This window comes from Bubalus kerabau, chromosome 4 (assembly GCF_029407905.1).
Source record: "Bubalus kerabau isolate K-KA32 ecotype Philippines breed swamp buffalo chromosome 4, PCC_UOA_SB_1v2, whole genome shotgun sequence".
Classification (NCBI taxonomy): Eukaryota; Metazoa; Chordata; class Mammalia; order Artiodactyla; family Bovidae; genus Bubalus; species Bubalus kerabau.
This window is the reverse complement of record NC_073627.1, coordinates 19,233,653-19,372,280: the sequence shown is the minus strand read 5'-3', so window position 1 is coordinate 19,372,280 and position 138,628 is coordinate 19,233,653. Positions and strand designations below refer to the sequence as shown.

Genomic DNA, 138,628 nt, shown 5'->3' with positions numbered 1-138,628 from the left:
CTGGACATTCCAGAGACCACCTGCCAGAGAGATTCCCCCCCACCCCAGGAACCCTTCCAAGATGGAAACGCCCAGATCAGCCCTCTGGATGCCTGCTGTCTCCTTCCTCAGGACGACCAGGTAGGGCCCCCTCCCCTGCTCTGTCCCTACCCGAGTCCAGTGGCTCGAAGAGGAAGTTGCCAAGGAGACAAAGCTGTGAGGAGACACTGTGAAGGTGTCCAGGGCTGGACTCGGCCGCAGCCCATCGTTTGGGACATTTTATCTGTTCTGTCTGTCTCTCTTTCTCTCTCTCTCTTTTTTTTTTTTTCTTTTAAACATTTGGCTGCACTGGGTCTCAGTGGCAGCCTGCAGGATCCTTAGTTTTGGCACAGAGGATCTAGTTGGTTGACCAGGGACTGAACCCTGGGCCCCCTGCATTGGGAGCCTGGAGTCTTAACCACTGGACCACCAAAGAAGTCCCTGTCCTGGCTCTTGATCCTTCTAGCGCCCTCTGTGGGGTGCTCCTTAGGCCCACAGAGGCCCAGTCAGCCATCAGGCTCCTTTATCATTGAGTGAGGACACGGGGAAGCTGAAAGCTCTCTCACAGCCATGCCCAGAACCAAACCCGGTGGCTGCTCGGCTGGCTGCCTTCTTTTCTTACTGTTGGCCCCTTCGTCCTCCCTCGCTAGACCTCCCTTCCTCCGCTTCTCTGTCCCAGCCTCAACCATTTCCCTCTTGGGGCCTTTGATAAACAGATCTTTCCCTCTGGGCCCCTAGTCCAACTGTCCTCACTTGTAAGCCACATCAGCTGTGTTTGTGGACTCACCCCATTCCCAGGGCCCCCTCAGCTTCCCCTCCTCAGTTGTCTCTCCCCACTCCCACCCCAGGCTTCAGATGCTGAAGGCCTTATTTTTAACTCCCTCCTCTCCCACCAGATGAATTCCCCACATCTTCACACTATTGAAAAATTCTTTTCATCACAATTCGAAATTCTGTCTTTGTCATCAAATACCTTTACAAATGCATGTGTGAATTTTCTCTTCCGCTAATTCACTTGTTGATAAACCAGTCATGTTAAAAAAAATCTGATTGCTACTTAATATCTTTACTATCTGATAGCTCTATTCTCTCTCCTTACCCTTCTTTCAATGAAGATTCCTGGATTTTCTTTGTTGTTGTTCAGTCACTCAGTCTTGTCTGACTCTTTGTGACCCCGTGGACTGCAGCACGCCATGCTTGCCTCTCCTTCACCATCTCCTAAGCTTGCTCAAACTCATGTCCATTGAGTCAGTGATGCCATCCAACCATCTCATCCTCTGTCATCCCCATCTCCTCCTGGCTTCAGTTTTTCCCAGCATCGGGGTCTTTTCTAATGAGTCAGCTCTTCGCATCAGGTGGCCAAAGTATTGGAAATTCTTAGATTGAAATTTTTTTCTAGAGTACATTCAAAAGCAGCATGTCTGAGGACTTCCCTGGTGGTCCGGTGGTTAAGAATCCACCTTCCAATGCAGGGAACGTGGGTTCAACCTCTGGTCAAGGAGTTAAGATGCCATATGCCACACTTGGTTATCCTCCCTGTAGGCTGACACTACTGATCCCTCCTGCTCTAGAGTCCGTGGGCTAATGCACCACAGGGAAGATCCCGTGTGCCACGACTAAGACGCGATGCAGCCAAATAAATTAATGATATAGTTTTTAAAAGAGCAGCATGTTCGGATCCTCTCCCCAAAGCATATCTTTATGTATTGAATATCTGTATATAAAGATATAGATAGATATGCAAATATAGGCACAGAAACAGGTATTGTGGAAGCAAGCAAGCATGTGAAAGAGTTCTAGACATTACCTAATTTAATATCCTATCTTCAGGCTGAATTAAGTATCTTTCTAAACCTGTGACCCTCTCTTATAGTCTTTAACCATTTTTAAGTGTACAGTTCAGTGGCATTAAGTACATTCGCATTGTTATGCAGCCACCTCCACCATCCATCTCCAGAACATTTTCCTTGTCAACTTCCCAAGCTGAGACTCTACCCATTAAACAATAATCCCTTCTCCCCCTGCCCCTGGCAACTACCATTCTTCTTTTCTAGAAGCCTTTTGATAAGATTGCTCCCCTGCTGATTTCCATCCAGCTGGACCCCAGGTTCCCTCTCCTTACAGAACTCCTTTGTCCAATAAATTATTGCTTCTCAACTGACGGCCCATTGGAATTACCTGGGAAAAATATTTAGACTTCCAACCACTTGGTGCCACCCCTGGAATTTCTGATTTCGTTCCTCTGGGGTGCAGCCCAGCCATTTGTTACCATTTAGTCCCTAAGTCATGTCCGACTCTTTGTAACCCCATGGACTGTAGCCCACCAGTCTCCTCTGTCCATGGGATTTCCCAAGCAAGAATACTGGAATGGGTTGCCATTTCCTTTTCCAGGGGCGCTTCCTGACCCAGGGATTGAATCTGAGTCTCCTACATTGGCAGGCAGATTCTTTACCACTGAGCCACAGGCATTGGAAAGTTTTTTAAAATTAATTAATTTATTTATTTTGGCCATGATGTGTGGCATGCAGGATCTTAGTTCCCCAATCAGCAATGGAAGCTGTGCCCCTTGCAGTGGAAGCACAGCATCTTAACCACTGGACCACCAGGGAGCTCCTAGGCACTGGAGCTTTTAAGGCTTTCAAGGGAGTTGCATAGGTTCAGCAAGAGAGCTGAGAACCAGAGTTCTAAGAACTCTGAATATCCTCTCTGCCCAGCTCATCTTGGTTAGGTATGTGGGTGCTTGTCACCTGCCCACATGCCTAGGAGGACTCCAAGATAGCATGACCTCTAATATGCAGATGCCAAACAGTAAATTAGGGTGTTCGGGGGAGCCTTGAGGGGCAGACCTGGGGATGGGCAGAAGAAGGAATGTCCACTGATCAGCCGGGGTGGGTGGGGTCAAACTGTTCCAGAGACTTGCAGCCTCCATCACGGGATGTGCCAGGGCTCATGAGGAAAGGCAGAAAGTGAGACCAGAAAGTATGCTGAGGGGCCTCCAGCCATCAGATTCTGAAAATTCTACCTGGCAAAGAACCATTGCTTCACATTCACAGCAACACAACCACCTGCGGTTTGTGTGTGATGATGCTTCTGCCCATCTGGGCCAGGGTGGGGTGGGAGCTCTGCGCTGGGGGTTACATAGACCTCCTGCTACTGATATCTGTCTGTGAGCAGGTGTTGTGTATGAGTCTGCAGGGAGTTTCAGGATCAAATGCTCTCCTTGCTTCCCTTTTTAGTGCCTTATTGATTATCTCCTGCCCCCTTTTTTTCTGGCTTTCCTGGAGCAGAGGGAGGGGGAGGAGGCCATGTGGAGGCTGGGTAGGAAGGTTTATTTGGGCCAGGTGGGCTTCTCCTGTGCAGAGATGATGAGTCTGTGCTTCTTGGACAATCCACTGCTGCTCCCCACCCACGGCAGAAGAGGAGAGGCACCTTCCCCATCACCTGTCTGCACACATGCCTCCTCCTCTGTTGATGAAGAGATGTCCTGTCTCACTGAAGCATCATTTGTTGATCCAACAGATGTTTGCTGGGTGCATTCGTCTTCTAGGGCCGCCATAACAAAGTACCATGAACTGGGTGGCTAGAGACTGTAATGTCTTATAGCTCTGAAGGCTAGTGGTGGTCTGCAATCAAGGTGTGGGCAGGCCAGGCTCCCTCTGAAATCTGTAGGGTTAGAAACCTTTCTTGACTCTTCTTAGGTTCTGGCGGTCCATAGAGTCGTAAAGAGTTGGACACTTAGCTCACATGGCTTGTAGGTACGTCTGTCCAATTCTCCATCTTCCCTCTGTGTGCCTGTCTCAGTGTCCAAATGCACCCTTTTATAAGTCTTGTTGAATGAGAACCCACTCTGATAACCTCATTTTAGCTTGATTACCTTTGTAAAGACCCTATTTCCGGACTTCCCTGGTGGCTCAGTGGTAAAGAATCTGCCTGCCAATGCAGGAAACACTGATTTGATCCCTGATCTGGAAAGATCCCACATGCCACGGAGCAACTAAGCCCGTGCACCACAACTACTGAGCCTGTGCTCCAGACCCCAGGAGACGCAACCACTGAAGCTTGCGCACCTAGAGCCCATGCTCCCCGACAAGAGAAGCCACTGCAGTGAGAAGCCCGTGCACCGCAAGTGGAGAGTGGTGCCTGCTCACTGCAGCTAGAGAAAAGCCCGTGCAGCAGTGAAGACCTACCACAGCCAAGAAAAAAATCCCTATTTCCAAATAAGGTTACATTTTGAGATATTGGGGGTTAGGACTTCAGCATCTCTCTCTCTCTTGTAAGATATACTTCCTTTTACTTTATTTTTTAATATTTACTTATTTTGGCTATTATGGTACATGTGATCTTCATTATGTCATGCAAAATCTTCTTCTGTCTCCAGCATGGCCTTCGTTGCTCCTCAGCATGTGGGATCTTAGCTCCTGACCAGGGATCAAACTCGTGTCCCCTTGCATTGAAAGGCAGATTCCTAACCACTGGACCACCAAGGAAGTCCCTCAGCGTGTCTTTTTTGTAGGAGGGACTCGAGTTAGTCCGTAACAGTGGGTTTCTATGCTGTGCTGGGCACTGTGCCAGGCATTGGGCACAGCACGGTGAGCTAGATGGACACAGCCCCTGCCCTCATGGCACTTCCCTTCTCATGTGTTCTTTATTTTGACCTATAGCTTTTTTTCCCCTTTAAATATTCATTTATTTTTTGGCTACATCAAGTCTTATTTGCAGCAGGTGGAATCTCTGTCACGGTGCGTGGGCTTCTCTGTAGGTGCAGTGTGTGGGTTTCACAGCTCTTGGGCTCTGTGGTTTGTGGCACACAGGGTTAGCTGCCCTGCAGCATGTGAGATCTTAGTTCCCCAACCAGAGATTGAACCCGCATCCCCTGCCCTGGAAGATGGACTGTCAACCACTGGACCACCAGGGATGTCCCAACCTATAGCTTCTTATCTACTACTACCTCTTGTTGATGAACCACACTGGTGTGTTCAGAGCACTCTCATTCATATGAGTTTATTTGGGTGATATGATGAGGTTCCCATTTCACAGATGGGGAAACTGAGTTTTGGAGTGACTTGCTCAGGGTGATTAAGCAGTGGTAACCCAAGTAATAACAATATCCAGCATGCGCTAGATTCCAACCAGTTTGAGCATCACATGCTACACCACACAGCACTTGCTAGATTCCAACTAGTGCGAGCATCACATGCTACGTCACACACTTGATCCCCTCGGGCATTTTTCAGGATGAGAAAACTGAAGTTTCCCAATGTCATGGGCTGGTAAGAGGTTGCACTAGGACTTGAACCCAGATGACCCAGTTCCAGCATCCATGCCCTTAGCCACCACCACGTGGCTTACTACAGGAAGACACAGCCTCGTGCCTTTTTCTCTACCCTCTGCTATCAGGTCAAACCTGATAACTCAATGTGCCCTCCACACCTAGCAGAGGGCAAATCTCCTCTTTGCTCTTTTATTTATTTATTTATTTATTTTTGGCTGTGCTGGGTCTTTGTTGCTGCATGGGCTTTTCTCTAGTTGCAGAGAGCGAGGACTGCTCTCTAGTTGAGGTGTGCGGGCTTCTCATTGTGGTGGCTTCTCTTGCTGCAGAGCACCGGTTGTCGGGCGGAAGGCCTTCAGTAGTTGGGGCACATGGGCTCAGTACTTGTGGCTCCCAGGCTCTGGAGCACAGACTGATTGTTGTGCATGGGCTTAGTTGCTTCAGGGCATGTGGGATCTTCCTGGACCAGGGATCTAACCTGTCTGTCCTGCACTGGCAGTCTGACTCTTCACCACTAAACCACCAGGGAAGCCCTGCTGGTTTTTTTTCGCCAGGCCCACAGCATGCAGGATCTAGTTTCCAACTCTGCATTGGGAATGCAGAGTCTTAGCCACTGGACCACCAGGGAAGTCCCTCTTCCCTGGTGGGAATTGAATGCCTCTAAATCTCCTTCTCCCTTTCTTCTTCCTTTCTGTTCCCCTCACTCTGGATACAGTTGCTTTTTTAAATATTCAATTTATTATATCATATTTTAGACATAAAACAAACACCTCATCACCCAGTTAAAGAAATAGCAGTATTGCTGTTATTGTTGAAACCCCAGCAGCAGTCGTTCCCTAATTGCTTTCCACACCCTAAAGGGAACCAGGGTCCTAGACTGATGACAGTCATTTCCACACATCTTTAGAAACATGACTTTGCTTTTGACTGGCAGTAAGGGATTTTTGAGCTTGATTCCTGACAAGGAAACATAGCAGGGGGTGGGTATCAAGGTGGCAGTGTAGCTTGAACTGACTCTCTTTTGAAAATACATTCCCATGAAATATTTCAGACACAGAAAGGCATATAGGATGATAGAATGAACCTCCTCCTTAGGAAATAAAACATTACAAAGAGTCCCCAGGGTTTTCCTCCCTGATGGCATCCTCCAAGATGAACCACCCACCTGCTTTTAGGGCTTATCATCTGGAGCTGAATCTTGCAGGGGGATTGGAGGTTTGCAGTCAGGTGGGGGTAGGAAAGGGCATCACTGTCAGAGAGAACAGCAGGGCAAAGCCTTAGAGGAAGGAGCTTGGGGAGGTAGATGAGCAGCCAGCTCCGCCCTCCTGGAGACCTCACTTCCATATTTCCCTGAGTGTGTGTATGTATGTGTGTTTGTTGCTCAGTCGTGTCCAATTCTTTGCTACCCTATGAACTGAAGCCTGCCTCTGTCTATGGAATTCTCCAGACAAGAATACTGGAGTGATATTTCCCCGTAGCACTGCCCTAATTACATGGACTCACAAAGAGATGTTGGGCTTCCCTGGTGGCTTAATGGTAAAGAATCCACCAACCAATGTAAGGAGACACAGGAGACTTGAGTTCAATCCCTGGGTCAGGAGGATCCCCCGGAGGTAGGCATGGCAGCCCACTTCAGTATTCTTGCCTGGAGAATCCCATGAACAGAGGAGCCTGGCAAACTACACTCCACGGGGTCGCAGAGTTGAACATGACTAAGTACGCACGCACAATGAGGCGTTAGCTTCGTTCTGAGACCCTAAGGGTAGCGACCCTCTTAGTCACCTTTGTCACCCCAGCATCTAACACAGTGGCTGGCGCAAATGGGATTTTATTAAATGTATTTATCTAGTCTGTGCCACAGGTCTTTGAGATCTCAATTCCCTGACCAGGGATTGAACCCAGGCTGTAGCAGTTAAAGCCCAGAATCATAACGCTAACCCACCAGGGAACTTCCTATTGAATTTAAATTGGTAAATGGGGGACTTTCCTGGTGGTCCAGTGGCTTAGACTTTACGGTCTTAAAGCAGGGGGCTTGAGTCTAATCACAGGTCAGGGACGTAGATTCCACATGCCGGAACTAAAGATACTTCACAGCCATATAAATAAACAGTATTAAAAAATATATATAAAACTTAAAAAAAAAATTCTTAGAAACAAAGAAAAAAGTTGGCAAATGAGTGAATTAGTAATGGTTAATGGATTGCAGCCTGCCTTGGTGAAGGATGCTGGTGGCAAGAGGAAAGTCTGAATGAGAGTCCTCGAGAATGGTCATTTTTTTCCCCCATCAAGTACGGCCTGGCACCGTCTTCATCCATGCCGCCAAGCAGACACCTTGCTGGCAGGCGTGTCAGTGGGCATGGGGTGGGGTGCACTTCTGCTTGCAGACAGTTATGTGATAATGTGATGGATGCCCAGACAGGCTTCTCCCAGCTCCAGCCACCGCCAGTGTCACTCACAGCTCCTCAAAACCGGTTCACTGTGGAGGTGAGTGAATCATCAGCCTTCCACCAGAGTAGGTAGGACATATTTCTCTTCCTTAAAAACCACACTGATGAAATTCTGTGAAACCACCCGCTGAAACCCTGCCGATGGCGGCAGAGGCAGCCCCTTGTTGGCACTCCTAGAAGCCCCTCTCAGGGCTGGGCACGCTTCGGTGGGTTTGGAGTGGTGAGAAGGGCCGTTCTCAGAGGCTGCACCCCACACAGAGCCTCACGAACAGATAAAACACATCTGCAATTAGTGGCGTCTCTTCACAGACAAAGAATTCATGTGCTGAAGGCTGTTTGTTTATTCTCTTGCACTCGTCAGCTATGTCCCACAATCCTGTTATCAAACCTTGCCTTAGAAAGCCCCCTTTTTCTGTTCCATGGAGAGAACACATGATCTAATAAAAAAAAAAAAATCGAGCAATCATATAGATATATCTTAAAAGGTTTTGGATAAACAGCAGGTTATTAAATGATGTTGGCAGTATGACTTGTAGAAATTTAGGCCACCAGATTCTCAATTTGCAGAGTTCCAATTGATGAAGTCATTTTGTTCCTTCTCTGTACCCGGTAATTCAGTAATTCTGTAATTCAACTCAGATCAGAGAGTGCTGAGTGAGGCTGGGGCCTCTGTTATTTCTGTTCCTTCCCAGCCTCCCCCGACTGGCAGGGGGTGGGCTGGGGTAGGGGGTGGGAAGCAGTATGTCTGGTGTGCCCTGGTCTTGGGATTTGGTGTGGGGAAACCTGACATTCAACTCTGGCTCCAGCGCTTTTCCTGGTCAAGAGATCTTTCATTCACTAAACATTTGCTGAGTGCCAGGCACTAGATTGGCACCAGAAAGACAAAGATAAATAAGACCAAATTTCTCCTCTTCTCATTTTTCTTTTTGTGTTTTAATGCTGAGGAGTACTTTTAGATATGCCAGGCAATCAGAAAAGTATAAAGTTACAGAATAATAAAATGAACACCCCTGATAGGAATCATGTAGCTTCAGAGACTTCCTTGGTGATCCAGTGGCTAAGACTCCGTGCTCCCAATGCAGGGGGCCCAGGTTCGATCCTTGGTTAGGGAACCAGATCCCACATGACATGCCTAAGAAGTTCAAATGCCTCAACTAAAGATCCCGCATGCACCTTGCAAGGAAGATGGAACATCCTGCATGCTGCAACTAAGACCCGGCACAGCCAGATAAATAAATAAATATTGAAGTTCCTTATGTATACCCGAGGCCCCTCTCTCCCCCTACAATGGAACTTCTATTCTGCATTTTGGGTTTATCACCCCTTGCATGTCTGTTATTTGTATGACCTGGGTGCATGCGTGTGTGTGTGCTAAGTTGCTTCAGTTGTGTCCGACTCTTTACAACCCTATGGACTGTAGCCCACCAGGCTCCTCTGTCCCTGGGATGCTCCAGGCAAGAATATTGGAGTGGGTTGCCATTCCCTCCCTCAGGGATCCTCCCAACCCAGGGATCCAACCCGAATCTTTTCTGTCTCCTGCATTGGCAGGTGGGTTCTTTACCACCAGCGCCACCTGAGAAGCCCCATATGACCTGGGTATGTATGCTTAAACAAACTGCAGTCTTAGGTACTTTTAAAATTTCTATGAATCATACAACCCAAATCTCTTCATAATATGGACTTTGTGCAAAAAAAAAATGTATTCAGATTTATTGATGTGATACAAGTAGCTCAATTCATTTGTCTTTTTTATCTTTGTATATACTTTTTATTGGGGCTTCCATGGTGGCTCAGTGGAAAGAATCTGCCTGCCAATGCAGGAGACTTGGGTTTGATCCCTGAGTTGGGAAGATCCCCTGGAGAAGGAAATGGCAACCCACTCCAGTATTCCTGCCTGGGAAATCCCATGGACAGGGGAGCCTGGTGGGCTACAGTTGATGGGGTCACAAAAGAGTCAGACGCAACTTATCGACTAAAACAACAACAACACTTTTTATTGAAGTATAACATTTACACAAACAGGTGCACAAATCATAAGTGTACAGCTTAATGAATTCTCACAAGGTCAACACACCTGTGCAACTATACCCAATAAAGAAGCAGAACAGAACCAGCACCCTAGAACTCCTGGAGCCTCACTTCTAATCAGCAAGGGCACATCTCTGACCTCTACCGTAGATGAGTCAGCTGTTTTAGGATGTCCTGTGAAAATAAACATGCTGTATGTACCTCTTTTGTGGTCAGTTTCTTTCCATCAACATTATGTCTGTGAGATTTGTCTATGTTGCTGTGAGGAGCAGGTGTTAATTCTTTTTCACTCCTGTATAGTATTCCACATTGCACAAATATCCTAAAATGCATGAATTCAGGAATTCATTCTGATGCTGCTGGACATTTGGGTTGTTTCCTGTTTTGGGTGGATTATGATGAGGGTTTCTCTGGAGATTATTTTACAAATCTTTTAGTGCCCATGCACACACATTCCTCTGTATGTATCTTGGATCGGAATTGCTGAGTCATGTTGCATGCATATAATTAACATAATTGCTAAATGGTTTTCCACCCCTAGCAAGTGAGTATGAGTCCCTTTGCTCCACATCCTTGGCCAGCGCTTGATGTCTGCTCTTTTAATTTTAGCCCTTCTGGTGGGGCTGGCCTTCCTTTTTTTAAGCTAAATTTACTGTGCTAAACATTTTCTATTCATCTTATTTTAACATCATGTCAATCTTATAAGGAGTATGCTGCCATTAACCCTGTTTTACAGGTGAGAAAACTAAACTTGAAGAAATTAAGGAGGGACTTCCCTTGTGGCTCTGTTGGTAAAGAATCCATCTGCAATGGGGGAGACCTGGGTTCGATTCCTGGGTTGGGAAGATCCCCTGGAGAAGGGAAAGGCTACGCACTCCAGTATTCTGGCCTGGAGAATTTCAGACTGTATAGTCCATGGGGTCGAAAAGAGTCAGACATGACTGAGTGACTTTCACTCTTTCACTTTCACTTTCTTTGGTGGTCCAGTGGCTAAGACTCTGTGTTCCTAATGCTGGGGTGCCAGGTTCGATCCCTGGTCAGGGAATTAGATCCCACATACTGCAGCTAAGAGTTCACATACCTCAACTAAAGATCCTGCATACCATGACTAAGACCCGGCTCAGTCAAATAAATAAACAGGTAAATAAGTAAATGAAGGAACTTCCTCAAGGCCACGTAGTGAGGGCTAGAGCACGGCCCTCACGTTTCACTGTCTTCAGTCAAGTGGTCTGGAACCCAGTTTCTTGGGGGAGGGGGCCCATGAAGACAACTACAGTAACTGAGACATCTTGTGAGGTGCAAGGGTGACCCCAAAGCTGATCACTGAGAGTGTCAGGAAGAATAAGAGGACCACTGGATTGAGGTGGATCCCTGGACAAGCCAGCTTTCACTAATAGTGCTGGTCTCAAGTGGTCCTAGTTAGGATTCTTTTCCTAGTGAGGATTTAAAGTGCTGGCATTAGACAAGGCTCCTTGTACTTCGCACAGAGCTGGTGCTCAGTGAAGGGCTGTTGAAGGCCTTAGTGAACACATAGGATTCAGAGAACTTTTTTTTAAGAGCTCAAATTTATTTATTTAAAATTTTATTTATTATTTTTAATTGGAGGATAATTGCTTTACAATGTGGTGTTAGCTTCTGCTGTACAACAACCCGAATCAGCTATAAGTGTATGCGTATTCCCCTCCCTCCCATCCCCCCAGGAGACAGCGAACTTCACGAAATTAAATGGTCCTTCCCGCAGCCAGAGGGATGGACCAAACGGCCTCTCTAAACCCCTTTCACCCCCAGTCTGGGAGGGCCAGGGAAGAGCTGGAGTAAACGGCCAGCTTCACCTCCCAGGCAGGGAAAGACGCCCCCACCCTCACCCCAACCTCCTCCACGCAGAAGGGCTGTGAGAGCAACTCCTTTCCACACAGGAAAAAATAAACTCATTGGCATCTCCCCACCCCCTCAGCACCCGGTCACCCCCTCTCCATCCCCACCCTGATCCCTGGACCCAGCCGAAGGAGCTGGAGTCTAGGAAAAACAACTCCTGGAGAAAGGCCCAGGGCAGCTGGGGGTGGGCTGAGGGGTGTGCGCGTCAGTTTTGAAAGCCCTGGCCGCTCTAAGAGGAGGGGAGTGAAAGGGGGAGGGGAGGAGGAGTGGGAGATGGAACAGAGAAAAAGGGAGAATTAATTCGCTACTCGGATACCAGGGCCAAGGACTGAAGCGTCTTCCTGCTTATCCCCTCCCCTCCTCCACCAGGCGTCATCCAAGGGAGTTGCCTTGGGACATCCAAGGTGGGGGAGGGGGTGCGGGGACGCTGAGGGCCCGGGAGTGGGAAGCGCAAGGGTGTTTGAGGAGCAAGGATGTGCAAGGCTGCTTACAGACCCCAGTGGGCTGCGTTCTGGAAGACACCCCATGGCTGACCCTCTCCAGGTCCCGCCTGAGCCCCTGCAAGGGTTCTGCCAGCGCCGGCTCAACAGCGGCACCTGCTGTCCGGGGCCCTCCCTGCGGGGCGGAGCTCCCCCTCCGCCCTGGGAGCCCAGCGGTGAGTCACTCCTGGCTGGATTGGCGACCGAGCGCCCCAGCTGTCGGGTCAGAAAATGTCGGGGCCCGAGGCGTGTCCCCCAGCGGCGGGCCTCGTCTCTTCGGGTCGCCGTCCCCGGCCCAGTGCTGCCCTGCACACACAGGACGCCGGCCGAGGGTCCTCTGTGGGCCAGCCCTGGGCCAGCCCAAGTCCAGCGCAGGGGGGAAAAGAAGGATCATAACTTCAAGGCTCCTGGTTTGGGTAGAGTTCTTTTGTTTTTTAAAACTTTTTATTTGGAAAAAGTTATAAGCTTACAGAAGAGTTCCAATAAGATGCAGAGGTCCTCCATATACCCCTTATACAGATTAACCAGATGTTAAAATTTTGTCCCATTTGCTCTCTTATTCTTTGTCAAATATATGTTTAATATTTATTTACTTATTTATTCCTTGAGCGGAGAGTAGCAACCCTCCTACCCCATTTACCTGTACACACTTTAGTGGGTATTTCCTAAGAACAAGGACATTCTCTTGCATAAACACTCTTTTCAACTTTGGGAAATTTCAAATTGATAACAATACTTTCATCTAATTTACTATCCATATTTCAGTTTTTCCAGTTGATTCCATAGGGTCTTTTAGAGCATTTTTTCCCCCCTCTAGTGTACAATCGAAACCAAGATCACAGATTGCATTTAATTATGTTTCTTAGGCTTCTTTAATCTGGAACAATTCCTTATCTTTTTTTTTTTATCTTTCATGACATTTTTTCAGAGTAGATCCACTGCCTTTTTTATTTTAATTGAGTGTCCTCATTTGGGGTTTGTCTAGTGTTTTCTTATGAATAGATTCAGGCTACACAACTTGGGAAGGAATACCGCATAAGCAATATTTTATGTTCTTGAGGTGGGATTCTCCACTTAAAGGAGTTCATGGAACACCTGAAGCTCCAAGGATTAACCCATGGATTATCTGTAAAAGGGCTTCCTTGGTGGCTCAGTGGTAAAAGAATCTGCCTACCAATGCAGGCGACACAGGAGATGCGGGTTCGATCCCTGGGTTGGGAAGATCACTGGGAAAAGGAAATGGCAACTCACTCCAGTGTTCTTGCCTAGGAAATCCCATGGACAGAGAAGCCTGGCGGGCTACAGTCCATGGGGTCACAAACAGCTGGACACAACTTAGGGACAACACCATATCTGTAAAAAGTTGAAGCAGATTTTCAACACAAGAATGGGACCAGTAGGTTTCCCTGGTGGCTCAGTGGTAAAGAATCTGCCTAATGCAGAAGACATGGGTTCAATCCTTGGTCCAGGAGGATCCCACGTGCGGAGGAGCAACTAAGCCCATTCACCACAATTACTGAGCCTGTGCTCTAGAGGCCACGAACTGCAAGAAGAGAAGCCACCGCAATGAGAATCCTGAGTCCCACAACGAAGAGTAGCCCCTCCTTTCCTCGACTAACACAACCAAAAATAAAGAAATAAAATTATTTTTTAGAAAATAATGGCATCACTAATTATGCGTCTGTTTTCTGTCTGCTGATGGCTGGCTTAGATTTTGACTCTCTGATCTCCCTTTCTGTCCCTCCTGCTGCCAAACTTGCCCTTGAAGTTTAGTGATCTGTTGAAAGCATTATTCTATTTGAAGGTCATCAGGGACACCCTGATTGCCCAACTCAGTCGTCTTCATAGTCCTTACCCTTTTGACCTCCTCCCAGGCTCTCCTTTGTGAAACCTCCCAGGCTCTGCTTTCTCAGTCTCCGCCCATCCTCCTCATCCACAAATAATGAAGTGCTGGTTGGCCCTGCTGGCTGCTCTGGGAGTCAGCCTTGCACCTGTGGGTTAACCGGGGAAATCCAAAGGGCTTGGTCTTTGTCTAGCCTCACCACACCCCAGTGGAGACAGCCTCCCAGTTCTCACCCTGAGATGAGTCTCCCCTGAGGGAAGCCACGCCTCCTTGTGTGTGGCTTCTACAGCCCCTTTCTTCTTCAGCAATGTAGGAAGGCAGGAATGGCCCAGGGCCCACACCCTTGTATGGACCAGCCTCAAGGACACCCCTGGGATTCCAGGAATCCCAAACGGAACTCTTCTCTCCCAATCTGTAACTCTTCCCTCATCTTTGTCCTTGTTGTGATTCCCTATCTCCCCAACACCTGCTCCCCAAACATGAACTTTTTTTCACCCTTACATCAAAGCCACATCTTCTGTCTCTCCTCCTCTCTGCTTCTCTCTCCTGGTCTGTTCTGCTTTGTTTGTTTATTTATTTATGTAATTTTGGTTGTTCTGGGTCTTTGTTGCTTCAAGTGGGCTTTCTCCAGTGAATAGGAGATGCTCTCTGTGAATAGAAGATGCTCTCTGTTGCCGCGTGCAGGCTTCTCATGGCGGTGGCTTCTCTTGTTTGGGAGCACAGGCTCTAGGTGAACGGGCTTCAGTAGTTACAGGCTCAGTAGTTGTGGCAGGCAGGCTTAGATACCTCGTGGCATGCGGAATCTTCCCAGACCAGGGATTGAACCCATGTTTCCTGCATTGTCAGGTGAATTCTCATCCACGGTACCACGAGGGAAGCCTTGCTTGTCTGTTTTTAATATTTATTTGGGCTCCCCTGGTGGCTCAGCTGGGAAAGAATCCACCTGCAATGCGGGAGACCTGGGTTAAATCTCTGGGTTGGGAAGATTCCCCTGGAGAAGGGAAAGGCTACCCACTCCAGTATTCTGGCCTGGAGAATCCCATGGACTATATAGTCCATGGGGTCACAAAGAGTCGAATTTGGCTGCATCAGGTCTCAGTTGTGGCACGTGAGATCTTTGATGTGGTTTCTGTTGTTTTTTGAAATCCCTAACTGGTCTTCAGTTCTTCCTTTTCTTTCTGTTGTGTCCATCTGACCATGTTCCTCTTGCCTCTCCTGCCCCCAGCTCAAGTGTCATATCCTTAGTATGATGCTCAGTCGTGTCCGACTCTTTGCAACCCCATGGACTGTAGCCTATCAGGCTCCTCCGTCCATGGGATTTTCCAGGCAAGAGTGCTGGAGTGGATTGCCATTTCCTTCTCCAGGGATCTTCCCGACCCAGGAATCGAACCCGGGTCTCCCGCATTGCAGGCAGATGCTTTACCATCTGAGCCACCAGGGAAGCCTAGTATATCTGAAACAGTGAGGTGTTGTTTTGGGGCTCTGAAGAGCTCCAGTACCAGTTCTTTATGTCTCAGTGCAGAAAAGAATTCAGTGAGAGGCACAGTGATAGATAAGAGGTGATTCATTGGAATAGGATGCTTATGAGGTTTACAAGCAGGTGGGTGAGGGGGTGCCGAGCCCCGAGAACTTATTGGGCTACAGTTTTATAACCAAAGGAAAAGTGGGGGCCAGGGGAGAAGACCTTCTTTGTCTTTCTTGGGTAGACGTCATGCTTCCATCATCAGCTTCTCCTCCAGGTTGAACAGTGGAATTTTCTTGTCCCTTCTTGGTCTAGTTAAGTCCACAAATTATTGTTTTTCATGTATGTGGAGAGTATGTCCTAGAGATCATTAACTTTCTGAGCTCACTGGGCAGGATGTGGGTCTCAGGCTACCGTTGTTTTATTGTTTGGGGGCAGGTCTTGTGCTTCTGTTGCATGGTTTTGTTGCTAAGCGAGCTGGCTTGGTTTTGTGGTTAAGCAAACCTGCTTTCTTGAGTAATCATTAACTTACAGGGGTCTCCTATACTTTTTCTACTTCTAATCCCCTAGTGCGATTAACTGGTTAATTGCCTACTTTGGTCCTTTACTCTGTCCCTATCGTGTCCTCTAGTACTTTGAGGGTTGGGCCTGTGGATCCTTCCAGATTCCCCCCCTCCCCCCTGTAGTCCCCCACCCCCCATTCCGGTGGCCACTGGGCCTTTGCATATGCACATGAATGGCCACTCACATTCCTTTCTCCACCTTTTCCCACTAATTTGGTCTGGTGTTCAAATGAGACCCTTTTTGTGAGGACTTCCTGACATCCTTAGGCTGTTCTACCTACCTTTATATCTGGGAAGAGGGGTGCATCTCTGGCGCCTCCAGCTCTATGACTCCCCCCAGGTTGAGGAGCCCACTGGGAGACCTGCCTCACCATCTAGACCAGTGCCATCCAGTAGAACTGTCTGCGGTAATAGAAGTATATCCTCTATCTGTGCTGTCCAGTGCGGTGGCCACCAGCTACATGGGGCTGAGCACTTGACTGTGGCTCACTTGACTGATTTGTGGCTCAGTGGGCCTGAGGTATTTCATTTACTTTTAAATCATTTAACTCAAAACGCATATAGTGTGGCTACGCACTATGTGTGGCTAGTGGCTACTATATTGGATAGCCTAGGGCTAGACCATGTCTTCAGTCCAGTTCAGTTCAGTCGCTCAGTCGTGTCCGACTCTTTGCAACCCCAAGAATCGTGGCACGCCAGGCCTCCCTGTCCATCACCAACTCCCGGAGTTCACTCAGACTCACGTCCATCGAGTCAGTGATGCCATCCAGCCATCTCATCCTCTGTCGTCCCCTTCTCCTCTTGCCCCCAATCCCTCCCAGCATCAGAGTCTTTTCCAATGAGTCAACTCTTCGCATGACGTGGCCAAAGTACTGGAGTTTCAGCTTTAGCATCATTCCTTCCAAAGAACACCCAGGGCTGATCTCCTTCAGAATGGACTGGTTGGATCTCCTTGCAGTCCAAGGGACTCTCAAGAGTCTTCTCCAACACCACAGTTCAAAAGCATCAATTCTTCGTCGCTCAGCCTTCTTCACAGTCCAACTCTCACGTCCATACATGACCACAGGAAAAACCATAGCCTTGACTAGACGGATCTTTGTTGGCAAAGTAATGTCTCTGCTTTTGAATATGCTATTTAGGTTGGTCATAACTTTCCTTCCAAGGAGTAAGCATCTTTTAATTTCATGGCTGCAGTCACCATCTGCAGTGATTTTGGAGCCCAAAAAAATAAAGTCTGACACTGTTTCCACTGTTTCCCCATCTATTTCCCATGAAGTGATAGGACCGGATGCCATGGTCTTCGTTTTCTGAATGTTGAGCTTTAAGCCAACTTTTTCACTCTCCTCTTTCACTTTCATCAAGAGGCTTTTTCGTTCCTCTTCACTTTCTGCCATAAGGGTGGTGTCATCTGCATATCTGAGGTTATTGATATTTCTCCTGGCAATCTTGATTCCAGCTTGTGCTTCTTCCAGCCCAGCATTTCTCATGATGTACTCTGCATATAAGTTAAATAAGCAGGGTGACAATATACAGCCTTGACATACTCCTTTTCCTATTTGGAACCAGTCTGTTGTTCCATGTGTAGTTCTGACTTGCTTCCTGACCTGCATACAGATTTCTCAAGAGGCAGGTCAGGTGGTCTGGTATTCCCATCTCTTTCAGAATTTTCCACAGTTTATTGTGATCCACACAGTCAAAGGCTTTGGCATAGTCAATAAAGCAGAAATAGATGTTTTTCTGGAACTCTCTTGATTTTTCCATGATCCAACAGATGTTGGCAATTTGATCTCTGGTTCCTCTGCCTTTTTTAAAACCAGCTTGAATGTCAGGAAGTTCTTGGTTAACGTATTGCTGAAGCCTGGCTTGGAGAATTTTGAGCATTACTTTACTAGCATGTGAGGTGAGTGCAATTGTGCGGTAGTTTGAGCATTCTTTGGCATTGCCTTTCTTTGGGATTGGAATGAAAACTGACCTTTTCCAGTCCTGTGGCCACTGCTGAGTTTTCTAAATTTGCTGGCATATTGAGTGCAGCACTTTCACAGCATCATCTTTCAGGGTTTGAAATAGCTCAACTGGAATTCCATCACCTCTACTAGCTTTGTTCATAGTGATGCTTTCTAAGGCCCACTTGACTTCACATTCCAGGATGTCTGGCTCTGGGTGAGTGATCACACCATTGTGATTATCTGGATCGTGATGATCTTTTTTGTACAGTTCTTCTGTGTATTCTTGCCACCTCTTCTTAATATCTTCTGCTTCTGTTAGGTCCATACCATTTCTGTTCTTTATCAAGCCCATCTTTACATGAAATGTTCCCTTGATATCTCTAATTTTCTTGAAGAGATCTCTAGTCTTTCCCATTCTGTTGTTTTCCTCTATTTCTTTGCATTGATTGCTGAGGAAGGCTTTCTTATCTCTTCTTGCTATTCTTTGGAACTCTGCATTCAGATGTTTATATCTTTCCTTTTCTCCTTTGCTTTTCGCTTCTCTTCTTTTCACAGCTGTTTTTCACCATGTCTTAGGGACCTGGTATTGCTGGTTCCCTGCTCACAGGGTCCCAAAGCTGCTTCCAAGGCCTACACAGGCCATCCTCAGGTTTATTCTCCTAAGGTTTTATTCTCCTGCACAGCTCTAGGTGCAGAGGTGGGTAAGGCTGCTTGGAAGGGTGTCAGTGTGGATGTGGAAGGGGCTTGGCTATACAGCCTGGGGCGTGTGTTTGTATATGTAAGATTGTGACTCCTTTTAGTGCAGGAAAGAGCCAGGGGTGTACTAGAGCAGAGCTGTAGTCTGAGAATTTTAGGATTTTTTTCTTTTGGCCATGCTGTGTGGCATGTAGGATCTAAGTTCCCTGACCAGGGATCAAACCCACACCCACTGCATCGGCAGTGCCGAGTCTTAACCACCAGACCACCAGGGAAGTTCCCTGAGGATTTATTTTTATACCTGGCTTTCCTGGTTCTCTTTAAGGTACAGTTACAAGGGTAAGAAGATAGAATATATTTATCTGAGTTGGCTTGCCTTGTAACAGTTGAATATTTTGTTGTTGTTCAGTTGCTCAGTTGTGTCTGACTCTTTGCGACCCCATGGACTGCAGCACGCCAGACTTCCCTGTCCTTCACTATCTCCCAGAGTTTGCTCAGACTCATGTGTCATGATGATCATCATGTCAGTGATGCCATCCAACCATCTCATCCTCTGTCGCCCCCTTCTGCTTGTCCTGAACCCACAAGTGTCAGGAGTGGGGCTGGGGTTAGTTTTTTCTTTCGTGGCCCCTGAGGCACACAGAACCTCCTCCCATGCCCCCTCAGCACCCAGCTGTGAGCTCTTCTGGGTCAGGCTGGGTCTAAATCTTCTCTCTTCCCCTGTTCCTGGCAGGCTATTGACTCACCAGAGATTGTTATCAAGTAAAGCGATTCAGCTGCTTGCCCAAGGCCTTGCCCTGATCTTGACTTTCATCACAGTGGTTGGCTGGCCGAGAGGAAGACCTCTGTGAAAACAAGCTGTCCCTGGGTTGGGGGACATGGTAGGGAGAGCTGGGCTCCCAGACCTGGGTCTCTGCTCTACCACTTTTTTTTTTTTAACTTTGAACAAGTCACATAATCTCTCTGAGCCCCACTCCCTTCATCTGTAAAAAAAAAGATGGGGATAATAACACCAACCTTTGTGTGTTACAATGAGGATCAAACTAAACTAAATGAAACCGTTTCACAGACACAGTGCCTGTATTCAACAGGTCTTCCATAAATGTCCCTTAAATCAGCGTTCATTAAACGCTGACTGTGTGCCAGGCACAAGGCTTTGTTCCCCATCATAGGTGAGGTGACCTCTAGCCTGGAGGGTGTGTTTGGGTGCTCCTGGTTGCTCCGCTAGCCTGCCCTCTCCTCTCTGGGCACCTGTATGCTTGTGTTCTCAGTCATATCTGACTCTGCAACCCCATGGACTGTAGCCCACCAGGCTCCTGTGTCCATGGGATTTCCCAGGCAAGAATACTGGATTGGGTTGTCATTTCCTACTCTAGGATACCTTCCCGACCCAGGGATTGAAACTGTGTCTCTTGTGTCTCCTGCTTTGGCAGGCAGATTCTTTACCGCTGAGCCACCTGGGAAGCCACTGGGCACCCGTGTGCCCCACTTTATTTGGCCGCTGGTTGGATGGGGGCTCACCCTTCCTAGTTTGTGTGGACTTCAGGGCCCTGCATGAAAGACCACGTTTTTCACTTCCGGATGGGCTAGCAGAGCTGGTTGAGACCTACTAATCGACAGGCAGACAGATCTGTGATGGTGACGGTTGTGGTTTGTGGCCTGTCCGCTCAGCCAGACACACCGGAGCTTGAGAGACGAGCAAATGCCACCTTGGCAGACCGTTTCTGAGATTAAGACGCTTGATCTGAGATTAAGATTTATTGTTAACCAAAAAGCTCATCCCTGCCCGGCTCAGCTGCCCCTTCAGGGGTGCCATGGAAGTGAAAGGGCCAACTTGGTCTGTATCCTGGCGGTGCCATTTTCTGACTAGGTGACTTGGGCTCCTATGTGGATAGCAGACTCGGGGGTCTCATTAGGAAAATGGCACCAGAGTAATCCCCAACTCACAGGGTCATTGTTTGTAACATCCTTTGGGTCCTTCCTTCCCAGACTCAGCGGTTACCTTCAAACTCAGCCCTTCACCATTTGCCCCTCCGCCTTTGACCTCATGACTGACTATGGCCAAGTCAAGACACCATCCCGCTGCCCCACAACCTACTGCTGCCTCTTCATCCTCCTCCTCCTCCTCACTTCCATTTTTAGGGAATTATGTGCTAAGAACTTTATACCTAATATTTTTGGTATTCTATTCTAGATATTCTCTAATTTCCTTTGACATTTATTTATTTATTTATTTTTGGCTGCACTGAATCTTTGTTGCTGCGTGAGGGTTTTCTCTGTGGCGTGTGGGGTCTACTCTTTGTCGCGGTGTGCGGGCTTCGCGCTGTGGTGGTTTGTTTCTCTTGCTGTAGTTGTGGGCGCATGGGCTTAGTTGCCCTCCAGGCACATGGAGTCTTCCCTGACCAGGGACTGAACCCACACGATGCAGTGGTGTGACTTCTTAACCACTGGACTGCATTGACAGGTGACTTCTTAACCACTGGACCACGGAGGAAATCCTAGATATTTTCTAATTTCTTTTATGAGTTCTCAACCCATGAACTATTTAGAAGTGCATTTTAACATTTTCAATTGCATGGAGCGGTCTTTCTATTTATGTTGTCTTTTGATTACTGATTTCCTTTTTTTTTTTAAGGTTGCTGTGGTTTGTGGGATCTTAGTTCCCCAACTAGGAATTAGGACCCCTGCAATGGAAGTGGGGAATCCTAACCACTGGATGGCCAGGGAATTCCCAATTGATTCAATTCCCAATTGAATTATATTGTTGTCAGATAATGAAGTCTGAATGGCTTTTTTTGAACTGGTGGAGACTTGCCTTATGGTCTGATATGTGGTCACTTTTGTAAATGTGTGACTGAAAGCAATAGTGTGTTCTCCAGTAGTCAACTGGAGTATTCAAAATATTCAATTAGATTGAACCAGTCAATTGTATTATTCAAACCTTGTACATCTTTACTGAATGTTTTATCTGCTTTAACTACCAATGCTGTGTGCTGTATTTAGTCACTCAGTCATGTCCTACTCTTTGAGACCCCATGGACTGTAGCCCACCAGGCTCCTGTGTCCATGGGATTTCCCAGGCAAGAATACTGGAGTAGGTTGCCATTGCCTACTCCAAAACTACCAATACTAAAGGGAAGTAATTTGAATCTCCCTTTACACTGATGGACTTGTCTATCCCTCTATTTTCTGCTTTATGATTTTCAGTTCAGTTCAGTTCAGTCCCTCAGTCGTGTCTGACTCTTTGCGACCCCATGGACTGCAGCAGGCCAGGCTTCCCTGTCCATCACCAATTCCCAGAGCCTACTCAAACTCATGTCCATTGCGTCGGTGATGCCATCCAACCTTCTCATCCTCTGTCATCCCCTTCTCCTCCTGCCCTCAATCTTTCCCAGCATCAGGGTCTTTTCCAATGAGTCAGCTCTTCGCATCAGGTGGCCAAAGAATTGGAGTTTCAGCTTCAGCATTTGAAGCTATATTATTATGTGCATACAACTGTAGAATGGTTATATTGTCTTGATAAATTGAGGCAAGCACATGTCCATCTCTCTCAGCAGGGTGGATTTGTTAAAATCAAGTTTATCCAAGAATGTCACCTTTGCAGCACCCTTGACTTCTTGCAAGGGGCAGATGATCATCTCTGATCCAGTCTCCTACCTTATGAGACCCCAGGTTTTGTCTTGTTCCTTTTTCAATTTGTGCCTTTTGGGGATTTTTCTTTTCTTGCCAGCTCAGCCTTGCACTGAAAATAACATACACACACACGCAGAGTTATCTTTTATCTAGCATTTCTAGTTGTTTTATATGAGGAAGGTTTCTCTGGACATATAATCCACCCTATTGCTGGAAATAAAAGTCTATGTTGGACTTCCCTGGTGGTCCAAGGATTAAGAGTCCATCTGCCAATGCAGGGGACATGCGCTTGATCCCTGGTCCAGGAAGATTCTACATGCCGTGGCACAACTGAGCCAGGGCACCACAACTACCGAGCCCTCACACCCTAAAGCCAGTGCTCTGCAACAAGAGAAGCCACTGCACTGAGAAGCCCCCACACCAAGAGTAGCCCCCGATTGCTGCAACTCTAGAAGGCCCACGTGCAGCAATGAAGAGCCAGCACAGACAAAAATTTAAAACAAATAAATAAAAAAATTTAAACGGTCTATGTTATCCCTTTACTTGAAATTTTAATTAATATTCAAAATAGTTCTATGAAATCCTATCACTGATTTTCAAGACCAGAAAACAGGCTCAGGGATTTCTGACAGTTTCAGATCTTAGCTCTGACATTACCAGTTCTGTGACCTTGGGTAAATCAGTTACTCAGGAGAACACTGAGCTCAGAGAGCACAGAAAAGAAAGAGGTCTGCCTTGCAGCGCTGCTGTTCAGTTTTGAATGGCACATGGAATCGCCTGCCCCTGCATCTGCCATCGTGCTGGTGCTCGGAAGACATCGTGACCACTGCAGTCTCCAGGGAAGGGACATGTGCCTGGTGCTTGGCCTCCCCTCCTCACTGCAGGCGCTGACAAAGATAGTTCAGTGGCTGCTGACAGCTGCCTTTGTTGCTGTTGAGTTGCTTGCTCAGTCGCGTCTGACTCTTCGCAACCCCATGGACTGTAGCCCGCCAGGCTCCTCCGTCCATTGGATTTCCCAGGCAAGAATATTGGAGTGGGTTGTCACTTCCTCCTCCAGGGGATCTTCCTGACCCAGGGATTGAACCCGAGTCTTCTGCATTGGCAGGTAGATTCTCTATCACTGAGCCACAGTTGTTGCCTGGTGGATCCTAAAAGACACAGATCCCTGATCCCACCTCTCCTGAGATTCTGAATCTGAGTCACAGCCAGTTTTGAACACAACAAGAGGGATAGAGCAGCCCATCCTTAGTTAGATAACGAGCAACTTGCTTTTATTTACTTGAACTTTGTGAAGATGTAATAAATGCATATGGTTTAAAAATCAAAATCGTATAGGAAGAAATGCATTGTGGTGGCTCAGTGGTAAAGAATCTGCCTGCTAATGCAGGAGACACGGGTTAAACTCCCTGGTCTGGGGAGATCCTACATACTGCGGAGCAACCAAGCCCATGAACCACAATTATTGAACCTGTGCTCTGGAGCCGGTGTTCTCCAACAAGAGAAGCCACCACAATGAGAAGACCACACATCCCAAGGAAGAATAGGCCCCACTCGCCAGAACTAGAGAAAAGCCAACGCAGCAACGAAGACCCAGTACAGTCAAAAATAAAGAAAATAAAAATTAAAAAAAAAGAAATGGATTGAAAAGTCCTGCTCCCACCTCTGCCTTATCCACTCTGTTTCCCCAGAATCTTACAGGTCACCACTTTTATTATGTTCCCTATGTAAATTCAAGCAAATGTAAACATTTATTCTTCTTCTCACCTCCCTTTCTTATACAAAAGTTAGCATACTATATATACTGTTCTGCACCATATTTTTGCTTCAAAATATATCCTGGAGATCTTTCCATATCAGTACCTGGCATTCTCTCTTTTTTTTTTTTATAGTGGCATAGTTTCCTGTCACGGGGATATACCTTTATACGTTTATTTAACCCTTCATCATTCAGTAAAGTAGCTACATGTGGCTATTTACACTGAACTTAATTGCAGTGAAGTGAAATTTGATATTCATTTCTGGGAATTCCCTGGTGGTCCAGTGGTTAGGACTCCAAGCAACTTTCACAGTGGAGAGTACAAATTCAATCCCCGGTCCCTGGTTTTTGAACCAAGATCCTACAAGCTGTCGGTGTTGTGGGAGGGAGGGGGGAAGAGAGAACAGTGAAATTTCTTTTCTTTTTAAAAATTTAAATTTAATTTACTTGTTTTTGCAATTTATTTTCTCAGTTGCACATTTCAAATACTTAGTGGTGACATGTAGTTAGTAGCTACTGTATTGGACAGCACAGGGACATGTCCACCATCACAGAAAGTTCTATTGGATTGCTGGTTTAACTGATCCTCAATTGCTGAACATCTGGCTTATTTCCTTTAGGCAGCCCAGGGATGATGAGGCCCATCCCTGGGATATAAGAGAGCTGAGTGAGAGCTGCCTAGGAAATGCTTCAATATCAGATCTTAAAATCTGGGAGGTGCTTGCAAGAGGAAAGCTTTTGCTTTTTGGCCAAGTTGCCTGGCTTTTGGGATCTTGGTTCCCCAACCAGGGATTGAACCCATGCCCCCCTGCAATGGAAGCACAGACTCTTAACTCTTCCCACTGCCAGGGAATTCTCAAGAGGACGGCTTTTGGGTTTGAGGCAGAGGCTTGACCAGGGCCTGGAAACAAGAGTGACCCTTAAGGACAGGGTTCATGCTTAACCCTAACCCTCTACTCCCCTCTCTGCTGCTGCTGCTGCTGCTAAGTCGCTTCAGTCATGTCCGACTCTGTGCGACCCCATAGACGGCAGCCCACCAGGCTCCCCCGTCCCTGGGATTCTCCAGGCAAGAACACTGGAGTGGGTTGCCATTTCCTTCTCCAATGCGTGAAAGAGAGAAGTGAAAGTGAAGTCGCTCAGTCGTGTCCGACTCTTAGCGACCCCATAGACGGCAGCCCACCAGGCTCCCCCGTCCCTGGGATTCTCCAGGCAAGAACACTGGAGTGGTTGCCATTTCCTTCTCCAATGCGTGAAAGAGAGAAGTGAAAGTGAAGTCGCTCAGTCGTGTCTGACTCTTAGCGACCCCATGGACTGCAGCCCACCAGGCTCCTCCATCCATGGGATTTTGCAAGCAAGAGTACTGGAGTGGGGTGCCATTGCCTTCTCCGACTCCCCTCTCTAGGTCTACTAAAATGCAGTCTTATTTTCTTTCATTTAATATTTAAGTCCTGTGATGGGGAGACCGGGCCAGAAGAGACAGTCTCTGCCTTAAAGAAAGAGAAAGATCATCACCTGCTTTGTCACAAAGACTTTCAAAGAGGCTTCATCAAAAACCAAAAGGCTGGGACTTCCTTGGTGGTCCAGTGGCTAAGAGTCCATGGTCCCAGTGTATGGGGCCCAGGTTTGATCCCTGGTCAGGGAATTAGAACCCACATGTTGCCGCTAAGTGTTCCCATGCCATGACTAAAGGTCCCACGTGCTGCAACTAAGACCTGGTGCAGTCAAATAAACAAATATTAAAAAAAACCCCGCAAAACTAATCCCAAAGGCCTGAAAATATCCTGTTAGTTAGGATGGTTGAAACAGGTGATCTCACTCCTTGTTGGAGGTTGCAAATTGGTGCAGACTTTTTGAAAGGCAATTTCAAATCTATCCAAATTTCAGTGAAAATCTATCTGACATTTAAAAGCATATAACCTCTGACCCTGCAATGTCATATTTATAAATGTGTCTTACAGATACACACATAAGTGCAAATAAATATATGTACCAAAGATGTTTGCCTATAGGCACCATTGTTTATAGTAACAAAAGGCTGACACAAGCTAAATACCCATTAGGAAGAGAAGAGTGAAATAAATTGTGACACATTCTGTGTGCCGAAAGCCTAGGTAGCTTTTGTAGAGGCAGAAATAAATAATAATTAAATAATTATTTTTATAATATTAATTAATTAAAATAATAATTATTCTTTAAAAATAATTTTATCTTTTCATTTTTGGCTGTGGTAGGTCTTTGTTGCTGCAGGCACATTTTCTCTAGTTGCTACGAATGGGGGCTTCTATCTTATTGCACAGCATGGGCGGGATCGAGGGTATGCAGGAGTCAGTAGTTGCTGCACATGGATTCAGTAGTTGGGACTCCTAGGCTCTAGAGGGCAGGCTCTGCAGTTGTGGTGCGCTTGGACTTAGTTGCATGTGGGATCCTTTTGGACCAGGGATCGAACCCGTGTCTGCTGTGTTGGCAGGCACATTCTTTACCACTGAATCACCAGGGAAGTTCCAAAGGCAGAAATGTTATTAAGTGAAAATAACAAGGTGTCAAACAGTGTGAAATGTGTGCTATCACACACACACACACATGCATTGCTTGTAAATATCCAAAGTATCTCTGGAAAGACACATTAAACCTGCTTTTCTTTTAAACTGTGCACATGTATCACCTTAGAAAAAATGAGGCACCAACTGAGTAATGGTGAGCAGGGATGGGGAGGGAGGAGATTCCTGGGGAAACCTGCTCAGTCACCTGAGCTCCAAGTGTGCCCAAAGGCTGCACCATCATTCCATCGGAGGTGACAAGGCGACAATAATTTAGAAATGTCATCCATGCTGTGACTCCATCTCCATCACCACTGGAGGCCTCACCCTGTCTTGGCTGTCATACCTCCTGTGCCCAGCAGGGGGAAGCACAGACCCACCAAAGCATTGGTCCTAAACTTCAAGCATCCTTTCTAGGATTTCCTCCTCTGTGGACCACATAGGAAAGATACTTCCTGCCAAGCAAACCAAATGTATTAGGTAACAATTGATTAAAAAAAAATTTTTTTTTTGGCACCTTACAGTTCTGATCAGCATGAGAGAGAGCTAATGTAGGTTTGTTGGGCTGATCATTTTCCACACCAGAAGTCCTGCTTAGCCCAGGCTTATTTCCATTAGGCCTTGGGTGGGCAGTGGTTGGCAATGACCTGACCACTCCTAGGGATTGAGAGCGCAGGCTGGCAACTATTACATTAGAGGCTCCCCACCCTGATGGGATTTCCAGCTACGGGAAACAGCTCCCACAAGCCACTCTCCCAGATGTGTTGACAGTGTGTTCCTCCCTTGCTAGGCTGTGAGCAGCCTGAGGACAGAGACTCTTCTCATCAGCCTCAGAACCTTCAGGAGTGAGCACGGTCCCCAGCACAGAGCTAGTGCTAAGTAAAGGCTTGTTAAATGGAAAGAGAGCCACTGAAGACATCGGGGACTATATTCTTTAAATAGAGAGACAGAGTGAAATAAAGAGAGGAAGGAAGGAAGAAGAAAAGAAAAAGAGAGGTCCTAGGTAATCTCAAGGGCAAGGACCCAAGGGCAAGACTGTGGTTTGCTCCGGTTGGAGCGGAGGGCAGTGGGCGCACAGTGTCACCTTCTTAACACGCCCAAGGAATATCTTGTTTTGTCTGACCTTATGGGTCCCTGGCTGGGACATGAAATAAGTGATCACATCTCTCACCCACCAGAGGTGCTTGTGACCTTGGCAGAAGAGAGGTTTAAATCGAGTCAGCCTGGGGGAAGGGGCTGGTTCATTCCAGGGCCTTCCTTAAGATTAGATAAATTTTCCAGCTCCTGCTTAAACTTCAGTGGTTCTGAATCTGAGAAGGAGGGCAGAAGGAAGAGGAAGCTCTAGGGGAGGGAACATATATGGCTCCTGCCTGGCCTAGAGAAAAGCCAGGGTTCATTAGTGGGTCCTCGGTCCTCAATGCCTTGACAGTGCAAGGAAGGACCCACTGAGGATCCCCACAAATTAGACGGGGAGAAGGAGGAACCCCTGAAAGAGAAAAGCCTCACATTCAGGCTGGAGATTGTGCCCAGACCTGGGGTTCTACCCTCCACCTCCGAACACTCTCTTATCCTCTGGTCCATCCTGAATGAGAGGGCCGGTAGGAGGCCAGGCCAAGGCACTGGAGATTTTGCAGGTGGACAGAAAGGAGGCCTGTTTCTGCTCTTTATTAACTGTGGGCCCTTGGGCAAGTCACATTGAGCCTCAATTTCCCCCTCTAAAATGAGGATATCAATACCTACCTTCCCTGGTCATTGTCAGGATGACGGAAAGAAGACCTCTGGAAGTACTGCTGTAATTGGCCAGACTTCAGGGACTCTCATTCGCCAAGGTGAGTGAGAGGCCACTTTAGTTAGATCCCTGGAGGTGACAGCGTCAAGATTTCCGCCCCCCTCTCCGCAGTGCCTGCTTCTTTCCCAGCGTGGATGCTGGCCTTAATCCTCCTGTTCCCCAACCCTGCGCTTCTCCTTGAGACCGCCTTGATGGTCTCCAGACTCTGCCTGCCTGCCTTTTTCCACGGGCACCTCCATTCTAAAAGCCCTGAGGATATTGGCACGGGCGCAGAGTCTGTCCAGAGTGGAACAGGTCGCGGGGGTCTCCACTGGCCTGGATCTGCGCCCCCCACCTCTGCTTTGGGGTTCTTATTTGCAGATGGTTCCCTCTGGTCTTCAGCTCGGTCCTGGGCTAAACAGAGAAGGAGAGAAACAAGGGGTGGGGGGCCTGGAAGGGGGTTCCCACCTTCCTCGGCGGGAACCAGAGAGAAGGACGCAGCCCTTGCGCCCCAGCGCCGCCGCGTCATGGGTTTCCAAGCCGCCCACGTAGGTGCTGGCGGTCCTCAACTCCGAGGATTGCCCCCTTCGTCCCCCGTGCTGTGACCCCCTTCACCCAGACCCCGCAGGTACCCCCGGTTCCGAGCTAGCAGGAGCCTGCGGTTCTAGGACCCGGAGGCGCCGCCGAGCGCGCCGCCGCCTCTGCCTCGCTTCTGTCGCTCCCGCTCCGGCAGGTGAAGAGGCGCCCGCCGCCCCCTCTGCGGCAGGTGAAGCGGGTCGGTAGCCCCCTCTCTGCAGCGCGATGGCTGCGGCGGACCCCCGGCAGGCGCCCGGCGCCCGCCCCCTCCCTCCAGCCCGCCCCCCTGGGGCTGGGTGCGTAGCGGCGGCGCCGAAATGCGGTTTGCGCGCACCGGGAGAGACAGCAGAAGTTAGAAGATCGCCGAGGGGGGAGCCCGCGCCGCAGCTTCCTGCCCCCGGCCCAGCCCTCTGGCCCCGGCGGCTTGCAGCCTGACTTCCTCCCCCAACCCCGCAGCTCGCTGCCTGGCTCCTCGGACGGGGCCGCCCCGATGGGACGCAGCGCCCCGGTCCCTGCGCGCCGCTGATCCGAGCGCCCGCGTCGCCGAGCCCCCGCCGCCGCCGAGAGCCGCTGCCCATTTTGCCCCCCCAGGCCAGGAGCCTTGACCGCCCTCCCCGGGAAAGCTGGATTTCCGAGGCTGGAGGCGCCTGGCCGACTGGGTGGGGACCACCATGGGGAACGCGGCCGGCAGCGCGGAGCAGCCCGCGAGCCCCGCCGCGTTGGCCCCCAAGCAGCCCGCGGCGCCCAAGCAGCCCATGCCCGCGGCCGGAGAGCTGGAGGAGAGGTTTAACCGGGTCCTGGTGAGTATGACCCGCGGTGCGCGCGGCTCGGGCGTGGGGTAACAGGGGCTCATCAGGCGTCCCCGCCCCCGGGGGCTCAGGTACCGCTTGGAGATCCCCGGCGGCCCCTCCAGGGCGGGGGGGTGGGAGTGACAGTGGTTTCTTTCAGAGTGACTTAGCACTCTCCCCCCAAAACTTTCTTCTGCGATCGCCCAGACTCCCTCCCAAAACACCCCCTCCCCCAGAGCTTATGGGTCTAAAGGTCCAAAAAAAATGTCCTGTGAGGAAGTTGGGAGCGCCACGGTGCTGTGGGGTCCCGGGGGCACCTCCTCTCCCTCTTCACGCAGGCCCAGCTGCCGGGTGCAGGTCTGGAGCATCTGCTTGTGTTTGGGGTCCTGATCTGCTGGTGTCTGAGCTGCTGGGACCTGGGTTGTCAGGTCATGCAGAGGGGCTGGCTGTGTTTCTCCCTCCTTCTGTGTCAGGGAGTGCTTGTCTGTGGGTCCTGATCTTGGGCCTCCCCTCGCACCCACTGGAGGGATTCAGGTTAGGAAGGGCGGGGTCAGGATGGGTTGGTCGCTCTGGCTTGGGGTGGAGCAAAAGTCTGAAAGCCCCCCATCTGCACTGTCACCTGCTCCAGGGAATTGGGGGGCCTTGGGGACTAGGCAACCGGAGAGGAAACTACCAGCTCAGACTGAACCTGGAGGCAGTTGGTGGGTGGGGGATCCAGAGCTAAGTCAGGGTACCCTAAGACTTGGTGGAAGAAGGGAGAGCCAAAGGCCCCTCATTCTCACTTCCCTCTCCCTACCTCAGCCCTGTCCCAGGCTCCCTTCTCTAACTAATTGCCTGGTGGCCTGTCTGCTGTCAGCTCCCTCTCCAGACCCTGGGTGACAGGCAAATAAGGCCGTGCTTTTCCCCAGAGGCACTTCCAAGTCTGAGCAGACTGGCACTGCAGGTCTGAGGGTGGGGGCCCGAGGGTGCTGCAGGCAGCAGAGCCATGTAGGCCGGTGGCCGTCCCCTCCACCTCCTTGACATCACTTCCCCTCCCCTGGCCTGCCGTGAGGCCCTACTTGCCAGATCCTCTGCATGGCCCCTCCTAACAGTTCCTGGAAATCTTGGCTGCTGCCCCCTCCCAGGAGAAAGCCTAGGAGTGATTGGAGGAGCTGTGGGGTGGGGGTGGGCTCTGATCTATCCACCTTGCTTGATTCTGGGAAAGGGAGGCGGGGAGGGGGAGGATACCTCACACAGGCTAGGCCCCTAGTACCCTACCTCTCCACGGGCTTCCCTTTCCCCAAACCCATGGCTGCACAAAGTGAACAGGGTGGAACAGAGTTGGAAGGGGGAGAAGGGGCCATCGGGGGAGCCTGAGTTAGTGGTGGATCCCTGGACCCCAGCCAGCCTGAATGGGGGGACACCATTCTGTCTTTCCCCTTAAGTGTCTATGGATGGGGGGTTGGGCTTTTGGGGTGAGGCCCAGGCCCCAGTCCACGTTCTCTGTTAGGAAGAGACGGGGAGGAGCTGTGTGAATAATTCAGACCCCTGGAAAATCCAAAAGTCAAGGGTAATGCCTGTGTAGGACTTGATTGCCCTGCTTGCTTTTTTTTTTTTTTTTTTTTTGGCCTTTGCTCCGATTGGCCGAGTCTGACACTGAATGCCACTAGGGGTGCCTGAGAACCAGGGCGTGGAGGGTGGAGGCCCAGAGAGGGGTCTGAGGGTGTCTTGGTGGAGATAGCGGTAGTGGCTGGGTGGAAATCTAGGGCAGCGGCACCCACTGGGTCTCACCCCTCCCAACCCCTAGGAACCCTAGTGTGTTTACACTTCCCCCTTCTTCCTGGGAGGGATCAGCCTGTCCCATGTCTTGCATGAGCAGAACACACCCAACCCAAGGTCTCTTGGCTAAGAACCTGGTTTCTCTAACTCCTCACCGTGTCCTGGGGTGACACCCTTGGCTCCTGCCTGAGGCTGGCTGGGGCTGTGGATTTGGCTAAACCTAGTGTGGCCCAGAGGGTAAAGAATCTGCCTGCAATGGGGGAAACCCAGGTTTGATCCCTGGGTTGGGAAGATGCCCTGGAGAAGGGGATGGCTACCCACTCCAGTATTCTTGCCTGGAGAATTCCATGGACAGAGGAGCCTGGCGGGCTACAGTCCATGGGGTCGTAAAGAGTCAAACATGACTGAGCGACCTCACGTCGCTCACGTAGGGTCAGTAATAGGATTAAACACACATAGGGTCAGTAACAGGATTACAGGAGGTGCCTCCATGGTGCAGTAGTAAAAAATCCACCTGCCAATGCAGGAGATGTGGGTTCGACCCCTTGGTCGGATAGGTGTCCACTGGAGTAGGAAATGGCAACCCAGTCCAGTATTCTTGCCTGGAAGATGCTATGGAACAATTTGCCTGGTGGGCTACAGTCCATGGGGTCACAAAGAGTCAGACACGACTGAGCAACTGAGCACCGCACACCCTCCATCTGAATGCTGCCTCCTTGGCCAGAGCTGAGTCCTGTCCTCAGTGAATATCTAAGAGGAGAACCTCAGACTGCTGAGGGGGTGGGCCTCACACATCCAGGGATCCTCCAGTCTGGATGGGGGAAGCACAGACAGCCCTCCCCTTGGGATTTAGTCACATGTCCCCAGGGAACCTCTCTCTTTCACTGAAGCTCAGCCCTTTCCTCCAGGGTGGGGAGTAGGATCCCATACAAAACCACTGCTTGGCTTCTGGCAGTGGGACCCCTCTTGTGGGTCAGGGGTGCCCTGACCAGACCCAATGCTAGACAGGAGGTGAGGGTGCTTGTTTTCCCTTTCCCTGGGGGCAGCCTTTTTCCCAGGCAAGAATGGGTGGTGGGGGCACTTTTTCCAAGGAGGCTGTGAGAGAGAGGGGTGCCCCGGCTTAAAATGGGGGTGGGGAGAAAGAGCAGGTTGCGCCAGGGTTTCCGCCTGCTGCCTTAGCAACAGCAGAGGAGCGATGGCTGCCCAGAGACACGGGCCTGCTGCAATAGTGGGAAACCAGCCCGCCAAGCTCTGTGCTCTCGCCTCTCCTACGCCCTGCTGAACGCTGGGTGTCTTCCAGCCCCTTCAGGCCTTCCTCTGCAGGGGTCAGGGTTTGGGATGGTAGGGCACTCTTTCTAAGGCCTGCCGGAAGTGCCAGGCTTACAGTCAGGCCTAGGACACCCCTGAATCTGTCTGGGTGGGGAGGAGCCTGTAGCCTTGGGGCAAAGGGATCAAGGGAAGGCGCTGTGATGTGCTGGAGGCCAAGTGATGCTGGCGTCTGAGAAGAGAGGAATTCACCGGATGGGCCTGGCACCCGGGGTGCCCTTAGCATGTGCCATAGGTGGTGTGCACCTGGCCAGGCTGTATGGGGAGGTCAGGACGGTCCCAAGCAGGGTGTGGCTGCTGGGAGTCCTGCTTTTAGCTGGACCCTTTCCCCATGGGGACTGGGACTGGAGGTGAAGGGCAAACGTGTCTCATTCTGTCGACTGCAACCGAGGCTCTGCCTTCTCTATTGGTCCCTCCTCTGGGGTGGGCCAGACGAAGTTTGGCGCATGGAGCTGTGTGGTCATTCTGACCCTATGTCTCCTGTCTCTGGAGGATCTTGGTGGGGCTGTGGCCCTGTGGTCAGAGGCTGGGCTGGGCTGGGCAGAGGCCGTGGGATGCCATTCCCAACAAGCAGACCTGGCACATGCTGCCCCTGGAGATCCGGGGATGTGGTCAGCGTGATTCACAGTGACATCTGGGACCAGTTGGCAAAGAGCTGGAAGGGGGAGAAGGGCAGGAACAGGTGGGGCTGCTCTCGGGCCACCTCTGCATTTTTCCTGGGAACACGGGGCCCTGGGAGGTGGCTTAGGCTTCCCAGCCTCTAAGAAGGGCAGGGGTTACTCATGGGAAAGGCGGAGGAGCTTCCTTGGGCTTTGGGGTCATGAAGTTGAGGATTTGAGCTTCGTCCTGGCCACTTACTACCTCTGTGACCTTGAGCAAGTTACCCACACGCTCTGAGTTTTAGTTTTCCTCATGTGTAAAAAAGATAAGAAAAATGGTTATATGTCAAGGACTTCCCTAGTGGTTAAGACTCTGCGCTTCCACTGCAGTGGGCGCGGGGTCTATCCCTGGTTGGAGAACTAAGATCCCGAACTCCATGCGGTGCGACCAAAAAATCAAAAGCCTACGTGTGCTTGCTAGGATCGTCGAAGGGATTAGATAGAATCGAGGGGATTAAAGAGTGCTTAGCACGATGCCTGACACAGAGCAAGTGCTGTGTCTGCCTTGAGAACGGGAGGATGTTGGAACCCATTTGCTCCTCTTCATCTGGGGGCCCTTCGAGGAGGAAGGAGCCCAGACCCTGCCTCCTCCCTCCCCCACCTCCAGCTTCAAGACCAACCACAGGTGCCAACTTTAGTCTTTGACCGTCGCAGGCCAGGCTGCCCTCCCTGCCATCACACAGGTCAGGCACAGTGGGGCCTTGGCGAAAGCTGCTGGTGGCCGGAAACCACGGAGAGGCGGGCCCAGCCCTCCTGGAGGGTGGGGCAGCGCGGTGCTAACGGTAGCCGTGTGCGCGGAGAGGGGGTGGGAGGCCTCCACTTCCCTCTGAGAGAGGGTGTGCTGGGGGGGGGGTTCCCCAGTGAGTAAGAGCTCAGTGTGGGCAACAACAGGAAACGTAGGGTGCTGGGTGGCAGGAAACGGGGTTGGCTGTTCCTGGTTCCTCAGACAGGCCCCTGGGGCAGGCTGTCTGAGGAAGACCCTTGGGGGCCCGGGACCCACGTTTCTCGTTGCTCTGAGCGCTCCTTCTTCGAGGAAACTGAGGCTTCTTAACCAGCTGGCTTCGAGGTCACCTTGGGCAAGCGGCCTGATGGCTCCAGGCCTCAGTTTCCCATTTGTGAAATGGGGATTAGGCTAGTATCTATTGGGTTGGCCAAAGAGTTTGTTCGAGCTTTCCTGTAAGTTGCTATGGAAAACCTGGATGAACTTTTTGTCCAACCTGATTCTTTGTAGGCTTGTTGTTGAGATATAAGTCACATGGCATAGGGTGAACATTGGGAAGGAATATTTATTATTATTATTTTTTTAATCAGAGTATGAGTGCTTTGCTATGCTATGCTAAGTCACTTCAGTCGTGTCCGACTCTGTGCGACCCCATAGACAGCAGCCCACCAGGCTCCCCCGTCCCTGGGATTCTCCAGGCAAGAACACTGGAGTGGGTCCATATTAATTATTGTTGTCATCACCGTTGTTAGCCTCCTACCAGCTTGGATGATAAGGGCGGTGCCTGCTGCCCTGGCTTCTACCCTGCTTGCCCTTGGTCCTGCCATGGGGACCCTTCAACCCCGATGGAAGAAGCTGTTAGCTTTGTGGGGTTCTCAGCACCTGATTCTAAGGCCAGGTCACCCCACATCCTCCTCTACATCTTGGATTGCTTATAAGAGCCCTAGAAAATCTATGTACCAGAATTTTGAAAAGTGGATAAAATCGATTGTTTCTGGAGCTGCACTGAAGAGCTCTAAGACCAAGGTTGAGACTACATAGAGGGGGTCTTAGAAGATGGATAGGGAAGTGGGGACTTGCTTCTGGATCCCATCAGGCTGTGGAATCCCTGTAGGGCTGGTCTGAGAATTTGGGCTGGTGCCCAAGTTCAAGGGCATCCTGGGGCTTGAAGGGCTAGACGTCCTAGGGAAAGGGTGGGCAGGTGTGTCGGGACAGAGTCTCAGCTCAAACTGAAAGTGAAACCGGAGGGTGTGGCTGTGTCCAGATGTAGCTGGAGCCCCTTCAGTTTCCAGGGACACCTGCCAAGATGTCAGGGAGGCGGAGGGGGGGACGGCTTGCAAGGGGCTGGTCTTGAGTGTGCAAGGCTGGAGGCCCCTCTGACACCCAGAGAGGGGAGCAGGGAGGAGGCAGAGTGATCCCCCGTACATTCTAATGGCAGCTTCTTCTCTCAATCAGGGTCACAGTCACGCCCTGAGAGATGAGTCGCCCTCACAGCATGAAGGGCAGCGGGGGAGGGGGCTGAAGGCTCAGTTCATTTTTTTTGGCCGAGCTTTGGAGACAGGTCTGCTTTATCCGGCTCTTTTCACAAACTTCTGTCCGCCACACATCCCTCGCCTTGGGGGCTTCAGTGGACTCCCCCAGCCTGTGACGTGTCTCTTCATTGTGGTTTGCCCCTGAAGAGTATTGTTACATCAAAGCATGGCTCCTCACTGGGCGGTCCTGGGAGCCCTGAGTCTGAGGCAGAAAGGAAATGTGCTCATTTTATGGAAGAGGAAAGTGAGGCTGAAGGAGGCAGAGAAGTAGTTAGGCTAGGTGGGTCCCCTGAATCCAGCTCAGGTCCTCCACGTCACAGCCGCCTCCCCCTCCTCCCCTTGCAGGAGGTGGGTGTCTCCCCCACACACAGACACCTGGACTTCACGATCCTCTCCTATCTCATTTGAGCACCGTCAGCCAACCTCCTGCTTGTGTCCCAGCCCCCAGCCCCCGGGTGCTGCCTCCTCACTAAGGGCCCCAAGTCTGGTGGTCTGTGGATGTTTCCAGGGTGGCCTCACCCCACTCAGAGCGAGTGGCATCACCTGTCCCTCTCCTGCTCCCCAGGGGACCTGTCTCTTTTGGTGGGCATCTCCAAGGAACAGCTGCTAATTAGCGCTCAGCGCTGTCAGAGCTATTTCTGATTTCCGAGCCTAAATTTAGCCCGTCTGGCAGGCTGGAATGCAGGCCCGGGGCCCTGAGGAGGCCCAGGTGGGGAAGGGGCAAAGGGGTGCCCTCCCCTCCACCACCACTGGACAGGCGTGCTGGCCAGCAGAGGCCTCCCCCTCCCCAGTAATAGCCATGGGGTGGAAGTTGGGGGGTGGACCTGGGCGCTGGTTCCCAGTCAGTTGGGGCTCAAAGCCAGCCTGGCTCCCCTTGTCCTGGCTTCCTAACCTTGGGGAGGTCATCAGCCTGTGCTTGAACCTGTAGTGTATGGGTGACGGTGAGGCCAGTAATGGTGGGGATGGGGGGAGGTGGCCCTCTGTGAGCAGGGCTGGTCAGCCCTCAGGCAAAGCTGACATCACAATTGTTGGAGTCATTATGAGGATTAGTTGCTGCCTCTAGAAGTATGGCTGGGGCCACTCTAGGAGCCAGCAAGTCCCCAGGGTGGGAGAGGGCCCCGAAGACCCCTATCAGGAAGCAGCGATCCCCTCTAAGGCTAAGCTGCTGAGCCCTCCCCCACTCCTCTGCACCCTTCCCCTTCCCCCTCCAACTCCTTCCTCTGTGCTGCCCACCAGTCCAGGTTCCCTGATGTTGCCTGCCTTCTTCTCTCTGCTTCCTCCTCCTGCCCAGTCTTGGCTCCCCCACCCCCTCCACCTCAGCCCTGCCCCACCCTGGGTCTCTGTAGGGTGGAAGGATGGATCAGGAGAGCCCAGGGAGAAAGAGACAGGGACAGAGACAGAGGATGGCCCCACGGAGGACTTGCAGCCAATAGGACCCTGCTCTGGGCTCCAGGGCCCCTTCCTGGGCTGTCCCTTCCAGAGGGCAGGAGCGGTCCAGGCCCTTGGCGCCAGGTTGGGGGAGGGTGACAGATGAGACTGAGGCAGTTTCCTCAATCCAGGCTCACTTTCGCAACGGGGGAGAGGGATGACGTAGTCCCATCCCCAGACTCCCGCTCGGGGAGGGGGCCTGGTGGGCAGGCTGTTTCACCTCTCAAGTAGGGCCCTAGCCGGAAAACTTGGGCAACCAGGGGCCGAGGGCACCCAGCTTCCTGTTGTCTGGGGCTGACCGAAAGCTGTGATTTTGGGGGTGAGATCTGGCCAGAGCCCCAGAATTAGACGCAGAACCCCAGAGAGGAAGCTGGCTGAGAAGCCTCGGGTGTGGGTGTGGCCCCGTCTCTGCTCCAGCTGTGGCCTCCGCTCAGGGCCACGTGACCGAGGATGTGTAGTCTGAGCCATCAGCGTGGACGGTGGGGGGGTGGGGGTGGGTCCTCCATCCTGGGCTGGGTCTCTCCAGGGTTCCCACATCTCCACTCAGATTCTGAGCTCCTTGAGGGCCAGAACTGTTTTTGGGACCTGACACCTAGTAAACCCTCAATAAACCTGAGTTTTACTGAAATGAGGTGAACTGGCATCATGTCCTGGTTCTATTAGGGGGACACTCGAAGTCCGGGGAGGTGGGGTGCCCAGGAAGACCCTGGTGTTGGTGGCACCTGGTGATTCCATAGCCCTAGGTGGGACCCTAAGCTTGTCTGTCGGGAGAGGCTTGGCAGCCACCTTGTAGCCTTGTCATCTGTGGCTGGGGGAGGAGGGCCCAGGCAGAGCAACGCTGACCTTTCTTAATTCTGGAGGGGAGTCCCAGCCTGGGCCACCAGAGCCACAGACCCAGCGCGCTGCCTGCTCTCCCCGGTTCCTGTGACAGAGTGGCCTTCCCCTGGAATCTCCCTGGGCCCTGCAGCGGTGATCACCTGCTCGGAACTCCCTGCCTGTCTGACCTCATCCCCCTCGGCCTGTCCCCAACTCCTTCTGTCCCGAAGTGATGAGGCAGGAGGGGGCTGGGAAGGGCTGGGGGCTGTTGGGGGCTGTCCTGTAAGAGGCTTTGTGGTGCTCGTGAGACACAGGCACCCTGAGCTGGGACCAAACACATGTGGTGTCTGCTAGCACATGGGAATGGAGCATGGCGCACGCCTGGCCATACTTGGGCTTGAATGAAGACGGGTCCCTGTTAGCTTCCCACCCAAATGGGAGAAGAGATGATACGCGCTTATCACACATGGGGAAATGAGCCCAGAGGGGCCTGAGATCCCCAGAAATCAGGCTGAGAACCCATGCTCCTGCTTCCATGCCAGGGGTGACAGACAGAGCCCAGGCCTCAGAGTCAGGCAGGCTCAGATTCAAATCCCAGTGTCACTTTCCAGCTGTCGGGCCTTTGGAGAAGTGTTCCATGACTGGGCCTCGGTGTTCTCCTTGGCTAATGCTCCTTATCTCCAGGGGTGCGATGGGGACAGGGACCCGTAGGGAGCTGGCCTCTAGGGGGTCCCCTGAAGATGCCCAGACTCCCCTCCTCTGAATGTTGGATCCCCAGACTCAGACTCTTTACCTGGTTGTCTTCCTCCCCAGAACTGCATGAACTTGCCCCCGGACAAGGTCCAGCTGCTGAGCCAGTATGACAACGAGAAGAAGTGGGAGCTCATATGTGACCAGGTGGGCACAGGCCCCGCCCGTCATCTGGTGCCCTGCCCTCCAGGCTGGGACGGGCAGGGAAGGGACACTGCCACGCTGCCACGGGGCCACGACTCTGCCCTGGGGCCAGCATAGCATCTGGGAGGGTGCTGAGGGCGTATGCTGGACTCTGAAATCCCCTTCTCTTGGGCATGAGCCTCCCCAGTGACCTGATGAGACATGAACCGGGCTGGGTCTGCCCTCTGAAGAGCTGGGGTAGGGGCTGGCCCAGGGCACTGGCCAGTGCAGCTCTGGGAGCCCAGAGGAGCAGCCTCTGGGCTGGGAAAGAGCAGGTGCAGTTCCAGGGTTGGACATCTTTGTTCCACCCCCTGAGGGGTAGGGAGGAGGGTCAGGAATCCCTGTCCTCCTTTGACCTTGGGTCCAGAGGACCTGCAGTCAATCAAGCCCCTTCCAAAGTCAGCCAGCTCCCAGATGACAGAGCAGGGACCAGAGCCGTTGGCTCCTGGTGCTCAGTCAGGTGTCTGGGTTTGCTGCCTTCTTGGCTCATGCTGGCTGCCCCGGCCCTCTGGCTGTGGGGCCGCTGTCCATGGTAGCAGCGAGGACCCCTCTTGTACAGCCAGGGCAGGGTGGGGCCTGGCTGCTGCTGTGATTCAGCAAGGGAGGGAGGCTGGGGGTTGGGGAGTTGGGGAACAGGGAGCCTCCCCTGGGAGCCAGGGCTGGGCCTTTGGCTCCAGCTAATGGACTGGGATGGGAGGAGCTGGCAGGGCAGGAGTCTGGGAGGTGAGGATGGGGAGCTGCCTCTGGAGGTTTCGGGACTGGGGTAGGGGTCTTTGTTCTTTGGCATCTCAGGTTGGGCACATAAAGGCCTGGGAGAAGTGAGAGGTTGACGGTGGTGGTGGGCATATCTGAGGCGTCTGGGTTGGGAAGGGAGGGAGCTCCTTTGGGCAGGGGGCTCTGGTGTGGCCTCCACCTCTTGTCTGAGTGGCTCCTAGAGCCCTCGGTGGGGCTGCTGGGTTGAGCACTGGACACTCGCACACAGAGGTCCCTACAGGACAGCTGGGGCAGAGCCCTGGGGCAGGGAACCCCAGCCTGCCAGGTGCTGCCCCTCCTTAGGGCCCTCTAGATTGTTCTTCTGCTTTGTAATCCCAGCTCTGGGCCGGGGTGAGGCCCAGGGAGGGCAGTGGGCTGCGAGGGTGCCACCTATTGGCCTGCCTGAGTCTCCCTTGCCAGGGTAGGGTGTGTGGTAGGACTGATCCCTCCACACTCTACCCAGGCTGTGACCATGAAGGGAAGGGATGGTCTGGCCAAGGACCAGGGATCTCTTAAAGTGACCCGGTGGATTGTTTGGGTCTGTGCCTTTGATATTTGAGGTGGGGGGGGAGGTTTAAGACAGCCTGGGACCTTGGATCCGAGCTGAGAAAGAGGCTCTGGGACAAGGGCTGGCCATTTGCCCTGTGGTGGCCCTGGTTGGTACCCTGTACATCCCACTCCATCTCTACAGGAGCGGTTTCAAGTCAAGAACCCCCCAGCAGCCTATATCCAGAAGCTGAAGAGCTACCTGGAAACCGGTGGGGTCAGCCGAAAAGTAGCAGCAGACTGGATGCCCAACCTCGGGGTATTTGTCCCCCTCTTTCTCTCTGTCCCTTTCCCCCACACTTTGCAAGCCCTGGGGCAGCTGGAGGAACTGTGCGTGTGAACTCTTCTGCAGGCCTGTGTGGGTACACGGATGAGGGTGTGTATGCAAGTGCCCTGGGTGTCCACTTTTATGGGTTCCTCTGCAGTTCCTGTTTGTGCTCTGATGTATACACTTGTATGTATTTGTGTAGTGTATATGTACACGTGTGCACACTATGTGTGCAGGCATGGATGTGTGTGTGTGTATTATGTGTGCCCTTTTGTGTCCACATATGGATGTATGTGTATCGAGTCCTTAAACAGGGGTGTGTGTGTGTGTGTGTGTACCTCGTGTGTCTGTATGTGGATTTGTATCTTATGTCTGTGTACTCCCTGTACTTGTGTATGGATGTGCACTTGTGCGTGGGTATCCAGGGTGTTCATGTTTGAATGTGTGCGTATCCTTTGTCCGCATGTGTGTGTGTGTGTGTGTGTAAGGAGGCATTGGTGTGCCTCTTTTGTGTCTGCACATGGCCGTGTGGCGTACACCCTGTGTGTGTGTGTAGGGGGAGTATGTGTGGCCTGAGAATGCTTTTTCTGCCAGGCAGTTGTATGGAGGTGGTGGGGGTGGCTGAGCGTGAAAGGCCAGTTGTGGGGGGCGGGCAGGCCCTGTTGGCTGAGGCCCGGGCCCCACCCACCAGAGTCCCCCTGTGTTTGGCTCCCAGTTTAAGAGGCGAGTTCAGGAGTCCACGCAGGTGCTCCGGGAATTGGAGATCTCTCTGAGGACCAACCACATTGGGTGAGTGAGGGCTTGGATTTCTGTGGGGAGGATATGGGAGGGAGAGACCTCTGCCAGCAGGGAGCTCCTGGGGGCCCCTTACTATCCTCCCCATGCCCACTCCAGGCTGTGCCTGTGAGCCCCCCTCCAGGATGGGGGTCCAGAACAGCTTCCCTGCCTCCTCTCCTGCCCACCCTTGGCTGGTCCCTTGAGGCGTGCCTGGGCCGTGGGTCCTGTCCAAGTCCTAGCATCCTCCCGTGGTGTCACCGGGTCTTCTGAGGTGGGGGCTGGTTGCTGTCTTCTGGGGAAAGGGCCCTGGGGCCCCTTGCTGTGCCCACTCGGGTCGGCACCCCCTCCTGGCCGACCCTCAGGGAGCCCTGTGTCCTGCAGATGGGTGCAGGAGTTCCTCAACGAGGAGAACCGTGGCCTGGATGTGCTGCTTGATTACCTGGCCTTCGCACAGTGCTCCGTCGCGTAAGCCGGCCCCGCCCTGATGCCTTCCCTCAGAGTCCACACCTTCCTGCCTCTCGCCCACTCCTTGGCCACTTCCAGACAGCACGGACTGGGCCCAGTCTGGAGCCGTGCAGTGGACCCTGAGCAAGGCCCCTTCCTGAAGGCCCACTGTGGACGGGGAGGGACGGGGCCTGAGATGGCCAGCTGGGACCTACTAGGGCCAGCCCTGCGTCAAGAACACACGCTGTTGCTCCTCCAGCCCCTAGTCTCTCCTGCAGTCTCCCCCGGTGCCCCCCACCCCTCTCTTAAGGGCCCTGGTGGGCTGGCCTCCATCTACACTCTAACCCCCGCAGGTACAATATGGAGACCACAGACAACGGGGCCCCAGGCTCCGAGAAGAGCAAGCAGCTGGAGCAGTCGGTGGAAGATCTGAGCAAGGGTCCGCCCTCATCCTTGCCGCCCCCGCCCAAGAGTCGCCACCTGACCATCAAGTAAGTGGGCCCCCCGCCCCCCTCACCCGCCCCCGCCTTGGCTGGGGTGGCAGGGGGCGGGGTGAATGGAGATTTCACCCCTGACCGCTGTACTCAGCCTGCTCCGCTGTACTCCACCTGGGCCCCGGGGGTGGTGGGAGGACTGCCTGGCATCGGGGATCAGAGTAAGGGCCTCACACAGGGCTCAGGAGATGGGTGTTTCAAGAAGCCTTTGGGGTGAGCACTTAGAGGCTGGAATTTGAGGGGGGGTCTGGGATAAGGAGGGGGTTTCTGGGTCAGGGGGATCCCTCTTGTATTCATCTAACCCCCTGTTTTCTCCCATGCGGCCTCCAGGTGCCCCCCTTCTCCCCGGTACGTAGCTGCCTAGGGGCTGGTGCATGCCTGGTCAGCTCCCAGGGTGGTGGGATTGGGTGAGGTGTTCAACTCAGGTGACACCCCTGGATTCAGCTGCTTCAGATACATCAGCCTACCCTAACTTAAGACATCCAGCTGGGAGGGCAGGAGAGGGGAGATGGCCCTGAACCCTCGTGTGGACCCCGGGTGCCTCCCTTCCCTCTCTGGGACAGGAAACCAACTTCGTCTTAAGACCCAAACTCTCACAATATATTTCTTTCTTTCTTCTTCTTTTTTTTAAAAATTTTTATTTATTTGGCTGTGGCAGGTCTTAGTTATAGCATGTGGGATCTAGTTCCCTGACCAGGAGTTGAACCTGGGCCCCTTGCATTAGGAACACAGAGTCTCAACCACTGGACCAGCAAGGAAGTCCACCCCTGCTCCCCAATTTTTTATTTTTAATAGCTTTTATTTATTTATTTTTGGCTGTGCTGGGTCTTTGTTGCTGCATGGGCTTTTCTCTGGTTGATGAGAATTGGTGCTATTCTTTGCTGCAGTGTGGGGTTCTCATTGCAGTGGCGTCTCTTGTTGCAGAGCACGGACTCTGGGGCTCTTGGGCTCAGTAGTTGTTGACTCCTGGGCTCTAGAGCACAGGTTCAATAGTTGTAGCACTGTGGCTTAGTTGCTCCATAGCACATGGGATCTTCCCAGACCAGAGATCGAACTCAAGTCTCCTTTGTCTCTTGCATTGGCAGGCAGATGATTCTTTACCACTGAGCCACTAGGGAAGCCCTCCCCAATTTCTTTGTTCATTCATTCATTCAACTAACATTTTTTTAGCATTTACTATGTACCAGGCATGGTGGGAGGTGCTCAGGTGACAGATGACACTGCCCTTGGGAGCCTTCCATCTAGTAGGGGACAGTGTGTGATAGGCTGTCATGGAGGTAGGACTGTGAACTCTAAGTAGGGACGTGGCCACTGCCTGGGCCATGAGGAAGGCATCCCAGAAGAGATGACACTGGAACTGTGTCTTGCAGGCTTTCCAGGCAGTGGTGGGCATGGGGAAGGGGATTCCAGGCAGAAGGAATAGCATGAGCAAAGACTCAGAGGCATTTGAGCGGTGACGGGAATGTGGCAGGCAGAGGGAGGAGTGGGGTCTCCCAGATGTTGGAAATGGGATAGAATTGTCCTGAGGACCCAATGTGGAAGTTTGGTGGTTGTGACAAGGGAAAAAAATTGCCTATCTTTTATCAAAGAAATCAGTGAGCACATTCATATAGCACTTATTTTGTGCCAGGCACTGTTCTAAACTCATTTCATAGACCCAATAACCTTATCAGGAAGGTGCTGTTATTACTATTATTATTTTACAAAAGAGGAAACAGGCCCAGGGAGATTAAGTAATTTACCTTGCAAACCCTGAGCTGGGATTTGACTCAAGACAGTCTGAATTCGCAAGATGGAAGATAAACCCTTTGTGGCTATGAGCGCCACCTTGTGGAGATCATTTTCATTGCCGTTTACAAGCTTTGGAGGTCTTTGCCTTCTATAAGCTCTCCATAGAATCCCAGGGACGGGGGAGCCTGGTGGGCTGCCGTCTATGGGGTCGCACAGAGTCGGACACGACTGACGCGACTTAGCAGCAGCAGCGGGGTCTGTTGGGAAAGGAGGCTTCAGGGCTCTAGGTCCCTTACCACCAAAACAGCTTCACAGATTTCTCTGAAGATTTTCTGCTAACAACAGTTTGAAGATTTAGATTAAGTAATAAATTTTAAAATGTAACTTTTGAGCACCTGAAGGTAGAGGAAAGCCACTTTAAAATTTTCTTTAGATAGAATTTACAGGTAATCTCGGAGAAGGCAATGGCAACCCACTCCAGTACTCTTGCCTGGAAAATCCCATGGATGGAGGAGCCTGGTAGGCTGCAGTCCATGGGGTTGCTAAGAGTTGGATATGACTGAACAACTTCACTTTCACTTTTCACTTTCATGCATTGGAGGAGGAAATGGCAACCCACTCCAGTGTTCTTGCCTGGAGAATCCCAGGGACGGCGGGGCCTGTGGGCTGCCATCTATGGGGTCACACAGAGTTGGACACGACTGAAGTGACTTAGTAGTAGTAGTATGATACAGCAACTCTTTTTAATGCCACCAAGTCACTGTTAGGAGTCTATTTCCCTGACTCTCCCCTTAAACTGCCCCCAAAATACCAAGCACCAGGCCTAAGGACTGAGGAGGACTTCCTGCCTTCAGCCAGCCTCTTTGGTTGGGTGGGCAGGAAGCCATCTGAGTGGTGGGGGAACAGGAAGGGTTTGGGATTCTGACCCTTGCTGCCTCCTCCCCACCCACCCAGGTTGACCCCGGCTCACAGCAAGAAAGCCCTGAGGAATTCCCGCATCGTCAGCCAGAAGGACGACGTCCACGTCTGTATCATGTGTCTGCGTGCCATCATGAACTACCAGGTTGGCCAGCAGGCCTGGGGCATGGGCACTGACTGTCCTCCCTGGGGACTGCCTAAACTGCTGGGGTTCTGGAACCAACTGTCCCCCACCCTGCCCCCAGTAGAATCCTGGGGATGGGCTGTTAGCTTGAGTCTTAAGAGGAGAAGCACAGATTTCTGTCGCCTCTTAGCCAGGTCGCCTAGAATACCCTGGACATGGCTAGGGCTGTGGACATACCCTACATGGGGGCATAGGCACCCCCATCAAGAAAGGCTAGACATCCGCGGGAGAGCAGCGTCTGGGTTATTTCGTTTGGAGGGGTGATTGGTGAACCGAGTCCTTCCTCACTCAGCGGGCCTCTCAGGACTCACTGTGTCCAAGATGCTGAGTCTTGACACTGGGTTTTGAACAGACAAAGGTATTTTAAAAAAGGGGCCAGGCTTTGGCTGCCACTGAAGAGGCTGTGGTTGGATATAAAGAACTTCCTGGGAATTCCCTGATGCTTCAGTGGTTAGGAATCCATGCTCTTAGTTCTGGGGCCCCAGGTTCCATCCCTGGTCAGGAAACCAAGATCCTACAAACCACCGGCACAGGCAAAAAAAAAAAAAAACAACAAAGAACTTCCTAGGGCACTGAGATACCTGGATGGCATGGCGCTCACCATGCCAGAGGCACGGGACAGGAGGGTGCTGGCAGTCCTTGGGGTCTGCCCAGAGGAGCTGAACTCTCCTTTCTTCCTAGTCCGGCTTCAGCCTCGTCATGAACCACCCAGCCTGTGTCAATGAGATTGCTCTGAGTCTCAACAACAAGAACCCCAGGTGAGGTCCCGGCCCCTAATCTTTCTCCGTGTCTAGATTCTCCTCCTACTTAACCCCTTGCCTACTCAGTCCCCCAGTTCTCAGGACCACTACCCATCAGCTTCCCTGTCCTCCTCCCTAGCCAGGCCCATGTCCACCTTTGCTGTGGGGCCTGCCTGTTCTCCAGGGACCACCTGCCTCTTCTCTCCCCAGAACCAAGGCTCTGGTGTTGGAGCTGCTGGCGGCTGTTTGCCTGGTGCGAGGAGGACACGATATCATCCTTTCCGCCTTTGACAACTTCAAGGAGGTAATGGAGCCCCCACCTAACATGTACTTGCCTGGAGCCCTGTTGCTGGCAGGTATAGCCTCTGCTGGGGGCAGCTAGAGATGCTGGGTAGGTTTTGGGGGGGGAATGCTGGGTAGGTATTTGGGGGGGATGCTGGGTAGGTATTTGGGGGGGTGGTTTCCTCATCTAAAGGGAAGGTACAGGGTCACACAGGGGCACTGTCCAGGGTGACAGGGACAATTACGGGGACTTGCTGAACCTCTGACCTTCAGTTTTGCCAGATCCAAACTGGCCTTGATCCATACATCTCAGAGTCACCGACTCTGGTTAACAGGCTCATGAGAAGTAACTGCATGAGAGTATGATGCATAAGGCAGCATATGGTCATGCATTCCTTGAATGGATATTTATTGAGGGCCCGCTATGTGTCAGGCACAGAGTGGGCAGTTGGGGTACATCAGTGAGCAAAAGAAACAAAGGAGGCAGGGGAAGACAGATACAATAAATAAGCAAATTATACAGTGTCAGAGAATGATAAATATTCTGGGGGAAAAAAGCCAGGGAGGCTGTAGAGGGAGGGGGAACTGGGAGGTTGCCGGGTAGTCAGGGAAGCCTCATGGAGAAGGTGAGATGTGAGCAAAGCTGGGAGGGGAGTGAGGGATTTGTGTGGTGGCTGTCTTCAGTAAGAGCTCATCAGGCAGGTGGAATAGCAAGTGCAAAGGCCCTGAGGTAGGAATGTTCTAGGATGCCAGAGTGGCCAGAATGGAGTCAGTGTTGGGGAGGGCTGTGAGAGATCAAGAGGGGTGAGAGGTTTTGAGAAGAAGGACGTGGCCTGACTTAGATTTAATCTGAGAGGAGCCCATAGAGGCATAAGGGGGTGGGCAGCTGGAAGACGGCTTAGGTGGTATGTCCCTGGGACCTCAGTGACAGCCATTCCTCCCACCCAGGTATGTGGAGAGCAGCACCGCTTTGAAAAGCTAATGGAGTATTTCCGGAACGAGGACAGCAACATCGACTTCATGGTGAGCTCAGGCCTGGGCTGGGCTACCCTCGGGTGCCAGGAGCAACTAAGAGCCTGGGATCTGGGATCTGGGCTAAGCTCCTGCCAAGTATGAGGACTGAGTGGTTGGTGGAGGAGGGGTGGATGTCAGCAAGAGGGAGGCTGGGAGGAAGGGGTGTGAGGGAAAATACGTATGGGACACAGCCTGATTAGTGGGGTGAGAAATAGAGCAAGGGTGGGGGACTTGGGGATAAATTAGGGGGTGGAAGTCACTGAGAACCCCCCACCAAGAGGATCATAGACCTGCTCACTGCCCCCCCACCCCCACCCCCGCAGGTGGCCTGCATGCAGTTCATCAACATTGTGGTACATTCAGTGGAGAACATGAACTTCCGTGTCTTCCTGCAATATGAGTTCACGCACCTGGGCCTGGACCTGTACTTGGAGGTTAGCCCTGCACCCCCACCCCAACCCCAACCCCAGGACTTAACCACTTGCCTGCTGCAGAGTATGCCTCAGTGGTTAGCATCTGTAAAATAGGAGAACCACAGAAATAATAAAGACTATAAATGTGTAGGGAGGTTCCTGCTGCAAAATAGGCACCCAGATCATGGAGCGGTTGTTGTCGGCTCTAGAACAGGCTCTGGGAGGCCCTGGGTCTGGCTCTGGGACACAATGGGGAGCACAGAGTCTGAGCCAAAGCAGGAACTGGCTCTTGCTGTATGGGTCTGGGTCATGGGAGAGTTCCTTGCTCTGGGGAAGGTGGGCAGAGGGGCTTGGTACTTCCTGGTTTGGCCTGAGCAGACAAGCTGTAGCTTTCTTCTGATTTCTTTGTGAGGCTTCCCAAGATGAGCAGGGCCTTTGGAACTGGATTTTTGAAACCCAGAATCAACAAAAAGTGAAAAGCAGGCGAGGGTGATATGTCCATTCCATGGAATATTATTCAGCCACAAAAAAGAACAAAGTACTGATACATGGTACAGTAGGGATGGGCCTTGAAAACTTTATGCTATTATGCTCAGTGAAAGAAGCCAGACACAAAAGCCATATAGTGTATGATTCCCTAAAATGAAATGTCTGTAATAGGTAAGTCCAGTAGCGATAGATTGGTGGTTGCCTAGAAGAGGAGAGGATGGGGGAGTGGCTGCTAATGGGGATAAGGTTTCTTTTGGGGGTGATGTTCTGGAATGAGGTAGTGGTGAAGGTTTGCACGACATTGTGAATATACTAAAAACTATTGTACACTTTAAAAGAGTGAATTTTATGGTATATAAATTATATCTCAATTTAAAAAAAAAACCCCAAAGTGGGCTACGGCTCAGGCCCCTTTGTCTTGGCTCTGGTGGTAATGGGGAGGGGTATTGGAAAGATTCCTCACACCAGGCCTTACCCTGCACCTTCCATCTGCGGGACAGAGGCTTCGGCTCACAGAGAGCGACAAGCTGCAGGTGCAGATTCAGGCCTACCTGGACAACATCTTTGATGTGGGTGCGCTGCTGGAGGACACTGAGACCAAGAATGCTGTGCTGGAGCACATGGAGGAGCTGCAGGAGCAGGTGGCCCTGGTGAGAGCTGCCCCTGAACCGGCAGAGAGCAGGCCCACAGAGCCCCCCACGCTGATATCAGGCACCGGTTCTAGGTGTGAATGGGGGCCCCCTGAGTTTGACCTGAATCCTTTGGGTGTCTCTCTCAATGAATGTTCATTGAGCTCCTCCCCTGGGTTTGACCTGAATCTTTTGGGTGCCTCGGCACGACTGGAGCGACTTAGCAGCAGCAGCAGCAGCTGAATGAATGTTCATTGAGCTCCTTCCCTGGGCTGGACCTCTGAGGAAGGCAGGTCCCCTCTCCTCCAGGGGCTCAGACAGCAGGCCCTGATTTGGGTGGAGCTGGGTGCCTGGGGCCCCCTGCCAGCCCAGTCTCCTCTCCATCTCCCTCCTCCATCAGTGGTGTCTTGGCTCCCCCTCCTGAGAGAACTTTAGTGCTCTCAGGACTTCCCCTACTTGGGTTCAAGTGCCAGGCTCCCCCAGGGCTAAGCATATCCGGAAGCCTCCCCCAGCCCTGCAGGCAGGCATGCCTGGTGCCACCCCCTCAGCGGCCGTGCCAGTGCCCGGCTGCGGGTGGGAGCTCACCATGTGCTGGTGCCACAGCTCACAGAGCGGCTTCGGGACGCGGAGAACGAATCCATGGCCAAGATCGCGGAGCTGGAGAAGCAGCTAAGCCAGGCCCGAAAGGAGTTGGAGACCCTGCGGGTGAGGTCGCGGGGAAGTGGGTTGGGCGGGAACAAGGGGTGGGCCGGACTCCCAAGAACAGACCATCTGGGGGCTTCTAGGCTTGACACGTCCCTCCACCCCGGCAAGAGAATGGGGGCTCCGTGCCAGGCTTGCCGGTGGTTCCTAACCCCTCCCCCGGGGCTCGCAGGAGCGCTTCAGCGAGTCGACCCCATTGGGCACCTCCAGACGTCCCTCTGAGCCCGAGAAAGTGCCTGCCCCTGCCCCGGCGCGGCCGTCGGCCCTAGAGCTGAAGGTGGAGGAGCTGGAGGAGAAGGGGTTAATCCGTATCCTGAGGGGGCCCGGGGATGCTGTCTCCATCGAGATTCTCCCGGTCGCTGTGGCAACTCCGAGCGGCAGTGATGCCCCGACTCCGGGGGCGCCTACCGGCTCCCCCAGCCCAGGTGTGCAGGAGCTTCAGGCTGGCGGGGAAGGCGAGTAGGAAAGGGGGGCTGCAGGGGAAGCCTGGGGACGTCTCAGGCCGGGAGAGGTGGAAGAAGTAGGTTTTGGTTGCGGGCGTGGCTCAGGTGCGGATGGGCCGCGGGGGGCCCAGTGCGCATGCGCAGGGCGGGGAGGTGAAATTGATACCACCTTCTTCCCGCTCGGTCCCCGGTTCTAGCCTCGGAACTCCCACCTGTAGCAGAGCCGGCTCCTGGAGCAGCAGAGCCGGCCCCTGGAGCGGCACCGCCCCCGCCCCCGCCACCTCCACCCCCACCGCCACTGCTCCCACTGCCTGGTGTCCCCTCCCAGCAGGAAGCCCCACCCCTGGCTCCCCCTCTGGCCCCGCCCCTCCCAGGCAGCCCCGAGCCCCCGCCCCCGCCGCCGCTGCCAGGCGACCAGCCGCCCCCGCCCCCGCCGCCCCCGCCGCCTCCCGGCGCGGACGGGCAGGTTCCTCCGCCGCCCCCGCCGCCTCCGGGAGGTCCCACTGATGCTCAAGCAGGGCCTGACTCAGAGATGGGCCCAGGTGAGTGGACTGCCCAGGGCAGAGGGGCAAGGGAAGGGAGGATAGAGGGAGGGGCTCTGGTTTCACTGTCCTCCAGGACCTTCTGTCTGTGGGCCTCCGGCTTGCCTTGTCTGTCCTCGTTGGACCCGGTAGGGTTCCTTCCAGCCGTCCCACCACCTACTGTCCCAGTGATCACTCACTCCCTCTGTCTCAGGAGTGAAGGCCAAGAAACCCATCCAGACCAAGTTCAGAATGCCACTCTTAAACTGGGTAGCCCTGAAACCCAACCAGATCACAGGCACTGTCTTCACTGAGCTCAATGATGAGAAGGTGCTACAGGTGAGTGTGGCTCTGCCTTGCTGCCAGTGTGGGCACCGGAGGAGGAAGGGACCTTCCTGGATCATGCTGGGCATGGGGGGTGGTCACCTCCTCTACCCATTTTACAGAGAAGGGCATGGAGGCCCAGGAATGGGGGTTAAACCAAACTGGTTTAGTGCATCTAGTAGGCAGTGTGTCCTGATTCCCCTGGAGACTTTCCCTGCATCCCTGTAGAGGGGCTCAACCTCCCCTAAGCCTGGCCTCTCCTCCTCTCAGGCGCCTCGCTCACCACCTTCCCTCAGACACCCAGGGCCTCACTTTCAGTTTTCTAAAAGGGATGTGTTCTGTTGCCTCCAGGCTGTTGCTCATGCTGTCCCTCTGCCTGGAATGTCCTTTTTCTCTTTTTAACCCTGGCGAGTTGAGCTCTTCCTTCAGCTGAAACAGCTTAGAGTCTAGGTCCCCTGGGTGGGGTGCTGCTCTTGCTTCATCTGCTTCCCCCATTTCCTCCATCAAGGCCTGTGATCAGGTCGAGTACTGACTGTTTTGTCTCTCTGCTGATGGTTTGGTCAGGGCTGGGTAGATGGCTCTAGCACAGAGCACAGTGTTCATCCAGGATGGCACCAGACTCCGGCCCCACCCAGCGCCACCTCCTCTCCCTGCATCCCTAGGAGCTGGACATGAGTGACTTCGAGGAGCAGTTCAAGACTAAGTCCCAAGGTCCCAGCGTAGACCTTAGTGCTCTCAAGAGTAAGGCAGCCCAGAAGGCCCCCAGCAAAGCCACGCTCATCGAGGCCAACCGGGCCAAGAACCTGGCCATCACTCTGCGCAAGGGCAACCTGGGGGCAGATCGCATCTGCCAGGCCATCGAGACGTGAGTGCCTCTGCCCTGGGCTTGTGGGCAGCCCAGCCCCTCGCTAGGACGGGGTTGTTGGGCAGATCCTAGTAAAAGAGTCCAGCTATGGGACAGTATCTATCAAGTTTCATACCAACGCTGGTCAGAGGGTAGAGGAGGAAACTGTGTTCCCAATTTCAGGTTAAGAAAACTGAGGTCATACTGTGATTCCATGCCCAGATGGAGATGTTCCTTTTGTCTTCTTGCTTCCTTGCACTCAGGCTCAGGCATTTACAGCTTGGGTATCTCACTGATATATGTCTGGGATTCTAGGCTTCCTAGCTTCCAACTTCCTCTGACTCTTATCTCTTATTCTCTTAAGCTGTTGGTAACAGCAAATACTTAAGTTCATTTATTTGATCAAGTGATGGGGTAGGGGTAGTCCTGCTCTCAAGAACTGGTGGGTGTGGAGTGATGCCGACCCCTCCCCTCACAGGTATGACCTGCAGACCCTTGGCCTGGACTTCTTGGAGCTGCTGACCCGCTTCCTGCCCACAGAGTATGAGCGCAGCCTCATCACTCGTTTCGAGCGGGAGCAGCGACCGATAGAGGAGCTGTCAGAGGAGGACCGCTTCATGCTGCGCTTCAGCCGCATCCCCCGCCTGCCCGAGCGCATGAACACACTCACCTTCCTGGGCAACTTCCCAGACACTGCCCAGATGCTCATGCCGGTGTGCGCGGGCTGGCAGGGTGGTGTGGCCTGGGCTGGGATGGGGGAGGAGGCAGTTGGCAGCCTGGTCTCCGAGAAGGCATCTGAGAGTTCTAGAGCCTCCTACCAGCTTCCCCCTTGCTCCTGCCCCAACTTACCATGCCTCCCCCATCCCTCCCCCAGCAACTGAATGCCATCATTGCGGCCTCAATGTCCATCAAGTCCTCGGACAAACTCCGCCAGATCCTGGAGGTGAGACCCTAGGGCAAGGGCCTAGGAGGCAAGAGACCACCCATGATGGCTTGTGTGTTCTGGGTTGTGTGAGAGGGAGACCCAGGCCCTGCCCTGTGACCCTGGGCTGCACCCACTGTAGGGTTCTCACTTCTCACTTTTGGTGGTCATGGCGGTCACAGTAGCTTTGTTGTTGTTGATTTTGTTGTCGTTTGTGTTTACATAGTTTTTGGTGGTGCTGCGTCCAGGCTCAGGACGACAATGCTAAGGTGGGGTTGAGGGCCACATTCCAACAGCCCACCTCACACCCTGCCTGAGGGTTCATTAGCAGAGCCTCTATTGTCTGAGAACCAATAGAAATGGCTGAGAGGGGCATTGACCCCACAGCCTCAGATGAGGTGTGAGCAGCACAGACTTGAGTAGGAATAGGTGGCTAGGTGGTAAAGAATCTGCCTGCCAATGCAGGAAACGCAAGAGACGTGGGTTTGATCCCTGAGTCAGGAAGATCCCCTGGAGTAGGAAATGGCAACCTGCTCCAATGTTCTTGCCTGGGAAAATTCCATGGGCAGAGGAGCCTGGGGGGTTATAGTCCATGGGGTCGAAAAGAGTCAGACATGACTGAGTGACCAAGCACAGCACAGCAGATGACCAAATTGGGTGTGCCATGGTGTTAGCTGTGCACATGTGTTAAACACGTGTATATGTGCGTCACGGACCTGAGGCGTCCATGCAGGAGTGTGGTGGCTGCTGAGTGGCTTGTTCCTAGTCCCCTTGTCTTCTTGTGTAATTTATACTTTAGGGGGTTTCCTCAGCCCCGGCACCTGGCTGAGCTCCCCACCACCCACCTGTCCCACCTCTTGCAGATTGTCCTGGCTTTTGGCAACTACATGAACAGCAGCAAGCGTGGAGCAGCCTATGGCTTCCGGCTTCAGAGTCTGGATGCGGTAAGGAAGCGGGGAAGGAGGGGGCCCCCTGACCTGCAGGATGGGGGATGGCTGGGGGTATGTGGCTTACAGCAGGTCCTCACTGCAGCTGTTGGAGATGAAGTCGACTGACCGCAAGCAGACGCTGCTGCATTACCTGGTGAAAGTCATTGCTGAAAAGTACCCACAGCTCACAGGTTTCCACAGCGACCTGCACTTTCTGGACAAGGCTGGCTCAGGTATGGGTGGGGGGTGGGGTTCAGCCCTGGGGATGGATACAGGTTGGGAGAGAGCCAGGGGAGCTCAGGACATAATGGGACGGGAATGCTGCCTCTCTGATTCTTTGCTTCTCTACTGTCCCACCTCCCACTCAGTGTCCCTGGACAGCGTGCTGGGGGATGTCCGCTCCCTGCAGCGAGGCCTGGAGTTGACCCAGCGGGAGTTTGTGAGGCAGGATGACTGCGTGGTGCTCAAGGAATTCCTGAGGGTCAACTCACCTGTCATGGATAAACTGCTGGCAGACAGCAAGACAGCTCAGGTGGGCTGGGGCTGGCCCCCGGCCAGGGAGGCAGGGAGGCTGCGGTAGGGGCGAAGGACCACCTAGGTAGGGTTGTGTAGCCAAGGCCTGGAGCCCTGTGACCCGGCAAGAACACCTTAGGGGATGGCACAGGAGGTGGCAGCCACCTGCCTGGAGGAGGAGAGATGAAGTGGCCAATGTCCTAGCAGGTAGAGAGCAATGGTCAGGGCCTGAGGGGTCTGGGCTGGTGAGGCTGACAGCCTGTGCCCGCAGGAAGCCTACGAGTCTGTGGTGGAGTACTTCGGAGAGAACCCCAAGACCACATCCCCCTCCATGTTCTTCTCCCTCTTTAGTCGCTTCATCAAAGCCTATAAGGTATGTTTGTTTGATGGGCAGGCTGGGACCCATGCGGGGCATTGCAGCCTCTCCACATGGGCAGTGGGAGGTGTGGGGGCTATTTCTGCTGGGGGTGGGCTGGGGAAGGGATGACTCCCCTCATGCAGACCCACCTTGGCTCCTCAGAAAGCTGAGCAGGAGGTGGAACAGTGGAAGAAGGAAGCAGCTGCCCAGGAGGCAGGCACCGACACTGTGGGGAAAGGGGTGCCCCAAGCACCCAAGGTAGGCAACTATTGTTGAACTTGGTACTGGGATTCAGCAATGCTGATGCTCGGTATCTTCATCCCAAAGATCTGGTCCTCCTCTGCATCCTCGTTTTTATGGACTGACCCTGCCCAAGGCCAGGATGCCTCTGTAGCCTGTGGTGGGGAATGGGTTCCTTTTCCTCATGCCAGCTGTTATTGTGGGGGACCAGGCAGGTGGTTTAGGGTTTAGTGGCACAGGGGGACAGAGGATCCTGGAGCTGGAGTTATATACCCTCGCCCTGCCCCCCAGTCCCCTCCCAAGGTCCGGCGGCAACAGATGGACCTCATCTCTGAGCTAAAACGGAAGCAGCAGAAAGAGCCACTCATCTATGAGAGTGACCGTGATGGGGCCATTGAAGATATCATCACAGGTGGGGGCTTGGCAGGCGCTGTCCTGTCCTGGGTCTGTCCTACACTGTGTTCCATCCACCCCCCAACCCTGGGGGGGTCAGGATCTGTCTGCCTCACTGCCTCGTTGCTACTTTTTCTGTCTTTTTCCCTTTTTCCTTTCTCTCCTGGCTCCTTCCTTCCAACCCTCAGTGCTCAAGACGGTGCCCTTCACTGCTCGCACCGGCAAGAGGACGTCCAGGCTCCTCTATGAGGCCAGCCTGGGAGAGGAGATCCCCCTCTAGCCCCCAGGTACCCACCAGCCTGGCCTCGGATCCCAGTGGCTGCTCACAGCACTGCGGGCTCCTGGGGGGTCTGAATTATGCTGCCCTCCCCTGGGCCAGGCACCGGGCTGGGGTGTGTTGGAAGGAGGTCTGATAAACAAACAGGCTCCCTCTCACGTGCACACAACCTGGAGGGGTGAGGCCTGTGCCCTGGAGTGGTGTCCCAAGCCTGGGCAGACCCCCTGAAAAGTAAATGTCTCTCCTCTCCACCGCCAGATCTACGGAACCAGCCCTACATCCGCGCAGACACAGGCCGGCGTAGCGCTCGTCGGCGCCCACCGGGACCCCCGCTGCAGGTCACTTCCGACCTCTCGCTGTAGTCACTATTTCTGCAGATGGACTGCGAGGCCTGGGAGCCGGGGGCGGGGAGGGGCAATCCGGGACTCAAGGAAGGTGGGACTCAGCTCGGCTGGGCCGGGCAGCCTCCTTCACCAAGGTCCCCATCCCTGGGCGCCCCTCGAATGGGCAGGGACACCCCTCATCTTGCCACAGGGGGAGGATCTCTGGCCCCTCCCCCCAAATGCTGCTTGCAGCACCCCTCTTCCCCCAACAGCCATATTTAGCCTCAGGGGGAGCCCAGCCTGTAACTTATGTAAAGGGTAACCTCGCTCCCCTTCCACTCTGCCCACCCCGACCCAGCTCCGAGGACTCTCCATGGACCTTATTTTTATACAAGATTAATAAAGACGTTTGCAAAAGATCCGTGTCCGCTCCATGCCCGCCCCCACTACGAGCTGCCTGTTTCGCTCAGCAAACACTTTATTTGTATTTGTACAATTTCTTCGTAGCAGGTCTCTGCAAATAGGCCGGAGAGGGGGAGAAGGGTAGCTTCTGGATCAGAGTTGGGGGAGAGGGAGCCAGTTTCGAAGGGCACATACACCCTAGTAGCTGGCTGGCGAACCCTGCGGAAGCGCGGAGGGGGCGTACGGAGGGTCAAGCTTGCGGCTCGGATTAGAGACGCAGGGTTAGTTCCACCTAAGTCCACCTTTCTGCCGGCCCATTTCCACCAGTCCTGCCTCCTACCTGGGTCCCCCGCCCCTTTTTCTTATGCCCCGCCCTATCCTTAGTCGATCCTTAGTCGTGCTGTAAAGAACAATATCGCATAGGAACCTGCAATGTTAGGTCCGTGAATCAAGGTAAATTGGAAGTGGTCAAACAGGAGATGGCAAGAAGAGTGATCCCTTATTGCATCTCTCCCGGTCAGGTCCCAATTTCTTGTAGTTCTGCTTCCACTCTACCCGTCCCTCCTCTCCCCGCCCGTCTGTCCCATTTATCTGTCGGGTTCCCGCTCTGTCTGCCCCGCCTCTATCCTCTTGGTCCCGCCCCACCATCACATGCCCTGCCCCTTATCTACATAACCCGGCCCCGCCCGCTGGCCCTGCCTGTGTCGACTTTCACCTTGGCTGAGCCGCCCGCTCTTGGGCGCGTGCTTGGGGCGACTGGGCTGGTACGACTTGGGAAGTCGGACGTCTGGGCGCGGAGTTCGGCTCTGCGTGTGGGATTCTGGCTGCGTCCCCCCGTTCAGGCTAGGTATCTGGGAGTAGGGGCTGCACGCTCCTGGGGCGAGGAAGCGGGTAGAAGGAAAAGGAGGGGCCCTTCCTGAAAACCGATTGTGAGAGAGAGTCCCCAGTCCCGCGGGTCCCCGCCCAGCCCCGGGCGCACCCGCTTTGTGCAGTCCGTGCAGCGAACGCGCCAGCTCGGCATTGGAGAGGCCGATGAGGCGCGCAGCCTGGCAGAAGAACGCGAGGCCCGCGTGAGAGCGCCCGCTGCGGCCGTGGCTGCGGGACCGACCTTTCCAGCTTGCGTTGAGCCGCAGAGACCGCTGCTTCTTGGAGTAGTAGCTTGAAGGAGAAAAGTGGGCAGCCGCCTCAGACAGCGTCTCCCCCCAGTCCTCTTCATCTCACCCTCGAGAAAACTAAAGTGGGACAGGAATCTGATCGGGGGCAACTCGGCACCCAGGAAACTGACCCAAAATTCAGGCTCTCCTCTCTGGGGCAGGGACATCTGGGGACTCCTGAACCGGGCAGTCTGCTCCCCCTATCTTGGGCCTCGAAGCTGGGTCCAGTTGTGCACACCTCATCACCTCCCGTACCGACTTGAAGGGCACATAGCCCAGACTCATCAGCTTGAACAGCATCTCTAAGAAGAGGGTTTGCAAGCCCTGGGGGTCATAGGCCCAGCTGTTCCTCACCTTGCCTAGGGGCAGAGAACATGGGGGAAGGTAAGGAAGAGCCTTCCCCAGGCCAGGCCCACCCACTCCTGCCCCACCAGCCTTGCCCCTCACCCAAGCACTGAGCCAGGCGGTGGCTGTCAGTGAGGACACCCAGGAAGTCTTTGAAGCTTACGGTTCCATCACCTGGGAAGAGAGAGAGGAGGGGGTGCTGTAGGTGCCTGACCCCCTGTAGAAGGCTTGCCAGCAGTTCTAGGCATCAGAATGTCCAGTCCTGCCTCTGGCCAAGCATTTTCTGAGGTCAAGTCAGGGAGAAAGAGCCCTTGCTGTGTGGGAGCCCCAAGTCAGGATGAGGATTATCACCGCAGAAATGTTTAGGGGTGAGGGGCTAGGTGTGGTGATCAGGACAGGCTTCTGGGAAGAGGGGACTTTAGAAAAGGATGAGACCAGGGATTTTGTGGGCAGTGGAGGCATTCTTCAAGGCTAGAGGTGGGAGAGGTCATGAGGGTAGGGACAGGGTCACCCACCATCCAAGTCCGCCTGCCGCAGAGCCTCACACATCTCCTGAGGGCTCAGCTGGACACCCACACTGCACAGGGCAGCTTTCATACTGCGCATGTCCACGGAGCCTGTTGGGCTGGAGCTGAACAGTTTGAAGACATCCTGGAATGCTGGGGGTGGGGAGGGGGCAGGCAGGCAAGGTGAACCCATGCACAGAAACCCTGAGATTCACCCACTCTAGCTCAGATGAGACTGAAGACTTGGGTTCACTGATTCCCTGGGCATTATAACTTCAGGTAAAGAACAGTGGTTGCTGTGTGTTGGTACCTGTTAAGTGTCTGTTCGGTTCTCATGTTCAAAAAGTGTTAAAAACTCTGTGTCCAAGACCACACTACCCATAGGGGCCATGCTGGGCTTTCGATTCGGGTGGTCTGGCTCTATAGCTCCAATGTCTGGAGGCTTCAGGAGCCCTGCTGGCAACCTGGCCTGTAGCAGGCACTGACAACTATTGATGAATAGAATGATTCTGCTTTGAGGGACCCCTGGCAATATCAGAGCATGATCTTTGTAGGGACACTGGGGCCCCCAAATGTAGAAGTGGTTCCTTCCACCTCTACTCCCACAGCCCTGAACCCCAGAGGGGCAGGGACTTCAGATCCTTTTTTCCCATTGTTTCTTCCAGTTTCCCTTCTTCCTTTCATCCTGTACATCCATCTACCATCTCTCCATCCACTATCCACATACCTTGCTATCCAACAAGCCCTCCCTCCCTTCTTCACATACACATACACACACACACACACGTACACACACGCACACACATGCACAGAGCCATAATCCCTGGGATTGCAGAAATGAGCAAATTAGACCGGCATGGAGAGGTTACAGTACAGTCACTGGCTTCTGCTGTGTCTCCAACCTCTTCTTCTCTGAGCACACCCTAGTTTTCCTCCCTGCTCCCAGTCCTGAGGCCCTCACCTGCCAGCTGCCGTGCTGTCAGGGGAAGCAGGTTCTTGTCTGCAAAGCTGCCTCTGGCAGGGGGAAGAGAGTGAAAAGGTCTTTGCATCTGCTGCTGAGCGATGCCAGAGTCAGGCAGGCTTTTCGACCCAGCACCCCAGCCCTGGTCCTGGTCCCTGCCCTCACCTCTGAGACCGGGTCTGAGGGTCTGACTGTACTGTGTGGATGGCCTCAAGGCCCTTGAACTGTCTGGTCCTCTGGGAAGCCTGCTTAGCCCCTGTGGCCAAGGCGGCAGCTGGTTCCTTCTGGGTCAGGAAGGTAGCACATTGTTGCAACCTTCCCTTCTGGGTTCTGCCGGTCTGCTCCTGTCCTGGGTCTTGCGTGAGCAGTCTTTGAGGCTTCTGTGGAGGCCTTGGAGGTGAGGAGAAGACAGGGCTGAGGGGTCCAGCCCATTTGAGTGTTTTGACTCCAGGGCACCTGGGACCAGACCTGTGGGTGCACAGCTTCACCTCCCAGGACCAGCCCCCTGCCAGCCTCTTCCCACAGCCCTCTCTCTGGGAGATTCTGGAAGCACTAGCTTGGAGGAGTGACCTCCGCCCTGGTCACCTGGATGTTCTCTTTGCCGATGGTGATCGCTTGGTCTTCTGCCCTCTGCTGCCTGAAAGGCAGAGTTGCACGCTCGGAGGCTGGGCCTGTCCCCCAGGCCTGCAGTCCCCCAGGCTGGGTTTGGGGTGGATCTGAACAACTGTCAGCAGGCGTGCGCTCCACCCTCACCACAGGCCTGCTCCTCTCTGCTGGGGAACCTGCACTTTTAGTCTTTTGAGTTTCTGCTCCCTTAAGGCATCTAAAATTTGTGACTCCATGCCAGAAGCTAACAGGAAGGCTGAGGTGCAGGGGAGAAGTAGGCCCCAGAGGCCCCAGGTCAAGGCATGGGAAGGTGGGGTCCAGCCAAGACGGGACTGTGGCTCACCTTACCCGAGGCCCCCTGGGCGGGAAGGAGCCCTTCCTCTGGGAAGATGTGTCCCAGTAGCCAGATGCCAGTGCTGGCCTAGTCCCTCCCCAGATACTCACCTCTGCGTCTCTTCTTCATCCCTCCTTCCAGCCACCTGCCCCCTTCTCTGGCCCTGGCCCATTCTTGAGTGCTCACACGTGTTTCTTTAGTCGCTTCAGTCATGTCTGACTCGTTGCGACCCCATGGACTGAGGCCCGCCAGGCTCCTCTGTCCACGGAGATTCTCCAGGCAAGAATACTGGAGTGGGTTGCCATGCCCTCCTCCAGGGGATTTTCCTTACCCAGGGATTGAACCCATGTCTCCGGCACTGGGAGGCGGGTTCTTTACCATCAGTGCCACCTGGGAAGCCCACCCCTTCCTAATCCCATTCTCCCTGACCCTGGGCACCTCCCTCCTCAGCCCCCTCTCAAGGCAGGGCAGAGTTCTAAGGGTCTGCAAGGTAGGGCTTTCACTTGAAGGGGAGCCTTGGTCCGGAGGAGGTCTTGAGTCTCATTAGGCCCCAAGCCTCGGTGCTGTCTCCCCTTCTCTTTCTCCCTGACTTCCCTCTTCCTACCCACTTCCATCCCCACACTCCAAGTTCTCTTCCCTCTTGTTGCCATCTCCTCTTCCAGAAGCTTCCCCACATTGTCCCTCCTTCCCCACCGTGGAGAGGCTCATGCATCCGGGTGCATGCATCTGGGTCACAGGCACTGTGTGTGTGTGTGTGTGCCTGTGTGCCTGGCACGTGTGGAACTTGCTTCTTTGGCCTGCGTGTGGCTGTGTCACATGAATGTCTGTGTCACGTGCTGGTCAGCGGCTGGTGTGTGTGTGTGTGTGTGTGTGTGTGTGTGTAGACTGCCTGCAGAAGTGCATCGTGACCCATGGACTCTCCCCTACACTGGAGGTACCTCTGAGTGGAGGTGGTGGCCCCTGGAGGACCAGTCCCTCAGCTTCATTCTTCCGTTCCTTCAAGCCCTGCTGCTGCTGCTGCTGCTGCTGCTAAGTCACTTCAGTCGTGTCTGACTCTGTGCGACCCCACGGACTGCAGCCTACCAGGCTTCTCCGTCCATGGGATTCTCCAGGCAAGTACACTGGAGTGGGTTGCCATTTCCTTCTTCAAGCCCTGAACACCATCCTTTCCCCATTCCAGGCCTTCACCATGAGAGAAGTGGGAAGAACTCCTTCCAGAAGCCTTCTCACCTGCCCAGTCCCACCTCCAGGAGGCTCTCGCCTCAGACAATCCCCAAATGTCTCTTTTTACATCTAAGAAGCCTCAGACAGGGCACAAGTGAGGTCTTGCCAAGGCAAGTCATGACTCTCTGATGCTGGCCTAGAGGTCTGGAGTGGTGCGGGGGGAGTAAGCAGGGACCACACAGGGCTGACGGAGCCCACGGGGGGCCAGGGGGTGCTGGGGTGGCTAACAGCGCAGGTGGCATCTCTGAGCATTGGAGACCAGGATGCTGAAGTCAGAGGAGCTCACTGGTCCAGGAGCATTTGCACAAGAAGTCTGAGCCAGGGGGCCAGCACTGGAGGCTTTACTGGTTTTGTCTAGTCATTTCTCTGGGGAGGAGGGGGATGACAGCTTAAAATGGATTTTCAGGAATAATGGATTCCCTTTCATGGTTCCCGGCACCGAGCTGCAACGCAAGAGAGAGAGTGTCACTTGGGCCCTGGTGGGAAGGACAAAGGAGGGGTGAGCCCGGAGGCCTTTCTGAGGAGGGCGCAGGGGCTCAGACGGCCTCTTCCTGCTGTGTGATGTGGATGGGCAGCTGCCCCTCCGTCATGTTCATTCATCACCAGGAAGCGCCGGGTGCTGGAGAACCCAGAGTCCTCAGTTCTGCCTCGCTGGGCATATCCAGGGCCCAGGGCTGAGACCTAGGGGTTCTCAGTAGGAAAGAGCCTGAGTGTTTCCAGTAAGGGTGAGGCCGTCTACACTCATGGCAAGAGACCTCCAAATGCTAGAATGGCATTCTAGTTCCGGCTTCGAACCCAAGTCCCTGCCCCCACCCTGGAGCACTTACCCTCCATGGTCCCCAGGCCTCTGTCAGCCTGGCCTTGGCACTGCACCTCAGCCCACCGGAACTTTGTTTCCAGCAGCCTTTATGAGGTCACTGAGGTGGAGACATCACTCAGCCAGCCCCTCATTCCATTGTCCCCAGCTCTCCCTTGGCTGTGTGAGGAGTGGGCCCGCCTGCACATCCTAGGGGAGCTGTGGGGCAGCCTCACTTACTCTTTTGCAGCTCCTTTTGGCTGAGGGGACGTGGTCGGGGACTGAAGAAACTTCAGCTCCCCTTCAATGGTGGCCCTCTTGAACCCTGGCTTTCTGAGGTCAAGGTAAGGGTGAGGGACGTCATCGTCTTCTTGCTTTGGGGCATCCTGTGGTTTCCTGGCTTCTCCTGGTTCCTCTGGCGGCTTCTCATCCTTCGTGAGTTTTCCCTGCTCTGGCTCGTCCGTGGTGGGCTGGGCAGCATGATCCACGGCAGGCTCTGTGGGAGGTGGCATGGCCTTCTGGGGTGTGGTCTTGATCATGTGCTGCAAGCTGGGCAGGTCCATCCTGCTGGAGGAGGCCATGGCCAGGGTTGATGCGAAATTGATCAGCTCTTCCAGGCCCATGGTGGGCGTGCAGAAGGACGGCTCAGGGCTTGGAGTCTTCTGGGAGGCTTTGTCTAGAGGGCCTTGCTGGGCGCTGGGGTTCTGGCTCTGCTTCTTGGAGCTCTCAGTGTCCTTGGGGACCGCCTGTTGGGCAGGGCATATGGTGGTCTTTTTTGTGCTCTTCTGGACGGGCCGCGTGCTGATCACAGGTTGCAGGCTGTGTTCTGACACCTGGATGAGCCTGTCTACCCAGAAGAGGTGCCTGGAGGTCTGCACATGGACGGAGCGGTAGTCCTCGTCCATGGAACTCACGTAGCTGGAATTGGACCTCATGCTCAGCTGTCTGATGTCTGGCTTCGTTAGCCCGTCTCCATAGGGTTGGGGGGACTCTTCCATGTACCCCTGGGGCTTGGGGTCTTCCTGTTTGGCCTTGGGCTCTTCCTGTGGGAAGGGCTTGGGCTTCTGTTCTGGCTCCACTTGAGGGAGCTTTTCTTCGGGAAGCCCCGGCTCTAGCAAATCGTTCTCCAGCTGAAAGGTTTCAACAGGAAGCTGAGACTCTGCCTGGCCCCCCACCCCAACCGCCGCAGTTCTCCCCATCCCCCATTCTCTGCCCGGCCCCACCCCCCGCACTGTCCTTCTGCTCACTTCCTCCCTAACACTTGCCTCCTCCAAGTGACCTGCTTGGGGCAGGGAGGCAGTGGGGGCAGCTGGTGAGGGTGGGTGTGCATGTGTGCCAACCCTGGCCTGGTGCTAGGGTTGGTCCCGTAATTGTCCAGGGTGGGGGCTTATCAGGCTTTAGACAAGATGGGCCTCAAAGACCCCTGCCCCTGGCCTCCCACCTCCCCCTAGGAGGTGATACAGTCTGCTGTTACCTCCATGTCATCTTCCTCTTGTATTGGCTGGAACTGGTTTTGGTTTATGTCACCCCTAAGACAGAAGGAGACAGAGTGGGTGACAGGCCTCTGTACGGTAGGGGGAGTAGCTTCTGGGGAGGGTCTCTGGTGCCCTTAAAGCCTCCTGCCTTGTTCAAGGACTGGCAAGATACTCCCAGCTCACTCCCCTGGTGGCGCCCACTCTCACTGAGAATCCCATGGCAGACTCATATTCTCAAACTTCAGGAGTTCAGAAAGCGCCTAGAGAGCTTGCCAAGTTGCTCCCCTCCCTCTACAATCTCTGCAGAGGACACTGACTCCTTGGGGGAGGTCCCCTGATCCAACAGTCCCCTTCCTAAAAGCTTGTGTCTTTTATTTCAGTTGGCGGTGAAGCCCAGGAATCTGCATTTTAATCTAGCATTCCAGTGGGCCAGTGTCTTGCAAGCGGCTCATCACAGAGGGAGAAGCCCAGAGGGACACCCTCTCCAGAACCTGCCCACTCTCAGCTCGGCAAATCTGAAGTACAAGGGTGTGTGTGGAGGGTACCCTTGGTTCTTACTGCTAGTTGGCTGCCATCTCGACCGCTGCCCTCAGTCATTGTAACCTTTCTCTTACTTTAGGCACCTGCCCATCCTCCCCTTGGACAGTTCTGATCTCAGAGAAAGGCAATGCTAAGGGGTCAGGCTCCATCCATGTCCTGGATGTACCCCACCACCCTTCAATCCTCCTCCAACGTGAGGGATTGGGGGTGGAAGCAGAGCGGGGGATGGCTTCCATCCCCACCCCTGCTGCCTTTCGGCCTGGATACTGGCCTTGGGGAGATTTTGGAAATAAGCAAGATAGAGGGAGATCCTGGGTGAGGGTGGGTGATCTCGGGGATTGGGGAGAAGTCCTACGGTGATGGGGGACTGGTTCTCACTGTGAATCCATAATGTCCACCGACTCTTTGCCACAGCAGGGAAATCCATTGGCACCTGGCAGGGAGAAGGATGTGAGGGCAGGGGACCTGCACGTGCAGACAGTCCCTGAGCGAGTCTGGAGCTCAGGCTGGTGGCACTGGGGCAGCCACCCGCCTCCTTCCCTGTCCCTTACCTAAGCCCATGTGCCATCCCCTTGCCCATCCTGCCCCTTGCCAGCATCACCAGCACCCCATCCTCCACATCTGCTCCCTTCCACCTTTCGTGATCCATCAGTGTCTTCCATTAGGGCAAATACGAATAGTGGTCACTTCTGTTCATTGAGTGCTAGAAACTAGCCCAGGGATCGTGTTGAGCACTTTTTAGGCTTTAGTTCTTTGATTGAACACATGAGAAGAGGTTCATTTGCCCAAGGTCCCTCAGCTGATCACTCAGGAAGTCAGGACTTAGATGCAGGCTTCACTTAAGGAACTCTTTACTGCCCTGCCCTGAATGTCATCCTATCCTGGAGCCTGTAACTGTGCGGGGTTCTCCGTCGCACCCCAGGTGAACTTTCTTCATCTTTTCCATTCCTGCCCCTGCTCCCCTTTCTCTACTCTGTCTGGCCAGGCTTCAGATCTGCCACTCACTCTCATCCTAGCCACTCTTATCCTGTCCTCTCTTCCCCCGGCTTCTCATGCCATTTCACATTCTGGGATCATCTATTTCCAATGCTGAGCCAGAATTCTCACCCCAAGTGGTTGATTTGAAGTGACGAGTGCTTGCTAAGTTGCTTCAGTTGTGACTGACTGTGTGACCCATGGACTGTAGTCTACCAGGCTCCTCTATCCATGGGATTCTCCAAGGCAACAATACTGTAGTGGGTTGCCATGCCCTCCTCCAGGGGATCTTACCAACTAAAAGATCGAACCTGCATCCCTTAGGCCTCCTGCAGTGGCAGGAATATTCTTTACCACTAGTGCCACGTGGGAAGCCTATCTGTTTACTTCGGAACATTAAACATCCTTTGCAAAGGAGATTGGCTTCTTGGAGTACGTCCCCTCTCACAGTCCCCTTTCCTAGAAGCTTGTATCTTTTATTGCAGAAGCTTCTCTTTCATTCTTTGGTGATAGGGGCCACCAGGCTGTCCCATTCTCTGAGCCCCAGGATCGTGGATAGGGGTTGATGGTGGGGCCATTATGGCAATGAGCAAGCCAGGATCCCTATGAGCCTGCAGTGTGACAGGAAGTGACAGCCTTAGCTCTGGCTGAGAAGAATTGCTCCCAGGATTAGACTAGAAGGATTAGAATATGCTGTGGCCTCTTCCTAGAGGTGGAGAGGCTGGGGAGGGTCCTTGCATGGCTGATATTGGTCCTGGGCTTTGGGTTGCTCTATGCACTTCCTAGCTGATGCTAGTGGTAAAGAACCTACCTGCCAATGTAGGAGATGTGAGAGACATGGGTTCAATCCCTGGATCAGGAAATTCCCCTGGAGGAGGAAATGGCAATGCACTCCAGTATTTTTGCCTGGAGAATCCCATGGATGGAGGAGCCTGGTAGGCTACTGTCTATAAGGTCGCAAAGAGTCAGACAGGATTGAAGTGACTTAGCAAGCATGCACCCACAGGTTCAGCCTGGGCCTGGGATCCTGGATCAGCTGGGTGACTGGGCTAAGAGTGCACCAGGGGCAGGCTCCCAGTGGCCGGCTCAGTGGTCTCTTCAGAACTCATCACTTCTTTGACCACCATGCTTTCTTTGACCATCCCTCAACTTTCTCCCCACATCTCTTCTGCTCCATTTCTACCTGCCCCAACTGCTGCTGTGCCTCAGGCTTCTGACCCCACAGCCTCCTTTTGCTTTGTGGTTGTTCATTTGCTAAGTTGTGTCCAACTCTTTGTGACCCCATGGACTACAGCACACCAGGCTTCCCTGTCCTTCACCAGCTCCCAGAGCTTGCTCAAACTCGTGTCCATTCAGTAGGTGATGCCATCCAACCAGCTTGTCCTCTGTCGTCCCCTTCTCCTCCTGCCTTCAATCTTTACCAGCATCAGTGTCTTTTCCAATGAGTCTCCCTTCGTGTCAGGTGGCCAAAATTTTGGAGCTTCAGCTTCAGCATCAGTCCTTCCAAGAAATATTCAGGATTGATTTCTTTAGGATTGACTGGTTTGATCTCCTTGCTGTCCAAGGGACTCTCAAGAGTCTTCTCCAACACCACAAGCCAAAAGCATCAATTCTTTGGCACTCAGCCTTCTATATGGTCCAACTCTTACATCCATACATGACTACTGGAAAAAATATAGCTTTGACTAGATGGACCTTTGTTGGCAAAGTAATATCTCTGCTTTTTAATATTCTGTCTAGCTTTCTCATAGCTTTTTTTCCAAGCAACAAGTGTCTTTTAATTTCATGGCTGAAATCACCATCTGCAGTGATTTTGGAGCCCAAGAAGATAAAATCTATCACTGTTTCCATTGTTTCCCCATCTATTTGCCATAAAGTGATGGGACTGGATGTCATAATCTTAGTTTCCTTTGCTTGTTTTACAAAATTTCTCTGGGAAGTTTAATCAACACCTAAAGCCTTAACTTTTCCATAAAAAGCAACTGGATATGGATAGAAGGAAAAATTATTATGGTATGCATCTCATTGCAGCACTGGGGTTTAGAAGCAAAAAATCTGAGGTTGACTCAACTTGGGACCTCTATATTCAACCTGGGAATGTTCTATTAGGGATTCAAGTGACATTTGGTAGTGTATGAAATAATATCGACTTCCAACTGTGGATTGCTTTATATAGAAAGGCATTGATTTTGTATTCTGCAATCATCCTAAAATCTTATTGGTTCTAGTAGCTTTTTTTTTCCTAGTAGCTTTTTTAAGATTCCATAGGGTTTTCTACATAAACAATAATATTTGTGACTCAACATAGTCTTCTTCCTTTTCAACCTGGATGTCTCCAAGTTCCTTTTCTTGCCTTATTGCACTGAGAATAATCTCTGGAACAATGTGGAACAGAATTGAGAGTAGATATTCTTGCTTTGCTAGTGAGCTTAGAGGAAAATATCCAGTATTTCATTACGAAATATAATGTTATAGTTTTTCTCATAAATGCTATTTATCAGGTTGAAGAAGTTTCCTTCTATTCCTACTTAATTTTTAAATAGGAAGGGATTTTGGGTTTTATCTGATGCTTTTCCTGAATTTATTGAGATTATCATGTTTTTCTTATATTCTGTTAATATAAGTTATGTATGTATGGCTGTATGTGCTCAGTCGCTCAGTAATGTCTGACTCTTTGTGATCCCATGGACTAAAGTCCACTAGGCTCCTCTGTCCATGAGATTCTCTGGGCAAGAATACTGGAGTGGGTTGCCATGCCTGCCTTCAGGGGATCTTCCCAACCCAGGGATGGAACCCAGGTCTCCAGCATTGTAGGCAGATTCTTTACCGCCTGAGCCACCAGGGAAGCCAGGGAAGTTATATATAGCACGTGCTAAATATATTACATATTATTCTGCTAATAATTCTATTATAATTTGTTTATGGTGAGATCTTGTATTCCTGGGATAAATCTCACTTGATCACAATGTACTACCTTTTCATACATTGTCAAATTTTATTTTCTAACTTTTAAGATGAATTTTCACATATATGTTCATGAGGTCTATTGGTATGCAATTTTCTATTCTTATAAAGTCTTTCTTTTTATAATGTCTAGGATGTAAGGTTTTGACAGTAGAGTAATGCTGGCCTCATAGAATGAGTTGAGACATGTCCCGTCTTCAATTTTCTGAGTTTGTGTAAAATTTTTATTATTTATTTATTATGTTTGGTAGAATTCACAAATGAAGCCTGTGGACCTGGACCTGGAGTTTCCTTGTGAGAAGATTTTTAATTACAAATTCAACTTAAAAACTAGATACAAGGTTATTTAGCCTTCCTATTTCTTTCTTTTTTATTGTGGTAAAATACACATATCATAAATTGCCCTTTTAAAATTATTTTTAAGTATGCAGTTCAGTGGTATTAAGTATATTATCATGCAGCCAATCACCACTATCCATTCCCAGAATATCTATTTCTTCTTGAGTGAGGTTTTGGAGTTTGTATTTTTTTAAAGGAATTTATCCATTTCATTTAAGCTGTCAAGTTTATTGGCATAAATTGTTCCTAATATTCCCTAATTATTTTTTCATATCTGCAGAGTCTGTAGTGATGTTACCTCTTTCATTCCTCATGCTGGTAATTTTGGTCTGTTTTTTTTTTTTTTTCCCTTGTCCAGTTTGGCTGTAGATGTATCAGTTGTGTGGGTCTTCTCAAACCTGCCAGAGATATGTCTGATTCCTGAGTGGTCACATTAAAGTAATATCTGCAAAGCAATAGGCTCCTGCAGTCATAGGCTTCCAATCAGCTTTTTATGATTTCACTCTTATACATGGACAACCAAGCATCACTAGGCATTTGAGAAAACTGCTAACATAGGAGAGCTAGACCGAGAGAAAAGACTACTCCAGAACACCAGAAGAGAAACAAGGGAACTGAAAAATTCTAATCATCTTCAGAGACTCAGAGTTTAAGATATTCAGCAACATATATATTGCATCCAAAGAACAAGAACAGGATACTATTTTAAAAAGAACTATGAAAGGAAAGAGCTTTTTAGCAAACAATTAAAAAATAAAATATAGAGACTATTCCTAGAAGGTAGAATTAAAATATCAAGATGATGTGAGAGAAAAGGATCAAAAGGAAATCCAATGCTGGGTTACAGAAAGGAGATTCAGAAAGAATGGAGACCATGGGAGAAGAAAAGCAAAATCAGTATTTCCCTGAGCTGAAGGATGTCATTAGCTTAAAAATGTTTGCTGAATACCCAACACTATAGATGCCAAAAGATCTTTGCTCTAAAAGTTCATTGCACCAGGAACAAAGGATTCCTAAATACTTCTAAGTGAAAAACAAGTTAACAACAAGGGAAGGAGAATCATACTGGCGGTGGAGTTAGCAATACAGTTGCTTTTAACATTCTGAGGGAAATGGTTTTTAACCTAGAATTTGATATCCAGCAAAACTATCATTTCAGACATGGAAAAGTAAGAAAGATTATTCCTATTTTTTTGGAAGTTATTTGAGGATGTGCTAACGCAAAATAAAGGTGTAAAACAAGAGAGTCAGGGATGAAAGAGCATATCCAACCCAGGAGAGCAGCTGAATCCCAGATGTTAACTGTATAGAGGCCTACATATTGGTGCAATAGGATGAAGGATCCTGGGCAATTGGTCTCTGAAATAAAGAAAACCTAACAGAATAGTTAACTAGATGTAGAGGTTGAAGAAAACAAAGACTTTGATAAAAGCAAAGAGTATAAGTAAAAGGCCACTAAAAAACAAAAACAGGAAAAACAAAAAGCTGTATGAGAAAGAAAAGGTAATTGTGGTACCTTTTATGGCTCTGCAGTGAACAGTTTTCATGTAGTCATGATAATCCTATTTATTAACTTTCAACATTTAGAATCAATATATAGGCAAAATTTGGAACATAATTAAGGTTATGGGACAATGTGAATGCTATTCACCTTGATATTAAAAAAATAAACATACAGGTTAGAGTCTTTGGGAGCTACAAGGCAGGAAGGAAAGTTGAAGGAAAAGGTAGGGTCACTAAAACATCTTACTATATGTGTGTCAAAAGATACTCTCTAAAGTTGATGAAAAAATAAATATATTAAATTTACAAAGGCATTAGCAGATCTAAAAATAATTGATGTTGGGAAGATGGGGCAGGGTGGTTCCATTAGAGCGGGTAGGTGGTCCAAGAAGAAGCCTGTGCGCTTGTGGAGAGATGAAATGGTAAGCAGGCAGAAAAACAGATCAAATGAAATAGTGGTGGTTGCTCTGAGGAGTGAGGCTGGGGATGTGGTAGAGGGGATTCTTGCTTTTCAATCACTGAATAAGCTCTTCAGTACTATTTAACCATATGCATGTATTTCTTGGATAAAGTTGAAAAGAAATGTGGAGCTCCAGGGGTACTTCCCTGGTGGTCCAGTGGCTAAGACTCTGCCCAGGGTTTGATCCCTGGTCAGGGAACTAGATCCCACATTGCCACAACTCTGAGTTGGCATGCTGCAACTAAAGATTCCACATGCCATGACGAAGATTGAAGGTCTTTGTGAAGATTGAAGGCCTGGTGTAGCCAAATAAATATATTTTAAAAATGCCGAGGCCAGCTATTGTCCAGGGATTGTGCTAAGGGCAGAGGACACAGTGATGAACATACACAATCTCTGCCCCTTGGAGCTTTCAAGCCTGTGGCTGTAACCACAGGAAACCCTCCAATCTCTATTTCATATTCTCACTTGACCCTTCAATTTCTATTTCTTACTCCCACTTCTCCTGAGTTCTAGACTTAAACTGCAGTCACTGATTACACATTTTCCCCTCAGGGGGCCTCAACTTCACTTTGTTTAAAACCCTATGGATTCCTTGTCAAAGCCTGAGATGAGTAGTTTGAATAGAAATCCCCTTTCCTATTGTCATGACTAGGTGAGCTAGGGGCTCACCTCTTCCTAAAGACCTCCCAGACTCTACCTCAAGGCGCTAAGCTGAGGAGTCTTCCTCCAGTTGCTCCCTTCCCGTCTACCCCCAGGCCCCCCCACAGCAGACCTCTATCTAAGTGCACAGCTTCTTGCTGACCCTCAGTTAGAGGTGGGTTGGGTGTGTGGTTTGCTTACTTTGAATCTCTGATCCTCTACACAGAGTCAGGCACAAGGTGGATTCTCAGCAAAAGTCTGTGCAAAGAATGGTTTCCTGGGATTTCGCTGGTGGTCCAGTGGTTAAGAATCTGCCTGTCAATGCAGGGGATATAAGTTCGATCCCTGGTCTGGGAAGATCCCATCTGCCATGGAACAACAAAGCCCATGCGCCACAACTACTGAGCCCACGCTCTAGAGACCATGCTCTGTAACAAGAGAAGCCACCACAAGGGGAAGCCCGTGCACCACAACTAGAGAGTAGCCCCTGCTTGCCACAATTAGAGAAGTCTTTGCATAGCAATGAAGACTCGGTGCAGCCAAAAATAAATAAATAAACAAAATTATTAAAAAAGAGAGAACGGTTTCCTTATTCCTCTCACCCCGCGAAACCCTTCAGATTATCTCCCATTTTTGGCCTCAAGTTCATACCTTGGTGTCCAGACTCTAGGATGGCCAGTTCTGCATGTTTGACCCATCTTCCTTTCCAATCTCTCATCTCTTGATAAACTCCTCTCCCTGGTTTCTTCATTTATCCTATCATCCCAGCTAGAGACCTGGGTCACTTGCAACCTCCTCACGTCCCCAGCTCCTGACCTTCCCACCACTATTAATGACCTAGTGCACATCCTTTCTCCATCTGCACTGCCTCTCTCCTCTTCCGACACCAAAGTCAACACAAACCCAGGACTCATGATCCCCTCAACACTCTGTGCTGAGTGCTTTGCATGCATTCAACCCTCAGGGCCACACTCTGCACAGATGGCCATGACTCTCCTCTCATAGATGAGGAAGTTTGTGCAAATCACACAGCTCTTAAGAATAGCACCACGACCTGTCAGATCGGCTCCAAACCCCATGGTGCTACCCGCTGTGCTGGCTGAAATTTCTCTAGGCCTCTAGCTGATGTAATACAATATGGACCACTGATCCACATTCATCCTGACCCCGGCCCCAACCTGGGCATTTCAATGACTGCAGAACAAGCCTGTTGCATCACACCTGCTCACATCCAGACTCTAGGGTGGCCTCAAAGATCCTGCATAGTCTGATCTCTGCCTTTTTTCATCTCCTGGTATCCAGTTCCCTGCCTTGCCCCAAGCTCAAGAGGCCCTGGAGCATGGAGGGAACTTTTGTGCCTCAGTGCCTTTGCATATGCTGTTTCTGATACTCAGAAATTCTCTCTCCTGATAAAAATCCTACTCATGCCTGACAGCCCAACTCAAATCTCCATTGTCATTATCTCTGTGACATACCTGGCTGTCTAACCCAAATTTTAATTTTTAGTTGACTCATTAGACTCAGGGCCTTAGCACAGAGTAAGAGTAAGTGCTGACAAATAATAAACGCTAGAGAGGGTGTGAGGAAAAAAAACCCCTCCTATGCTGTTTGTGGGAATGTAAATTGGTACAGTCACCATTGAGAACAGTATGGAGATTCCTTTAAAAACTAAACAGAGTTACCATAAGATCTTACAATTCCACTGGAGAACGTCTGGAGAAAACTCTATTTTGAAATGATACCTGCACCCCAATGTTCATTACAGCATTTACAACAGTCAAGACAGGGATGCAACCTAAATGTTCATCAGCAGATGAATGGATAAAGATGGTGTGGTATGCACACACACATACACACACTGGAATATTATTCAGTCATAAAAAAGAATGAAATAATGCCATTCACAGTAACATGGATGAAGTGAGTGAGTGAAAATCTCTCAGTCGTGTCCGACTCTTCACGACCCCATGGACTATACAGTCCATGGAATTCTCCAGGCCAGAATACTGGACCACTCCAGTATTCTTAGTCATTCCCTTCTCCAGGGAACATGGATGGACCTAGAGATTATTATACTACTGAAGAAGCCAGATGGAGGAAGACAAATATGATATGACTTGTATGTGGAAACTAAAAAACAAACAAACAAATGAACTTATTACAAAACAGAGACTCTCAGACACAGAAAACGCATAGTTACCAAAGGGGAAAGCAACTTCCCTGATGACTCAGGTGGTAAAAGACCTGCCTGCAATGCAAGAAACCTGAGTTTGATTCCTGGGTTGGGAAGATACCCTGGAGAAGGAAATGGCAGCCCATTCCAGTATTCTGGCTTGGAGAATCCCATGGACAGAGGAACCTGGTAGGCTACAGTCCACAGGGTTGCAAAGAACTGAAAAGGACTGAGCAACTAACACTTTCACTTTCAAGGGGGTGGGTGGGTAGGAATAACATGCACACTGCTATACATTAAAATAGATAACCAAGCAGCTGTAGAGCACAGAGAACTATACTCAATATTTTGCAATAACCTATAAAAGGATCTGAAAAAGAATCTCTCTCTCTCTCTTACTGAATCATTGTGTTTACACCTGAAATTAACACATTGTAAATCAATAATACTTCAATTAAAAATACAATAAAATACAGTTCTCTAAGATTAAAAAAAAGAAAAAAGAGAAGGGGATGCAATAAACATTGTAGGAGTGATTTAAGATGTCTGCATCAATTTGTTTGTTGAGGGGAAAGCCGTTCTCTGGTTGTTGATTTTTGGCACGTTTTGAAGGGTGGCCCAAGTCGTCCTGGGAGAGAAAGTTCTGAGAAGAAAGCCTCCAATCCGGGGGTGGGGGAGATCTGGGCCCTCTTGTTAGACACTTGGGAGATCCAGGGCCCTGAGGGGAAACCATCTTTGTTCAAGGGCACAGAGAGAAGTGCAAAGCACGACGGAGGGGATCAGTAAATATCTGTTGAAGCACACTGCTTTTCTCTGCAAAAGCCTCAAGCACCAACCACGGAAAAACACTTGATTTGATTTGGAGCGGGGGTGTTTCCTCTGTAGTTTGGGGTAATTCATATATCGCTTCCTGGGCACAGGGCCTCTACTCTTTCTGTGTGTCCAGAACGCCCTTACCCCTCAGTGTGCACGCGTATCTGTACACACACACACACACACACACACACACACACAGTCGTGCGCCGCGCAGGGCCAACGCTGGGCGTGGTAGCCAGGGTAGCACCGCCCCTCATTCGCGGGGACCGCGGGGGTCTGGCTGGGGGTCGACCTTCCTCTCCGGCGCCCGCCCGCCTTGGCCGATCCCCGGCCCCCGCCCCCCTACCTCACTTTCACTTTTCCCGCCCGGCCCCGCCCCTGCCCCGCCGCGCGCCCGCCCGCTCCCACCTGTTACCCCCATGCTGACCGAGACTCTGTACGGGAGGCGGGGAGCGGGCTGGTGGCTGCTGCCCCTCCGCCTCCAGTGCGCTCTTTGGTGGCAGGCTGTGGGGGGCGGGAGAGATGCGGGGGGTGCGGTGGGGTGGGGTGAGGGGCGCCGGTGCCTGTGATGTCGCCGCCTCTGTGACGCTAGCCCCGCGGCCTGTGGCTGGGCTTGGCAGTTGGTGGAGGAGTCTTCCAGAGAAGGGGGCTCCTTCCTTGCCCCGCAGCCGGAGCTCCTCCTTGGGAGACATCCAGGAGGCGCTGCTCTCTGTTGCCGGCCCAGATGGGTAGCCGATGGAGACTGGTAAGCCTGAGGTCTGCTGGGCTGAGCTTTGATCTGCCCTGGGCATACTGGCAGAAGGCCGCTGCACCTTCTGCGTGCCCAGGATCCTCCAAGAACCTGCTGAGCTTGCCACCTTTGCCCCAAAGTGTACACATGTATCTGTGCACCGGAACTTGGACAGATTCCTGTTGTAGAGCCAGGTTAGACGAGGCACCCTGTGTGCCAATGACGTCCATCCTCAGGTTCTGTCCCAGCGCCAGGGAATTTACTTTGGGAAAGTCATCTCTGAGCACGTGCAGACACCCAGGTGGCTGGAAAGGCTGACAGTTCAGGCCCACTCCCAGTCCAGTTCCCTGGGAGCCAGGCCTCAGGGACAGAGGAGTGACTGGGACAGTCTTGGTTCTGGGCATGCAGTCTGCCTCCACTACCCCTGCTTGGTCAGTGCCCAGCCCTTGGCACCCTGCTCCTTCTCCCCTCAGCCTGGCACCGTTTGGCCAGGGACTTCCCAGCTGTCACCACGTGGGGCATCTTGTCTAACTGGTCTGAATGGATAGCCCAGAGGGAGGACTGGAAGTGTCACTGGGAGGAGTGGTGGGAAAGGGCTGAAAACAGTCTTTGCCCAGGGTGGGGCAAGACTGGATAAGATCCCATCAAGAAGCCAGAGGGAAGCAGCTGGTAGGATGTGAGGTTCTGGCACAGGCAGGTGGGAGTGGAGACAACCACGGCCCAAACACACTTGTCATTATCTCAAACTTTATTGCTTGCAAAGTTTTCTACCATGTCAACTCTGCAGTGCAAAGGCTGCAGTTCTTCACATCCTGGGGGCCGGGAGTCTCTCCTTGGGGAGGAGTAATGGCTAAACGTGGATAGCTGGGCAAAGGTCACCTGGCAAAATGTGGGGATGAGCTTCTCCCCAGGTGGAATCTCAAGGGATACCCCCTTACCCCACAGCAATTCACAGTTGATTAATGCTACATGAGTCCTGATCAGCTGCCCCCCAAAAGAAGAGGCTGGCCTCGGGGGGCACATCTTAAGGAAATCTGGAGGACGTTTGAGGGGTCACATGCATGAAGAAGGGTTAAGAGCTCAGTCCCTTCCCCCCATCTCCTGGCTTGCTTGTGCCCATGCAGAACCGCTGGCCTGCCCTCCTGGAGGGCAGCCATGAAAGTGCTTTGAGGTCATCAGAGTGCAAAGTGCAGCAGGCGGTGCCCTGGAGACCAGGGCCGGCAGGGTCAGTGAGTGTCCCGGGAGGCTTGTGTGAGGGTGTGGAGGGCCGGGGCCTGGGTAACAGGAGTGCCTGCGTCGGGTGCTTTCTGCGGAGTCGATCGTGCTCTGTCCTCAGAGCGTTCCTGTCAGGTAGGTCTCATGTCAACCTCCACTTCCACAGCTGAGCGAGCTGAGTGCCAGCTGGGCAGGGGCAGTGCTGGGCCTGCGGCTGGGCTCAGGGCCTGCTGCTCTGGGGCAGACTGGTGGCTGGTGGCAAAGGGGCATGTGTCTGGGGGCTGAGAACCGTGTCACTTGAATGCCTTCTCTGGTTCTTCTGAAGCTGACCTCAGCTCAGGGCCTGAGTCGTGGCACCCTGAGAAGTAGCATTCTCTCCCAGGGAGACCCCCATGTCAGGCGTCTCTCCCTCCCTGGCCTGAAAAGCTCCTAGAGCTAGAAGAGGGGTTGATGGCCAGGCAAAGCTGGACAAGGGGGTCAGAGGGACCCCTCCACGGACGCGAGGGGAGGCACACCTGCCGCCCCAGTCCTAGCCTGGGCCTGGAGAGGGGGTCGTTAGATGCTCACACCTGCCTGGAAACTGAGGGCCAGCTCACCCACCTCTCCTGACCTGGGCCGGAAGCCACTCTCCCCTGGCTGCCAGCAGATGGTCACTGATCCTAACTGGGTCAGGCCAGCTTGTCGGGACCGAGGCAGAGAAGACCCTCTTTGTTCCTTGTGGGAAGAGGCCTCCTTTCTTCCTCCTCCTCTCCGGTGGGCTCAGGCAGGACCCGGGTGGAAGATCCTGGGAGGTGTCCTGCTGGCACCACCTTGCTGCTGCCAGCCCCTGGTCCCGCCACTGAGCCACGGGCTGGCAGAGCTCCGGGAGCAGGCAGAGCCTGTGTCTCAGAGCATCACTGAGCACCGAGAAGGAAGGCCGCTTCGGGCCGAGTGGAACCAGTGGTGGAAGGCTGCTTAGGGCCTGTTCTCCAGCTGGCCGTGCTTGACCCTCCAGCTCCAGGCGAAGCTGCCGTCTGGGGCCAGGGCGCACTGCAGGTCGATGCCTGAGTCCGGCACCTCCATGTCGTAGCGCACGGGCTGCCCGTCCTTGGTCACCAAGCTGAAGGCTGCAGCTGGGATCTGGGGGCAGAGCAAACCAGGGGGCCTGAGAGCGGCCGGGGTGCTGAAGGGTTCCAGCAGAGCAGAGCTAATGGCTTCCTGCTGCACTGGGAGATACTTCCCTACAATGCAGTGGGCAGCCTTGGAGTATGATCTGCCTTTCATTCTGGAAGACTTGAAGAATCTCACCCAGCCCAAGTGGGTGGGGATCCTGAGGACCCCTCAGTCACCACTGCCAGTCTTGCCCTGGGACCCTGGGGGGTGGACATCACAGGGCCAACTATTCCCTCTGGTGCCATTTCTACTTATTCAAAAGCTTCCTTCCTGGAGGACTGAGCTGGGCACAATGGATTCTGAGAGTCTGCCCCTTGGCAGGTACCTGCCCCCTCACCTGGCTGCTGATGCCAGTTGCGATGTCTCCCACCTTGACGCGGTGGAACTCCCGGATGTGCAGGTGTTCGCCATTGAGAGACTGTATTTGGACTTTCACACCTAGAAGTCAGGCAAGGTGACCATCAGGAGAGTGGCTGCAAGCTCCCTAAGACGCCCTAGGGAGGGGGAAGCAGGGTGGCTGAAGAAGCTGCAGAGATGGCTTTAGGATGGAAGGACTGTAATGTTATACCCTGCTAGCTCTTCATGGCCATGTTCTGTCAGTACCAGAAATCTGGCCTGCACAATGCAAAGGGCTAAGGTTGGCTCCTGTGTGGAAGCAGTATTCCAACTTATACACAAAAAGCAGAAAGGAACTGGAAACAAAGATTCTTAGATTGGTTTGTGGGCAACTTAGATGGTAATGTTCCCTGAGGTGGGACAGCCTCTGGCCAGGCATGGGGCTTGATGCCATGAGTCACACTGGCCCGGGAAAGGCCAGGGAACTGTGTGCTGATTAAACCCTTGTTCTATCAAAATCACAGAATGACCTCTGCAACCACACTTGAAAACAAAGAAGTTCCACACGTGCTGTCTTTCTTATCTTCTGACTTCAAATCCCAGAGGAGGATCTCAGGAAACCTATTGCTAAGCTCTGTCTTTTTTCTTCCATTTTTTGGCCACACCCCACGGCACGTGGGATCTCAGTTTCCTGACCAGGGGTTGAACCTGCACCCCCTGCATGGAAGGCAGTCTTAACCACTGGCCCGCTGGGCAAGTACCTCTTGCTGAGTTCTTGATTAAAATGCTCATGGGCTCCTGTTCTTCCCTTTCCCTTCAGAAATTCAGGTTTTTACTTCAAGCCAGGAGAGACTGCTCTCTACCCGCAGCTAGAGGCTTCTGGGACTCCATCAGCTGCCCATGAGGGGCCATGGTCCTTCACTGCCCCGTAAGGACAGGCTCTGAGTTTAGTTTACTCTAAACTGACTCAGTGGCCAGGCACCTCAGATTCTGGGTGCCAGGTAGCTTCCTCCTCTCCCTTCCCCACTGTGCCCGACCCTCAGACTCCCCAGTCCCAGGCAGAGGTCAGGGGACTGTACCGTTGAAATAGCTTGGTGTGTCAGTGGGCCGCCCCCGGGCCAGCACCATGTTCCAGCTGGAGCTGCGGGCCTCTGCCTGGCTGCTCCACGAATGCACGCCAGAACTCAGTGTGTCCCGCGAGCTCTGAGAAGCCTTGGACGGGTTCTGAAACGAGAGTGGGCACAGACTCAGGTCCCTGGGCTCAGGGAACCTTCTCTGGCCTTGGTCTGCTTTGGCGAGGGAGTGCTCCTGGCTTGGGCTGGAGCGTGGCTCTACTGGTCACTGTTGGGACTCAGCACGGGGCTGAATTCTTGAGGGGCCCCGGGGCTGGAGGAAGGTGGCGATTATTCTCTATGGGGACTAAAGCCCAGCCTTTCCCCTCACTATCTTAGTCGCCAAACCAGTCCTGCATTCCCAGGTGTGCTGGAGATGGACTGTTTCATTCTGAGGAACCAGGACCCCCCAGCCCCAACGAGGACCCCTCCCATAAGAAAGGGGCGACCCTATCACCTGCCCTTTACCCTCTACCTGCACTGAACACCTCCACGGGGTGGACACAAAGCCACCAGCCCTGTGCCCAGGCTCCTGGTCCGTGGCCCACTCACCTTCTCACTGTCGTCTGACAGGGAGAGGCTGTCGACGCTGAGGCATGAGAGGATCTGCTCCTGCTCCTCCAGGGAGAACGGCTGGGACAGGCTGTTCAGAAATAACTCTGCAGAGAGAAGCAGAAGACGGCTGTGAAGGACCTGGAGGGATCTGGGCTCGCTGCACAGATCTCTCAGCCCAGGGCGGGGGCTGGCTATGGAGAGGATGAAGCCAAGGCCTTGGGGCAGCGCCCAGGCCTGTGTCCAAGACCCTGGAGGCTGCAGCTGCCCATACCTATCTCCAGCTGTTGTAGCTCCTGTTCAGGAAAGGTTGCCTTTCGCTCGGGTGAGGTGGGGTTCCTGGTGGGGGCCGGATCCAGGGAGGACAGGGGCAGTGGGTCCCATGTCCCAGACTCCTCCTTGCCCCAGTGCAGGCTGGGAGACTTGCTCTGCTCTGGGGGGTCTGGAGGTGGAGGAGGCTGGAGCTTAGGGGCCCCGCCTGCTGCGTCCTTAGCTGGCTGCAGCCCTGGGGCCCCTGGTGAGAGCTCCCCTGGTGGGGCATGCAGGGTCTGGTGAGGGTGGCCTTGGCTTGGTGGTGGGTGGTCTTGGAGTGGCAGTGGATGTCTTGGTTCTTTGTACTCTCCTCTCCAGGGACTCCTCAGACCTCCCACTACAAAACAGAGAGCACACGCGGTGAGGAGGGAACAGGCCAGGCCGGTGGCCTTTTCTGAGCAGAGGAGCGCCAGAAGTGGGCAGGGAGGGTGGTCCCTCGCCCAGCCAGGACACGATTTCAGAGGGTGCTGCGTGGTCTTCACAGGAGGCTTCTTCCTTAAGGGGGGGTCCTCTCATGAAAATAGAACAGTATTTCTTTTATTCTATTTTCCTTCCAGGTAACAGTTGCAAATTTAAAAATTATAGAATTGGCTCCAGAGAAGGGCTTTGTTAATATTAATCGTATTACAAAGGGAAGATTTAAAAATAGCTCTGGGGTAATGCCCACTCATAGCTTCTAGGAGAATGGGCCTCGCTGACCCTCCGTATCTTACCCTTCCCTTCCCGACAGTCAGTGCTTCCTGAGGGGGCACTATTTCTCTGGAGTAGGGGGGAAGTTCAGCCATTTTAAATGGGGGGGCCATTATAACTACCATCTACGTCTGGGGTGCGGGCCATGCAAGGTCTCTCTCCTGTTTTACTCAATCCCTATTCGCTCTCCTCACCACTGCCTTTCAAGCCCTGCCACTTCCCTCCCTCGCACCCCGCTGATGTTCTATCTTCAGTAGACATCAAAAGTGCAATATGTCACTTTAGGTTTCACTGAATTCCTGCTAAGTGTGTGTTGTTTTTATTTATCGATTTTTAATTTACACAAACGGCACTGTATTCTAGGCCTTGCTCTGTGGGTCCCTGCTTCACCAGGCACTACAGTTTTAAGATCCAGCCAGGTTGCCCTGTGAACACTGAGGCGCTTGTACTGCTGTGGGTGCTGCGTGGAGCATCCCGCACCCCACCCGACCCCATCCCACTCCCACCACTGGCCTCTTCGTGTTCCCAAGGAGGGACACCCAACTGCGCCCATCTCCCTTCTCACAAATGACACTGCAGTGTACACCCCCAGGTGCGTCCCTCATGGATCTGGGCAGAGTTTCTTTGGCAGTGTGCCCTGGAGTAGGGCGCAGGGTTGCAGGTCTGCAGACATGTGTCTGGGTGCTGCCGGGCGCCCTCCAGCGGAGCCTATGGGCCACTGTCCCATATCCCCACCTACAGTTGGCACCGCCAGCTTTCTGACTTTCTCCCACACAAATGGCTAGAAAGTGATACCTGGCTTTATTTCACATTCTCTAATACTAATGAGTTCAAGCCCCCTTTATATGTTGTGAGCTCTTTCCCCCATCTCCTGAGCATGGCCTCTGCATCAAGGTACAGTACTAAGCACTTGGACTCACGTGACCTCAGTCTTCCTAACAGTAACAACCTTCCTGAGGTTGGTGTCATGCCCATGCTCTAGATGGGGAAGCCAAGGCTCTGAGATGTTGAGTATCTTGTTCTTGACCACCACACGACCCCACCGCCTCTTTCACTCCCCACAGCCAGCGCAGGGCTCTTACCGTGCTGCAGCGCCAGGCTGACCTTCCCCCCCAGCTCCACTGCAGATGCTCGGTGGACCGGCTCTTTCCTGAGCCCCTCCTGGATGGCCTGGGCCGTGAGCGGGGCACAGGAGGGCGGGATCTCCCTCACAGGTGGAGGCTCACTGGCAATCTGGGGGTCAAAAGGCAACATATGAGACTCGCCTCCCCATCACTTCCTGCCCCTCACTTCCTTTTCTTGCTCCTCCCCACTCTCCCCTGTCCTGCTGTGCTGGGGTCAGTCAAAAGGACTAGAATGGCCTGGTCTAGAGTGAGGGCTGGGACTTTTCCAAGAAGAAGGGAAAAGGGGATTAGCTACAGAACAGAGCAGGAGGCGAGGTGCCCATAACCTCCAGGCACCCACGACCCCTACAACCCTCAGGAGGACAGGTGGGGGTGGCGTGGGGTGTGGACACAAGAGAGCCCTGAACCATGAACTCAAGAAGACCCTTCACCCAGGATCTGCCCTCGGACACTCAAATTTGGGTAGCCAAGTATTTAAGTCAGGATCCCACATCTCTGCTGAGGCCCTTGCTTGCTCCTGCCACCACTAAAGAGCGGCCAACACGGGAGGCGCCACCAGGCCCGCAGCCTGGGCCCCGTGGCCCTGCTGGCCGTCCCAGGCGCTCTCACGGACCTTGAGGCAGAGCGGCCCTCGGAAGTACTGGGTCCAGGGGTGGCAGCCGTTGAGCATGTGCAGCATCATACAACAGCTGCTCCAGACGTCCACCTTGGCATCGCAGGGCTTGCCCATCACCACCTCTGGCGCCATGTGGGTCTCTGTCCCAGGGATGTAGTCCCCTGCAGAGGTGAGGTGAGACAGAAAAGGCAACTGTGAGCTCTGATGGGCGGAAGCCTCGGCTATGACCACCCCCATCAGTTCCTGATATACCTTGACTCTGTCTCAAAGTACTGTAAGTAGAGATAAAGCCTCCAGGTCCAACTTGCTGGGGATAAGCCAAGGTGGGGATTGTGCTGGGGACGGGAACAAAGAATATATCATCTAAAACAGGGGCTCTGGACGTCTGTGGTGGTCCAGTGGTTGAGAGTCTGCCTACCAGTGCAGGGGACACAGTTTGATCCCCAGTCCAGGAAGATTCCATATACCATGGAGCAACTAAGCCTGTGCACCACAATTATAGAAGCCTGCACTTTAGCGCCTGTGCTCCACAACAAGAGATGCCACCACAATGGGAAGCCCAGCCCGCGCACAGCTAAGAAGAGTGGCCCCTGCTCATTGCAAATGGAGAAAGTCTATGCAGTGACGAAGACCCAGCACAGCCAAAAATAAATAAATAAATAAATAAATTAAAAAACCCACTGGCTCTGCCCTTTGGATCAAACTCTCAAAATGCCTTCTAAAAGGGGGGAGGGATTAATAGTATGATGTTCCTGAAATTTTAGTAACTTAAAAAAAAAAGGAAAAAAAAATATATGCATAAAAGACTAGAAAGACTGATGCCAGATGTGAAGAGTATTATTTTTCTGGTGGTTTGTGTTTCTTATTTTTGTTTAGCTCTACTTTCTGTGAAAGGTATTAGAAAAGATATATATATATTATATAATAATATATATTATATAATTATATATTAATATATTATATATTGTATAATATTAATAAATATTAATGTTAATATATGATATTTATATATAATATATAAGATATAAAAGATATTTTATAATATAATAATAACACTAGTTATTTCAAAGTGGAAAGCAGGTATCTGTGTTCAAATTACATCTTCAGAATTATCAAGAGTCCTTTGACAACAAAGAATCACTTCTAAAATATTGCTTTTCCTTTGGTCAAAATGAAATAATTTTATGCTAATGCTATAAATAAAAAAGCAGGGCACAAAAAGTGTGTTATGATGACCTTAACTATATACAGAAAAGTATCAAAAAAATTATGAATAAGGAAAGACCTGGAGGGAATTATCTAAAATATTCATGATTATCTCTCTGGGCAAGAGGAATGGTAAGAACTTTTACTCCCCTTCCAAACCACTTAACACTGTAGTTATCCAATATTTTACTGCGGACACAGATTATTTTAATAATCAGAGAAATATAAGTTAAAAACAGGCATTTCTCCAGCTATAAAGCATAGGCCCTTTGGTCAGCCATCTCATTCTGCTTTGCAAAACTGTACTCTCAGAGGCGAGGGAGGGCTGAGCTCACAGGCTGGGAGCACAGCTCCCCGGGAAAGGCTGGCCAAGGGGCCTGGAGCCCCGGGGGTTTGGGGACAGCAGACCTTGGACCTTGGGTGCGGCACCCAGCCTCTTTTGTTCCCTCCTCTGTGTAACAAGAACATCAGAAGCAAGCACCTGACATGCATGATTGCATTTAAGCTTAACAACAAAAGCCTCATAACCTAGGGTGGTTGTGGGGCTGAAGAATCTTCATGGACATAAAGTGCTCACATCTCTGGTTGCCATTAAGGAAGGTACAGGAGAAGGCGCAGGGCTAATGCTTAGTGAAGGCTGCCCAGCTGTTATCTTTGAGGGAAGGGGCAGGGGGCAGGGCATACCTGTGAGCAAAGACTTCCCCAGGCCGTCGGGCTGAAGGCACACAGCGTGGCCAAAGTCGCAGAGGGCTGCGCGACTCCCATCACTGGACAGGAGCACGTTGTCGGCTGCCAGGCCACCCCGGGGAAGAAGAGGAACAGGTGAGTCACCGAGGGCCCCGGCCCAATTTGAACCTCCGGCGGGGCAGTTTTCTGGCTGACCCTATGTGGCAGCTGCAGCTTCTGATTAGTTTCATTAGTCATGGAGGGAGGGGGGAGGCGGGGATCAGTTCAGGCTGGAGGCAGGCAGCAGGCAGGCTCTCAGAGGGTGAGGGGATATGGCCACTCAGCCTTGCTGCCCTTCCCTCCCATGGTCACCAGTAAGTAGGAGCTTGATTAGTGTTCTCTGTGGGCATCACCCACTGGAAATCACAGTGCCAGGCTGAGGGCTGGGAGAACACATTCTCCTCTCCTGCTGGCTCAGCCCACCCACCTTGACGGAGGCACAGAAGATCTGGGAGGAAGCAGGCATGATGGGGTGAGGAAAGAGCCCAATAGGGACCAGGGCCATGGGTGCCCTGAGCCTTACCTTTCACATCTCCATGTAGAATCCTGCGGGTATGGAGGTATTCCAGCCCTTCCAGCGCCTGGCCTAGGTAGTAAAGGGCCCGGTCCTCTGGCAGACAGCCTTTCTGCTTTATGAGCTGGCCTAGCGAACCACCTAGGAGATCAATGGCTGATCTTTACATGGAGCTTTTCCAGGCCTCCAAGTCAGCCAAGGGCAAGAGACTTCAAACGGCAGGTGGTAGAAAGCAGGCCTTTCTTGCTGATGTCATGAGGTCAAGAGTTTAAAAATGGATTGACTGGGGACCAAGGTTAACCTGGGCAAGACTTGGAGAAACCCTTGGCTCTGACTTTGGAGGGAGAAAGAGTGGCCCCTGGCTCCTTACCTTCCAGCAGTTCCATGAAGATGTTGACCCAAGGCCCTTCCTTCACAGCTCCATACAAAGGGACGATTCTGGGGGAGGTCAATCCCGCACATGCCATCAACTCCTCTGCCCGAAATACTTCGACTCGCACCTGGAAGGGCCCAGTGATGGGTGGGAGTGAAGTTGAAGGTCCAGGGCTGGTTCCCTGGGTTCCTATCTGGACCCTTGGAGCTCCCTACATGGAGACCATGGATGGGCCTGGTGATGATTCTGAGGCCAGGCAGGGCCCTGAAGGGCCTGCTGGACACTTAGAAACTAAAGCGTAAACCCTGGGGCGCTCAGGGTCAATGCCTAGTACTTGACTAAAGTTCTACAGTGCTGATGTTTATGGAAACAGTCATACAAAAATGACAATCCTTATCCAGGCCCCTGGCATGCTGCTCACCCTCAGATCTGCTGAACACAGAACTTTCTTTCCCTCAGCTCAAATGTCTGGACAGTTTCTAGGTTATGGGACCTTTTGTTTATCAACATCCACGTCTTAAGATGTTTCTGTAGCCAGAGCTGGTACAGCCAAGATTCTGGCTCTGTCAGTGCCTCTGGATCCTCAGCATCCTTCTCAGCACTTATTATTTGCTGATAATTGTTTGCCTTTCCCCCCGAGGCTAAAATGTCCATGTAGATGCGACAGTGCTTGTTTATTCTGTTTGCAGCTGTTTCCCCAGGATCTGGGCATAGGAGAGGATTCTCCTACAGGGAGGGGCTTGGCCCAGGCCCTGTCTGCAATGGACTGGCAGGCTGGGGACCACCCACTCCTCTGCAGGGACCAGCATGACATGGAGGGAAGAAATAGGCCTTGGATACAAGCATCCTGGCTGTATCCAAGAAATAGGCCTTGGATACAAGACCCTGGCTCGGCCGTTTCCAAAGGTGGATCACTTCCTCTAAGCTATGTGTCTCCATATGTGAATAGTAGGGGCAGTGGCCTCTGCTCCTGTGTAGGGTAGGGGTTTGGAGGGGTGATAACCAGCACTAGGCCTCAGTGGGTGCTCAGGTATGGCAGCTCCTGCCTCCTCCCTCCAGCTCAAATGAGAGGCGCTCAATAAATGCTTCAGTTCAGTTCAGTTCAGTTCAGTCGCTCAGTCGTGTCCGACTCTTTGCGACCCCATGAATCGCAGCATGCCAGGCCTCCCTGTCCATCACCAACTCCCGGAGTTCACTCAAACTCACGTCCATCAAGTCAGTGATGCCATCCAGCCATCTCATCCTGTGTTGTCCCCTTTTCCTCCTGCCCCCAATCCCTCCCTGCATCAGAGTCTTTTCCAATGAGTCAACTCTTCGCATGAGGTGGCCAAAGTACTGGAGTTTCAGCTTTAGCATCATTCCTTCCAAAGAACACCCAGGGCTGATCTCCTTTAGAATGGACTGGTTGGATCTCCTTGCAGTCCAAGGGACTCTCAAGAGTCTTCTCCAACACCACAGTTCAAAAGCATCAATTCTTCGGCGCTCAGCCTTCTTCACAGTCCAACTCTCACATCCATACATGACCACTGGAAAAACCATAGGCTTGACTAGATGGACCTTTGTTGGCAAAGTAATGTCTCTGCTTTTGAATATGCTATCTAGGTTGGTCATAATTTTCTTTCCAAGGAGTAAGCGTCTTTTAATTTCATGGCGGCAGTCACCATCTGCAGTGATTTTGGAGCCCCAAAAATAAATGCTTATACTTCCTATAATAGAGACTTGTTTTTCCTTCCGGCTGCCGTTGGCTTGCCTGTTAGCCCCGAGAAGTGCCACCAGGGGGCGCGAGTGCTAACGACACTAGCCAGGAAGCAGTCGGTCAGGGTCTGCCAGTCTTCGGAGACCTGCTGACTTGTGTGGCTTTTGGGCTTTTGCCTATCAGTGGAAAAATCTCTCTTCTGATTACTTGCAGAATATCTGGTTGATCATCTTGCACGAACTTGGACTCTCTGTCAGTGTTTCCAGCTCTGAACCTGAATTGGGACGTATTTGTCGACAGGACTTGTATTAGCACATGTCTCTCACCCTATTGCTCCCGCACTGGGAGGTGAAGCGCGCACCACAGAGCACTCACGAGGGGGCAGTGACGGTGGCCTCTGGGGGCGCCACCTAGACTCCTAGCTTGAGACACTTCGGTTTCAATGCTGCACTGCATTCTTTTGAGGATGTATCTTTATGAAGGTAGGGTTTTGGAGGCTGCTGTGACAAAAAGGTTCTTTAGGGGGAGAGTGTGGAGCAGGATGTGAAGGGGATGGTGTCCAGTGATTTCAAAGGTGGAGAAGTGCGTGCCCAACAGGATACACATTCCGTTAGTAATTATGGTTGTTTAAGAAGGAAATTTATCTTTCAATTTAGGTGTGTTGTTATGCAAATAGTTACTAGATTGTTAGGATAAAGACTTATTACTTGACCCAATTATTTAACAGATGAAACTTGCTTTAGTCTGGGGCACCTTGAAAAAATGACATGAAGGGCTGTGAACCAAGGAAGTCTGGAAGCTTAGGCTTTAATTCTGAAGAAATCCGTAAGTCTTTCAGAGCACCCCAGTGACATTAAAACCCTTCCCAACCACTCTGATCAAAGGGAGTTGGAAGGGACACTTCAAAACACAAGGTGTGTTAGAAGTCTGGGCCAGCCCCAGGGAGAGCAGGCTGAAAGGATGCTCTCAAGGGAGAAAGGTTGCCCTTCTAATCCAGGCCAGCTGCCCATCTGGCCACCTTTTCTCTCTGGACTTCAGTGTCCTCATCTGTACAGTGAGGGCTGGACTCTGATGAGGATGTTAATGAGAACTAATATTTAATGCCCACTTAACAGATTCCAGGGACTATGCTCAGAACTTTATTCATCGTTTGCATCTTACAATAGCTTTGGAGGTGATATCATCTCATTTTATAGACAAAGAAGCTGAAGATCAGGCCGGTGACCTGTTCAAGGTCATGGGATAAGAAGTGGCAGAGCTGGGGTCTTGGGGGGGTAAGCCTCATGGCAGAGCTACCAGCTCCCTACCTTGCTGAAGGCTGTTCTAGGGGTATTAGCTTTTACATCCTGGACATTTTTTTTTACTGAAGTTCAAGAGCATGCATGCCCAGGTGGAAGCATGGTCAGCAGTCACCTAACCGCCAAATCCACAGGCCATTTCCCTCTGCTTAACTGCCCACATGCTTTATACCAGGGGTCTCTCTTTCCTTCTTGGAACACTCCCTCTTGTTTTCTTTAGTATTCATATTCATTTTATTTCATCAGTAAATATAAGGGAATAAAAGCAATTCTATAAGTTCTTTTAAAGATCTCAGGAACAATAATATGTGAGAGGCATATAGTTTTGTCCTTTATTTCCTCATCATCATGGAGACAGTCTCCTCTTGGTCCTTGTCCTGATTTCCTCAACACTCGTCCTGGCTGACTTTACCCACATGCACGGCTGATGGCTGCTTCTACCATCTTTCCACCATGTAAGTGTCCACCCCATTACAATCCGAGCTCCTTCAGGTTAGGCGTGTGGGTCCCACACCTCTGTCCCCAGCCCGGGCCTAGCATCTGGCACAGAGCAGGGGCTTGGTAACAACAGCTGGCTGGACTTGGCCAAAGCCACTCTAATCCAGATCAGGGCAGAGCAACAAGAGGCTCCTAGAGCTCCATGCTCCAGCCAGATGTGCTCAAACGAACAGTTCTTAACCCTCTTTGGGCCACAGACCCCTGTGAAAATCTGGTAAATAAAAAATGTGTGTGGGTCCACCCATGCCACATGTGGAATACAATTCCAGGAGTTCATGAATCTTATGAATGAACTGACTAGGATTAGAACTTCTACACTGACTGTTAAAAAGCACTAGACAGGTGTATATTACCAGTGAGGAAATCTGTCCATGATCCACTGTTGCATGAAAAAACATGGTACAGAACAGATGAGTGCAGCCTCATTTTAATAAAAGTCATAACTACATGTTTATATATGCATATCAAAGGGTGGTGACCTCAGAAGAGGACTGGGGGACAGAGAGACTTTTGGTTTTCGGGGTACCATTCTTTTATAATGAGTTTCTATTAATTTGAAAGTAAAAGTAAGATAAAAAAAAATCTTAAAAAAAACCCCCAAAACTCAACATTAAAGCCTGGGTGTGCAACCAATTAGCATCTGACCTGGGGCCAGCGGGGTGCTGACATCATCATGTGATGCTCCACATCCTGGATCCTCCCTAGGGAGCATCAGAGGGTGTGCAGACTTGCTCTGACCCTGTGTGCACTTTGACCTCTGATCCTTGGCCCTCACCCTCCACCCCTACCCTCCTGGCAGAGATCTGTTTCTCATATCTTCCAGATGAAAATGCTAAAGGAAACCTTCCTTACTCCCCTCCCCTGGAGAGAAAGGAGGGGTGGTGTGCCTGACCAAAGGCAGCTGTGTGGGCCACCCAAAGCCAACCCTGCTGAGGTCCTGGATTGGGGGAAGGCAGAGGTCCGAGGGGCCAGCTCTGGGGGGCTTGAGCAGCAGGTCTGGGCCTGGCAAGTCCGCGCGTTGTGCTTAGAGCTTGTCTGGCTGCCCTCGGGAGGTGAGGAGTGGAGTCCCTGTCCTCTTCTACTATATTAGGGTTGTTTACCTTGTTGCCTGGGACTCTGAGAACCTCAGCAGTGCAACAGCTGAGAAGCCTGGTGACTAAGCTCCCCAGCACAGGCGTTCATCTCCAGGATACTTCACACTCTCTTGCCCTCCTCCCACCCGCCTCTCAGGAGGGACAGCTGAGCCTTCTCTGGTGGCCTGGGGAGGGGACTGCAGCTGAGGCGGTCAGGCACGTGGCCCTGGCATCCCAGCAGGAGATGATGACCCAGGCTGGCAAGAACTAAGCACGTGCTTCGGTCAGTGGTGTGGTGGGGTGGGCAGGGGTGGAGCTGGCTTATTTGACACAGTGTATCTGAAGTTTGGGGTAATACCTAAGGATAGTCCCCTCTCTCAACCCATTGCCCCGAGGCCCAGACTCTCCAGCTTTAACACCTGGCCACGCACCAGCCGTGGAAGCCAGCCCTGTTCACACCGCAATCCCCTCAGCCCTTGAAGTCTCAGGCACCCAAGACAGTGGCGCCAGCAGTGTCCACTCTGCATGGGGCCCGAGCAGCTGGGCCTACCTGTTCTGGCTATTTGGTCCCCTTCCTTTGGGGAATCCGAGTGTCCTGAAAAAAGGCCATCTGAAAACAAGGTCCATCTTTGAATTAGCTTATTTCACGCTGCCTATGGGCCAAGGAAATGGCCCATAGAAATGTTTCTGATTTCCACCTTAGGAAGTCTTTGGGGCTAGCCCTTATTCTTAGCTGAATTTAAGGTCAAGGGCAAGGTGGTTTCCAATTAAGGTGAGGGGAAGAGTTGGGGTAGAAGAAAGTATATCTGAAGGAGAGGAGGGCTGACACCCTCCAAGGTTTGCTGGGCCTGGACAGTGTGATTTGACAGAAGGAGGCCTCGGGTCCAGGCCCAGTTGTGGGGCTGCGGGCAAGGTGCAGACCCTCTCTGGTCTCCAGTTCTAACATCACGGAGATGAGGGAGTAGGAGATGTGACTCAGGCCCCTGCCTCTAATTAGAATCCTAGAAGCTCAAGTCTTCCTCCCCTGCCCCTTCCTGAGGAGAGGGTCAAAGCCAAACTCTGTAGTTGGATAAACCTGCGTGCTTAGTCACTTCAGTCATGTCCGACTCTCTGCGACCCTGTTGTCCATGGGGTTCTCCAGGCAAGAATACTGGAGTGGGTTGCCATTTCCTTCTCCAGTGATGAAGTATGAAGTGAATGAAGTGAAGTCGCTCAGTCGTGTCTGACTCTTTGCAACCCCATGGACTGCAGCCTACCAGGCTCCTCCGTCCATGGGATTCTCCAGGCAAGAGTACAGGGGTGGGTTACCATTTACCTGGGGCTCTCACTAAGTCTCATTGCCTCATATTGTCCATCTCCCAGGACTGATTACATCCAGTCAACAGGAGGCAGAGTCAGATCTGGCTCCCAAAGGGCTCCTGTCGGGGGGCTTCTCTTAGGGAGGCTCCTGTTAGGGGGAGACTGTGCTCTTGCTATTACCTTGCTATCCGCTGTGAAGTTTAAGAGTTTCAGATCAGTATGAATTTTGTGACAATCCAATCATCTTCCCGGTTTTGACTTGACCAAGGGGCCTGGCATCAGGAGGGGCCCAGGCTGCACACACAGCCTCACGCTCCCTCTCACATACACACACACACCAAGTGCAGCTCACAGGCGGGGACATGTGACTGGGACTGTCTCCCCTTCCAGCGCCAGCTGACCGAGGGCAGCCAGGATAGCCAGGCTCCGTTAAAGAGAGTCAGACCCATGGTCACCCTGTAACTAACCCTGAAAGAAGGCAAAGGGAAGGCGATGGGCCTCGGGCCGCTGCCCTCCTCAGCCTCGGAGCCCAGCATACCTTTTTGACGGCACACTGGAAGCCGGTCTGCTTGTCCTCCATCCTGTGGACCTCTCCAAAGGAGCCTCTGCCCAGGCAGGGCTGGCGCGTGGCCCAGTGGACCTCCTCTCGGTACTCATAATCCACCGGCTTGAGTTTCTGGGGTTGGCAGGAGAGAGAGGCCGGTTTCAGTGGCCAGGGCAGTGGAGGGATGAAGGTTACAGTGAAGAAGGCTTGCCAGCTGGTGGCCCGTGCCAGGCTGCTGGGCTGAGCTGAGCCCTCGCAACAGAAGACACCAACTGGTCTCAGGCAGGGCTTGGGGTCAGCAGAGGGTGGGGTGGGGTGTGGGGGGACAGGACTACCAGAGAGGGGGTGATAGGAATCAGGCGAAGGCAAAGGAGAGCTTCACGGTCTGCCTGAGGCAATCTGATCCTTGCAATGAAAAAACCTCCTCCCCAGATTTGTGGTTGTGGGACAGAAATGAAATTGTCAACGACCTTGACCGTGAAAAAACATGACTTCATCTAAAAGGTAAAAGAAAGGGAAGGACAATGAAGAGGGGCAGAGGACAAGGGATAATGTCAGAGATGGATGGGATTAACAGCCAGAAATCTAAGTTTGAGAAAATCATGTAATGTTACAAAGTTATCCAGTAAACTAGAGAGGGAGAAACAAAGCTATGACAAACCTAGACAGCGTATTAAAAAGCAGAGACATCACTTTGCCGACAAAGGCCTATATAGTCAAAGCTATGGTTTCTCTAGTGGTCACATACGGATGTGAGAGCTGGGCCATAAAGAAGGCAGAGAGCCAAAGAATTGATACTTTCAAACTGTGGTGTTGGAGAAGACTTTTGTGAGTCTTTTGGACAAGAAAGGAGATCAAACCAGTCAATACCAGGAAATCAACACTGAATATTCATTGGAAGGACTGATGCTGAAGCTCCAATACTTTGGCCACCTGATGCAAAGAACTGACTCATTAGAAAAGACCCTGATGCTGGGAAAGATTGAAGGCAGGAGGAGAAGGGGACGACAGAGGGTGAGATGGTTGGATGGCATCATTGACTCAATGAACATGAGTTTGAGCAAACTCTGGGAGATGGTGAAGGACAGGGAAGCCTGGTGTGCTGCAGTCATGGGGTCACAAAGAGTCAGACATGACTTAGCGACTGAACAACAAGAGGAAGAAGGTGAAGGAAAGGGGGAAGAGAAGATGGGCAGCCCTGGAGGCGGAGGTGGAGGGGGTGGTGATGGCATGTGTCCGTGTGTTTGGGGACTACTTGCCTCGATGAGTAGGACCCCCTCGCTGTCCTCAGTTTCGGGGCTGGGCGCCTGGGGCCTGGAGCCCCCCACTGACCAGGTCTTGGCCAGGCTGGCCAGGCTGTGGGCCTGGCCGGAGCTCACGCTGCCTTGCAAGGCATGTACCAGGTACTCCTCCACAGACAGCTTGTCCCTTGAGCCACGAGACGGGAAGCTGGGCTTCAGGTGAGGGCTGGGAAGGGGCTTCTGGCTATCTACACAGGCCAGTCTGCCCAGGTGAGGGCCAGGCAGGGGCTGCTGGTCGTCTACACAGTTTGTCAGTTTGCCAAGGAAGAAGGACTCTAGCGGGTGAGGCTTCCAGGGCTGGAGAGGGTGGAATGGGAAGGGGTGAGGCAGCCTGCTGTAGGGGAAGGGCTGGGGCAGGGGGCTAGCGTCCTGTGGGTGGTGGACTTTCCACACGTGGTTCAGACACTGCAGAGGGCTGATCAGTTTGTGGAGTTCTGGTCGAGGCAGCGCTGGCCGCAGGCCCTCCCCGAGCTTCTTAAACCAGAGCTGACCAAGGCCCGGCTCCTTCAGAGGCTTGGTGAACTGCGGGGCATTTCTAACATATGGGGGACCCAGCGGAGGCTCATCTTCCTGCAGGGGAAACACAGCATTAGGACACGGAGCTGCGGCCGCGGTGCAGGCCTTCTGCAGGCCCTGAGCCGGGCACGGGGGCCGGGGTTGGGGGAGGCCTCACCTGCACCGGGACCGTGCAGCTCTCCTGCTCGGGGGTCCTGGGGAGGGGTTTGGCCAAGGCCACCCCCGCCTGAGCCGGGGACTTGGAGCTCTTCTTCTTGCGTTTCTTTCGGGCTTTGCTGCGGCGCTTCCCCTTCCAGCACACGCGGGCCATTTTGCCCTCAGTCGAGTGGGCCACATTGTTGGGGATCTGATCAAGACTCTCGGACTGGCTGTCAGACAGACACAGACACGCCGTCTGGGTGTGAGGAGGTGCAGGTACCTGCGATGGACTCACAGAGACCTGAGGTCACATCCCAGCTTAGTCAGGACTTGCGGGAACGCGGGACAGTTCCTGAGCCTCAAGGACGGTCCGGGCCCTCACTGGTAAAGAGGAGGTAGTCTTTTCTGTCAGGCGGGGCTGAGATGGGGTTTAAATGAAACAGCTCATTTAAAAAGGCTACCTGGGGGGCTTCCCTGGTGGCTGAGTGGTGTAGAGTCCACCTGCTGGTGCGGGAGACGTGGGTTTGATCCCTGGTCCGGGAGGATCCCACATGCTACGGTGCAACTATAGAGCAACTACAGAGCCTGCCCTCTGGAGCCCGGGAACTGCAGCTACTGAGCTCACAGGCCACAACTACTGAAGCCCTAGCGCCCTAGAGCCCGTGCTCTGCAACAGGAGAAGCTGCTGCAATGAGAAGCCTATGCACTGCAACTAGAGAGTAGCCCCCTGCTCGCTGCAACTAGAGAAAAGGCCGTGTAGCACTGAGGACTTAGCACAGCCAAAAATAAATAAATAATTACTAAAAAAGCCAAAACGTCTACCTTGGTGCCTGGTCCCAAGGCAAGCCTCTGATAAACAGTGGTTATTACTAAGGTGAGAGGCTGCACATTGCTCTTTTGATGTGGATGGAGAGAGACTAGGGGGACTGCCCATGGAGAGGGCCCAGAAAGGGGCATGTGGCTCAGAAGGCCACACCCCATGGCAGGCATTCTCAGCTCTGAGTTGGTTTCTGTGGCCTCTGGAGCAAGGACAGTTGACTTTGGTCACCTCCACCCCAACCAGCCCTGGGCCCACCGGGCTCCCCCAGGAATGTGAGGAGCGGCATAATCAGATACCTTGCCCGGGCTAGTGCCCGGGTACCAGGGCAGCCCGCCCTGCTCTGACAGCTGGAGGCTGAGCATCACCATGGCTCTAACTCGGCTCTCACCCCTCTGGATATCAAGGTCCCGGTGGCCCTTCTGAAAGGGCTGCTGCCAAACAGCTGTGGAGCCAACCACGGCCTCAGCTGCTCTCCCATGGCCTCGTCTCCTGCCCCCATGAAGGAGGCCGACTCACCCCAGTTCTGGGGATTGCTAGGGGCCTGGGGTTTCTCAGGCAGTGGAAAGAAGTGAGTCCATCAGAAACCTCCAACCCTGGGTCAAAAGGCATCGGGCTGGCATAAGGAATCTGACCAAACAGGGAACATTTCTTGGTTCAAGGCCAGGTGCCCTCCTAGAACCTTTTCATCACTAGCGGTTCCCAAACTCCAGTGATAAAGGAAGTCTGCCTGGGGAGAGAGGAGGACCTATGTCCAGGTTCAACCTCCAGTTGCCAAGAACCAGTCTTTGGGGCTGGGGAGCCTGGAAACAGACGGAGCCTCACTCAGCCTCCTTTCCACGGGGCCAGTGAGCTGCGAGTCTGCCCCTGCCTGTTTCCAAGCCCTCATCCCTCCCTGGGTGTGTCTCACAGAGGGAAGGACATGTGAGGTTTCTCACCAAGCGGCTTCTCTGGGCCTGCACTTGTGGTCACGCACCAGCGGCAAGGTGCCTCCCGTTCCCAGCACCTCCCTACTGATGGGAACCGAGGGGAGCATCAAGGGCTCCGTGGAGAATACAAATAAAACGTCAAGCTGATATGACCCAGAGGCAGTCATCCACACGCTGGGAGCAGCTTTTGAAAAGCTTATTTGGCTGGGAGAGCGGCTCAGCCAGGAAGCCTGGGTGGGTTCCAAGAGCCGAACCACAGGTGCTGAAGGCGGGAGCCAGGGGTCATTCAGGAGCGGCTGGGGCGAGCAGCTGGGGTGGGGACACTGCCGCTGTGTCAGCTCGGGGCGCCCCTCTCAGGCTGACCATCTTACCTGTACTGTTTCGAGCCAGCGATGAAGATCCGTTCTGAAAAGGTGGGGCTGAACTCTTGGCTGTTCTCACCTTTTAATTAAAGGAAAAGGGGTTGGATGAGCAGAAAGGAGAAAGAAGAGGATTCGGCACTTAGGAGAGCGGCACTTTGCAGATGCCCTCCTGGCCACTCCTCTTTCCCGCAGCTCACCACCTCTCACGGCGGCGACCTCACCCTGCCCTCCCAGCCTGGGGGTCAAGGGCACTGGGTGTGCTTACAACATGGGCTCATTTAAGGGCACCTACTCCACTTCACACACTGTGAGGTGTAAGTGAGATGGTCCATATAAAACACTCAACACGGTGCCTGGCACACGGCTCAGTATATACTATTACATATGTGTGTGGGTTGAACTACCATAACCATGCCACTCACTTTGCTTTAATTTTTATTCTCTCATCTCTCGTCAAGGACCAGCCAGAAGGAAGCGGAAGATGTGGGGAAGGATGGATGTACATGGGAAAATACTGTCACCAGCTGTCGGTCTCACCAGGCTCCACCCCAGAAACTTCCTGGGGTGGAGGGAAGGTGTGGGGAGGGAGGGGATTCCTGGTCCTTCCCGCCCCCTTGGGAGTTTCTCAGGCTCTGGTGGCAGCCATCATCCTGAGCCATCTTGAAGTCTTGTGGGCGGAAGCAGAAGGACCAGACCGGGCCTCACCCCACCCTGCAGGCCTGAGGGCAGGTGTTCATCCTTTGGGGTGGGGGCCGCCTTGAGGTGGAAGAGGTGAAGAGCCTAATGCCCCAGAGCAGCTTTCCGGGAGACCTGGCCTTTCCTGTCTGGGCCTCTCCAGAGATGCTCAGGCTGCCCGAGGTCCCGGGAGAAGGCAGAGGGCCTGCTTGATGATCCTGCAGACTCCCCAGCACCTTGGAGCCCATGTATCCCTGCCTCCCAGCTACCTTCCCCTGCTCTGGTCACCATGGGCAATGCCTCGTCGGCCACCTCTCCCTTCTTGCGTGTCCCTCCCTGGCACTGCCCTGGCTCCCATGGCACACTGATTCCTGGCTTAACCCCCGGTCCTATCTTGTGAGTGTCTCCTGTGGTGGTCGCCCTGACCTCCCTCTTCCACAAGGGGACCCTGAGCCCAGCCCTACCTATGGCCAACCACCCTCGTCCAAACGCTGTGCCCCCCCTCTCTCCGCCACCCACCCCCGCCTGAAGCCCGGGGCTCTTACATTCGGCCTGGGCGATGATGGAGATGGCAGCTGGCCCAGCCTCGGAGCCGTCCTTGGCTGTGCCTTTGGTGATCACGTCGTTCAGGATCTCCCACTTCCCGCAGAACACGGGGCTCTTCTCCACGGCCTCCAGCTTGTGGACGGAGCTCTGCTTCTTCCCCATTGCCTGTGTCTTCTCCTTGGCTTTGGCGAACTCCTGCTGCTGCCCGACCGTGGAGCCGGGGGCGCCTGGGCAGGCCATTTCCATCACTGCCATCTCCCAGGCTCACGCTCACCCTGCGAGAGAGACCACACGCAGAGCAGGTCACCCCCAGACCCCAGGGCAGGCTGCAGTGGGAGGAGAAAAGCAGGGGGCAGAGGGCCTTTGCTCCCTCAGGCCACATGTATTTATCCTCCAAATGATCCCAATGGCAACCTCGCCACGGTCTCATGTGGGGTGAGCCCCCCGGCCCTACCAGTTCTTCCCTTCCACTCCACAAGGAGAACTCTATAGTCTGCCTCCTCTGGGACATCTGTGGATCAATGTCTGGGTTGGTTCTTTTTTGCCTTTGTAAATAATGGCTGAGTCGTCTTCTGCTGTTTGTTTTGTGGTGAACTTTGCTTCCGCAGAACAGGGGGGTGGATCCCATACTCCAAAGCCATTAGTCACCTCACCGATTCTGCACAAGCCTTGCCTTCTTAGAGACATGTCTGTGCCACCCATTGAGGGCTCTTCTCCAAGCGGAGACAATCGAGGTTTTGTTTTGTTCCCAAGTTACAGGTAGAGGTATGCATGTACATATGTGAGTGCATGTGCATGTGTGTGTGTGTGTATACACGCATGCATGTATATATATAGATTTGTGTGTGTCTATTTATATATACACACATTATATAGAGACACATATGAAATCTTGTAAAACCTAAAAACCATGCAAGCAGCAACACCAGAACTTGGCTCCTTTCCTGAGCTGCATCTGTTTGTGGCTTTCCAGAAGGGACTGACATGCTTCCTTCTGTAATGTCCAAACTCACTTGCTGAAAACCTCTTTCGGGGATCGTTTTTCTTTCAGGCAACATTAGTAATGGAATTTCTATTACAGCCCACGCACCCCACCACCAACTGACACCTCTAGAAATATGAGGACAAAGCACAAGAATTCATCTCTCTCTGGGCTCCGTCTCCCCCAGCTCTGCGTTCCCACAGAGCCAGATGGGAGAGAGAATGTACTGTTGTGACAATCTGTGCAAAGAGCACGCGGGCTGGAGTGGTCACAAAAGAGAACAGCGCTGCCCTGAGATTGTTAGCAGTTGGGAAGTTTTTTAAAGACTGGGCTCTGAACTCCCAAGGGCAGTGCCCTACTGGGTCATGACTTGTTTGCGACAAAGCCTAAGAAGGCACTGATTGCAGATACTTTCATAAATGCTCTTTGATGGCAGCTTGGTCCTCAGGCTGCTGCTAACAGATGAGGTCTTCTCTGCAGTAGCCCCATTCATCCTGAATCACGCCTCTGTCTGCTCTTGAGGGATGAAGACAAACCGTGGGAAGCCAGGCCTCTATACTTCTGCCCTTTTGCCTGATCAGGCTGGAAGCTTCCAAGAGACAGTGGGACACTGGGAAACTCTAGGCTGAGACCTCCTGCCTACAGCATCTGGCTCACCACAGCAGACACGAAAGGCTGAGGCAGCTTGACTGGGGGGTGGGGGTGGGGGAAGGTTTGTCGGTTGCTATGAATTTGATGCCCACATCTCTGCCTTCAAGGGCCTGCTAGCTTTGAACTCAGAGTGGTTCCAGCTTTCAGCCTGGGTGCTGGTGTGGTCCTGCAGGCTGGATGCTCCGGCGGCTGAATGGGTGGCCTCAGTTTCTTGATGACCTTAAGTCTAAGGGGTGCTCTGACTTCAATTAGGTGAAAGCCCTCCAAGGCTGGCTGTTCTACTTGTAAGGGTACTTTCATCCCACTCCACACCTCTGCAGCCCCTGTCCATCTCCAAAAGTACTTGATCCAGGGCCTAGAGTAGGGCCTACCTCTCTCAGCCTCTTTATAAGAGAAATGAGATCTTACAAACAGCCCCCCAGTGCTCCAAACCTAACAGTATTAGAGGTATGCCTACAGGGACACTGCTTCAGCCTCCTCATTTTTATGGAGGCCTAATTAGGCGGAGACTTGCTGGAAATCACCAGTCTGCATGGGGCTGTGTGGAGCCGGGCCTATTGGGCTGTGCTGTCCACTCCCTAGTCCCTGGGCTGCAGGCAAGGGGGAATGTCATGGGCCTCCCTGGGCAGAAGGCTCCTGAGGGCAGAGGTGGTGCCCCTGGTGTGCAGCAGAGCAGGGCACAGGGGGTGCTGGCTGCAGGAGGGAATCAAGGATGATGCCGGGCATCTTGGGATGAAGAGAGAGTTTCACTGGACAGCAACAGGAATGGCCAGTGGTCAGTCTTGTTCTGAGGCACCCGGCTGTTTAGAGCTAAGCTGCACTGGGGCTCATGTGGCCTTTCCTGCCTGACATGGCTCACCCGGAGCTGGTGCTCCTCCAGACAGGCTGTGGGGCGCCCCTCCCCAACGAGCTGTCCTTTCACCTTGGTGGCTGGGTGGGCAGCTGGCCAGGGGCCTTGGTCCTTCCTCTGCGAGCACTCTAGGCACCCTGTCCCAGAGAAACCGAGGCCAAGGCAGCCGAGGTCGGGGCTGCCTCCTCTGCAGTGCCCTGATGACTCACCCAGCAGCCTGACAGGCAGAGAGAGGAACAAGGGAGCCTGAGAAGCTAACCCAGCAGCTGGCTGCTGAAACCTGTGAAGGGCATGGGGAAAACAGGCTGACCCTCGCCTCCTGGGGGCACGAAATCATGGCCCGGGAGTTGTACGGCTTCTCCTGTGTCTGCCTTTCCAGTGCCACATGACCATGACTCAGACTCTCATCGACTGTCTCCAAGTTCAAGAGGCTATTCTCAGGACACTCTGGCCGGACAGCAGCGCTCAACATATACACACGCTCGCTTCCTCACTCCCTCCCCACTTCCACATGGGTTATGATCTACAAAAAGTGGGGTTCTGCACTAAGCCTGGGACTGCTGGTTGGGTGGGCCTGCCTGGCTCTGGGCTTTGGGCTCCGGCTTGCTGCCCCAGCCCGGAGCCCTGCAGCTCTGCCCCTTCTCTCGCTCCTGCAGCTCGCGGGAAGTGAGGACTAAGTGGGAGCCTGCTGTGTTTCTGCCTTTGAAGGCAAGTCAAAATCCTGATTCATTCCTCAGCTGGACGCTCTCCACAGCTCCACTCAGGCCTTAGATGCACTCTTCCCTCTGCTCTGTGTGTCAGAGCCGAGGATGTGAGCAGTGGCAACAGCCACACCCGCTTGGCTCACTCATAGGCCATGAACACACAAGGGGAAGGGAAAGGGGCAGAATTAAGTCAGTATTCTTGTAGGGTCTGATCCACGTACACTGCCTGTCCTCTCTTCTGTGGGGCTTCCATGACCCCCCAGAGGGGCCTGGGGGTAGGAATGATGGGGAGAGCACCAGGTCAACCCCTGGGCACATGTGTGTGACACATCTGGGTGGACAAGGCTCCTGGGCTCCAGCTCAGTTCCCTCTCCAGCTTAGTAAAGATCTTCTGTCCAAGCTGAGGAGTTCTCAACGTGGGTTCAAGGATGGCTTCAGGGAGGTCTGGGAACCCTAGGAACTTTATTGGTGTTTCTCCAGGGAAGAGGTCCATAGGTTTCATCACATTTCCCAAGGGTCTGACATTCCTCAGAAGGTTGTTCTAGTCTCCCCAGAAGACCAAGGCCAGGGCTAAACGCCTGATTCTGGCTCAATTCTTCTATGCCAAGGAAGAGCTCACCAAGGCAGCGCTATCCCACCTAAATTACAATAACTAGATGGGTTCTCAAACGTACTTGCCCTGGGTCTACTGAGTCAGTCACTGGGCATTAGGCCCAGAATCTGTACTTCTGACAAGTTCTCTGGATGACTCTAATGCCCAGTGGCCAGGGACTGCCATCCGACCCCTGCTCTATACTGTCAGGCTGCGCTGTCAATACGGTAGCCACTGGCCACATGGCTATTTACATTTATTTTCTTTTTCTTTTTTCTTTTATTTTGTATTGGAGGCTTTCCTGGTGGCTCAGATGGTAAAGAATCTGCCTGCAATGTAGGAGACCTGGGTTTGATCCCTGGGTGGGAAAGATCCCATGGAGAAGGGAATGGCAACCCACTCCAGTATTCTTGCCTAGAGAATCCCATGGACAGCAAAGGGACTCAGCCATACATATACATGTATCCATTCTCCCACAAACTCCCTTCCCATTCAGGCTGTCACGTAGCATTGGGCAGAGTTCCCTGTGCTGTAAGTGGGTGACATTCAAATCAATTCATTTAAAATAAAATTTAAAAATCAATTCTCCAGTTACCCTAGCTACCATATAGGAGAGTTCACACAGAATACCTCTATCACCGTAGCAAGTGCTATTAGACAGCTCCTGCCTGAGACCATTACAGCAATGCTTTCTCGGACAGCATACTTTCTCTTCCTAGGATTCTGGGATGGGGATGGGGTTTAGATGAAATGATTGCTTGATTAAACTGGGAGGCACAGAGTAATGTTTAAAATTTTGATCTTCAGTGGTGATGACCTTTCTAAAATGTATCATATTTCAGTTCCCTGTTTTAGTAAGGACAGTAAAAACACCAGATTGGGGACCAGAAGACACGAGTTCTAGCTGTGGAGGCTTTTTATTAAAAAGCAACAGGACCATTTTTATTAAAAGAAATCATATCTCAGCCTTCACAATATAAAAGACCTGGAAACGTGCAACTGACATGTAACTCAAATTAGAGACAGCTGCTCTGCTGAAGGTGGCCAAGGGCCCCACACACTCAGCTTGCCTCCATCCACCAAGGACCTCTCCAGCATCCTAGGTCTTCGAGGAAAAGAGTTTGAAAACTCTGACCTAGGAAATCATTTGAGGTTCCTTCTAGTTCCCCAAATGCCACTGATTTGTCAGGATTTTTTGAAGGCTAGATGACCTCGATTCAGACTGATAGTTAATATTTCCTAAGCACCGTCATTATTAGTGTCAATTTCAGAATGAAAACGGAGGTTTAGAGAAGTTCAGGAGCCTGCCAAAGCAGTCGCACAGTGACAAACTGCAGAGGTGCAGCTGGACTCGTGCTCTTGCCTCTCCAGTCAGCTCGCTTGGCCAAGAGACGACGCTAAATCAAAGTTCCTTCCCTTACCCGTGACCAAGCTCATGAGCACCATCACTGAGACAATGGGATTTCTCTGTTTCAGCACCATATAGCCAACCCATCAAGCCTTACCTAAGGCGTTCAACACTTTAAGCCTTGGTTTGCTGTATATCAAACAGAAATATAGGGCCATCTACAAAATGTCCACTGAGGGGCCAGAGCAGACCAGGGCAAATACCTCTCATGATATTTCATCTGGAAGCAAAAACTTGTCCTTCTCTGAATGCCCAGAGGAGACAAATAGCAGAAGTAGAATGACTCAACTTCCTTAATAAGATATTAGTTGAAAACCAATCTCTTTCTGCTGCTTCCTCTTTTAAGCCTTCAGCTTGCCTGGCTACGAGGCCACACTGGGCCAGCCTCTGCCTATCAAGAACAAGGGGTGTGCAGGAAGGGGAACCAAGGGCAAGTGCCGGGCAGAGTGAGCTGGCCAGGCAAAACAGCCATCTGGCCAGGCGGACCCAGAGATCCCCATGAGTTCCCCAGGCCCCCTTCCTGCCCTGCCGACCCTCTCCAAGCCCCTACCCTCGGTCTCTGTTTCAGTCGCACTGATCCTTTCACTTGCCTGAGCAGCAATGGGTAAGCTTTGATTTTTTTCCTCTGCTCACTTTGCTCCTTCTGTAAAGAGCGTCTTCTTCCTTTATTACTGCTATCTGACAGATCTCACCTACGTTTTATAACCTGTCTCCTCAATGAACCCTTTGCTAGCGTGCTTCTGCATTCACTCAACAGATCCTCAGTGGAGTCTCCTAAGTGTCAGGGCTGTAAGAGTCACCACCATTCATTGAAGGTCTCTGTGCTGGGCATGTGTTAGGGGCTTTATCCATGTAACTGACGAGCAACCACCCTGCAGGGTTGATGATATTTTTCAGATGAAACTAAGGCTCTGAGAGGTAAGTTACCTGCAGAAACAAATGAGGCCCAATTTATACAACTAGAGCATCAACATGTTTTTAAAGCTAAAACAAGGACACTCCTGGCCTTTCCCCGGGAATCTAAGCATCCTCATTTCCTTTCCAGGATAAAAACGTGTTGGCAAAGGTACCTGGAACTCTAGGAATTGAGCAATATTACTATCCATGTCCATATTACTACCCCTATTTTACCCGCAGGGTCTGCTCACTGTTGGTAATAATTTATTAGTCTGTGTAGGCAGGAAGCACAAGAACTAAAAATGAGGGATCTCATCACTAAGGGCTGGCTCAGCAGTAAATTGGTCAAACTTCTGGTGGAGTTACACCAGTACATGTTCCTGGAAATGTTACCATTTTTAACTAGATAAGGTTTAACAGGTCATTTCATTTTCTTAAAACGATTAAAAAAAAAAACAACCCACACAATACACACACAAAAAAACAAGAGTTCCAGGAAAGACAGTACCACCTTCACTGAAAGAACCGCTGAAGGATGTGCTTTTGGAAGCAGAAAAGTAAACCAGAGAAGAAATGGGATGCAAGAAACAATGGTAGACACAGAAATTGATACGATGTTAGTCAATTTAATCAACAATTGAATGTTAAAAAAAAATCAGTTTAAACCACTTTAAAACATTAAGTTTTAGGGAATTTCCCGGTGGTCCAGAAGTTAGGACCCCGTGCTTTTACTGTCGCAGCCCAGGTTCAATCCCTGGTCAAAGAACCAAAGTCCTACAAGCTGCAAGGCAAAAAAAAATTTTTTTTTTTTTTTTTTAAACACATTAACTTCTCTCTAGTTCTATTTACTTCAAAACAAAACTACATTAAGTTTTAGATAATATAGATAAGAAAGAAGTGTGGGGTGGGTTGTCCAGTGGGTAGAGTGATATGAGCTTTGCTATTTTGTGAAATTTACATATGAATATTTTACATTTCATTAAAAAAAAACTATAACTAAGTATGTATGTTAAAATTTAAGAGTAACTAACTATAAGAATAGTAATACAAGTCAGTTTCCAAAGCAAAAGTGTAAAGAAGGAAAAATAGAAAACTTGATCACTCTAACAAAAGGCAGGGAGAGAAGGAAAAAAGAAGCAAAGAAAAAGGACAGTAAGTATAAAATGAGAACACAAGTTACGGTGGCAAAAACAAGCCAAAGTATCAAGACATCATTAATCATAATACACACGCATAGATGAAGACCGCTTCACATTAAAAGTCAGACAATCGGGATTTTAAAAGATCCAGCTAGATGCTAACTAAAAGAGACAAAACAAAATTATACAGAAAGATTGCGAACAAAGGATGAAAAGAGATATGCCAGGCCAATACTCACTAAAACATGTATTATTAATAGCAGACAAAATACTTAAGACAGAAAGATATAACAATCATTTATATGCCCACAAGAAAGCACCTCTAAATCCAGAGGCAGGTTGAAGCTTTCTGAATGAGGAAGGTCTTGCCTTTAGAGTGTCCTGTCACATTGCAGAGAATTGCAGGCTCTTCTGACACATCTTTGAACATGTACTGGTCTGCTGGGTGTGGAGCCAGTGCTGAGTGCGGGCTGTATGCTGAGGAAGAAGACACAGCCCCTTGAGGAGCTTACAGTCTCCTGGGGAAAGAGACAAGTAGCTCCTTACAACAGTGATGCGATGACAGGGACGGACACACCGAGATGCAGTGGGAACACAAGGACAGGCAGTAGCCCCGCCTGTTGGAGATCAGGAAAGGCTTCCTAAAGCAGGGGATACCCGGAGTGGGTCTCAAGGGGTGAGCAAGAAGTTCTCAAGAAAAAGGAGTGGGTGTTCTAAGCAGGAGATGGGGGTTTGATCCCTGGGTCAGGAAGATCCCGTGGAGAAGGAAATGGCAACCCACTCCAGTACTCTTGCCTTGGAAATCCCATGGACAGAGGAGTCTGGTGGGCTACAGTCAATGGGGTCACAAAGAGATAGACATGACTGAATGACTAAACAACATTCCAAATCGAGGGGGCAGCAGAAGTTAAGGAACAAAATGAGTCTCTGTAGGAGTTAACAGCTTGAGGTTGCTGGTGAGCAAAGCTTGTCGGGAGCTGCAGGAGATGAGGCTGCAGATGGAGTTCAGGTACCAGACCATAGGACTGTGCTTGATCCTGATCCACCCCCAGGGGTGAAACTCTCAGCAGAGCGAGAGGAGTCTAATTCAGGGGCAGGGTTCCAGGTGGAGGAGCCTACAGGGTAGGGGCAGATGGTGGAGACTGGGCATTAAATGAAAACCCTGCCCCTGGGACAGAACCCACTCCCTCACCTGCCCAGCCCGGGCCGATAAAGTCACAAGTTACAGGCCTCTGTAGGGCTGGTGAATTTCCCTTTAGCAGAGAGATAAGTGGGCATTGGGACCTAGAAACAAGACATTGCAGGAAGGAATGAAACTCAGCTGCAGGAATCTCAAAACCTGCCTCCTCGCCAGCTTGCAGCCTGCTTCCCAGGAGAGCAATTTCTGCCTAAGCATTTCCCATTAAAGAGGAAATGAAATGTGAATGTACATTAATCATTAAAATCTTACAGGTCAGTTATGAAAAAGAAATCTGCCATGCCCACAAAACTCAGTCTCGCTGCCAATTCCCTAGGTCACACTGCCGGGTAGATGAAGTGTGTGGAATAATATTTATGCCCATTCCCAGTTCCCACCACATATCAATGTTAACTAGCCCCACGTGTGCCAAAACACCGCTGTCTCCAGGCCCTTTCCAGTGTTTAAGGCACGAAATCACCGCACACCTGTTCTATTACCAAAGGCCTTACTCACGTTCAGCTTCTCCCTGACCCCTCCCATCCCACACTGAGGCCAAGCTAATCTCAAATCATCATGTCCTTAAGATAACCTCAAGCTGAAAGACATCTGTCGGCTGTGCACGGCTTACGGCCCGGTCCCAACTCTGTGGTCCATAATCTCTCACCACTGTTTCCCTAAACACAGGGTTTGGCTTTGGCCAGTCTGAGCTCTCCAGACCCCGCTGGCTACTCAGATCTACAGTCTCCGTGTGCGCCTCGTCCCTGTGTGGGCTGCACTGCCCATGCTGCTTATCCTTCCCAGGCGAAGCTCAGGCCTTCCACCTCCAGCGTCCCTTCCGTTGGCACCCGACCTCCTTATTCTCCTCACCCTTATTCCCTTTACTCATCATAAGAAGTAATCTAGATAAAAGAACTCTAAATATGATAAATCATCATACACCAAGGGAAGATAGCCATTTGTGCACACAACTCCAGAACTGCAATCTAGGAGGTATGGAGCATGTATGTAGAAATACAGGAAAAGATGTACAAAGATGTTCAGTATATCTTTATAACAGTAAAACACTCGGATAACAATGTCTAATTACACGAGAGGATAATATTAAATAAGTCATGGCACAGCCATTAAAAACATCTACAAATAATATCTGGCTATATGGAAAAATGCTTATGGGATACAATGTTAACAGAAAAAGGATACAGAATTATATACTCTTGCAAGTCTCTTGGACAGCAAGGAAATCAAACCAGTCAATCCTAAAGGAAATCAACCCTGAATATTCATTGGAAGGACTGACGCGGAAGCTGAAGTTCCAATACTTTGGCCACCTGATTCGAAGAGCCGACTCACTGGAAAAGACCCTGATACTGGGAAAGATTGAAGGCAGAAAGAGAAGGGGAAGACAAAGCATGAGATGGTTGGATGACATCACCGATTCAATGGACATGAGTTTGAGCAAACTCCGGGAGATGGTGAAGGACAAGGAAGCCTGGTGTGCTACAGTCCATGGGGTCACAGAGAGTTGGACACAACTGAGCGACTGAACGACGACATGATCCCACCTAGCATGTGTCTGTATATTTTATCAACATTTATAAAAATGTAGACACTTAGCACAGATATGCAGCAATGGTTCTCCCTTGGTGGTGTTTTAATATTCTTTATACTTTTCTAATATTTTCACTTTTTTTTTTTTGCAGTGAGTAGGTACTACTTTTCTCAGTCTTCATTTTTCTTTTTTGATCATGCCATGCTGCTTGTGGGATCTTAGTTTTCTGACCAGGTATAGAACCTGGACCCTTGGTAGTGAAAGTGCAGAGCCCTAACCACTAGACTGCCAGGGAATTCCCTCAGTCTTCATTTTTTTTAACAGATGTTTCCAAGTGGCAAAAATAAAATACAGAAAAGATATACAATGAGAAATATAAGTCCCTCCCACCCTTATCCCATTCTTCTGAGTGGATCCCATTACCTATTTCTTACATGTCCCTCTAGAGATGCTCTCTCTGGGGTATTACTTTTATGGTGAAACCAAGCTAAAACTAAAAGAGGGTCTCTCGATATGGAATGAGAATTTAGGAGGCATCGGGTCCACATTTGTAACTGGGGCTTCATAAATACTGGATGGTTGCTTCCCCCACCTGCACACACACCCACACACACACACACACAGAGGAAACCTTGCCAGAACCCCTGGGGCTGGTCAGTGAGTTCTGGCTGCAGGGCTGTGAACACAGAAGCTGGAGATGGGTAGGCTCGTCACTCCTGGTTTTGGTTTTCGTTTCACCCCCTTTCTTGTTCTCCCCTGGGGACTGTGAGTTTCATTTGCAGTGACTCAAGAAGCAGGAGGATGCTCACAGATGGTTCTGCCAGCCCTCCCCAGCTCTGATGGCCAGTGCTTCCCTGCTTTTGCTTTATAACCATTCAATGACAAGCTTAACGCAGTGGTGAAGATGCCAGATGTAAGGCATGCTCGTGGGCACGTGTGGCCCCGTAAAGAATGGGAAACAAATGGTACAAATGAACGTATTTCCAAAACAAAAATAAGAGTCACAGATGTAAAAACAAACTTATGATTACAAGTGGGGAAAAGGATAAATGGGAAGTTTGGGACTGACATATACACACCACTATAAATAAGTGAATAATTAATAAGGACCTGCTACATAGCACAGAAAACTACTCAGCACTCTGTAATGATCTATACGAGAAAAAAATTGGAAAAAAAAGTGGATATGCATGTAAAAAAAGAGCATATGTATAACTGATTCACTTTGCTGTATAGCAGGGACCAACACAACACTGTAAATGAACTATACCCAATAAAAATTTAAAAGAAGAGTGGGAAACAGCAGAACTGGGCCCGAGAGGGAAATGCTGGCCCCTCTTTGGCTGCTTACGTCTGCTGGCAAGGCCTCGGCTCTGAATGGACTCAACAATGACCTGCCTGTGCATGATGAACCAGAGCCCAGGATTCCTCAGCAGCTAGAGCTGAAATCAGTTCTCCTGTGGACATCTTTGGGTGTTTTCAACAACCTGCTGCTGTATGTCTGCACAGAATTACATGCTGGTTGTCAATAATAATAAAAATAATAATGGCAGCTAAGATTGCTTGCTATGTATTAGGTATATTAGGTAATATTTGCTATGTATTCATGTGTATTACTCCTTGAATCCTCACAATAACTCTACTATCATTCCCCTTGTATAGAGGGATAAACTGAGGCTCAGCAGATCAGGTGATCTGCCCAAGATCACACTGCAAGGAAGTGGCAGAAACAGGATTTGCACAAGGGTCTCTTTCACGTCAAAGTCCATATTCTTAACCATGACACTGTATCCACTTTCAAATGATCCAAGTTTTAAAAACTGGGACCCAAATGGAGAAGCTGCCACAAGCCAAATGTTTGTTAGTGAGAAACCCAGGGACTGACCCAGGAGGAAGCATCTCAGTTAGGAAGCATAAGCACAGCTGGCCTATGTTCTGGAAAAAGCAACTTTAAAATGGCAATGGGGAACAAAGACTCCAAGCTTGTGGCAGGCCTGTGTTCCTTAGCCCACCCGTGCTTACCTCAGCTGGGCCCATCCCAGGGGCCAATTCTACGACAAAGTTCAAATTCATCGTTCACTTTATAAAGCCTGGCTCCAGGTTTCCTGAGCCTAGTTTATCATTTGTTTGTTTTTATTTTTAATAGCAAAGCCTTGAGCATCAGTTACTAAATTCATAAGTGTGGTTATTACTTGGTCCCCAGTTCCCTGATATTGGATATTGTATAAACCTTAAACATATTATAAGGACATTTTCAATTCAACGTTCAAATCTTTTGCACGAGGAGAGCCAATAGCATATAGAAAAGATGCCACTGGAAGCATCACTGATCCAGAGACAATTATGGGACTGGTATGCAGGAGGATGGAGGGTGTAGTATTGAGAAAAACCCTGACCACATGTGTACTTTGTTTTATCCAATATGTAGGAAGCAATTTTTAATGTATGTGATGTCAAAAAAATTTCATAGAGTCACTGCAATCTGCAGGTTGGGATATCTGGTGTAACTGAGTGCTCTGATGAAGTGGTAGCTGCAGTGTGAACCACTCCATCATGACCAGTTTCTGATGACAGGGCCATAAACTGCCCTCCACACCAAAATCAAACCAAACACAACCGGTTTCTTTGATGAGTCAAAACACACTTCTGGATCTTGCCAAGCCTTAAGGTCATCACCGCGAGCAAGGTCTGCTTGTGAAAAACTTGTTATTTAACTTTTCAGATTGAGTTCTGAGCAAGGAGCAGTTCCCTGGGCTGTGGTCAATTTCCACTGCAACACAACCCCTCCCCACCTCGGTTGGTTGGTAACTCTGCTTTTCACAGGTGGGACTGGCTTCAGGCAGGGTCTACCTGTTTGGTTGGGGAGTTGGAAAGAGATGGGCTCAGCCTCTTTGGCAGGGAAGAGGCTTCAAGTTCATTGTAGTTATTGGTGACTGGTTCTGAAATTGAGGAACTAGTTTGAGGAACTTCAGAATAAACAAGAAACCCAAACAACTTGGCTTTCCACAGAAGGCTTCCAACGCACGGGGGTATATGAAAGGAAGGACAAGGTCCCTTTGGCAGTGGCACCAGACCATGGCCTTGAACCCTGACCATGGCCTCGTTTCAGATGCTGTCCTACACATCCTTTGACAGATTGGCCTGAATGGACATGTCCCTCGAGGACATGTCTCTTTCTAACATGGGATCACATTCTTTGTCCTCCCCCAGGACAGAGGAAGGGGCTTGGGACCCACACTAAGACAGGGAATATTCCCAGCGGGTCCCAGATCAATTCCTTGGTAAAGGAGGGGGCACCAGGAGCCAGCCTGTGGTGGCTTAGCCTCTCTCAGGCCAGCACGACCCAGAAAGAGGAGCGTGGATTCTAGTTTTGCACCTCCACGCACAACAAACAGCCAGTGGCTACCACGCTCCAGGTGCTGCGTTGGCCAGAGCAGACAGGAGGGTGACCAAGGCAGAAATGGTCTCGAGTTCTCACTGTTGGAACCCAGTCACTGAGACCCACTGTCATGGGTCAGGCCTCAGACCATCTGCCTACGCCTCTGTCTGAGTGGCCCCAAGCATATGGGATTGGCAAGCATGGCCACTGTCCTCTCCGCCCCAGCCTGGAAGGCTAGGATAAGTCAGCTGTGTCTTTAACGGCCTGCTATTCCCTGGTGGCTCAGACGGTTAAGTGTCTGCCTACAACGCAGGAGACCCAGTTTCGATCCCTGGGTCAGGAAGATCCTCTGGAGAAGGAAATGGCAACCCACTCCAGTACCCTTGCCTGGAAAATCCCATGGACGGAGGAGTGTGGTAGGCTACACTCCATGGGGTCACAAAGAGTCGGACATGACTGAGTGACTTCACTTTTCACCTTTTACTTACTCACTGTCTGCTTTGGCTCTGAGTTACGTTCCAGCACATTTCTACGAGACAGCCTATACTTCCACCATTGTGCTCCTTTCCCCTGGAGTGCTGAAGTTTCCAGACTGCTCTCAAGCTCCTATTCCAAGAGATACAAGGGCCCATGATGAGAGCAATACTGTGGGTGTTCCTGCCCAGACACGCTGGATGGGAAGGTGGGGCTCCTCCCCACGGGAGCTGGGGAAGGGGAGCCACCATCTGAGGGGACTTACTCAGCCCCCTCCAGCTCCCACAACCATGGTTTGTAATTTGGCACGTGTAATATGTCTGCCTTTATGTCCATCTTTCCGCCACCATGGCAAGCTTGTCGAGGGGCAGTACCTCAACAAAAGAAGGCTGAGTGCTAAAGAATTGATAGTCTTGAACTATGGTGCTGGAGAAGACTCTTAAGAGTCCCTCGGACAGCAAGCAGATCAAACCAGTCAATCCACTCTGAATACTCATTGGAAGGACTGATGCTGAAGTTGAAGCTCCAATACTTTGGTCACCTGAAGTGAAGAGTCAACTCACTGAAAAAGACCCTGACATTGGGAAAGACTGAAGGCAGAAGGAGAAGAGGGTGACAGAGAATGAGATGGTTGAATGGCATCACTGAGTCAATGTACATGAACTTGGGCAAACTCTGGTAGATGGTGAGGGACAGGGAGGCCTTTCATGCTGCAGTCCACGGGGTTGCAGGGAGTTGGACGTGACCTGGCGACTGAACACACACACAATGTATCTGCCTTTATGTCCATCTTTCTGCCACCACAGTGACCTTGATGAGGGACAGCATCTCAGCTGTCCTTGTTTTCAGATGCTAGTGCCTAGCAGAGCCAGTGTATTTGGTCCCCCTGGTGAGCTCTGACTGGGAGAAAGGATCCCTGATGTACTCCTGCAGGACAGAGGGTGCCATAGGCTCTGAGACCCCAGGCGGTGCAGTCACCTGGTGAGCTGGAGGGAAGAAGTCAGCTCCATGCACACAGCATGGTGGCTGTATTATGCCTGCACCCCAGCAAGGAGGAGTCCTGCAAGCCGGCTACCGAGCCGCCTTTGTCATCCTTTCTCCTAAATGCTGGAGAAGGAAATGGCAACCCATCCAGCATTCTTGCCTGGGAAAACTCCAAGGTCGGAGGAGCCTGGCAGGCTACAGTCCAAGGGGTCACAAGAGTCAGACACAACTGAGCAACTGAGAATGTACACGCACTCCTACATGCTCATCGAGAGAATCACATGATTTCCAATTCCCGAGACGATGACCCTTCTGAACTGGATAGCATGCATCTGGGCTCAGATTTGCATACATGTGTTAGACGGGAGGTCACACACAAATCTCTGCCTTTTACATTCATCTTTTTTCTTTTGGCCACATGACGGGGAGTACAGGATTTTAGTTCCTTGACCAGGTATTGAACCTGTGCCCTCTGCAGTGGAAGCATGGAAACTTAACCACTGAACCACCAGGGAAGTCCCTTATATTCATCTTTGTAAATCTATTCCTGCCTCTCAAAGTACAGCATCTCCCAACTGGGACTGCTGAGCATGGGCTCAAGTTATCTGGTTCATCCAACCTAACTTCCTGGGCTAGAGAAGTCCATTTCTAATCTTAATTGGCAAGAGCATCCTCATTTGAAGCTGGCAAAGCCTCCCTTTGTCCCAAGCCTCCCAGCTCTCCCTAGTAGTGACAGGACTAATTCTGGTCTGGTAAAAGGAAATGTCAAAGACGGCAGAGCACGGTGGTGGATCTCAGACAGGACAACTCCTTGGACTTAGAGGGGACATTAGTCAGATGTGACATCAAGCTTTGCCCACAAGGGAGAGCCTCTTCACTGAGAGGAGCTGGATGGATCCAGAGGGAATGATGCCCAACTACTCTGGGTCTTTGGGCCACTTGTATGCCATGGGCCACATGACAGGAAGAGATACAGAAGACCTTCTTGGCACCCGGTGGGTTTGCAGGCTCACAATCAATTATTCATAGCTACTGAAGGCCCACCTCTGGGTAAGACACTGCCTGGTGAGGTAGGTCAGTGCCCTACAGGCGGAGACAACCTTTGAGACTTCCAGGTAACCCTGCCCAGAATTGTATTTTCTTATCAACCTTCACCTCCTGTGGTTACACAAACTTCATGGTACAAGAGAGTGTCAAATAAATAGCTTTCTGTTTACTTTTTCTTAGACTCAGGGTGGCTATTGCTCTGGCTCCACCCTCCCCAGGCCTGGCAGAGCTAGAAGAAAGGCTGAGTGTGATGGGGTTGGGTGGGGATATGAAGGAGGAGTAACCCCTGCTCCGGGAGTATCTCCTTCGCTCAATGGCAGCACAGCACGGCACAAAGAGCCTGGACTTTAGCTCAGATCCTGCAATTAACTAGCTGTGTGGCACTGGGCAACTCACTTAACTTCCTGAGTTCACCATTTTCTCTTTTATTAAACAGAGAAGTGTGTAAACGGTTATGATCACTTCCAGGCTGTAACTCAAAACAGTTCTTTCTTTTTTAAAAAATATATATTTTTATAATTTTATTTATTTATTTGGCTGTGCTGGGTCTTCGTTGCTGCATGGGCTTTTCTCTAGTTTCGGTGAACAGGGGCTATTATCTGGTTGTGATGCTCGGGCTTCTCACTGCAGTGGCTTCTCCTGCTATGCAGCATGGGCTCTTGGGTGCGCAGGCTTCAGCAATTGTGGCTCCTGGGCTCTAGAGCACAGGCTCAATAGTTGTGGCACACAGGCTTAGTTGCCATGTGGCATGTGGGATCTTCCCAAATCAGGGATTGAACCCGTGTCTCCTGCATTGGCAGGTGGATTCTTTACCACTGAGCCACCAGGGAAGCCCAACAGCTCTTTCTTGACAGAGAGGTTCAGGCCTAAGGTCACTTAGCCATGCCCACCCAAAGTGACTGCTGGCTAGTCTAGATGGAAGAGGTGTGGGCAGGGGGCTGGAGAGGAGTCCGCGATGGATAAATGAAACAAGGTAACACTAGCTCTTCCCCTGTGGTTTCAATAAAGTCAAGCCCACCTGGACACTGAGAGGTCTCTGACCCTCAGCAATAAGTTCAACACCAACTGTATTGGTCTAGAACAGAGAGTCTGAAACAAACCCTGTGCCTTGAAGGATACCTGGTCATGGCTTTAATGGTAAGAGGGTCGGCAGAAAGTCCGGCAACCAGAAACTGCGTGGAAGAGATGGCTCAGGAGTTTCCTTTGCAGCATCTTTCTGAATCCAAACACTGGCTCCAGAAGTGTGGCAGGCTCAGAATTCGCAAGTTTCCAGAAAGCCAAGGTCCAATCCAGCCTTTCTAATCCCTGGAGCTCTTCAGAGCCTCCAACTCAGGTGGTAAAAAGGAAAGCAGGTAGAAAAGGGTTCCCCGAAAGGTCTTTCACACCAAAGTTGTGGTTTGTATCTTTCTACTTTTTGCCAAGGGGTTTCCCAGCTCCCTGGAGCCAAAGCTCTCCTAGGGCTTCTTTGTTGACTGTCATTGGAAACGGGCCATTTTCCACCCTCAAGGTGGTTGGGCTCAAGAGCGTGGTGACACGCTGATCTGGGCTCTCTGCCGGGTCCACATGAGCCCTGCTGGGGGAGCTATTTTTCTGTCATTTGGCAAGCCCTGGGAGCCCCTAGCTGGCTTCTTTATCCCCCCTGCCTCCAAAGCCCCTGGACTGAAATGAACATGAGCTTTGGCAGACAGCTTCTCCACAAGGTCTGCTCAAGACTTCCTGTGACTGAGCTGGGGAATAAATCGCATGTCACCTACACCCCTGCAAGTGTGACTCACCTTCCAGAGAAAGTGCTCTGCTCACCTAAGCAAAGCTGCCTGGAAAATGACTAAGGCACCTATCAAATGCAGTCTGTGGGGCCAACCAGTTGCCGACCTGGGCTCAGACACACTCTGCCTCTCACCTCCAGTCTGAAGCCAAGTGTGGAGTTGCCCCTCCAGGCCTGCTGGTTTCATTTTCATCTGAACTGTTAGCTCCACACGAGGCTTGACATCCGGTGATCTATTTTTTCTAAAAACTAGGTTCACTTTAGAAATGACTCTTTGGCCATGAAGACAGCTTCCCCAAGAGAAAACAAGATGTTATTTAAAGGGGACGTCAGCCTGGTGGGAGCTTGCATTTTTGTTTTCTATTAAGAAAGGGGGGGAGAAAAAGAATTTAAAATGTAATGTGAAACTGTTTTTTTGCTTTTTTTTTCCCTTGGGTGATTTAAAGGGAAATCTGAGAGTCGCTGACTGCGGATTGAGGGCCCCCAGACCAGTGAAAAGATGACAAAGGGCAGGGTGCCACATGGGGGTGGGAACCTTGCCCCACAGGACCCAGGCTTCCCTTTTAGTCTCCCGAACACAGAGGAACAAGTGTTTGTTGACTTATATTGTACACAGTATTTTCCTTTTTTCCCCTCCAGAGTTAAGGCTGAGACCCACTTCACTGCATGGGGGACACAGGAGGGCCCCAGAAGGCCCAGCTGTACCTCCCCCTGGGTGGTGGCCGAGGGTGCCCCAGGCGTAGGCTTGCCAGCTCTGAGCAGGCAGAACTGGAGCCTTGTTAGGTTCCTTTGGAGGGTGATGAGGGCAGAATTTAGTGTAAGACAGGGAGAACATGACAGCTAGAACCTCCAGATGGAAGAAATGTCCCACTGGTGGTCTTGCTGAGAAAATGACAGGCCCGGTCAGGCAGCCTGACCCTTCCTGACATCATCTTCCAGAAAACAGGTCCAGTCAAAGTGGTAATCGCCAACTACCAGTACTGCGATTACCACTACAACCACCAGCCACATTTACAGCCATTGTGTCCTCTGGCTTATTCCGTGCCGAGCTCAGCACTTTATATATATTCTCTCATTTTCTACTCAAAACAACACCACGAAATGTTTACAGATGGGGCACCGGACGCTTAGAGAAGTGAACTGATTTGCCTGGTGTCACACAGGCAGACGGTGGCAGACTTGGACCCGACCTGGGTCTCTCTCTGACCCGGCAGCCTAAACCTCCACACAGGGCACAAAGATGCCATGGACTGGCTCTACCGTTCTGGGTAGGTTGCTTGACCCCTCTGCTTTAATTTCTGCATCTGTAAAATAGGGATCAGCAGACTTGACCAGAGGATGTGCTCTTTATCTTTCAGACTTTTCGTAATAATTATTATGGATAATAAGTATCAACTCTTAATTACTTGATAACACTTCTGAGTTAATCCTTGTGTACGTAAATAGAAAAATAAAGCAGCTACCCTGGTTTAGTTATATTCAAAATGGACATGTTTTGGAAACAAAAAAAAAATCCCAATTTATCCTTTTATACGTAAGTTAGTAGAAAAAGCACTGAACTAGATGTCAAGAAATGTGGGTTTCGATTCTGGACATGACACTGATTTCCTAAGTAATCTCGTCCACTTGCACTCTCCTTACTAGGCTTCATGTTCCTGATCCTGGTCCCTGCCTTCCTTTGTAGGACTGTGAGGAAACAGAGAATGGCCACAAGGATCATTACTCGCAATGCCATTAATCTCAAGGGATTCACACCAGTAGGATAAGAGATTAAATGATATAAAATAGCAAGAAGAGAAGGGGATCTTTTTACTGAAGTATAGTTGATTTACAATGTTGTGTTAGTTTCTAGTATACAGAAAAGTGATACAATTTTATATATACATATATATGTATTTTTTTCCATTAACATTTATTACAGGATATTGAATATAGCTCCCTGTGCTATACAGAAGGACCTTGTTGTTTATCCAATCTTTAAGATTTTAAGAGTTTGTATCTGATGGTCCCAAACTCCCAATCTACACCTCCACCCCCATCCTCTGCCTTGGCCACCATGAGAAGGGGATCCTTTAAACTAGAATACAATGAAGGGCACACAGGCCACTGAGGAAAAGTGACTCCTCTCTGCATGGTCACTCAGGTAGTTAAGACAAGGCCAGAACTGAAGACCCCAAAGCCAACAGATGTTCAGTGCCTCGCTCAGCTCGACTGAAATGTTCTACTACTCGATCTGCCCTGTGTTTGGCCTTCCATTTCTAATTGACTGCTTTCAACATTTCAGTCAGCACCACCCAGCGAATGCAGAGCCTTCACACGTGCATCAATTTAAAAGCTCACCTACCCCTTGAAGGTGCCCAACCCCTACTACTTTCCCTGCCCAGGGATCTCAGTGTGCGGAGGCCAGGGGGAGCTGGCTTATCCTTAAAGCTTCCCAAATCCACTGACAGGGAACGGTCCCCCCACCCCCCACCACTTTCACATTGGTGTCTTCCAAAATGCCCATAAGGCTCAGATGTTTCCAGTTTAACTGAAATACTAAAATGGGGCAAACAGGAAGCATCAGATACAACTGCGGTAGTGACTTATTAATCATGAAAGCAGAATTTTAGTTGCATTTTAACCTTTTGCCAGGAAAAAAAAAACAGCTCTCAGATGATGGAAGCCATTGATAGAAAGAGGCTCCTTGTGTGTGTATCAAGCCAACTTACACTTTTAATTTAGGGCCAAACTTGGTTTTAAGATTTCTTAACTACCCTCCCAGAAAGAACATCTGTTAGGTCGACCAACATGAATCTCTCAGCTCTTCATCAAGGGAGGCAGGCCTGTTAGGAAAGCTCATGTGCTGTCCCTTGAGACAGGAAAAAAAAATAGGAAACTAAAAGTGACATCGCAGGCCAAAGTGATGGGACACTCTTAAGAGGGGGCCAACAACAAGGAGAACAGCCCTGGGTCAGTCTTTACCCATCTCCCGTCTCTTCAGATCTCACACCAGACGCTGGCCAAGATGAACCGTTACCACGCACCAAACAAAAACCACAACAGTTGCCTGGAGTTGGACAACCAATCAGGGCAAGCCCGCTTCTCAACATTCAGTGATACACAAACACTCCAAGCAGATCACAATGGAGTCAGTGTTCAATAGGAGAAACAAAATGAGGAACCAAACCTCCGTCTGTGGAGGCGAAATGGCCAACCAGACATTTTTGTTTAATAGATGAGGGTTCATTTGGCAGGGTCTCTGTCTGTGGTGCCGCTTGCTCCCACAAACTCTAACAGACAGCACCAGGGGCGAAAAACCCCCTTTCAGAACTACTCCTTATAACCTGAACACAGTCAGAAGGGGACTGAAGCTTGGTGGCTTACTGCTGTCTGGTCTCACAAAAGAGCTGGAACACGTACCTGGGTATAGATTTCTAAAATTAAAGTCAGAGATGAGTACTTTTATTTTGAGGCCTTCTGAGAAGTTCACTACCACACCCTTCAAAATAAAAGAGGATGTCCTCAAGGCATCTGAAAATCTCAGAGGTCTGGCATGGCTGCACCAAAGGAACGGACTTTGACATCACTTAAAAAACACCAAGAGTAAATCCAAACACTTTGTAAGTGAGACAAGCACCTGTTCTCTCATGTTAAGAGCATAAATACCACACCAAATATTTCTCCCCATGTCCTGCACCAAGTTCCATAACGTGGTTCTGCTTCAGGGAAAGGAGCTGGGGAAAGACGCCGGTGGCCCAGATTAAAGTCGTCACCCTGAATCTCAGCTGTGAGGCACTGGGCAAGAGCCATTTACCCGCCTCCAGTCCCTGCCAAACACACACCTGCCTCAGGTGCCTCACCTCTAAAACAGGACAATATTATCTATCTTATCACACACATATCTGAAGGAAAAAGGTTACAGGTATGAAGATACTAAGTAAAAAAAAAAACACATCACTAATGTTAAGATACTATCTCCTTCAAATCTTTCAGAGAGACCATGTTTCTAGTCAGGGGGTTTTCAACATTTATTCCTGGAATAAACTTCAGAAGGCTATTTTGTATCAGATCCCACCTCTCACCATTTAACTTCACTTGCTTTTTGAATTCATCATCAAGGGACAGCATTCATTGTCCTCCAGTTAAAACAATTTATATCACAGATTTCTGTCTCTTTTCTCCACTCATTCTCCAGTCCACCCTTTAGGACTGGGAGCCACATTTTAACTTCAATTAGGAAACAAACTGCTTTTTCTTAAGTTACCCGGCACAGAGGAGGATCCTGGGCAAGTGGGGCTCTTTACAAGGGGCCTCCTTCTGCCTGGTGCCTCTGGCTGCAGGCTGCCAGGGCCACGATGGACTTCCAAGATGGGATATTTTATCTGAGCCGACAGAGGAAGTCCTGAGTGGAGTGGCAAGAATTATCGAGGGGTCAGGGAGAGAAAGGATGCTGCGACCAGCCAGCACTGCCCAGCTGGGTGCTAATCGCAGGCTCCATCTCTTCTCCCAGGCTCGGGGTGTGACCCCGAGAACTTCCCAGGAAAGACCTGAGGGTTTCACTGCCTGGACAGGTGGGAGGACGCAGGGACCGGCAAGCTGGGGCATTCGGCACCTTAAGCCCAGTGCCGAGGTAAGCCCTCATTCTGGAGAACATCCAGGGAACCGAGCAGGACGGGCAGGCCTGGGCGGTGGGGCAGCCCGGCGCGGGGAAACGGGGGTGTCGGGGAAAGGGAAGGAAGGGGCCCTTGAGCGCGCTTCGGGCGAGCGTGTGGCCTGGGGGTGTGCAGGGCGAGCCCGGCGTGCGACCGTGGCCCTGGCGGCGTGAGGGAGAGCGCACCGGCGGCCAGCTGCCACAAGCCGAGGACCGGCGCGAGTGGGTCCCCGGGCCGCGCCGCCGACCCCACCGTTCCGATGCGGCGAGCCAGGCCGCAGCCCGGCCCCGGGTTGAGGAATGACCCGTCCTCTCTGCCCCTCGCCCCGGGACTCGCTCTAGTCACCTACCGGCCGAGCGCCGATCTCCCCCACCAGCGAGTGTCGCGCTCGCCTCGCCCTCGATCTCCCGCCGCCTGTCGCGGACCGCTGCTCTCTGGGCCCACGGTCGCCCCGCCCCACCCCGGACCCCGCCCCTTCACCGCCTTCCCGGCCGCCCCCGGGGCCACGCCTCCACCCGCGACAGCAAATTTGCCTCGCTTCGCGCCTCCTTGCTTTGGCCGCACCTAGCTTCTGGCCCCGCCCACTCCCCCAATCTTCCAATGAGACGGCGCGTCCCAGCCAGTTCCTTCCTACCGCCCCAAGCAACGATTGGTTAACGAGGCCCTGTTTCCAGAAATGGGCACTATTTCCGGACAGTGTTTATAGCAAAGAGATGGCTGGGCCGACGGATTGACAGAAGGCGGAGGCGGTCGGGGTGTTGGTGAAACCACACATGCGCGCTCGGCTTCTGGCAGTCTTACCGGTTGCGTTCCTCTGGAGGTTACGGGAAGGAAGGGCCAGTGTGCGCATGCGTGGGCACTCCCCGGCCTAAGACCTGGTTACCTAGGAGACCGCGAGGCGCTGTCTCCCCAGGTTTTAGTTGTGTTTCCTCTTTGCTCCAAGCCTTGGCGGCTGAGGCAGGTGTGTTGGCTGTTAGGGGGAGAGAGGCGGGGCGGGGCTATGTATTTAGAAACATTTTATTGAGCACTTACTGTGAACCTGACGCTGTAGCGTCTCTGAGGCTAAGGTTCTAGTGCCTGCCTTCGAGAAGCTTGGGGAGCTAAAGGCTTATACAGGTTACACCTGTGTGTTGAAACCCTTGTCTGATGAGAGCGTGCGGCTGGCGTGGTGCAATCCCGTCCCACAGTCAGAGAAGTAACCTGGTGTGAGCGCTGCGTGAAGCATCTCCTCGCTGGGTTTACAGGTTATGGAGCCAGAAAGAAGACTAGAGCTTTACCTATGTATAAAAAGGACTTGGAGTCTGAATATGCACCAAGGTGTCGCCAGGGCTTCTCCGAATGGGGATGGGGCGGCGAAGGGGTTGGGGAGTTGGTTTAGGGAGGTATGACTATTTTTTCTTTTCTAACTTTTGCTTTTCCAAATTTTCCAGTGTTCCCACAGTGAGCTTGTTTTTTATTTATAATAAATAAAAAAATTCCACACTTAAAAAATAGTTTGCAAAATAAAAGATATGACGGTACCTGGGCACTCCCCCCCATCAGCGGCCTAGGGCAGGCAAGTGAGGTAAGCGGCTCTAGTGGTAGAGGTAAGCAGGCCCCATTCAAGGCCGTCTGGAGAAATAAGGATTACCCCATCTCTAGACGGTGGAGCCTGATGGGCTGCCGTCTACGGGGTCGCACAGAGTTGGACACGACTGAAGCCACTTAGCAGCAGCAGCAGCAGCAGCAGCAGCATCTCTGGAAGCCTTGGAGCAAAGACCTGCTCAGGTTTTGCTTTTACTTGACCAGGGGTCAAACCCGTGCCCCCTGCATTGGAAGTGCGGAGTCTTAACCATGGAGGTGCCAGAGAAGTCTCAGGACCACTTTTCGGACAGTCGTTCATAGCTTGATGTATGTTTCTGGAGATCTGCCTCTAGCAGACATCTTGGTTGTGGGGAATTCGAAAGACCATTCATTCAGGCAGAAAACTTAACCTCAGGGCCTCATCCACTCACTCAGGCCATAGATTAGTTTTGTTTGGCTGGTGCAATGTTTTCTTAAAATTGAATTTGCATGCCTTAGAGCAGAGCCTGGAGTTCCTCACAGCACACCCCCACCTCCCTCCCCCAGTCTTGCTCTCAGCCACTTAACCTATGTCATCTGCCTGGCTACTGGGACATTTGGGGTTATGGTCCCAATAGAGCCCATGCTTCAGAGTTGGATAGTCTCTGTTTCATAAACTGGCTCTGCTACTGACTGGTGTGGGAGATGTTGGGCAAAGAAGAAGCTGGGGGGCCCTTAAAGCTGCTTCCAACCCCAGGGTTTTCATTTCAGTGACTCGGGGAGAGGCAGAGCTTGGCCAGATGGTTGCTATCAGCAAGCCTGGAATCAGAGATTGCCTCTTCCACCACCTGTTTGCCTCTGGGCATATCGCTTCTCAGGAAAGACATGGGCACAGGGCCAGAGTTTGCAGACATTCCCTGGCCTGCCTTAGCCTTCTGCCTCTTTCACTATTCCTTCTTTATGACACCCAGTGCCCATGTACTTTACCCAGCTTCCCTTGACACTTCTCTGGGTGGGTGGGATGCCCTCCCCCTAGCCATCGCCCCCCTCCTCCCAGCACCGCAATTAAGATGATCTATCTTTAAATCTATCCAGAAACTTTCGAAAACTCAACAGTGGCAAAAAGTTGGACACGACTGGAAACAACAACAGCAAAATCTATCCACTAACACTAAAGTGTATTAGTGGGAGTGAGTGAATGTCTTGATCCAGAGTTGGAACTTCCAAGAAGGAATTTCACATTAGGTTGCAGCAGAGAGCGAGCCTCTACAGGCTAGTGAGGGAGAGATTTGGGGCAAGCGGGGCCTCGTGGTTTTTTTCAGCTAGTTTCCTCAGGCCTTTCCAAGATCCACTGTGTGTGGCCTGAGGTAAGAGACAGCCTAACATCCACTCTGAGCTCCACAGAGACTCCAGGCCTTGAAATGCTGGCATCTTTTGGAAGGAGTGCTTCAGGGTAAAATGACTTCCTTCCAGCCCAGCCAGCTAAGTCACGACAACCTGGGAAGCTTTCTAGCCCCGAGTCACTTGTGCAGTCTCAGCTCTGCCCGAAATAAAATAAACTGGTATTTGTGGGGTGACTCACACCTGGAGCAGTGAGCTGGATTCTCAGCAGTCAAGGATTTCCACATCTCACCTCCGTGTTTCAAGTCTGGAAATGGAAGGGCAAGACTGCTTTTCCAAAACGAATAACAGCTTCTGTTTTATGAGAGCGTACAGAAAATAAACCAGCTATTTATAAGTGCTTTAAAAAGCTTAAAAAAAATTTTTTTTTTAATTGTGCCAGGATCTTTAGCTGCAGCGTGTGGAATCTAGTTCTCTGATCAGGGATTGAACCCTGGCCCCTTGCATTAGGAGTGTGTAGTCTTAGCCACTGGAGAAGGCAATGGCACCCCACTCCAGTACTTTTGCCTGGAAAATCCCATGGACAGAGGAGCCTGGTAGGCTGCAGTCCATGGGGTCGCTAGGAGTCAGACATGACTGAGTGCCTTCACTTTCACTTTTCACTTTCATGCATTGGAGAAGGAAATGGCAACCCACTCCAGTGTTCTTGCCTGGAGAATCCCAGGGATGGGGGAGCCTGGTGGGCTGCCATCTATGGCGTCACACAGAGTCGGACACGACTGAAGCAACTTAGCAGCAGCAGCAGCAGTCTTAGCCACTGGACCACCAGGGAAGTCCCTCTAAATGCTTTGTATGCATAATAACCTCGCTAAATATTCACTCCTATCCAGGGTTTCCCAACCTGGCACTGCTGACATTTTGGATTGGATAATTCTTTGTTGTGGAGGGAGGCATCATATATATTATAAGATGTTTAACAGCATTTCTGGGAACTTCCCCAGAGGGCCAGTGGTTAAGAATCCACCTTGCAATGCAAGGTGGACTCAGGTTTGATCCCTGGTCAGGGAGAAGGCAATGGCACCCCACTCCAGTACTTTTGCCTGGAAAATCCCATGGACGGAGGAGCCTGGTAGGCTGCAGTCCATGGGGTCGCTAGAGTCAGACACGACTGAGCAACTTCACTTTCACTTTTCACTTTCATGCATTGGAGAAGGATATGGCAACCCACTCCAGTGTTCTTGCCTGGAGAATCCCAGGGACGGGGAAGCCTGGTGGGCTGCCATCTATGGGGTCACACAGAGTTGGACACGACTGAAGCGACTTAGCAGTAGCAGTAGCAGCAGGGAACTAAGATCCCACATGCTGTGGGGCAACTAAGCCTGCATGACACAATTAGAGGTATGCTTGCAGCAACTACTGAACCATAGCGCCATAGCTAGAGAGCCCATGCACCTCAATGAAGACCCAATGCAGTTAAAATAAAAATAGATAAATTAAAAAATAAAAAGGGAGATTATATCCCTTGTTTAAAAAAAGAAAAAAAGCTCTTCTGGCCTCTGCCCACTTGATGCCAGTAACACAACCCTCCTACACCCAGTTGTGACAACAAAAAATGTCTTCAGGCATTGACAAATGTCCCAAAGAGAGCAAAATTACCCCCAGTTGAGAACCCTTAACTTCATAGAATAGGTTATTGCTATTACCACCCCCACTTCACAGATGAACAAACTGAGGCTCAGAGAACAGTAACACTCAAGTAATAGAAGATCTGGCTTTCAAACCATATGTGACCCAGAGCTCCTGCTCTCCTGCATGTGGGACTCTACAAAGACACCGTGGGCTTTAAGAAGTAAATTGGCCAATCATTTCTGTAGAAGAGTGATGAAGACTGAGTGAATTTTGTGCATCAGGGAGAGAGTGCCATTCTTGAATCATTTCTCCATTTCTGTTTGCTTCGGAAGAAAGGAAATTATAGTCTTGTTTTTATTGCCTTAGTCAGCATAGTTCACAGTGTCCAGCCACGTCTAGTGAGAAACTGGCCAGTGAATCATCTGTGCGTCTGTGGATCTCAGGCCCCACATTTTTGGGAGATCCTGAAGTTATGCTTGAGAAGAATTCGCATGTGAGGCTGAGATCAGAGGGGACTAGGGGGTGGCAGTGGATGTTCCTGAAGGAGACACAGTTTTCTTTTGCCATCGGGCCTGGCCGAGGCTGCAGCCATGGCGCTGTCGTCCTCCCAGGCATGAATCTGCCCCATTGCTGCCACACAGTCCAGAGGTATAAGGGGGGGCCAGGGAGGGAATGGATGCAGACAGTGCTGTGCTGGGACTCTCTTCCTGTGCTTCCATCAGGAATTCATGTTGCTTGAAATCAGACACGATGTAAATATTTACACCTTGGGAATTGGCAGACAATATAAACCAAGGCTACCTACCCCCAAGCTGACTGTTCAACATTTCCCAGCACACCATTGTATATGGATTCTGGACTCTGATTGCCCCTTATCCATTCTGCTTCAAAGGGGATATGGAAGAGGGCACGGCAAGCCATAGAGCTATGGGACAAGAGGAGGAGCCCTGGCCACGTGGCTGAGGAGAGAAGTGTCCATTTCCACAAAGGATGGAGCCTGGGGTGGGGGGATTCTCGAACACGGGGCAAAAATGACGTCGCCAAGAGCAGGTCCTGGGCGTCCGCAAGACCCTTCCTGAACTTGGAACCTTCCTAGGCTTCTTCGGGAACCTTGGGCTAAGGCTTGACTCAAATTTTTCTCACTTCCTGATTGGTTATCCCCTTCTAACTCACCTCAACATCATCCTTAACCCTTCCGGTAGATTTAATCCTCCTGAGAGACCCTGAAGGTCATGTGTGCCACCCCCAATATCCATGCACCTCCTTCCCTTCAGTTCTTCCCCTTTGGCTTTTTCTTCTCAACCCAACCTAAAAACAGGCCAACAAAGAAGAAAAAAGAAAAAAAAACCCTTCCCCAGCCTCCTTTCCCCTCTTAGCCACCACACTTCTCAGTACTCCTGGTGTCCACTTCATCTCCCAAAGGCGTATACTGCCTGCGGGTTGCTTTCTGCCCACCACCCTTTCTGTCTGGAGAGAGAGAGTGAAGTTGCTCAGCTGTGTCCAACTCTTTGGGACCCCATAGACTGTAGCCCACCAGACCCCTCCGTCCATGGGATTTTCCAGGCAAGAGTACTGGAGTGGGTTGCCATTTCCTTCTCCAGAGGATCTTCCTGACCCAGGGATAGAACCTGGGTCTCCCACATTGTAGGCAGATGCTTTACTGTCTGAGCCACCAGAGATCCTCACTAATTGCATCAGAGTTAAATGACTTCTTGTGGCCCCCATCTGCAGCCAGCCGCTGCTGTGATGCTCTGAGCACCTACTGTATCAGGCCCTGGGGAGGGAGTTTGGGACCTTCAGACCTGACCTTGCCCTGCCTTCAGGGAGCTTCCTGTCTAGTGTATGTGTGTGGGTGGGTGGGGGGCGTGGGTGCAGGCCTTGAACAAGTGACTACAGATGAGGACTGAAGTCATTTCAGATGATGAGGATGTTGAGAGGATGGACAGAGTTTACTGCATCAGGTAGGGGCCAGCCAGGGAAGCAGAACTCATTCTGAATTTTTAAACATGGAATTTACTACAAGGAATTGGTTATACAGAGAATGGAAGAGTTGAGAAGCCCAGGAGGAGATGACGAGGTAACCAGGAATCCACTATGAGCCCTGGCTTGAAAGAAAGCAGTGTAATCAGTGGCTGGTGGCCAGGGATACTTGGAAGAAGTTGAAACCACAGAAGAGATGCAATCCACTTCCACAGATACCGCTCAGGATTGAGCCAGGCGAAGATTCTCCTTTCCTTTCACCTTCCACCCTCTGGTCTCCTGCTCAGACCCTACAAGGGTCAGTCACCTGCAGTGCAGAGCAGAGAAGGTGAGGACTGGATTGGGACGGCAACAGCCTAGACCACCATAGGGATGGGATGGGAGACGATGAGGTGGGGACTGACTTAGTGAAAGGGATTCAGAGAAGGCATCCTTGAGAAGCTAAGCTGAGATTTGAAGGGTGAAGGGGAGTTAGAGGAGAAAATGTTCCCAGCAATCACGGGTATTTTAAAAAGACTTCAATTTTTTAGAACAATTTGAAGTTCACAGCAAAACTGAACAGAAGGTGCAGAGATTTCCCATCTACTTCCTGCCCCCACACATGCATAGCCTCCCCGTTATCAACATCAGCCACCCGAGTGGTACCTCTGTTATTATAGTCAATGAACCTACACGACACATTGTAATCACCCAAAGTCCACAATCTCCATTAGAGTTCACTCTGGCTGTTGTACATTCTGTGGGTTTGGACAAGTGTATGATTCATCATTATTATATCATACGGAGTATTTTTGCTGCCCTAAAAATCCTCTGTGCTCTGTTCATTCCTCCCTCTTCCCACCCCACCACCCCTCAAAAGCTTGGCAGCCACTAATATTTTTACTGTCTCCATAGTAATAAATAAATATGAGCCATCCAGATAATTAAATACTATTCAGTGCTAAAATGAACTATCTGACATGAAAAGACTTAAATGCACATTACTTATGTATTTATATGCATATTACTTACAAGACTTAAATGCATATTATTAAGAGAAAGACAATATGAAAAGATTACATATTATGATCCTGACTATATGACATTCTGAAAAATGCAAAACTATGGAGACAATAAAAATGGTATTTTTTCTGCCCATTCTCTTCCTGAGGTTTCACAGATACTGTACTTTCTGCCTCTATTTCTTTCTCTCATTCTTTTATTTTTTGGCCATGCTGTGGCTCTCAGGATCTCAGTCTGGTGGAATCCCCTCTTTCTCCCATTCCTAAAGATTGAGACACACTCCAAGTTTCAGTGCTAAACCCCCTACCTCTCTGTACTTTCTCCTTTGGAGATCTCATCTATTCCTGACTTGATTCCATCATTCCACAAGCATTAATTGAGTGCCTTGTGTGTGCGAGGCACTTGATTAAAGCCTTTGATGACAGTGAGGGATGAATGAGTCATGAGGCCTGCCCTCAAAGAGGAGACAGACAAGGTTGCAATACAATGTGGAGGGTGAAGGAAGTCCTGGGTGAAGAAAGAACATTTAGAAGAGATCAAGGAAGGCTTAGAGGGCTTCCTGGAGGAGGTGACACTGGAGCAGACTGCTGCCAAGTTCGCTAGCAGTGAGCCAGGTGAATGAAGTGGGAAGAACATTCAGGTGGAAGGAATAACAAGTACAAAGGCATGGAGCCAAGGGGCACATCAAGGCGCATTGAGGAATTGGGTGTGGAATGCAAAGGATGAAGAGAGAGAGAGCCTCAGGCTGGCCCCTCAGGCTGCAATCTGAACTTCAGACAGCCTTGTGTCCTTAGGCTGGACTGGGGAAAAGACATTTCTGGAACACAATTTTAGAGATGTTTCTCTGCAGTGTGAAAGGGTTGGGGTGGTGGAGCAGGCTACAAACTAGGAGGCCAGTGGGAGAGGCTTTGTCATAAACCAGGTGACAGGCGATGGGGGCTGGACTCCCACAGTGCAAGGGGATGGGAAGCAAGGAGAGACTAGCAAAATACAGAGAGATTCAGAATTGAGAATGTAAGTCAGAGCCTCAGGTGTGGATGGAAGATGGGGGCGGCTAATCCGTGCTGATACTGCTGAGGTCAGGAGCCGTAGGAGGAGACAGGTTCTGGGAGGAAGAGGAGTGTTAACTTTGGCCAGTTAATTTTATCTGAGGGGCATCTAGCCCTGTCCTTCTTGACTGTTCACTTCCACATGAACACCTTCAGCTCTGACCTTGATCCTGAGCTGCAAACTGGAATTTCCAGGGGCCCAGAGAGCATTTCCAACTTCTTGCTGCCTCTAAAAGTGAAATAAAGTGAAAGTCACTCAGTGAAAGTCACTCAGTCACGTCCGACTCTTTGTCACTGCATGGACTATGGAGTCCATGGAATTCTCCAGGCCAGAAACCTGGAGTGGGTAGCCTATCCTTTCTCTGGTAGTCCATCCCTTCTCCAGCAGATCTTCCTGACCCAGGAATCAAACTGGGGTCCCCTGCATTGCAGGCGGATTCCTTACCTACTGAGCTATCAGGGAAGCTGCTGCCTGTAAGTAGTCCCCCAGATCTGTGCCTTGTGCATCTCACTCTGTTGATGACATCACCATCCCTCTCAGGAGTGTCCTCTCCTCCTCTCGCCTGCTCACTCGAGTCACGTGGATCCTGCCTCCATAATGCCCTGCCTGTGGCCTCCCTTCGGCCCCCTTTTCCGCCAGCACCCCCGTGATGTCCCCACCATTTCCTCTCGCTTCCTGTCATTTCTATTATGATCCTTCCTATTGTCTATTGTGATTCTCTATCGCTCAAAACTTTCCATTGCCTACTGATAAGTATACTCATGTTATCTGGCTCTCAGTCCTCGCAATCCAGCCCCCGCATACCTTTTTTTGCTCTTAATTTTCCCCACTTCCCGGCAGACACCCTTCTGTACTACTCCCATTGTCCCAGACCATCCTGCATCTTGTGCGTCTAGACCCAAGGCTGTCCTGCCTACAGGAACGCATCTCTCCTGCCTCTGTGGGTCAAATCACACCCATCCTTCAAGGCCCTGATGAAATGCTTCCTCTCCACTCACTGCAATTCCCAGTTCATTGTCTGCTTCATCTCTTAACACACAGCACCCTGAGGCTGTCTGTTAAGAGGGCAGCTTTTCATCACTGTGATGCATTGGTCTTCAGTAAATATGTGTTGAACTGAATTGGCTCAAAAAACATTCCTCAGATCAGGAACCTACTGTGACTCCCCATTGTCCACCACTTCAAATCTGTTCCTAGTGGCTTCCCCGGTTCCATCTTCTAACTTTATTCCCCCGCTGTTCCCCTCAATATATTCCTTATTCAATTTCAACTCTATGCCATTCTGCCTTCCCTCCCCTTATCTACCAGGATGGATAAACTGTGCCTACCAATAAACTAATGTAGTGAAGTGAAGTGTTTTAATCACTCAGTTGTGTCTGATTCTTTGCAACCCCAAGGACTGTATCTTGCCAGGCTCCTCTGTCCATGGAATTCTCAAGGCAAGAATACGGGAGTAGGTAGCCATTCCCTTCTCCAGGGGAATCTTCCTGATCCAGGGATCGAACCCGGGTCTCCTGCATTTCAGGCAGATTCTTTATCATCTGAGCCACACCAGGAATAATAATTAATATAATGTCAGTTTAAAATGATACCTTTTAGGGACTTCCTTGGTGGTCCAGTGGTTAAGAATCTGCCTTCCAGTGCAGGGGACATGGGTTGGATCCCTGATTAGGAAATTAAGATCCCACCAGCTGTGGGGCAAGTAAGCCCACATGCCATTGAGCCCACATGCTTTAGAGCCCGTGTGCCACAACTAGAGAAAGCCTATTTCAGTTAAGTAAGTCCATGAAATTCTCCAGGCCAGAATGCTGAAGTGAGTAGCCTTTCTCTTCTCCAGGGGATCTTCCCAACCCAGGGATTGAACCCAGGGTCTCCCACATTGCAGGTGGGTTCTTTGCCAACTGAGCCACAAGGGAAGCCCAATACTGGAGTGGGTAGCCTATCCCTTCTCCAGGGAATCTTCCCAACCCAGGAATTGAACTGGGGTCTCCTGCATTGCAGGTGGATTCTTTACCAACTGAGCTATCAGAGAAAGCCTATGTGATGCAATTAATAGCCTTCACACTGCAGTGAAGACCTAGCACAGTCAAAATAATAATAATAATAGTAATAATAGCACTGTCTTTCACTCACAGGTTGTCTTGCCTGTCGTTCTTTAAAATTGAAATTCTAATTCTGTTCATAGTGGTGACCTGCTTCATTTTAAATGCTTCCTGGACTCCCTTGCAGCCAGGAAGTTCATGCAACAAAATGCTGGCCAGTGAGATATACATGGAAGTCTCTGGGTGGGGTTCCTGGTAAAACTTGGTAAAGAGGACCAGGGCAGCTGGCACATACCCTTTGTTTTATCATCCTTCTTCAGTCTAGAATGCATACTCACTGCTAGGAGGTGTAGCAGCTAGAGTTTGAGCATAAACATGAAAACTCCATTCTCTGATGGGAAAGCTGAAAGCTATGTGGGCCTTGAGTTCCTGATGACCTCATGAAAGTGTCCTACAACCATTTTCCCAGGTTGGTAAAAATTTATCCCACTTGAGAATTCCCAATGGTGAAAAATAGCCCCAGAATGGAATCACACTGTGTCAAAAGCCTAAATGTATGATGAGCATTTGCTTATGAGAGATTGTGTAACGCATGGAAACAGTAAAGAAAGACAGGTCTGTAGCCCAAGTCAGCCGAGAGTGCCACTCCTATTTCCTGAGAAAGGGAACCTTGCCTGGAAAGGAGATGAGTGACTTCATGAGCTGGAAGAGATGCTGGAAATGTCAGTCAAGGACTGCATGACTCCATTGCTGATGGACCAGTCAAGGCCAAGATATGCTTTAGCCAATCAAGATAAAATATGCTCAAATTAGGTGTAGGAAAAACCCAGGCATTAAGATTCAGAGGTTAGGGCAGATGTCTGAGCAGATGAGAGTGCTTTCATGAAATCTGTGCCACCTGGGTAAAGCTTTCTTATAGACCCAAAGTGGGCACATGATTCTCCAGTGGTGACCTGGACAATGCGTGGTGGCTCACAGCTCTCAGCATCACTGGATCCCATGCAGAGAAAGCTGTTTTCTTTCCAGTTCATTCTTCAGGTTTATCTATCCCTTGAATAGTTGATGTGTATATTATGTACAAATTTCAGAAGTGTGTGCTTCTCCCACCTCTACCCCCAGATTTCCCTCTTTTGAAGCAACCATTCAAAAATGCACAGTTTGGGGACTTCCCTGGCAATCCAGCAGTTAAAACTCCAAACTTCCAATGCAGGGAGCTTGGGGTTCAATCCCTGGTTGGGGAACTAAGATCCCACATGCTGATGTGGTAGGGCCAAAAAATAAACTAAAAAAAAAAAAAGAATAAGAAAAAGAAAATATTAAAAAAACCAAAAATAACTCCCCAAATCAGTTTCTTGTGTATTTTTCCAGATGTGTTTCATGCATCTACAAATACATAAATTCATGTGTCCTCTTTTTAAAAAATAAATGGAACCATGCTATACACAACAGCTCTTACTTTATTTCACTTTACATATCAGTGAGTTCCATATCGTACATGCCTCATTCTATCCTATTGTACAGCTGGTATGTAATTTACCTGGCCCCCTATTGATGGACTTACCTGTTTCCAACCCATTTCCTATTAGAAGAATTGTTGCAGTAAATATCTTTGTACCAATTTCATTTTGCATATTAATCTATCCATGCATTCCACAAATGTTTCCTGAACACTTGTAGCACCAGATCAGCTCTTGGCATGGTGTGTGTGTGTGTGTGTGTGTGTGTGTGTGTGTATAGAATAGTGACCACAACAGATCCAGTTCTTGCATCAGGGAGTGACATTCTGTAGTGCAGAAAGCCACAGGATAAATTCCTAGAAGTGGATCACACTTCCTTTCAATTCTTCTAATGAAGTCAAGAAGAATCTCACTTTGGTGAGAAAGCCTCACTTTAGTGTCAATATGTCTTTAATGCACTCTCTAATACTTGCTAATCTCTTTAAGACAGCGAGTGTTGGTCTTGATTTAGAGACTTTGGCAGATCCCAGAGCTTAGCTAGAATTTTAAAATAACAATATTTGGTTTTATTTGCTATACTTTTACATATATTTTCCATCTACAATCAAAGTATGAAGGTTCCTTTCAAAATAATTTAAGTTAAAAAAAAAAAGGTGAGTCAATTTAGAGAAGAATGCTAAATAAATAATAACATAGGTGGGACTTCAGAGGAGGGAGGGAAACCATGATGGTGATATTCAAATGACAGGTTGGGAAGCACTGATGGAAACAAAGCAAGGCGAAAAGATGAGGCTTTCTATACTGTACTTGATGTTTATTTTTGTATCCTCACTCATCTTTTGTGTTGAAATGGTCATGCCTCCGTATTTCTTCCTAGACAGCTTATTTATCATTTACTACTTGCTTGGTAATATTTTTTTTAATCTTTAGGCTGTGTCTCATGGCATGTGGGATCTTAGTCGCCCCACTAGGGATTGAACCCACATCCCCTGCATTGGCAGCACAGAGCCTTAACCACTGGACTACCTGGGAAGTTCCTGCTTGGTAATTCTTATGCTTAGATTTCATTGAGCTTCTGGTCATGAAGGGGTTTTTGGTTTTGTATTGTTTGTTTTTTTTTGGATGAACTGTTTCCAACTTGCTTTCTCTCACAAAAGCTCTTCCACTTGAATTCCCCAGATGCCTGGACTCTTTGTCATTGCCTGCTCTGGAGATATTTAGAAACGCTTTTGCCAGGGGGATTCAGGCAGCACCCTTAGTCAGATTTTCTTAATCTGGTTGTGACTTGCTCGATAATGCTCTTAAAGCATAAGATGATGAAATGACCAAACCCAAGTAGGCCTTTGAGGAGATCTCAAAGCCAGAACCTTCTGCACATTCCCTACAACCACCAGTGGGCCTGTGATCACCCACAGCTTGTTAGCAAAAGACACAGACAATTAGCTTGGTGGTTGCAAGTGTAAACAAGAGTATATTTCACAAATGGGCTCTCTGTGCTGAGTAGGTGGTAGAAAGCCTCTGGCAGACTTGTCAGCCGTGGTCAGAGGGCGGGTGGTGCCTCAAGGCCCTGGAGCAGAGAACCTTTCTGGAGGGAGCTGAGAGGGGCCACAGTCAACTGGAGGGGTGAGGATGGGGGTGGGGGCAAGCAGAGATATGGGCCCCAAAGGAGCGTCTAGGAGCTTGGAAACTGAAAAACAAAGGGGACTTCCCTGGTTGTGATGGAATTCCAATGGAGCTATTTCAAATCCTGAAAGATGATGCTGTGAAAGGGCTGCACTCAATATGCCAGCAAATTTGGAAAACTCAGCAGTGGCCACAGGACTGGAAAAGGTCAGTTTTCATCCCAATCCCAAAGAAAGGCAATGCCAAAGAATGCTCAAACTACCGCACAACTGCACTCATCTCACACGCTAGTAAAGTAATGCTCAAAATTCTCCAAGCCAGGCTTCAGCAATACATGAACCATAAACTTCCAGATGTTCAAGCTGGTTTTAGAAAAGGCAGAGGAACCAGAGATCAAATGGCCAACATTCGCTGGATCATGGAAAAAGCAAGAGAGTTCCAGAAAAACATCTATTTCTGCTTTATTGACTATGCCAAAGCCTTTGACTGTGTGGATCACAATAAACTGTGGAAAATTCTGAAAGAGATGGGAATACCAGAGCACCTGACCTGCCTCTTGAGAAACCTATATGCAGGTCAGGAAGCAACAGTTAGAACTAGACATGAAACAACAAACTGGTTCCAAATAAGAAAAGGAGTACGTCAAGGGTGTATATTGTCATCCTGCTTATTTAACTTATATGCAGAGTACATCATGAGAAACGCTGGGCTGGAAGAAGCACAAGCTGGAATCAAGATGGCCAGGAGAAATATCAATAACCTCAGATATGCAGATGACACCACCCTTATGGCAGAAAGTGAAGAGGAACTCAAAAGCCTCTTGATGAAAGTGAAAGAGGAAAGTGAAAAAGTTGGCTTAAAGCTCAACATTCAGAAAACGAAGATCATGGCATCTGGTCCCATCACTTCATGGGAAATAGATGGGGAAATAGTGGAAACAGTGTCAGACTTTATTTTTTGGGCTCCAAAATCACTGCAGGTGGTGACCATGAAATTAAAAGATGCTTACTCCTTGGAAGGAAAGTTATGACCAACCTAAATAGCATATTCAAAAGCAGAGACATTACTTTGCCAACAAAGGTCCATCCAGTCAAGGCTATGGTTTTTCCTGTGGTCATGTATGGATGTGAGAGTTGGACTGTGAAGAAGGCTGAGCGACGAAGAATTGATGCTTTTGAGCTGTGGTGTTGGAGAAGACTCTTGAGAGTCCCTTGGACTGCAAGGAGATCCAACCAGTCCATTCTGAAGGAGATCAGCCCTGGGTTTTCTTTGGAAGGAATGATGCTAAAGCTGAAACTCCAGTACTTTGGCCACCTCATGCGAAGAGTTGACTCATTGGAAAAGACTCTGATGCTGGGAGGGATTTGGGGCTGGAGGAGAAGGGGACGACAGAGGATGAGATGGCTGGATGGCATCACTGACTTGATGGATGTGAGTCTGAGTGAACTCCAGGAGTTGGTGATGGACTGGGAGGCCTGGCGTGCTGTGATTCATGGGGTCGTAAGGAGTCGGACATGACTGAGTAACTGAACTGAACTGGTTGTCCAGTGGTGAAGAATCCGTCTTGTAATGCAGGGGACACGGGTCCAGTCCCTGGTGGGGGAACTCACATCTCATGTGCTGAGGAGCAACTAAACCTGCTGCAACCAGTGAGCCTGCGTGTCACAGTAAATAAAGTTAAAAAAAAAAAGAAACAAAAAAATAAGGTCATCCATTAACGCTTAAATCCTTGAACTTTGGGATTTGGTGGAGATTGCTGCTGCTAAATCGCTTCAGTCGTGTCTGACTCTGTGCGACCCCAGAGACGGCAGCCCACCAGGCTCCCCCGTCCCTGGGATTCTCCAGGCAAGAACACTGGAGTGGGTTGCCATTTCCTTCTCCATGGTGGAGATTAATTATTGATAATTAATTACTGCAGACCTATCTTGTACTGGGTACTGATTTAAGTATTTTGGGAGTACTTAACTCAGTGGTTCTCAAGCTTTTTTACTGACTCAAAAATTTTTGAGAACTTCCAAAAAGCTTTTATTCTGTGGATTGTATCTCATGGTGTGATGCTTAATAACTGGTTCTCTGGGAGAAAAATCCTGATTTGTAGTATTTGCCAATTCCCATGGTGTAAATTCTTCCACTGTGGCCCATTTTAAGATTCCCCCAGAAATAACTAAATGTGAAATGGGGAGAAATGTGCACAGTCAACAAGTCCCAGCACAGTCCCAAGCCAGTGCAAGCCGGCTCCAGCACACTGCTGGAGTGTTTACTGATAATGGGCTTCTCTAGCTGTTCAGTGGTAAAGAATTCACCTGCGATGCAGAAGGCGCAGGAGATGTGAGTTCATTCCCTGGGTCAGGAAGATCTCCTCGAGGGAGGAATGGCAACCCACTCCAGCATTCTTGCCTAGAGAATCCTGTGGACATAGGAGACTGGCAGGCTGCAGTCCATGGGGTCACAAAGAGTTGGACATGACTGAAGTGATTTAGCACGCATGCAAGGTATTAGAAATTGAAACTGAGAAAAATTTAAATTGCAGTCATTAAAAATACTAATAATAAACCCATTGCATGTTGCTATAAATAACATTCTTTGCAAAAATAACTGTTATTTTCCAAAATAAAAAATTATTTAGTAAAAAGGGTGACATTCTTTTCTAAAAAATATTTTTGTGATTCTTTGTAACATTTAATTTAATCAAAGATGGCTGGATTCACACATCTTCTGCATTCAATCTTGTCATACATAATATGGTCTCTGGAAAGCACTGGAGAGCAATAAAGGTAAATAATATTTTACTATTACTATGAAAACAGTTTTGACTTCCTGGACCCCCAGACAAAATCCTGAGGACTTGCAGGGCTCCCTGGACCACACTTTAGGAAATGCTAATACATTTACTTTTCCAAACAGTCGAATGAGGCAGGGATCTTATTATCCCAATTTTACAGATGGGGAAACTGAGGAATTAAGTAACTTACCGGAGGACACTTTGCTAGAAAGTGGCAAAGTCAGGATTCAGCCACAGTTAATAGAGATGAGATTCAGCTAGGGAGCATCACTAGATGTATGATCTTGGAGACAGTTTCTCTGAGTCTGAGGCATTGTCATTTGATGAACTCATTGTCATCCCCTAGGTTGGGTTAGACTTGACTTCATCCCTCACTCACAGGTCCCTCTGATGGTTCCCTTATCTGTGCTTCCTTAGCACTCTCTCTTTTTTCTGTCCACATGGCACTTTAACCTACACTATTGTGGAATGTTTTTTGTTGTTGTTGTTGTTGTTTTAAATTTTATGTTCAGTTCAGTTCAGTCGCTCAGTCGTGTTCGACTCTTTGCGATCCCATGAATCGCAGCACGACAGGCCTCCCTGTCCATCACCAACTCCTGGAGTTCACTCAGACTCACGTCCATCGCGTCAGTGATGCCATTCAGCCATCTCATCCTCTGTCGTCCCCTTTACCTCCTGCCCCCAATCCCTCCCAGCATCAGGGTCTTTTCCAATGAGTCAACTCTTCGCATGAGGTGGCCTAAGTACTGGAGTTTCAGCTTTAGCAGCATTCCTTCTAAAGAAAACCCAGGGCTGATCTCTTTCAGAATGGACTGGTTGGATCTCCTTGCAGTCCAAGGGACTCTCAAGAGTCTTCTACAACACCACAGCTCAAAAGCATCAATTCTTCGGCGCTCGGCTTTCTTCACAGTCCAACTCTCACATCCATACATGACCACAGGAAAAACCATAGCCTTGACTAGATAGACCTTTGTTTGCAAAGTAATGTCTCTGCTTTTCAATATGCTATCTAGTTTGGTCATAACTTTCCTTCCAAGGAGTAAGCGTCTTCTAATTTCATGGCTGCTGTCACCATCTGCAGTGATTTTGGAGCTCAAAAAAATAAAGTCTGACACTGTTTCCACTGTTTCCCCATCTATTTCCCATGAAGTGATGGGACCAGGTGCCATGATCTTCGTTTTCTGAATGTTGAGCTTTAAGCCAACTTTTTCACTCTCCTCTTTCAGTTTCATCAAGAGGCTTTTTCATTCCTCTTCACTTTCTGCCATAAGGGTGGTGTTATCTGCATATCTGAGGTTATTGATATTTCTCCCAGCAATCTTGATTCTTCCAGCCCAGTGTTTCTCATGATGTACTCTGCATATAAGTTAAATAAGCAGGGTGACAATATACAGCCTTGACGTACTTGTATTTAAAAGTTTTTACTTATTTTTTTGTGAGAGGATCCACCAGGTCTTAGTTGTGGCATTTGGGATCTTTAGTTGCAGCATGAGAATTCTTAGTTGCAGCATGTGGGATCTAGTTTCCTGATCAGGGATCAAATCTGAGCCCCCTGCATTGGGAGGGTGGAGTCTTAATCACTGGACCATCTGGAAAGTCCCATGTGGAATCATTTAATTGTCCCCATTGGATATGAGGGCAGACACTGCATCTACCTTGGTTCCAGTAGTTTCATCAAGATCTGAAACAGTTGCTTAAAAAAAAAAAAAATCTGCTGAGGGAAGAAATGAATCAATAAACACATGGACATTTCATGACAAGACAGGATGAGTCCCTCCTACCCAGAGTTTTTTCCTGTGGCTCCAGAGAGAGAAGAGTAGGGATGGGACAAGGAAAGGGGGTTATAATGCACGTATATACACTTGCTCTGAATTGTTGCATCACCAAAATCATAGGACGAATCACAAGCTAGAATTGTCTCTGCCTAAAACCTCCAAGGAGAAGGCAATAGCAACCCACTCCAGTACTCTTGCCTGGAAACTCCCATGGACGGAGGGGCCTGGTGGGCTGCAGCCCATGGGGTCCCTAGGAGTCGGACATGACTGAGTGACTTCACTTTCACTTTTCACTTTCATGCATTGGAGAAGGAAATGGCAACCCACTCCAGTGTTCTTGCCTGGAGAATCCCAGGGACGGGGGAGCTTGGTGGGCTGCCATCTATGGGGTCGCACAGAGTCGGACACGACTGAAGTGACTTAGCAGCAGCAGCAGCAAAACCTCCAAAGCAATTCAGGTCATTCTCTCTTTGCCCAAAGTCACCTATACCTAATCTTCCCATCACTTGGCACTCATACTCTCAGTTTCGGTAGTCTTCATCCTTCTGGAAAAAGTCTCCATTTTCCTTTGTGCTGCTGGGGTAGGCTCTCTCTCTTTTTTTAAAAAATATGTATTTATTTACTTTTGGCTGCATCAGGTAGGTCTTAGTTGCATCATGTAGGGTTTTAGTTGCAGGATGCAGGCTCTTTGTTGCAGTGAAGGCCTCTCTGTAGTTGTGGCATGTGGGCTTAAGTTGCTCCATGGTATGTAGGATGTCAGTTCCCAGACCAGGGATTAAACTCCTATCCCCTGCATTGGAAGGCGGATTCTTAACCACTGGACTGCCAGGGAATGTCCTCTCTGCTTTTTCCTTTCATATCCCAGCCTTTTCATTGTTATCAGCAATCCTCCCTTCTACCCTTTTCTGTCCCACCTTTTTACCTCATCACTTATAGAAAGGGTCAGGCATGCAAGAGTGAAGGTGTTCTTGTTCCAGTGCCCAGTATTACTTAGTACCTAATTAGTGGCTGCATTTCTGGAGGCTGGGGACGCTGGGGAGATGCAGCCTGGGCAGGTGGGAATCAGTTAGATGGAGGTCGCCTCCTTAGGAGCCTCTCAGCTTCCTCTTTCACTATCTATATGCGGTCTTTCCAGCAGGGTGACCTCCTAGGATTCTCAGAAGCTGCTGAAGAGAAGTGTAATTGTGGGGGAGGGAGGGAGGCAACACAAAGACCATCAACCAGGATTCTGCCTGGAAGGTCACAGGGCTTAACCAGAGACCTTTAAGAAGAAGCAAAAAGGAACTGAGAAAACAGCCAGGACTCTGCTTGGCCTGGAGTTCCTGGAATTCTGCTTTGTGTGTGAGCTTCCCGCGGCTGCCAAGGCCCCTCTGACTAACAGGAGATAAGAATGGGAAGCGACAGGGCGGGTGGAGAGGCAGCTTGGCCGGGACACCTCCAGCTTTGGAGACCTGGGTTTCCTGAGAACCACATCCAGGAGGGTGGGTGGCTGCCTGCTGTGCAAGGGGCGGGGCAATCTACAAGGCAGGTTCCCTTCTGACCCAGCATCCAGCGCTCTGCCTACCTGGTGTGGAGCAGGCTACCAATCTGAGGCCACTGTCTCTAGAGGGTCAGCTTCATAACATGACCTTTACCCAGGAAGGGATGGACCCCTGAACCCAGGGCCACTTTTATGATTCAGTACTTGTCATCTTGTTGTTGTTCAGTCGCTCAGTTGTGTCCGACTCTGCAATCCCACGGACTGCAGCATACCAGGCTTCCACTGTCCTTCAGAATCTCCTGGGGTTTGCTCAGACTCATGTCCATTGAATCAGTGATGCCATCCAACCATCTCATCTTCTGTCATTCTCTTCTCCTCCTGCCCTCAATTTTTCCCAACATCAGGGTCTTTTCCAATGAGTTGGCTCTTTGTATCAGGTGGCCAAAGTACTGGAGCTTCAGCTTCAGCCTCAGTCCTTTCAATGAGTATTCAGGGTTGATTTCATTTAGGAATGACTGGTTTGATCTCCTTGCAGTCCAAGGGACTCTTAAGAGTCTTCTCCGACACCACAGTTCAAAAGCATCAATTCTTCAGCACTCAGCCTTCTTTACATGATTACATGACATGACTACTGGAAAAACCAAGCTTTGACTGTACGAACCTTTGTTGGAAGGTGGTGGATGCATGTGTTCTGATGCTACTCTGTGTTTTAGGGGCTCAGAGCAGCTTCGTTCTCCCTCCCCTTCCACCCAGCTCTCCCGGTCTTTAAACACTCAGATAAGGTCCTTAATCCATCC

General features: G+C 50.9%; 4 protein-coding genes and 1 long non-coding RNA gene across 8 annotated transcripts; 1 reads left to right on the top strand and 4 right to left on the bottom strand.

Moving 5' to 3' along the window:
- The first annotated feature begins 29,319 nt into the window (after positions 1-29,319).
- FMNL1 (formin like 1) lies at positions 29,320-55,745 on the top strand. The gene is made up of 26 exons (XM_055575652.1): positions 29,320-29,696; positions 38,738-38,821; positions 40,302-40,415; positions 41,140-41,213; positions 41,583-41,666; positions 41,999-42,136; positions 44,825-44,933; positions 45,654-45,730; positions 45,923-46,016; positions 46,943-47,017; positions 47,332-47,442; positions 48,411-48,560; positions 49,143-49,244; positions 49,414-49,666; positions 49,882-50,226; positions 50,420-50,544; positions 51,192-51,394; positions 51,852-52,086; positions 52,248-52,316; positions 53,159-53,239; positions 53,328-53,457; positions 53,593-53,756; positions 54,009-54,110; positions 54,258-54,353; positions 54,627-54,747; positions 55,264-55,745. The coding sequence occupies exons 1-26, from the start codon at positions 29,568-29,570 to the stop codon at positions 55,365-55,367; spliced, it is 3,369 nt and encodes a 1,122-aa protein (XP_055431627.1). The 5' UTR covers positions 29,320-29,567; the 3' UTR covers positions 55,368-55,745.
- Positions 55,739-59,765, bottom strand: LOC129650799 (spermatogenesis-associated protein 21-like). Its single transcript, XM_055579605.1, is given in 12 exon segments — positions 55,739-55,985; positions 56,440-56,604; positions 56,710-56,888; positions 57,123-57,243; positions 57,332-57,403; positions 57,745-57,888; positions 58,697-58,749; positions 58,862-59,086; positions 59,165-59,229; positions 59,282-59,333; positions 59,450-59,558; positions 59,747-59,765. Coding segments are annotated over 12 exon segments (1,383 nt in total). The 3' UTR covers positions 55,739-55,806.
- A 1,453-nt stretch (positions 59,766-61,218) lies between these two features.
- On the bottom strand, positions 61,219-64,232 carry SPATA32 (spermatogenesis associated 32). The gene is made up of 5 exons (XM_055579604.1): positions 64,223-64,232; positions 64,050-64,104; positions 63,131-63,185; positions 61,897-62,786; positions 61,219-61,303 (listed from the first exon to the last, which is right to left on the bottom strand). The coding sequence occupies exons 1-5, from the start codon at positions 64,230-64,232 to the stop codon at positions 61,219-61,221; spliced, it is 1,095 nt and encodes a 364-aa protein (XP_055435579.1).
- A 10,272-nt stretch (positions 64,233-74,504) lies between these two features.
- On the bottom strand, positions 74,505-118,591 carry MAP3K14 (mitogen-activated protein kinase kinase kinase 14). 4 transcript variants are annotated; one of them, XM_055575649.1, is made up of 17 exons: positions 118,478-118,591; positions 103,437-103,634; positions 95,893-96,168; positions 94,682-94,751; positions 92,584-92,794; positions 91,869-92,480; positions 90,604-90,741; positions 84,199-84,328; positions 83,838-83,969; positions 83,273-83,377; positions 81,380-81,543; positions 80,725-80,875; positions 78,915-79,289; positions 78,641-78,747; positions 78,056-78,200; positions 76,978-77,078; positions 74,505-76,607 (listed from the first exon to the last, which is right to left on the bottom strand). In XM_055575649.1, exons 3-17 carry the CDS (start codon positions 96,146-96,148, stop codon positions 76,443-76,445), a joined length of 2,862 nt encoding a protein of 953 aa, XP_055431624.1. In that variant the 5' UTR covers positions 96,149-96,168; positions 103,437-103,634; positions 118,478-118,591; the 3' UTR covers positions 74,505-76,442. The 4 variants fall into 4 exon arrangements, with proteins under 4 accessions (XP_055431624.1, XP_055431625.1, XP_055431623.1 ...); XM_055575650.1 differs by having other exon boundaries at positions 103,437-103,593; positions 118,478-118,575; XM_055575648.1 differs by lacking the exon at positions 103,437-103,634 and having other exon boundaries at positions 118,478-118,590.
- Positions 118,592-124,698: 6,107 nt separating this feature from the next.
- On the bottom strand, positions 124,699-127,240 carry LOC129651179 (uncharacterized). Its single transcript, XR_008714062.1, has 3 exons — positions 127,117-127,240; positions 126,835-126,900; positions 124,699-124,927 (listed from the first exon to the last, which is right to left on the bottom strand). It is a non-coding gene; the product is annotated as an uncharacterized LOC129651179 (long non-coding RNA).
- Between the last annotated feature and the right edge of the window lie 11,388 nt (positions 127,241-138,628).

What these genes read in the sequence shown, in the direction of transcription:
- FMNL1 (XM_055575652.1), top strand. Translation starts at nt 29,568, where the DNA reads ATGGGGAACGCGGCCGGCAGCGCGGAGCAGCCCGCGAGCCCCGCCGCG. An exon ending in GTGCCATCATGAACTACCAG is followed by an intron (nt 44,934 to 45,653) that starts GTTGGCCAGCAG and finishes CTTTCTTCCTAG; the next exon opens with TCCGGCTTCAGCCTCGTCAT. An exon ending in GCTTCATCAAAGCCTATAAG is followed by an intron (nt 54,111 to 54,257) that starts GTATGTTTGTTT and finishes TTGGCTCCTCAG; the next exon opens with AAAGCTGAGCAGGAGGTGGA.
- SPATA32 (XM_055579604.1), bottom strand. An exon ending in AAGAGGAAGATGACATGGAG is followed by an intron (nt 62,787 to 63,130) that starts GTAACAGCAGAC and finishes GAAACCTTTCAG; the next exon opens with CTGGAGAACGATTTGCTAGA. An exon ending in CCAAAAGGAGCTGCAAAAGA is followed by an intron (nt 61,304 to 61,896) that starts GTAAGTGAGGCT and finishes CTTGCGTTGCAG; the next exon opens with CTCGGTGCCGGGAACCATGA.
- MAP3K14 (XM_055575649.1), bottom strand. Translation starts at nt 96,148, where the DNA reads ATGGCAGTGATGGAAATGGCCTGCCCAGGCGCCCCCGGCTCCACGGTC. An exon ending in CAGCCTGGCGCTGCAGCACG is followed by an intron (nt 79,290 to 80,724) that starts GTAAGAGCCCTG and finishes TCTGTTTTGTAG; the next exon opens with TGGGAGGTCTGAGGAGTCCC. An exon ending in GCTACAACAGCTGGAGATAG is followed by an intron (nt 78,748 to 78,914) that starts GTATGGGCAGCT and finishes TTCTCTCTGCAG; the next exon opens with AGTTATTTCTGAACAGCCTG.